The sequence below is a fragment of the Caretta caretta genome, chromosome 4 (genome assembly GCF_965140235.1).
Source record: "Caretta caretta isolate rCarCar2 chromosome 4, rCarCar1.hap1, whole genome shotgun sequence".
Taxonomy (NCBI): domain Eukaryota; kingdom Metazoa; phylum Chordata; order Testudines; family Cheloniidae; genus Caretta; species Caretta caretta.
This window is the reverse complement of record NC_134209.1, coordinates 117,424,832-117,544,778: the sequence shown is the minus strand read 5'-3', so window position 1 is coordinate 117,544,778 and position 119,947 is coordinate 117,424,832. Positions and strand designations below refer to the sequence as shown.

Below are 119,947 nucleotides of genomic sequence, written 5' to 3'. Positions count from 1 at the left end.
AAATTTGCAAATGAATTTTAGTTCTGCAGTTTCTCTTTGAAGTCTGTTTCTGAAGTTTTTTTTGTTCAAGTATAGCTACTTTTTAATCTGTTATAGAATGTCCAGCAAGATTGAAGTATTCTCCTACTGGCTTTTGTATATTACCATTCCTGATGTCCGACTTGTGTCCATTTATTCTTTTACATAGGGACTGTCCTATTTGGACAATGTACATGGCAGAGGGGCATTAGTAGACGTGAAAGTGAATGAGCCCCTGATGGTGTGGCTGATGTGGTTGGGTCCTCAGATGGTGTCGCTAGAGTAGATATGGGGACAGAGTAGGCAACAAGGTTTGCTGCACGGATTGGTTCCTGAGTTAGTGTTTCTGTGGTGTGGTGTGTAGTTGCTGATGAGTATTTGCTTCAGCTTGTGGGGCTGTCTGTAAGTGAGGACAGGCCTGCCTCCCAAGGTCTGTGAGAGTGAGGGATCGTTTTCCAGGATAGGTTGTAGATTGTTGATAATGTGCTGGAGAGGTTTTAGCTGGGGGCTGTACATGATGGCCAATGGTGTTCTGTTATTTTCCTTGCTGGGCCTGTCCTGTAGTAGGTGACTTCTGGGTACCCATCTCACTCAATCTAACCCCTGATACTTGACACAATGTAAACAAAATGTCTCACGGCACACCAGCGGATTACCCTGATGGGCAGCGTGCCAAAGGTTGCCGACCCCTGGCCTAGAACCTTCCCCAGCTCCCTCCTGCCTGGCTTCCTGCTACAGTTTAAAAAATATATGCATATCTTCACAGTCACCTTACATACATACTACAGTCACTTTTAAGATGAAAAAAAATCTATATTAGTAACATTTTTTTCCTCAGTATGGTATGGATGAAACCCCCACCATACGATGATGATCATTTATTAAACCAAGCAGAACTGGAAGAGAAGTGACACCCTCATCAGTGACATTTAACAGCTGCACATAAGGCCATGTTTTTAAAAAGCAATCACAAACAGCTGTGATTGCTATGAAAAGGAACCACAAGGAAAAGTTAGTTAAATGTTCGAATTAGACTTTAAGCTTGGGCCAGGGACTGTCTTTTCATTCTGTTTGCACAGCATCTAGCACGCTGAGATTCCAGTATGGTAATAAATAAAAATAAAGACAAAATTTGGCCTAATTTGGCTTCCTTGAGTTCAGAGGCTCTAGAAAGTTTGGGATGGAGAGGGACAGGTTGGGGGAGATTTACAAATGCACAAATGGTCTCTGGAACTCAACTCTTATTTCAGATAAGTGGGACTTAAGTGCCTAACTGTAATTTGTGCCTTTGAAAATCCCCTCCCATTAACTTTAACTGTGTTTTGAGAATTTCTTAGCCCATGTGGAATTAGCAAATCCTAGCTCCCTTTACCTTATTAGTAAATCATCTCCCTTTCATTTGAGTCCTCTCCCTTTTTCCTTTCCCACCCCATCTCTCTTCACTTCAGTAAAACCTATTAGGGGCATGCTGCTTTCCAAAGCTAACTGCACTTCTGAGTTTCTGGGTAATGCTTGTCTGTGTGGCGTATCTAGCTATGGTACCTGAAATAAAATGTTGTCATTCTCTTTTCTGTGTATTGCTCCTTTAAATGTAGAACGGTCTTCCTGTCTTCTTCAGGGGCAGCTGTGAGGGAGATGCCATTTTGTGTCATCTCAGATGTAGAATGTTAGCGGGTGAGTCATTGTGCTCTCTATCTTGATGAAGTACATGGCTGTTTTTACTTGTTTTACAGGAAGGTTGAGATCTGTAAATCACACATACTGCAGGTGCTAACTCCATTTTCAGGTTCACTGTTGGCAGTGCTGTACCAAACATCCTAGAGATGTGACAACATAGTCTGAGGCCTGCCCTCTGAAATGGTAATGAGGGGCAAAAATGAATGGAAGCATCTACGCGAACTGTCACAATTAATTGCTATTTAAACAGTCATTTTTCCAATAGTTATCACTCAGCAAGATCTCCCCATGCTGAGAATAGCACATAATCAAGTATCTCAGATTCCCTGATGTGGTGATTAACAGAGAATGCTGGGTTTTTAACAGGGGCCACTTGTACCTTTGGGCATCACCATCCTTTGTTATAGGTCATTTTATCCAACCATCTGTTATTCATAGTTTTAACCAAGATAGAATTTCCACAGTGGACCTACTGTGAAAGTCCACAACCGCACAAAATATATCGCTTATAAAGGTTTCTTTGACATTGGCACAGCATTAGGTTATTGTATGTAAATTATGGCATGTTCCCTCACAGGATTTAGATCATCCTTACTGGAAAAAGAGGCATGCACACCAGGTGAAGTCCCAGCAGATCTTTCCTCAAAAAGTTATTGTCATATGTGAAACTCTAAAAGCCCAAATCTCCTCTCAGTTCTGCTACTGCAGCTCCCATTAAAATCAGTGGGAGGTGGTGTACGTGCATATCAGAAGACTGAATTAAGTCATGAGTGGATAAACTGCCTGCAATTCAAATTCCTCTACTAGGAAGAATAAAAATCATCGCAATTAAATGGTTGTAAAAGATCCAGTGTGGCCTTTGTTCCATTGCCAATGAAAGGTGAATTGCATAATAATCACATTTTAGTGCCATCAACAAATAAAAGTGGTGAGTACTACTGTAAATGTGACCATGAACTAAAATAATCTTTCTGTTCAGTAGACAGACGGAACCCTCATAAAATCAAAGCTTTTAAGGCCACTTGCTGAGCTGCGATGTACTAATGGCAAAATTTCCCTCTGAGGGAATGTCAGCACAGCAGAATGTACCCTGGTCTCGGCTCCTGTGCAGGTAGATCAGTGCTTGCCAAGCATGCGTCTGAGCAGCCATGCTGCAGAGCCACAGATGACCATACTGATGTAGCTGCAGTCACACTAGTGCTGCAGTTACATGGGTTTGATTGTATGATCAAACCTTGTGACTGCAGCTACATCAGTATGGTCATCTGTGGCTCTGCAGCATGGCTGCTCAGACGCATGCTTGGCAAGCACTGATCTACCTGCACAGATCATCCTTACTGGAAAAAGAGGCATGCACACCAGGTGAAGTCCCAGCAGATCTTTCCTCAAAAAGTTATTGTCATATCCCGGGGCTCTTAGCACTTCACTAGCTTGAGCTGCTCTCGCCATTGGTTAGCGGTGTATTGTGGAGGATTTGTCTGTCCCTCCTGGGCCTCTCTGTGGAAGTCTTCTTAGTCCACCAGCACATCTAGCTGGGGCGCTTGTGGCTCTGTACACTCCTCGCTTCTCTCCATTCCAGCCAGTGCCATGCCGTGGACCCAGAACTGCTTGTGGCTGAACTTTTATTGGAGCAGGGTGCAGCTAGAGGTTCTGTGAGATGGTTGATGACATTACAGCAGCAGTTTTGCCCCTTGGAAGGTGGCGGCAGGTCTCAGAGGGGAGTTCATTCATGGCAGATTGGAGACACCCATTGCATATTGCAATCACTGTGAACTTCCCATATGTAGACCAGCACTTCTGATGCAGGGCCACTGACACAGCATGGTGGGATCAGATCATCATGTGAACTTGGGGTGACCAGCAGTGGCTCCAGAACTTCCACAAGAGGAAGCAGACCTTCATGGAGCTGTGTGAGAAGCTTGCCAAACCATCCAGCACCAGGACACACAATTGAGGCAGGCCCTTATACTGGACCAGAAGCAGGTTGCTATTGCCATCTGTATTCTGGCTCCCAGACTGCTACAGTTCCATATCCAACCAGTTTGGAGTTGGGTTGGCAAGTCAACTCTTGGGGTTGTGGTGACTGAGATTTGTGAGGCAATTAATACTGTGGTGGACATTGTTAATGTGTCTGGAAAAATATCTGGCTTTGAGAGAATGGGTTTCCCACCCTGTGCTGGAGCCTTCAATGGCACTCACATATCCATAGTTCAACTGTGACAAGGAGCACATGAATATGTCAGATTCAAAGGATGCTACTCGATCATTCTGCAGGCCTTCGTCAGCCACAGAGACAGGTTCATGACCACAAACATAGGATGTACTGGAAAGGGGCCTGAAACCAGGGTGCTGAGAAGATCTGACATTTACTCGTTTGGACAAGAAGGGACCTAATTCCCTCCAAAATATACCCTGACCTCAGGGAACATGACAAAAGAAAGGTCAGTTACATACCGAGCAATTGCAGGATGGTGCTGGGTGTCCATTTGGCAGGCCGAATGCAGGCTGGCACTGCATACAGAACTGTTTGGATGCCAATGCAGCTAGTGCCCTATGTATTATTGTGCTTTGCTCAGCATATGCATGAATAAGGGCAAACATTTTTGCCTGGTGTGGGCTCAGGACACTGTCATTTTGCAGGCCTGGTACAGGCAACCAGAAAGTGCACTTATCATCTCTGGGTCTCGGTCCAGGTCAGCAAGTGAATCTAGGGACACACTGAGCACCTGTACTTTTAATTTTGGGGTGACATTGGTGAGGAAATGTGATGCTGTGGTGGGGGGATGCAAAGCTATGTATTTTTGTCTTACGCATATCAATGTATTTGTTATTTTCCTGATTTGCTATTGTTTATTTGGTATTGGTTTTATGTGATTGACGGAGGGTTTGATCCTCTATTAAAAGCTTTGGCTACAACTTCCTTCTTTTCCAAGCACTCAGACACAACTGTATTGTACAGCCAAACCAATTTATAAACAAAAGTATTAAAATAACCCAAAGTATTCTGATGACCATTGCAGGCATCCCAGCTGCCTGTCCACAAATAATGATGTAAGCGGGTAAGAAAGTGCGACAGAGTGCAAAACTGTGCCATTAGCTATAGTGCAAACTGTGCACTCTCCCTGGCAGTGGGACTGGATGTCAAAAAAGGATGTTGTCTTCTTCTTCTTCCCCCTGCTGAATGGGTTGGACAGGGTGGAGGGAATAGGGTACCTCTGCCCATTCCAGTTCACGGAGTTGTTCATAGCCCACCCCAAGCCACAGGGCTCTCAAGTGGCTGTACTGGCTGCAAGGTGGATGTAGTAGCATGGAGGAGAGCCCATGGGCACTGCTTAAGGGGTTGGAGCTGCGGGCTGGGAAGTGGTGGCCAAGAGGGTGAGCAGCCGCTCAAACAGCTCCCTGTGCTGCACTCTGTCCTGCTCCCTTACTCATGCTTAGGCGGAACATGAGCAGCCATGCTCTCCCTCCTGCTTCCTGTTTTGCTCCTCCTTTCCTCGGGCACTCCAGGTGTTTGTCTGACCTGCGCCCAATGTCATCTGTGAGCCTCTTCCTTTTTCCACTTTGTTGGATGAACGTGCCTCAAGAGACCTGGTGTCTCATTCCCACTGAGCTGGAAGTTCCTGCAAAGGAAATGAAAGTGTGTGTTATGTTTTGTCCATTGGGCATGGTGGAAGAAAAGAATCTCGCCATCCTGGCAAAGCCATAGTTTCTATGTTTATCGGTTTGGTGTGCTTTTATTTAGTCCATCTTTACTGACCTGTTCAGAAGCTCCTTCTAGCCACATACCCAGCCTAAAGACACACTCTGGTCAGAATTTCTGATTTATTTCCATTTTTAAAAAATGGGGCTGGGGGTGATTTAGGGCAGGGGCCTGTCACCAGTAGTAGTTTTATCATTATTTCAGGCCAGGGAAGCCTTAGAGGATATTAATTGATTGGAAGTCCCAAAGTGGAGGAGGGAACAGCTTTTCCAGGCTAGTGGTTGTATTCCATCTATTTGTGCAAAGGAGATTTTTCATTGTTCACTTACTGAACAGCATAGCGAGGTCTGGAGAGGGCTAGTAAGTTATAGGGGTGGCTATGAGAAGTTTGCCCTGCCCAGGGATAACACTGACCGTCTTGAGTTTCTCCTGTATAAATAATTCTCAAGAATTACCTGCCGGAGGGGGTAAAATTTGGGCAAACATTAACAGTATGCTGAACTAGAAGGCAGACCAGGTTCCCCCTCCTTCCTCTCCTCAGCCTGGACATCAGGACCAGGAGAAGTACTGATTTCCCAAGGGATTTCACTTAATACGTCCATTTGTTCTTTTAATTCAGACTGTCTGGGACACTGCTGTAATGCTAGCATTGGTATAACTCTGTATGAGTCTACAGGGGTGGCAGAGTTACACAGAGAGCGGGATATGCACTCTTGCTTGCTAAGAATGTAATCCTGATTATCCTGAGTTTTTTAATAAGTGCAATTTTTTAATATTAAGTGCTAATTGCATATTTAAATCCCGCCTCTCCCACACTTGGAATCCACCTTGGATCACATGTGGCATGGGAAGTGAGTAGGTAGAAGGACCAGAACAAACAGCCCTGGGAATTGTGGGTCAGCACTGGAGGATTAACTGAACATGAGGTCAGCAACACATGCTTTAGCTACATCTTCACTGCAAAATGGACAGTTTGGAACATGCCTTAATATGAAACACAGGCTTTACTCCAGACCCGCAGCTGTACAAGAGTGCCCAAGTTTAAAACATATACAAGCATGAGTTTAAGGGTTTTATGTGTGGATGATAATGTGGTTAGGACTAAACCATGCGTAACAACATGGGTTAAGCCTGCAACTTAGACACATGGTTATTGGGACAGAAGATTTCAACTCTGATATCACACTCATATGCTGCTGTTTAAGAACAAATTCATTGGCTAATCAGAGCCCTCTACTCTGATGAGCTTCCCCTGTCCACACTATAAAAAGAAAGGGAAAACAGGCCTACAATTGTTGGCTGATTGGTTTTCTTTTATCCTGCTCAAAAGCTCTTCAATTCTGGTCTGAAATAAAGCCATTTTGAAGAAGGGGAAGCTGAATGTTTCTATTGTAACCTGCTGAGTTCATGCTCTGCCCTGGCTTGTTGCATCATTCTAGGGAAGAGCGGAAAGGTGTCTTTATAGAAAGAATGTGAAATGACACATACAGTAGGCAGCATGGCCTAGTGGTTAGAGCACAGGTGCGGGCATCAGGAACTCTGTGATCTGATACTGGTTTCTATCACTAACTTGCTGCAAGCTTGGCCAAGTCACTCAAGGTTGGTTTTTCTGAGAGGTGGACCATGCTAGCTCTGGCTGAGTTCAGTGGGAGTTGTGGGTGGCTAGTAACTCAACGAACCAGGTCCTTCACATCTCTGAGTCCCAGCTTCCCATCTACAAAAGGGAGATAGCACTTACCTACAGAGTGCTTTGAGGTTTGTTATAATACTGTGCACCATCCTCCGATGACAAGTTCTATCGTTGGGTAAAATATCATCCTTATATCACTCTCCACCTTCTCTGTGTTCAGTATTTTTGGGTCAGTTTAGTATCAATCTTCCCCTGTCACTCAGGCCCTGCCCCACCAATGAGCTTCAAGTAGAACTCATTTGTAGCTTTGACTCTTGTGAATTAACACAGCTAATCCAAATCCCTGCTGAGAAAGGACCTGATCCAAAGCCCACTGAAGCCAATTTCCAATGAAATAAGCTGTAGCTCACGAAAGCTTATGCTCTAATAATTCTGTTAGTCTCTAAGCCCTGGTCTACACTAGGACTTTAGATCGAATTTAGCAGCGTTAAATCGATTTAAACCTGCACCCGTCCACACAATGAAGCCCTTTATTTCGACTTAAAGGGCTCTTAAAATCGATTTCCTTACTCCACCCCTGACAAGTGGATTAGCGCTTAAATCGACCTTGCCGGCTCGAATTTGGGGTACTGTGGACACAATTCGATGGTATTGGCCTCCGGGAGCTATCCCAGAGTGCTCCATTCTGACCGCTCTGGACAGCGCTCTCAACTCAGATGCACTGGCCAGGTAGACAGGAAAAGAACCGCGAACTTTTGAATCTCATTTCCTGTTTGGCCAGCGTGGCAAGCTGCAGGTGACCATGCAGAGCTCATCAGCAGAGGTGACCATGATGGAGTCCCAGAATCGCAAAAGAGCTCCAGCATGGACTGAACGGGAGGTACGGGATCTGATCGCTGTTTGGGGAGAGGAATCCGTGCTATCAGAACTCCGTTCCAGTTTTCGAAATGCCAAAACCTTTCTGAAAATCTCCCAGGGCATGAAGGACAGAGGCCATAACAGGGACCCGAAGCAGTGCCGCGTGAAACTGAAGGAGCTGAGGCAAGCCTACCAGAAAACCAGAGAGGCGAACGGCCGCTCTGGGTCAGAGCCCCAAACATGCCGCTTCTATGATGAGCTGCATGCCATTTTAGGGGGTTCAGCCACCACTACCCCAGCCGTGTTGTTTGACTCCTTCAATGGAGATGGAGGCAATACAGAAGTAGGTTTTGGGGACGAAGAAGATGATGAGGAGGAGGTTGTAGATAGCTCACAGCAAGCAAGCGGAGAAACCGGTTTTCCCGACAGCCAGGAACTGTTTCTCACCCTAGACCTGGAGCCAGTACCCCCCGAACCCACCCAAGGCTGCCTCCTGGACTCAGCAGGCGGAGAAGGGACCTCTGGTGAGTGTACCTTTTAAAATGCTATACATGGTTTAAAAGCAAGCATGTGAAAGGATTACTTTGCCCTGGCATTTGCGGTTCTGCCTTTGCAAAAGGTTTCTGGGGAGGGCAGCCTTATTTCGTCCTTCATGGTAGGACACTTTACCACTCCAGGCCAGCAACACGTACTGGGGAATCACTGTAGAACAAAGCATTGCAGTGTATGTTTGCTGGCATTCAACCAAAATCCGTTCACGCGGTGGGAGGAGGCAAAATGCGACCTTGTAACGAAAGCACATGTGCTATGTATGTAATGTTAACTTTCAAGGTTTACCCTGAAAGAGTGTAGCCACTGTTTTATAAAATGTGTCTTTTTAAATACCGCTGTCCCTTTTTTTTTCTCCACCAGCTGCATGTGTTTCAATGATCACAGGATCTTCTCCTTCCCAGAGGCTAGTGAAGCTTAGAAAGAAAAAAAAACGCACTCGCGATGAAATGTTCTCCGAGCTCATGCTGTCCTCCCACACTGACAGAGCACAGACGAATGCGTGGAGGCAAATAATGTCAGAGTGCAGGAAAGCACAAAATGACCGGGAGGAGAGGTGGAGGGCTGAAGAGAGTAAGTGGCGGGCTGAAGAGAGTAAGTGGCGGGCTGAAGACAGGGCTGAAGCTCAAAGGTGGCGGCAGCGTGATGAGAGGAGGCAGGATTCAATGCTGAGGCTGCTGCAGGACCAAACCAGTATGCTCCAGTGTATGGTTGAGCTGCAGCAAAGGCAGCTGGAGCACAGACTGCCACTGCAGCCCCTCTGTAACCAACCGCCCTCCTCCCCAAGTTCCATAGCCTCCACACCCAGACGCCCAAGAACACGGTGGGGAGGCCTCCGGCCAACCAGCCACTCCCCCACAGAGGATTGCCCAAAAAAAAGAAGGCTGTCATTCAATAAATTTTAAAGTTGTAAACTTTTAAAGTGCTGTGCTTAAAGTGCTGTGTGGCATTTTCCTTCCCTCCTCCACCACCCCTCCTGGGATACCTTGGTAGTCATCCCCCTATTTGTGTGATGAATGAATAACGAATGCATGACTGTGAAGCAGCAATGACTTTATTGGCTCTGCAAGCAATGATTAAAGGGAGGAGGGGAGGGTGGTTAGCTTACAGGGAAGTAGAGTGAACCAAGGGGCGGGGGGGTTCATCAAGGAGAAACAAACAGAACTTTTACACCGTAGCCTGGCCAGTCATGAAACTGTTTTTCAAAGCTTCTCTGATGCGTACCGCGCCCTCCTGTGCTCTTCTAACCGCCCTGGTGTCTGGCTGCGCGTAACCAGCAGCCAGGCGATTTGCCTCAACCTCCCACCCCGCCATAAACGTCTCCCCCTTACTCTCACAGATATTGTGGAGCACACAGCAAGCAGTAATAACAGTGGGAATATTGGTTTCGCTGAGGTCTAAGCGAGTCAATAAACTGCGCCAGCGCGCCTTTAAACGTCCAAATGCACATTCTACCACCATTCTGCACTTGCTCAGCCTGTAGTTGAACAGCTCCTGACCACTGTCCAGGCTGCCTGTGTACGGCTTCATGAGCCATGGCATTAAGGGGTAGGCTGGGTCCCCAAGGATACATATAGGCATTTCAACATCCCCAACAGTTATTTTCTGGTCTGGGAATAAAGTCCCTTCCTGCAGCTTTTGAAACAGACCAGAGTTCCTGAAGATGCGAGCATCATGCACCTTTCCCGGCCATCCCACGTTGATGTTGGTGAAACGTCCCTTGTGATCCACCAGAGCTTGCAGCACTATTGAAAAGTACCCCTTGCGGTTTATGTACTCGGCGGCTTGGTGCTCCGGTGCCAAGATAGGGATATGGGTTCCATCTATAGCCCCACCACAGTTAGGGAATCCCATTGCAGCAAAGCCATCCACTATGACCTGCACATTTCCCAGGGTCACTACCCTTGATATCAGCAGATCTTTGATTGCGTGGGCTACTTGCATCACAGCAGCCCCCACAGTAGATTTGCCCACTCCAAATTGATTCCCAACTGACCGGTAGCTGTCTGGCGTTGCAAGCTTCCACAGGGCTATCGCCACTCGCTTCTCAACTGTGAGGGCTGCTCTCATCTTGGTATTCATGCGCTTCAGGACAGGGGAAAGCAAGTCACAAAGTTCCATGAAAGTGCCCTTACGCATGCGAAAGTTTCGTAGCCACTGGGAATCGTCCCAGACCTGCAACACTATGCGGTCCCACCAGTCTGTGCTTGTTTCCCGAGCCCAGAATCGGCGTTCCACAGCATGAACCTGCCCCATTAGCACCATGATGCATGCATTGGCAGGGCCCATGCTTTCAGAGAAATCTGTGTCCATGTCCTGATCACTCACGGGACCGCGCTGACGTCGCCTCCTCGCCCGGTATCGCGTTGCCAGGTTCTGGTGCTGCATATACTGCTGAATAATGCGTGTGGTGGTTAATGTGCTCCTAATTGCCAAAGTGAGCTGAGCGGGCTCCATGCTTGCCGTGGTATGGCGTCCGCACAGAAAAAAGGCGCGGAACGATTGTCTGCCGTTGCTCTGACGGAGGGAGGGGCGACTGACGACACGGCTTACAGGGTTGGCTTCAGGGAGCTAAAATCAACAAAGGGGGTGCCTGTACATCAAGGAGTATTTCAGGCAGGACTGCACGGAGGGTTCCAATAAGAAATGGTGCACCTAAGTTATCGTTGTTATTGGAACAAGGAGGTTAGCCTGGCCTCTGATTGATACATGGCTAGATTTACCTCGCTGCACCTTCTCTGTGAGTGACTGCAGTGTGACCTAGAGGAATGAGTCCCCTAGACAGGGGAGGAGGCAAATGAGTACAAAACAAATCTGGTCTATTTCTTGTTTTGACCCACTCCATCTATCTTTTACATCTTTGGCTGGCAGCAGACGGTGCAGAAGGACTGCATGCCATCCACATCTCATGGCTGCTTGGCAGAAGATGGTACAGTACGCCTGCTAGCCATCCCCATCTCTTGCCTGCCTGGCAGAAGATGGTGCAATACGACTGCTAGCAATCCTCATCTCTTGCCTGCCTGGCAGAAGATGGTACAGTACGACTGCTAGCAGTCCGTATCGCCTGCCTGCTCACCATAAGATGGTTCAATAGGACTGACTGCAGGACTAAAGAGAATGACCTGGTCAAGTCACTCCAAATTTAGTCCCTGCGCCCATGTCTGCCCAGGCGCTCCCAGCCGACGCGGCCAGGAGCACCTCGGACACGATGAGGACGACTACCAGTCGTATTGCACCGTCTGCTGCCAGAAGGCAAGGGGTTGCTGCTACTGTGCAGCAAAGCCGTACCGCGTCTGCCAGCACCCAGGAGACATAGGGTGACGGTTACCTGAGCGGGCTCCATGCTTGCTGTGGTATGGCGTCTGCACAGGTAACTCAGGAAAAAAGGCGCGAAATGATTGTCTGCCCTTGCTTTCACGGAGGGAGGGAGGGAACGGGGGCCTGACGACACGTACCCAGAACCACCCGCGACAATGTTTTAGCCCCATCAGAGCGCTCCATTGTGACTGCTCTGGACAGCACTCTCAGATGCCCGATTGTTTGCCATTGCTCTGACGCTGGGAGGGGCGCTTACAGGGTTGGCTTCAGGGAGCTAAAATCAACAAAGGGGGTGGCTTTACATCAAGGAGTATTTCAGGCAGGACTTCACAGAGGGTTCCAATAAGAAATGGTGCACCTAAGTTATTGTCCTTATTGGAGCAAGAAGGTTAGCCTGGCCTCTGATTGATACATGGCTAGATTTACCTCGCTGCACCTTGACTGCAGTGTGATCTAGAAGAATGAGTCCCCTAGACAGGGGAGGGGGGGGAAGCAAATGAGTACAAAACAAATCTGGTCTATTTCTTGTTTTGACCCACTCCATCTATCTTTTACATCTTTGGCTGGCAGCAGACGGACTGCATGCCATCCACATCTCATGACTGCTCGGCAGAAGATGGTACAGCACGACTGCTAGCAGTCCGTATCGCCTGCCCGCTCACCATAAGACGGTTCAATAGGACTGACTGCAGGACTAAAGAGAATGACCTGGTCAAGTCACTCCAAATTTAGTCCCTGTGCCCATGTCTGCCCAGGCGCTCCTGATCGACCTCACAGAGGCGACCAGGAGCACCTCAGACATGACGATGACGGCTACCAGTCGTACTGTACCGTCTGCTGCCACAAGGCAAGGGGTTGCTGCTACTGTGTAGCAATGCCGTACCGCGTCTGCCAGCACCCAGGAGACATAGGGTGACGGTTACCTGAGCGGGCTCCATGCTTGCCATGGTATGGCGTCTGCACAGGTAACTCAGGAAAAAAGGCGCGAAATGATTGTCTGCCCTTGCTTTCACGGGGGGAGGGAGGGAACGGGAGGCTGACGATATGTACCCAGAACCACCCGCGACAATGTTTTAGCCCCATCAGGCATTGGGATCTCAACCCAGAATTCCAATGGGCAGCGGAGACTGCGGGAACTGTGGGATAGCTACCCACAGTGCAACGCTCCGGAAGTCGACGCTTGCCTCGGTACTGTGGAAGCGCTCCGCCGAGTTAATGCACTTAATGCACTTAGAGCATTTACTGTGGGGACACACACACTCGAATTTATAAAACCGATTTCTAAAAAACCGACTTCTATAAATTCGACCTTATTCCGTAGTGTAGACATACCCTTAGGTGCCACAAGTACTCCTGTTCTTTTTACTGAAGTCAATGGCAGCCCAAAGCCTTTATTCACAGAACAAGGTCACATATTCTGTCTCTGTGGATGTATTAGCCACTTGTAGCCTTCCAGTTCAGCAAATTAATGCAGTTCTGGTTAACTATAGCACATTCTGGGCCATCTGCCAGCTCATTCATTGAAAGTTCTGCCATGGACTGAAGGTATATATGGATATAACTTCCCAAGTTTTCGTCAAGAGCTGCTCGAAATCAAACAGGTATGTCATAGCAAGATTGTATTTTCACAGTTCTGAAGATTGGGCCTTATATAGGGGAGAATTTTTTCCTCATACCAGCATGGTAGAGCTGCTTCCTTTCATGAAAATGAGGTTTCTGGTCATGTATAACGAATGCTATATCAGCTGAGATCTGCTATGAAGATCAGGAAGGAGAATTTCAGCCATGAATCAGTGTATGTATTTCATCCCTGCATTTCAAGAAGAGAATGAGCCCCTTTGCTTTAGATGAACCAGTCTTAAATTGAATACCACTGTGATGGGGGGAATACAAATGCCCAGGAGAGGGCTAACAAGCTGCTGAGGTCTTAATCAGCTCTGACTCACTACACTGGCAGTAGGCAGCGGGCTGGAGGGAGGAGTTAATAGGGGACAGCTTAGCTCATTTGGGATCTGGCTGAGAGGGAAAGCAAAAGAGAAGAAGCCTAGCTGGCAGCGATTAGGGTTGGGGTGGGGAGTGAGTCCCCCCAAGGTTTTTGCTCAAAGTTTCAGGCTGTGGAGTAGGGGGGAGGGGGCATTGCCCCAACGCTTTTAAGCAGTGGACCTGCATGACATCAGTACTAGGGTTGCCAGTTTTGGTTGGGAGTATTCCTGGAGGTTTCATCACATGACATAATGCTTAATTAAAGAGTATTCTTTAATTCCTGGAGAATCCCGGACAATCCTGGGGGGTTGGCAACCCTAATCAGTACAGCTGCTGCCAGAGCAGTATGAAGGGTCGCTTCCACTGTACGGTCACAACACTAGTTAAATTTGACCCAGCCACCCCTCCATACAGACTTTGCCTCCTCCCAGAACTATCTGAAGTGATGTCACTGCTGTCTGTGGCCAGGAACTAACTAGAGACTGCTGCCTGCCAGAGCCCCCCCTGAAAGAAGGTAGGCCTGATGCAGGACTCTGGGTGTGATGTGCTACCCGTGACTTGCCCGTTGCTGCTGCGTAAGACTGCTGCAGGTGGTGCCCTGCCTGAAGGGGGAGATGGCCCAATAAACCCCGTTTTGTGACTGAATGGGGCTACAGCTGTGGTTGCTGCAAATCCAGGAGTAACACTGCCACAATCACTAAAATAAAAACAGCCTGTATCATGACCTGGCCCCAACAATATTGATACAAAATCATATATTAATTTATAGAACAGATTTTTTCTCCCGTTGGCATCTTAAAAAGTTTTTAATCTCCCCAGGTCCTTCAATAATCCTGATAAAAAGTGGAATTACTGGTGGCCCTGACCTATTTGTTTCCTATCATATTAATCCTAAGCTACTTACACAACACAATGGACCAAATTCCACTCACTCTCACCAGGGCCAGCCCAGACTATTGACGTTAGCGGCAGGATCAAGATTTCACACTGCTTTTCCCTTGAACTCCTGTGGAGCTGATTCATCAGTTTATCCTAGAAATAATCTTATCCAACTAATGAACAATTAATGATGAGAAAATAACTCATGAGAATCATGTGGTGGCATGTGCTGAAAGATACACTGAAATGACTGTATTTTGCTCTGCAGGGGGAGAGTGTTTCTTCTCCAGAACAATCACAACACAGAAAGGGTAAAACAAAGCAGGTAAGTGTCACATATTCGTTCATTTCAAGTTGATTTTTTTGGGTCCTGTAGAAATGTCTGATGGGTGGCTCTGTAGGCTGCCCGGCCTTTCACCCTCACATTCTAAGGATTTTGATGGTCTGGATTGAAATCTTAGCAGCATCTGTCCCATTTATTATTATTACAGACAAAACCACAGCATATAAGGAAGGTGGGGCAGTGGGATTCCTTCAGTGTATATATTGCACCTTAGCCCAAGCCCATTGTCAATAAATGGAAAGACTCCCAGTGATTACAATGGGCTTTGGAGCTGGCAATCACTGAAATACCCTGACAGTTGTTCTAGGAGAATCCACAGGAGATTGCTGAGTGTCGCCTCTTTTGCAACCAGCTGCAGCACTGCATGCTGCAGGAATTAGCAAAAGGGTGTCCATGGACAGGGCCAGCTCCAGCTTTCTTGCTGCCCCAAGCGGTGAAGGGAAAAAAAACCACCAAAAACCCGATTGAGCTTCCGCCGAAGAGGAAGGGAGGGAATGAAGGCCCGGATGTGCCCCCCAATAACGGACGGAGTGCTGCCCCTTTCTATTGGCTGCCCCAGGCACCTCCTTCCTTCATTGGTGCCTGGAGCGGGCCCTGTCCATAGGGCTGTATGGGGCACATTTTCAGAAGTGTGCCTATATCTGAGTTTTGCACAATGGGTTTTTGGGATGCAAACAAGAAATCTTAAGCAAAACTTGGCCAGCTTGCACAATTAGTGGTGCTTTAACTGCAAAATATTCAGAATTGTGTACTTTCTCCTCTTGGCTCCGGCACCCCACCCCTTCTCTTTATTACCTTGAAATGAATTCTTCTTAGCATGTGCACAACATGCCTCGGGTGGTACGTGACTAGGATTCATCACCAAATTTGTTTCGCTGGTTGGATCATTAGCTTTCCTGGCTCGGGCCAGGTACTGATGGGGAGTGCGACGTGAATGCTGATCTCTGCCCCCTTTGAAACCAATTTAAGACACACATATAAACTTAAGACTCTCTTCTTGCCTTTCCCTCCCCTCTCCAGTCTGCCCCCAGCATTGCCAACTTAGCTATGAGTTCACATATGATTTTCTAAACAAAAGATTAATTTTTCTTACTCTTTCTTGAAGGTGCAGATTCTTACCCTGACCCTAGCTTCCTGTTGAAGGGCCTGATCCAAAGTCCGTTGAAATGAATAGAAAGATTCACATTAACTTCTATGGGATCTGGAACAAGCCCAAAATTCACAGGAATCTCACTTGTCCCAGTGCTTTTTCTAAGCTATCTGTATGTGTTGATTTTAAACTTCCTGAGATTGGATCACAGCAAAGAGAGAGAATGTTATCAGATAAACCTAGCACAAAAGAGCAAAGGCCTGTGGCTGAAGACATAATGGTTAGTTAAATAGAGAGATAAGCCTTTTCTTTTTACATATGACTATAGGTTCTGGTAGCTAGTCTGAATCTGTTTGACTGGAGCTGCAAGGAGCATTGTTTTTGTCCTTTTCTAAGATACGAATATTTTTCTTTTGAAGCAGATGTATTTGAGAAATTTGAGCCCCCCAACCTTATATATTGGGGGCTGCAGGAGACCTTTGCTCTGGCAAATGGTAAGATAAGAATTCCAGAAGAGAAGTGTATGTTTGACTTTTCCCTTGTTGGTTTTATTGCAGATTTTTCCCCTGGGGTATGTTTCATAAAACACTGTCTAGAAAGGAATATGACTAAATCCATAAAGTTTTATAAAGGGCCAGCTCTACTGTTTTTGCCACCCCAAGCAGTGAAAAAAACTGTCCCTGCCGAATTGCTGCTGTGGCTGGCAGGAGAGAGAGAAGCTGCCGCCGAATTGCCACCGCCAGAAAAACTCTGCCGCCCCTTTCTGACTGCCGCCCCAAGCACCTGCTTGGAGCGCTGGTGCCTGGAGCAGGCCCTGGTTTTATAGTCTGCCACTGAAAACCTTGTGAGCAAAGCAAATGGTCACTAGACCAAGATGCATCACCTACCCTTGTAAATCAGGGAAGTGTGTGAGAGAGGGAACTTAATGAGGAAATCCACAGCAAAACTGTCTAAAAATATTATGCTGATACTGGCACAGACTGATTCCTGAGCCCTGGTCTACATCATAAACTGACCCCGGTATAAATACATCGCTCAGCGGTGTAGAAATTCCACACCCGTGAGCAGCGCAGTTATACCAGCATAACCCCTGGTGTAGACAGTGCTATGTTAACGGGAGGGTTTCTCTCATTGACATAGCTACTGCCTCTTGGGGAGGTGGATTACCTACGCTGACAGGAGAAGCTCTTCCATCGGCGTAGGTACCGTCTTCACTAAGCACTACCATGGCACAGCCGCACCAGCGCAGTACTGTAAGTGTAGACAAGCCCTTAGTTACTTAAGTGCTGTGTGTGCTCATAAAAGGCAGCAAGTCCGAATACTAATGTTCCAGTCTCCTCAGCAACAAGATTCCCCTTCCAGTAATCCACCCCCCCCCCCGCCCCGGTATGGGCTGTGCTACCCTTGTCTTCTGCTATTTTATAGGTTACGATGAAAGAAGCACTCAAATCAACTACTGAGGTGATCTTCCTTAGCAATTTCTGTTGTCCCAGGGAGGGCTATCAGATGAGTCTGAGAGGCACGATAGAGCTGCTGCTGAGCCTGGTGGTTATGAAGGCCAGACATGAAGTCCTACATAATGAGGAGGTTCAGTGACAGTCATTGTCTTCCCCTGTAGCAGATTCAGTGTGTCTGGTTGTGATGTAGCTAACAGAAGCCAGTTTGAATTAGAATGACCGCTTACGAGGCTATGTTACACACGGATCTCCTTTTGGATCTGGTAAAATAAGATACTAAAGACAAGTAGATCTTGGATGTCAAATTTTACATTGCATACAGATATCACTATGAAACTGTTAGATACCAATTTTAACTGGACATGTCACAGGGTGCAGTCCCAGCGTGTAACCCCCACAGGGCAATGCAGCCACCCTGCCTCAATTTCCCCTCCTGGAGCTCTCACTAATTCTTCCAGTCGTCAGCTCAGTTCAGTTGCTGAGATGACTTAGCCCCTCCAGCTAAGTCACAAGAGTCCACTCCTTCTGAAGTATCAAAGTCTAATAAAACAGACAACCAACCAGTCTTTTGCCCTAGGCTTAAGCTGTGCACAGCCCATCCTGCTCCAAAGGTTTGTCTTCCGCTCACCTTTACCCCCTCTTCAGCCTGTCCTCTGGGCTCAAAATTCTTTCCCTCTTGGGATAGGGACTTCACAACTCTCCTTCTTGGGGCTGTATAGTGGGACCTACCCTTGTGCTCTTTGATGGGCCCAGCCTGGGAACCTTAACCAATGGGGCCGCCTGGCCACAATAGCCAGGGCCCAGTTGTAGGGGTGAGTGGGCAGGCAGGGCAGTCATCGTGGGCACCAGACTGATATGCTGCTCAAGATTTTTTTTTTAATCCACTCCAATTGGTCAGATTGATTTTTGATTATTTTTTTTTTATTGCTTAGCAGCTAGGGGTGGGTGGGCTGGAAACATTTTCCACCCTGGCCAGCAAAACAGCTAGGGCTGCTCTGCTTACGGCCACATGCTGCTCTGCTTCTTTCCCCAGGGCTTCTTCCTACACTTGCTGCCTGCCTGCTCTTCTCTTGCATACTAACTCCCAGGCTCCTCTCTCTTCCCTCCTGGTGTCACTTTCAAGTCTCTTTTTAGTGCTCTATGCTATGCTCAAACCTCTCCCTTGGGATAAGGCATCAGACAGCAGTCTCCTGCTACTTGGCTCTCCCATTTCCCTGGGTCACATGCTGCCTTTTTATCTGGCTCAACTCACCCGACTTTGTCACATGGTTTACTCATTTCCTCCATCTGGGAAAGTGGACTAAATCTGGGGCAGGCACAGCTGACCCCAACCCCCTTAATACAGTACAGGTGATGCTTTAGCCATCTAGCATAACCCCTAAGGATCCCTTACTGTATGTAAGGGAGCAGTATGACTGCTCAGAGCTCCGGTACGAAATTGTAGAAAAACCTGAGTGTCTCTGGATTAAGTTTAGAAGTGTGTGCAACAAGAGTGATGTAGTGGTGGGAGTCTGCTATAGACCACCGGACCTGGGGGATGAGGTAGATGAGGCTTTCTTCCGGCAGCTCACGGAAGCTACTAGATCGCATGCCCTGATTCTCATGGGTGACTTTAATTTTCCTGATATCTGCTGGGAGAGCAATACAGCGGTGCACAGACAATCCAGGAAGTTTTTGGAAAGCATAGGGGACAATTTCCTGGCGCAAGTGCTAGAGGAGCCAACTGGGGGGGCGCTTTTCTTGACCTGCTGCTCACACACCGGGTAGAATTAGTGGGGGAAGCAAAAGTGGATGGGAATCTGGGAGGCAGTGACCATGAGTTGGTTGAGTTCAGGATCCTGACGCAGGGAAGAAAGGTAAGCAGCAGGATACGGACCCTGGACTTCAGGAAAGCAGACTTCGACTCCCTCAGGGAACGGATGGCCAGGATCCCCTGGGGGACTAACTTGAAGGGGAAAGGAGTCCAGGAGAGCTGGCTGTATTTCAAGGAATCTCTGTTGAGGTTACAGGGACAAACCATCCCAATGAGTCGAAAGAATAGTAAATATGGCAGGCGACCAGCTTGGCTTAATGGTGAAATCCTAGCGGATCTTAAACATAAAAAAGAAGCTTACAAGAAGTGGAAGGTTGGACATATGACCAGGGAAGAGTATAAAAATATTGCTCGGGCATGTAGGAATGATATCAGGAGGGCCAAATCGCACCTGGAGCTGCAGCTAGCAAGAGATGTCAAGAGTAACAAGAAGGGTTTCTTCAGGTATGTTGGTAACAAGAAGAAAGCCAAGGAAAGTGTGGGCCCCTTCCTGAATGAGGGAGGCAACCTAGTGACAGAGGATGTGGAAAAAGCTAATGTACTCAATGCTTTTTTTGCCTCTGTCTTCGCTAACAAGGTCAGCTCCCAGACTGCTGCGCTGGGCATCACAAAATGGGGAAGAGATGGCCAGCCCTCTGTGGAGATAGAGGTGGTTAGGGACTATTTAGAAAAGCTGGACGTGCACAAGTCCATGGGGCCGGACGAGTTGCATCCAAGAGTTCTGAAGGAATTGGTGGCTGTGATTGCAGAGCCATTGGCCATTATCTTTGAAAACTCGTGGCGAACCGGGGAAGTCCCGGATGACTGGACAAAGGCTAATGTAGTGCCAATCTTTAAAAAAGGGAAGAAGGAGGATCCTGGGAACTACAGGCCAGTCAGCCTCACCTCAGTCCCTGGAAAAACCTGAGCTCTAGCGTCTACTACAGCCAGGCCAGCCAGCCTAGGTTTGAAACACTACCAGACTTGGGTGAGAGGATTTTGTGTGTGGATGGGAGGGGGGGTTAACACAATGCTTCCATTAACTCCGCAGTGAAGCCATACCCTATCCATTTGACACAGCTACTAAATGTATTTGGTTTGGATGTCCCAGGGCTGCAATTCTTAACTCTAGCACAATTTTTAGATGTATAAAATCCAGCATTGTAAGCCAAAGCATTGAAGGAATTCTGCTGTGATTTGCCAGTAAATGCAGTCAAAGGGCAGTTTGTGCAGATCTCTTCAGCTTTGTTATTTGGACCTAATTTTTCAATATAGTCTCACATTTTGCACATTCAAATAATTGTGGGATTAACTAATGTGGATATCTATGAGGGCAATTAGATGCCTAAATACCTGTTTTTAACCTACAAGTCATTTATGACCACACGTGGCTGCAAAAATTGCAGCTGCAAGAGGGAGGCTGTTTTTTAACGAAACAGACCCTTTAACATTAGTTACACATCATAATTGAATGATAATGATTAGTTTGGACGACCGAAATGGTTTAGTATTGCTCGTAAATCAAGCTGTATATCTCCCCTGCTAACTAGGTTTAAGCATAGGATGGATAATAAAGCATTTATTTTATTGGCCTCATAATTATGCACGCTTATTTTTATTACTGCATTCCGTTAAACAGTATGCTGTGCAAAGCATTTTCCATCTCTAGTATCTATGCATGTACGTCAAACATTGTCATAACTTGATCTTCTGACACGTATAGACATTTATTACAGTAATTTCTATGTGCTTGCTTCTTGCTGTTTTGTTTGAGTTTAAATTTGCTCCAAATACTGGTGCAATAAAGTTTTGACTCTTTCTAGTGCAAACAATATTTGATAAAGTTACAAGAAAGGCCACATAAAAATTATGGGCACAATAAAAGGACGGATTATGCAGCTTTTCTGTTTGCTGGGTCTCTTCCCTGCTCTCTCAAGCTGCCATTCAAGGGTGGCAATGGGCCCCCGTTCACCTCAGAGGAAATGGCGAGAAGCACTGGCAGCTCGGATGTTCCTTAGTGATGGATGAGCGATAAGGGTGGATGAGCGATAAAGGGCGATAACGGACACAGCTAGACATGAACAAATCAGAGAAGGGAACGGGAAGAGGAAAGTTGGGGACAAGAGCAGGGATAGAAGAGAGCCTGGAGAGTTGAGGCGTTTTGACTAAACAATGAAGATTAAGTGATAAAAGAGCCAAATTTATAAAGGTGCAGACAGACACCTAGTGGGCTTTACAAAGTGCTTTTACAGCATAAGAACCTAGGTCCCACTGAAAGGCCAGGAGAGTTAGGCACCTAACTCACCAATGTGCTTTTGAAAATCCTACTAGATTTATTTGGGGGACTTATTATGGTGTGTGTACAGCACCTGATTAGGCACCTTGCCATTAAGTGGAATTCACAACCTCGAGATAGGTGCCTTGGCTCCCCATCCAAGGAGAGTTAGGTGCCTAACAAAGCAATTCACAGACGCAAGCACACTAAATGGAGAGCCACTTAAGCTAGCAAATAGGAAATGCTGAGCAGAAGGGTACAGCCTAAGGCACACCCAACTCTCAAAGGGAGTTAGGCCACCAACTTTGGGCTGCAGGGAGATTCCTTCCTCCATTGGGGATTCACAGCCGTTATCCCTTTCCTGGCATTAGGTGCCTAAATCAGGTCACTCTTTTCTCAAGTGAAAGCAAAGAGGAGGTGGGGTGCCCAATTTTACCCAAGAGCCCAGTGGTTAGCACATTCACCCCAGGATGTGGGAGACCTGGGCAGGGGTGTCAGAATAGGGGGAGCCAAGAGGAGATGGCACATTCACTTTTCGCCACAGGCCCAGCCCCCTGCCCCTCCTGTGCCTCCTTCCCCCGAGGTCCCACCCCCTGGCCAGTCCCAAAGCCGGAGCCCGGCCTGGGTAAGACCAGTCCAGGGAGCCTGGGCAGTTGAGGGGAGCCGCAGACCCTCCACCTGTGGACTCTCCACCTGCCCAGGGTGGGGAGGTCCCAAGAGCAGCCCCTGAACTGTGTCCCCGCCCCCTGTGTCCACTGCCCAGGGCAGATGGATGGTCTGCAGCTTCCCACAACTGCCTGGGTGGCTCTTACCTATGGCCTGGCAGTGGGTCTTTGGCCCCCGAGACCCTGCTTCCAGGCTAGGCTGGAAGCCAAAGCCAGGTCGGGGTAAGAGCCACACGGGCAGCTGTGGGGAGCCCCAGACCTACCACCTTCCCTGGAGGGGGGTGCCCTGGGCGTGGGGACACAGGCTGGGGGCTGCTCTTGGGACACCCCTCCCCGACCAGCTCTGGCTTGACCAGGGGGACAGGGCCTCCACGAGAAGAGGAGGGGAGGGGGCAGGGCCTCATCCTCCCCCCACTTTTAGAAAGAATCCATCACCCCTGGGCTTGAGTTCCAGTCCCTGCTCCTTTGAATACTGGAGGCTAAAGCAGCTGCTGAAGATGTCTACCAGATCGGGCCCTCCAAGCAAGCCAGAGCGGGGGATACTTAGCCTGTGAATCTGCTGCGGCTTAAGTGTGAGTTAGGCACAGAGTTGCTCAGTGATCTCAGGATTGAGGGTGTGGGCATGTGCACCAGCAGAAATGGAGGTGCCCTGGGAACTTTACTGGCAGAAACATAGACTGGGTAATTTAGGCACCTACAGCATTAGGCAGAAGCTGCGCGGGAGTATTGAGGATCTAAATTTTGGATTCAGGTACCAAAAGTGGCATTTAGGTGCCTATGTTCCCCCTTGTGAATCTGGTTCAAGGTGCCACAATCTGCATCTTTAGGCCTCTAAATATCTTTGTAATTCTGCTCCAAAATGACCATGAATGTAATATGGGATTTTCATAAGTGCTCAACTGGCGAAGGAACACAATGCCCTTTGAAAATCAATAGGATTTACATGCTACTGAAAACCGTATGCCTAGCAATATCTACAATAAAATACTTGAACTGCATTATTTATATCCTTGTCATCAGTATTTATTTTGATATCCTATACATCATACTACTTCCTGCATGAAAGCCAAGTGTGGTGTAAATGTCTAACAAAAGCAGGCTTATGGGAGTGCAATCACTACTTGACATGAGTTCTGTGCAAGGCATATACTGTAAATGCACAGAGGCTGGAAGTACGGAAGATATGCTGTTTTATTCTGCATCAGGTTCAGACACGTTGCTCCCAATTCACATTTTCACTAAAATCCCTTAACACTGCAGCATACAAAGGGCCTTAAAGTTTATATGTGCCTAGAGTGGTATAAAAGGGCCGTAGAGCATCTAGATGGGTCAGGAATTAGGTTGCCTGGGGCTGCTTTAATGCACTCTAACTTGCAAGTGTAGCCAAGCCCTACGACTCAGGCCCTTGGTCTTCACTCCCAAGATTTTGCATAGTCCCAATCCTGTTTACATATCTGTCCTACTACACTCTTGCTTATGTACTACGTTCAGTCTACTCTTCCAGGACTGCATAGCCTTTAGGCACCTTCTCTCACTCAGGATTTGGGGCTATTTTCCATGCTGTTCTCTGTCTGGGCCATCTCCTCTGCCCAGCGCACTAAATAGTCTTGCTCTCATCCAAGATCCCCTTTAAAAACTCTTACTAATCTCTCACTCCAGGTCTCTTTCAACAGCTCAGTCATCCTATCTAGCTCACATTCTATCATATCTTTATGAAAACACTCAGCCAAACAAAAATTTCACCTTGGAAATCACAACGTATGTGCAACCTGTGATGCTATGCCCCACATTCTTCATAGAAATATTGGTATAATATGATTATAGCATATCTAAGATGTATTTTATGCAAGATAGGTCATGTGAGATATCATTGGAAAGATTATGATGTACTGACTATGATTATCCTATTTGTGTGCATGTATCATGTTTGTATTTAAGTTGGGAATATTGTCTATATACCTATTACATAGGTTTACACCTGGGGAACGCCTGCTAGACAGAATGCAATCAAGTCTAGATTGCTGGTTGAAAAGGGCCATTAGGAAGAACAACAGGTCTTTGAAGATGCTAACCTCCCACTTTCCTGAGAAGCTTCCTGAGGACTTATGGCTGCTTTGACATGTGATCATGTCACCTGGTACTGGACTCCATCTTGGAATGCCAATATTTTTCCACTGGGATGGGAGGGGAATCACACTGAGAGACAAAGGATTCGTACCATATGTAAATCCTATTTAAGGGGGGGAAGTGAGGTAATCATAGAACTGGAAGGGACCTCGAGAGGTCATCTAGTCCAGTCCCTGCACTCAAGGCAAGACTAAGTATTATCTAGACCATCCCTGACAGGTGTTTATCCAACCTGCCTTAAAAATCCCCAATGATGGAGATTCTACAACCTCCCTAGGCAATTTATTCCACTGCTTAAGCACTCTGACAGTTAGGAAGTTTTTCCTAATGTCCAACCTAAACCGCCCTTGCTGCAATTTAAGCCCATTGCTTCTTGTCCTATCCTCAGAAGTTAAGAAGAACAGTTTTCTCCCTCCTCCTTGTAACAACCGTTTATGTACTTGAAAACTGTTATCATATCCCCTCTCAGTCATCTCTTCTCCAGACTAAAAAAACCCAATTTTTTCAATCTTCCCTCGTAGGTCATGTTTTCTATACCTTTAATCATTTTTGTTGCTGCTCTCTGGACTTTCTCCAATTTGTCCACATCTTTCCTGAAATGTGGCACCCAGAACTGAACACAATACTCCAGCTGAGGCCTAATCAGCGCGGAGTAGAGTGGAAGAATTACTTCTCATGTCTTGCTTACAATACTCCTGCTAATACATCCTAGAATGATGTTTGCTTTTTCTGTAACAGTGTTACACTATTGACTCATATTTAGCTTGTGATCCACTATGTTCCCCAGATCCCTTTCCGCAGTACTCCTTCCTAGGCAGTCATTTCCCATTTTGTATGTGTGCAACTGATTGTTCCTTCCTAAGTGGAGTACTTTGCATTTGTCCTGATTGAATTTCATCCTATTTACTTCAGACCATTTTTCCAGTTTGTCCAGATCATTTTGAATTTTAATCCTATCCTCCAAAGCACTTGCAACCCCTCCCAGCTTGGTATTGTCCGCAAACTTTATAAGTGTACTCTCTATGCCATTATCTAAATCATTGATGAAGATATTGAACAGATATCTTCACTGAATCTCCGCCCAGGATGACGGCTGAAAACATCGAAGATAGAAGGACTGAGGGGGGTGGAGAGAAGAGCTGAGCTCAGGCTGGAAATGGTATCTGGCCTGTGAAAGAAATACCTAGAGTTTTAAGCTGCAAGCAAGAGCAGCTTGTCTTCAGAAACCTCTGCAATCTGCCATAAAACAACATTTAGGGTGAGAAATTACTACTTGTAACCAGTTTCTTAAGTGTATTAAGCTTAGTTTGCATGTTTCTTTTATTTGTTCAGTAATCTGCTTTGATCTGTTTGCTATCCCTTTTAATCATTTAAAATCTATCTTTTGTAATTAATAAACTTGTTTTTGTTTTCTCTAAACCTAGTTTGTGGAATTCATAATTGCGGGGGGAGGGAAGCTGTGCATATCTTCCTCCACATTGAGAGAGGAGGCGAATTTCAATAAGGTTATGCTGTATAGTTCTCTGTGCAGCGCAAGTCAGTACAATTTTGGGTTTGCACCCCAGAGGGGGTGTGCACTTGAGTGCTGGGCAATTTCCTAGCTGAGTCTTCCCAGGCAGAGCTGATTTCAGTGTCTGTCTCTTTCTGCAGCTGGGTCTGTCCCTACCTGTGTGTGTGCTGGAGGAGGCTTGAGGGCCTGGTTCAGCAGGACAGTGTAAGGGAGCCCAGGCTGGTGGAATAAGCGGGCTCAGTGGTAATCCAGTACATCAGGCGGCACTCCGGAGTGGGGGCATCAACCCGTCACACAACCCTTCTTTGTATCTTTGTACGGTACTTCGTCCAGTATAGAGGCAGATTTGCAGCTGGTGTAAATTGTCAGAGCTCCATTACTTTAGAACGTAAGCCCTAAGGGGAATGATCTGTGTCATCTTGCCTGCTTGTAAAATGGCATGGATCTCAATGGTGCCATACAAGTATTAAGAAATGTTTCATATGTATGAAATTTATTTAATTTCAAATATAAATATACAAAAGTGTTAGCATCGCTGGGCCTAATTTTCATGTATGCTTATGTGTAACTACACACTCCAAAACACACACAGAATTGTATGCTTAAAGTTCATCCCCACGCAAAGCATAGAGATAGCATAGTCCAGTGGCTAGGGCCACTGAGAACACCTGAATTCTGGGTCTACTCTGCCACTAACTCACCCTGTGACCCTAGGTAATTCACATGAGTGAATTTTCAGCATGTCCTTTAATTTTTGGGTGTCTGATTTGAGGCACCTGTGGCCTATTTTGCAGAAGTGGGGAGCACCTGCAATATACATTGATTATAACTGACTTTATTTGTGTAAATCTAGGTCTTAATTTCTCTGTATTTCAATTAAACCATCTGTAAATTGGATATAATTGTCCATGTTTCTGCTAATAATAGGAATTCCTATCTCTTATTTAGCACTTTTCATCCATAGAGCTCAAAGGTCTTTACAAAGAAGGTCAGTATCATTATCTCCATGTTTCAGCTGGGGAAACTAAGGCACACAGCAGTGACGTGACTTACCCAAGGTCATACAGCTGGCAAGCAGCCGAGCTGGGAATTGAAACCACGTCTCCTCAGTTCTAGCCCTGTGCCCTATTCATTAGGCAACACTCCCTTTTATCAAAGTTCTTTGACATTATTGTTATCATTAGCTATGGCTAACTGGCCATTTGCAGATACAGACACCCATTTGCCTACTCCTTTGTTGTAACTGTGCACAAATTAGATGCACAATTGTGCACCCATTTTGGAAAAATCAGGTCTCTAATACCTTGCCATGTTTTCATTTGTATTTTGCTGCAGGTGATGTTAAGTTGAAACCAATAGAAAGATAGGAAAGAAACCTCAGACCTGGTTATGCATGTTACTATTTGAGTGATAGAACATTGCTAGAAGCAGCTATGTTTGTGATGGATTATTGCTCTCTCTCTCACACACACACACTTTATTTTCTAGTATGAAATGAAGTTAGGTTAGTAACTTGTTTTTGGTGCTATATTTCTGAGCTCTTTCAGCACTCTTTATCCAACTTAAATCTTAAAAATGGGTTATACAAAATATAAACTTGAAGAATTCTATTCTCTGCTCTAATTTGGGAAAACCGCTTTTAAATATAACTCAATCGATAATTTTCCATTTCAGACTTAATATTTTCTGCAACTACTCAGTTTTCTCTCTTTAAAAAAATCCCCCAACTGCTGGTTGTCTAGGTTTTATAATAGTAATAACTTTCCAAAAATCAGTTATTATCACAAGTAAAGGACAATAACTTAATTAAATCGCTGTTATTTCAGCATTAATTAATTCCATCTTATTGTAAAGTAGTATTTATCTTCACATTACTTGATCATTAATTACTCTTCACATGGCTTCCGCTGTAATCATAGAATAGTAGGACTGGTAGGGTGAAAAACAGGTGCTGACTTTTATTTTTTGCAGTGGGTGCTCCATCCCTGCTCTACCCTGAGGCCCCATGCCTCCTCCGCCCGCCCTCCTGAGGCCCTGCCTTTGCTCCACCTCTTCCTTCCCCCACTCCACTCCCTCCCCTGAGGGCTGCTGCTCACTGCTTTCTGTCCTCCCACGAGCATCTGCCACCAGCAGCCCAACAGCCGATCGGTGGCCCCCGCCCAATAGCTGTGGCTGGTGGGTGCTGAGCACCCCTTATTTTTTCCCGTGCTTGAGCCCCTGAGCGCTCACAGAGTCAGTGCCTATTCCTTGAGAGGTCATCTAGTCCAGTCCCCTACACTCATGGCAGGACTAAGTATTATCTAGACCATCCCTGATAGGTGTTTGTCTAATCCGCTTTTAAAAATCTCCAGTGATGGAGATTCCACAATTCCCAGGACAATTTATTCCAGTGCTTAACCTCCCTGACAGGAAGTTTTTCCTAATGTCCAACCTAAACCACAATTTAAGCCCATTGCTTCTTGTCCTATCCTCAGAGGTTAAGAAGAACAATTTTCCTCCCTCCTCCCTGTAACAACCTTTTATGTACTTGAAAACTGTTATCATGTCCCCTCTCAGTCTTCTCTTTTCCAGACTAAACAAACTCAGTTTTTTCAATCTTCCCTCACAGGTCATGTTTTCTAGATCTTTAATCATTTATGTTGCTCTTCTCTGTATTCTCTCCAGTTTGTCCACATCTTTTCTGAAATGTGACACCCATATCTGACGCAATACTTCAGTTGAGGCCTAATCAGCAGAGTGGAGTGGAAGAATTCCTTCTCATGTCTTGCTTACAACACTCCTACTAATACATTCCAGAATGATGTTTGCATATTTTGTAACAGTGTTACGCTGTTGGCTCATCAAAACTCAAAGGTCTGAAAATGTTTTGCCTTTTGGCTTTTTGTTTTTTCAATGAAAAGTCAAGATTTTCCATAGGGGGAAAACCCCATTTACTGATGAGCTTTTCTGAAAAGGCTACAAATAGTGGAGCACTGCATGATGAGATTACCTGAACAGATTATATCCTCTAAAGCTAATTTGTGGCTACAACATTTGTGTAGAGCTATCCTATCTGTAACTCAAGACAAAAAGACAAATAAGCCAGTTACCATACAGTCAGCAATAGAAAAATAATTTTATTTACTCTTGTAAATAAAGCAGTGCAAAGAGAGTAGTTTTAACTGACAAAAATGCATAGATGGATACAATTACATACGATTTTTATGTGTACACACACCCGCTGAACACAGTCACTCCTTTCCTACATCCACTCACTTTGCATAGCTTTAAAATCAGACAGATGAGATCTATGCTCTGTATGATTACTTCCTGTACATTCTGTTATCCTGACTGTCCTAACTAGCATTTTTATTATTTCTCATCATTTGTATTACTGTAGCCTATTGGACCTCTAGACATGGAATCAAAGACCCCATTACACTAGGTGCTGTATAAACATATTAATTAATGAAAACGACACCTGATCAATAATTTAGTTCAAGGACAATTTAAGATCTACTGTAAGACTGGAGAGAAATCCCTTCCTATATTACCCATATAAGAATTTGAGAAGAAACTGTTCACTGATTTACTGTGATACTTCCATTTTTTTTTGTATTTTTTCGTAAAGGGAGCTGCTCCCTATAATCAGTCGCTCTTGTTCAGCTACCCAATACATTCAAAGCAAACAAAGACTGGTGCCAAACCTCCAGGAACAGGGCTACAGGAAATTTAACCTTGCGTCTAAGTGTGGGCAAAGACTGTTTAGTAAAATATCAGATACCGTGGGTGAAATCTTAGCCGTACTGAAGTCAATGGGAGTTTTGCCACTGACTTCAAAGTGTGGTCAGGATTTCACCCCTGTTTTTCTATTCCCATCAAAAACAAGACCATACAATGCATTCAGATGTATAATCTAATGAGATAATCAACATGTATTCTTGGTTTGGGTTTTTAAAATTTCCTTCTCCTTTATATAATAGATAGATTAGATCACTGGGTTTGCCCAGCTGTAACTAAGAGCAGGATTTAGCCCATGAAGTATATAGTTAATACCATTCTATACAGTTGTGAACTCTTAGTATTGTAACTGCTCAAGACCATGCCTTCCTAATGTTTGCTTTGGAATTCCAATCTTTCAGAGAATTACACCTCAGCTGATCAAATGGGGATGCTGAGCTAAATTGTTCGTAAGAGTAGATTCCTCTTGCTCTGATCTAGTGTCACTGGTGTTTTCAGTGGAAGAATGTACATCTGGAGATTGTTCTGGCCTTGGTGTCTGAGAATCATTGGCTGTAGAAAAAACACAAATACAGAATAAATATTGAAATGTAGTACTATATATAAAGTATACACGTACATGGGGGGGAGGGATAGCTCAGTGGTTTGAGCATTGGCCTGCTAAACCCAGGGTTGTGAGCTCAATCCTTGAGGGGGCCGTTTAGGGATCTGGAGCAAAAATTGGGGATTGGTCCTGCTTCAAGCAGGGGGTTGGACTAGATGACCTCCTGAGGTCCCTTCCAACCCTAACCTTCTATGAATCTATGAATCTATATCTGGCTTCCATACAATCATATAAATAAAACTACTTGGAAGAAAAATCAAGCATTCAAAAATTAAGAAATGTCAAAATAAGTAGCCCAATGTAACTTTAACTGTGTCCCTTTGTGTGTATGCATTACGATGGCCCCTAAATTATATCAATTGCAGCTGGTAATAAAGGACAGGGCTTTCAAAATCAAGTTTATAATGCATCTGTGAACAATTCATATATGTTGTAAGTCTTATTTCTTAATAATTCAGTATACTTTATATTAATAAAGGAATATTTGTGATTATAAGGGATTATTTTCCAAAACTTAACGACGGGGTGTGTGAACTGCAGAACACACCCAAGTATTGAGCGCTAACTGCCTCGTGTGGTCACTGCTAGTGCAAAGTAAAAGGTAGCTTTAGAGAGAAGACTACACTAATGTGAACTAGTATCTTTTAGTTTGCACTAGCAGTGTCCACACAGGGCAGTTCGTGTGCAACATTTTGCTGTAACGCTGCAATTCACAACCCCATCGTCCACACAGTGGCACAGTGTAGACATAGCCCTGATTTTACTTTATTTTGTTACAGTAATAAGCCTGTCACCATATACCCATTCTATGAAGATTAGACGATAACATTTTTAAGTTTGCAAGAAAATACAATATAATGGAAACCCTCTTTCCATAATTTGTCCATATTTCTTCCACAGTTTGCTGATCAAAAACTGTCTTGTCCTTAGATACGTGCCTGCCTTTGCTCTCTTCTTTAATTTGTGGCTGATCATGCTCTTCAGCTTTGTTGACCAGTGATTTACTATCTATTGCACATCATGAGCACTTTTCCCCCTAGACAATGTTTTTTTGTCTGTAATATTCCTTTGAACTGAAAAAAAATTTCTAGGAGACTGAGGGCTGATATGTGGCCCCAACATTGATTCTCTACTTCCTCCCTATCAGAAAAGAAAGCAATGGACAGGATTTTCCAGTCTGTTAGATCCATTTTGACCCACTCTTGCTCTTCTGTGACTGATTCTTTACGGGTGTAAAGTATGAGCTTCCATCCACTGGTATAAGTCAGAGTTGCTCTCCAGTAACTATTACACTGGGACCTAGTGGCATGGGATGAGGGAAGCCCAACTGGCTCCACGGCCCACGCATTAGGTGGAGCTCAGTCAGGGTGCAGAATACAGCCCACTGAATCTAATAGCAACAATCACCTGAAGTCATAAACTCATTAGTCTGACTATTCACAAGGTGATAGGTATAAGGACTATAAAAGGAAATGATCTATTCCTTCCAGTTATTATTTCTTAAAGTTAATGCTATACTAGGAATCTTCATAACCACGGCCTTAACAACAGGTTTAAATTAGTCATCAGTGCTAGGTTTCATTCAGACTTCAGTAACTAATGTGATGGTCAAAGCATCAGAAAGGCTTAACACAAATGGTAACAAACAACAACAACAAAAAGTGGTAATAAGCATAACCTCTCCTGTGATACTAATTACGTCTCTGAACCTTTATTTCAAGGATAGGTTAAAAATCCTCTTACTGCTGCTTAACCCAACTCTAGTTATAGAAACATATTTTACTAGAATAGGACACATGAAATTGACATTACTGAACTGTCTGTTCGTTATTTTTTGTTTGTTTTATTCCCATTATTCTAGTTAACTGTACTTCAAGAAGAGATGAGGAAAAGAGATGTGCATGGGGCTGGAAGGAGTGATTTGTAATGTAGATTCAGAGAGCGAAGTATGTATTACTTGGAGAAGTGATGACTACGAAGGGCCATGATAACAAATATCTGATGGGTGTGAACATCTGAAAGGGAGAGGAATTACACAATTAGGACGGTACACTGGGTATGACTAAGAGTATGAAAATTCAGAATGCATTAGGCAGATAAAATTCCTAAAACGAAAGTTTAGGCTGGATATCAGGGAAAACAGCTTAATAGTGAGGTGTATTGTGGAATACTCTCCCAAGGGAAGTGATAGAAGACAGATCAATTGGAGCATGTGAAATCTTGCTGGGAAAAAAACACACTAGAAAAAGTATAGTAGGGGGTAGTCCTGCACTGGCAGAGAGATGGGCGCTCTAATTACTAGATCTTTTCCCATTTCTGTGACTATCATTTCAAATAGAAGGAAGCTGCAGTTTTCAAGCTACAATAATTATGTTAAAAACAGCCAAGGCCTTAGTAACAAAAGCCCTTAATTCACTTATACATCCATTAATAGCTTTTTGGAGGATGAAAAAGTAAAAACAGTATCTTACTTAGGATGCTGAAATAAAACAGAGCGCTACAATGCTATACAACATAATAAGAATGATTTTCAGATCCTCTAATCAAATTGCGTTTGGTTAAAATTGGTGAAAGAATGGTGAAATTGTTCCGGGGGGTGGGGGGAGGATGGCAAATATCAATACACAGTTCCAAATTACTGATCTGGTGCAAAATTATTGTTCTGCGCTTAAGGCCTGAGTCTGCACACCCTTACTCATGCTGATGCTCTGAAGGCAGTAGGACTACTTGTGTGAGTCAGATCTACTCCTGCAATTAAGAGACTGAATTTGTAGGACATTACTTGCTTTAAATTATATATGAACTGCATGCTGGCACCAAATCTTGAAGTCTGTTCTATCTTTAAAGTTCCCTGTTTTATGTATAGAATTATTTTTTTTCTAGATTATTTCAGCCTGACCATGGCAAATACTTACCAGACAGAGACTGAAAATATTGCATTGCAAATGCAACCAGTATTGACACAAGAAAGGTTCCCATGAAGTAGATCTGCAATAAGTTTAGAAATGTGTGTTAGATCAATACAAAGGTAGGGCGCTGGCTGTAACTGTACTGATGAATGTGACAATGGAATAATACATACCAGAGTAGAATGCAAAATGTTATTCCAGAAAACTCTTAAGTAAAAATAAAGCAAAGCTAATGAGCATGGATTAATTAATTCTTGATTGCTATGAATCCAGCACCTATAAACAAAAATAAAAAATGGTGTTGAATCTTTAATATTACTGTTTGGTACTTCTATAGCAGTGGGACTACAAGAAGTAAGAATGGTAGCATTGGGCCCTAAGTGACTTATCCAAAGTTGCACAGCTACTCGATAGCAAAACTGGGAATAGAGCTCTCATCACTGACTCACAGCTCTATGCATTCACCACTAGGTCATCCTTCCTCATTTATCTATAAGGTGATTCTACAATGTTACAAATTACTGAGTGAACTTTCAGTACATACTGTACTTCACTTACAGGGTAGAATGGGAATTGCTTTATGTGGTATCAAGGAAACCAGCTCTCTGTAAGTAAATGGAACAGATATAATGGTTACGTATCCGTAACTGGAGTTCTTAGAGATGGAATCTGCGTAGTCCTACTCACGCGACGCACCAGCGGATGCAGCTGAGGCGGTGAAACCTTCTTGTAGCAGTGCCCCTAAGTGTCCCCTCCTTACCTTTCTCTTCTGCGTTCCTGCAAGTTCTGAAGGTGAGGCTATAAAAGAGGGTGAGGCTGCCTCCCTGCTGCCTCAGTTCTTTCCAACCTTGCCTTCTCAAGTCAAAATTCTATTAGGATTCCCAGGAATGTGGGTGAATATGCAGAGTCCATCCCCGCAAAACCTCCAGTTACACGTAAGTAACCTCCATTTCTTCTTCACGTGTTTGCTCCGCAGTCCCACTCACAGGATAGTTTGGCGAGCAGTACCCCATAATGGAAGGTGGGACTCAGAGTCCCAATCGAATAGGGATTATAGTACTGCTCCACCAAACTACTCCATCAAACAGTAGACCCAATCCAGATGCTAGGTCTAGGGAGAAGTTTTGTAAAAAGTATGTGTGGAGCTCCAAGTAGCAGCCCTACAGAGCTCTGCAACTGGGACGTGTCTAAGGCAAGCGATGGAAGTAGCAATTGCTCTGATAGTATGACCTAACCCCAAGAAGGGGTGGAATGAATACTAGTTATAGATTTCCCCTATGCTCGATCTAACCCCACTAGATAAAGTCTGAAGAGAGTGTGTGTCTTTTATGGTTGTCTGCATATGAAATAAAGAGACTGGAGGATTTCTGAAATTCCTTCATTCTATTAATACAGTAAGCCAGAGCTCTTTTAGCATCTAACATATGCAGCTTTGACTCCTCTATGAGAGTGTGAACCCTCGGGGGAAAAAATCTGATTGACATGAAAGTCAGGTACCACCTTGGGAAGGAATCTAGGATTAGGGCACAGGCCACCTTATCCTTGTGGAAGATACCTGATGAGCCATGTGGTGGTAGTTCACTCATTCACCTAGCTGAGGCTGTGGCTACTATGAAAGCAGTTTTTATAGATAGATGGTACAGACAGCAGTCTTCCATAAGCTCAAAGGGAAGTGTCATTAGCTGTTTCAGGAGTAAATTGAGATCTCATGATGGTATTGGATCTTTTATTTGTGGATATATATTGGCAAGGGTGACCCAGGGACCTCTGGGTTCCCACTGGCAGAGGGCACAGTGGAGCATAGGGCTACATGGACCCCCTGGATCTGGTCTCTACATGATCGTTCATCAAAGGGTCTCATATAAGGTCTCTACTGAAAGCCTGTGTCACACGGATCATCATATCCATTGCGAAATGTATGGATGCATAATATGTAATGAGTTATGTATATATACACTGAAGATAATGCTCTTAAGGTTTGTGAATTGGGGTTGGTCACCAAGAGGTGATAAAACAAGTTTTTTCAGGTGGGAGATGCTCTAGATGTCTGTCTGTACGTAAATTGAGTATTGGATACTTCACAATGGATGTCTATTTACAGACTGAGTAAAATGCTAATCAAGAGACTGCAAAGTCTACAGAGGAGTTTTTCTGCAGGAAAAACAACCAGCAGGGGATATACTGTCTGCAGTGAAGAAAATGGATGGTTCGAATTATTTTGAGGTTGCACAGGTACACCTTAACCTAGGGGACAAGCTGCCAGTGTGTTTGTTTTATGAATGGAGGATCACAGCCAATCTGGCTGTTTAAGCCTGGGGGTGAGTCTTGGAGTGGGCTAACATTTATGAGGCAGGAGATTGTCTTGTTAGTTAAATTTAGGCTACAGAAAGAATGTTACTACTTTATTTTATATGTAAATATTTATTTCCATTAAGTCTACTTGCTTCTTCTTGAAGTTCTATTATTTGTTAAATAAACTTTTACCTGATTTCAGTATAACCATATCTAAGTGCTATAAATTGAGGTGAGCAGTGATCCTGAGATGTAACTGGTAAACTGAGGGGTACTGTTCCTTTGGGAATAGCAGATCTGTGAATTCTGTGAGTGTCCAGGGACAGGACAATCCAGGGGTCTGACCCTTGACAGGCACAGACAAGGCTTCCTCACACTAAAGGCAGGTGGTGGTGAGGTGCCTCACAACCCTGGGACCCCCCAGGAAGCATCACAGCAAGTCCCTTCATAATTTTTCTAACTGTATTATGTGCAAAGACAGGTTTGCAACCCTGCAAGGTGTGGATCTCATCTATAGATTTCTTTAACGACAATTCATGAAGTTCTGTTACATCTCTGTTCAGCAGATCTACCAGGCTGTTGTCCTTGCCTGCTAGGTGTAGAGCTATGGGATAAATGTTGTGCTGGATATGTCAATCCCATAATGCAACTGCTTCTTTGCACAATTGGGAAGCGTGAGACCCTCCCTGTTTGTTGATATAATCTAGTCATTGTGTTGTCTGTGACAATTGCATTACCTGTTCTGGCTGTGAGGGAGACATAATTTGAGAGCCCAATGGATTGCTCTCATTTCCAGGTTATTTATATGCAGTGTCTTTTTCTGAGAACTCCAATGACCTTGACCTGTCAATTTGCTGAAATGTACTTCCCATCCCTGTTGGAGGCATCTGAGGTGACTATTTCAGATGGAGCTGGAGAGTTGAAAGCTACCCCTCTCAGAACATTGTAACGTTGAGTCCACCATGTCAAGGATAGCAGTATCTTACTTGGAATAGTCAACTATATGCACGTGCCATCTGTGCTTAGTCCGTAACTTAACATCAGTGAAAACTGAAGACTTTTCATCCTGAACTGAGCATAATTTGTGACATAAGTGGCTAAACCCATGAAGCCTAGAAAGAACATGACTCTAAGTGGGATCTTGATGAAGCACTCTGTAGTGGATTGATGCTTCAGGTATCTTTCTTCTAATAGAAAGGCTCTGCCCTCCAGGGAACTGAGACCTGCTCCTATAAAAGGAATCCTTTGTGTAGGTAGCAAAAGAGATTTTTTTTTCTTGCTTATCACAAGTCCTAACCTCTTGAAGAGGGAGCTTGTGTAAAGTTTGCAACCATGGAAAGGTACTTTGTAAATAGCCATGAGACAGTAGATGGGTAAGATTTAGTACTGGGACTGGTCTTGTCTAACCAGGAAATGAAGATATTTTTGATGCCTGGATCTGATGTAGATATGGAAGTACACATCTTTCAGACTGAGAGCTGTAAACCAGTCTAAGGTGGTCAGGAAGGCTATGATGGATGCTTGTGTCAACATGGGGAAATGGATTTTTTTATAAAGGAGACAGGCCTTCCATAGATCTAACATTGCACAAAGCCCTCAGTCTGTCTTTTGGTATCAGAAAATATCTGGAGTAGGAACCTTGTCCTTTGAATTCCCTTGGCACCTCCTCTGTGGCTGTTGATTCCGACAAGGAATGGAACTCTGATCTTCACACACTCTCTTTTGAGAGGGTCCCTGAATAGGGATAGAAGTGGCACACCAGCCAGGTGGAGGAAAGGAATCGAGTCGATGGCATAATCACTCAGTAATAGCTCCAGAATTCATTTTGGATGTGATGTCATTGCGAGCACTGACATAATAGAAAAGTCTGGAAAGATGGCAGGGATTGGAAAGAGGTTACAGGTTGGTCTGAAGCTTCTGATCATCATGTCAAACTTGAGGTCTGATGTTTGAATTTGATGTTGCAACTGATGGTTGTTTTCCCTTCATTTGGGGCTTAAAAGGCTTTCTCTTTTATGGCTGTGTAGAAGAAGGCTTCTGACGCTGAAAATGACATATTTCTGAATAATAAGATGATGAGGAAGGGGGATAGAATTTTCCATGATACCTGAAGACAGGTCTCAAACTCCTTCTCCTCTGAGCTAGGTAGACACCTAAAGGTCTTGCAGTAGACCTCATGACCTTCATCTTCTCCAGTATCTCCTTGGCCTTATTACTAAATAACCACAAGACCTCTGAAGAGAAGATCTTCTACCTTTGATTTGGTTTCAGGTTGGAGAAAGAAGATCTGAGCCAAGCATGTCTGTATAGTGTGATAGCTGAAGCAATCACTCTCACTGCTAAAACTACAGCATGAAAAGAAGCTCTAACCATATTTAGCCATTGCCTGCCCCTGTGTTTTCAAGGTGTTGGCCAGATTCCTTAGCTCTTTGGGAAGTGCTTTGGCAAACATGAACATCTTTTTCCCGTAACTGATATTGATAATTCAACATCACTGCCTGGTAACTTGCTACTCTAATTCTGAGCTATGCAGATAAAAATAACTGTCTACCAGCTGCATCCATCTTCTTATACACCCTGTCAGAAGGTGTGGAATGTGATTGCCCTCTTCTGGATCTTTGTTCCACCCCCGCCACCACTAGAGACTTAGGGGTATGGTGTGCCTGAAAGAATGGAAACTTCTATACCAATAGATAGAATTTGTGAGCTTTTTTCAATATAGCCTAATAAAGTGACGGAGTAGACCAACTGTCTTCCCAGGCTGCAATAGTTTATCTAATATTGGAAAGATAATCTTATTTTAAAACAGGATGGAGGTTTCTTCCAGTGTGACTGATGGAACTGCAGTGCCATTGCCATTCTGTCCACAAGTTTGTGGAACTGTAAAGCATCATCAGAAGGAGAGGAAACTGAAGCAACTCCAATATTTTCATCCAGGAAAGATTCATCATCAAGTTCTGGCTCCAATTCTTGACAGTCCACCTGAGCTGTAGGCTCCTCTTTTTCTTCTGAAAGAGTATCAGAAATTATGGTAGGAGAATGAACCTTGAAAGCAGGAGAAGTCAACTGATCTGGGAATCTCGGAGATGAGGAGTGAGCCATTTTCTGACCCCTCGTGGGTGAGGGGTTCTGACAAGAATTCAGAATATTCCTATACTGTCTATGTGAAGGCCAGTGGGGTCACCTAGCCCACAGTGGTATCTGCCAATCATGCCACTAACTAAACTCAGGCTTCAGGTCATATCTAGGAGGACTTGTTGTTTTCTAGACACCAAACCTAGAAGTCAGAGTAACAGTCGTGTTAGTCTGTATTCGCAAAAAGAAAAGGAGTACTTGTGGCACCTTAGCGACTAACCAAACCTAGAAGTGTGTTCTTTCTCATAAGCATGGAAACTGGGTGGTATGTTGGTATGCCTAATGTGAGACAATCCCTACTCAGACTGTGGATACAACCTCAGATCCAATTGGATCAGACACAGATTATTGGAGAAACTACAGGACCTGGCATGTGTAAAACTGAGAAGGGGAAACAAATTTATTGGTAAAGCCACAGGGTGTGTTGGGGAAGAAAGGGAAGTGTCTTATTGTCTGTGAAAACTTATCCAATGTCTTCCTTTTCTCTTTCTGGGAGATCTGAGGAGGATAACTAGTGGGAGCTTTCCTATTATCTCCCTTAGGGGAAGAAATCATTTTTGTCCTTTGTAGATCTGCCAACAGATCTGACATTGCATTTTATGGTGCTCTTGTGATATCACTGTAGAGACTGGGGCAGTTTGGATGGGTGATGTAGAAACAACTGTGGGCTCTGGAATGATCTTCAGGTCCGATGTGAACTTCAGGAGTGGTGGATGGCTCTTAAGCAGGGATTTATCCTGAGCTAGAATCTATCTTAGACTTTGATTTAGGATCCAATGTTCTCTGGTCTGGATCTGATGGATACAAGAAATGTCCTGATTGTGGTTTGGCCCTACTAATGGGAGCCTTCTTGTCTCACACAGTTTCCGAGACCAGCACCGATGAAGTCTGAGCGTGTTGAGGTCAGATCCAATCATCTGCGAACTTACTGCACTGAGGTCTTGGATCCTGATTCTGGGCAGATACTGGAAACTTTTGAATAGTGCTCTTCATCTTCTTAGTCCCCAATGGGTCAGGAGCTGACACTGGCCTTTTCAACTTAGATACGGACTCTTTAGATGAGCTGGATTTGGGAGGTTTTGCAGCCAGAGCATCTTGCAGCAATAAGGCTTGCAGCCTGTTCTAGCGCTCCTTGTAAGTTCTTGGGTAAATGTTCTGCAGATGGAGCACCTTGAAAGAGAGTGCCTTCTCTGAGGCATGCTGTGTATCTGGTATGTGCATCAGACACCGGGAAGACAGCTGGACAAGACATGCATCTTTTGAAGCTAGGTCTCTTAGCTTTTGGATCCGCCATAGCACTGATAGTCAGAACTGAAGGCTTAACTAACTATCCTAAGAATAAAAATCTAACCACTAACACTGACACTACACTAAGCTAAGGCACTGAGTTCTTTTAGAGAGACAGATCCGGGAGAAGTTCACATCTGTCTGCTGCTGCAGCTGAAAAGAACTGAGGGAGCACCATGCCCCCTTTTAATAGCCCTGCCCTCAGAATGTTCAGGAACGCAGAGGGGAGGAGCAGGAGGGGCGTGTGTGCACTCTAACTGGCACTGCTACGAGAAGATTCCACTGTCTGAGCTGCACACACTAGTGCAGGGGTGGGCAAACTATGGCCCGTGGGCCAGATCCGGCTCTCAGGGCTTTGGATATGGCCTGCGGATTTGCCACCCCTGTGCCGGCGTGGGCCCCGTGCCGCTCCGGGAAGCGGCCGGAACCATGTCCCTGCAGCCCTTGGGGGAGGGGGGAACAGAGGGCTTGGCGCGCTGCTGTTGCCTGTGGGTACCTCCCCCGAAGCTCCCATTGGCCAGGAACGGTGAACCGCAGCCAATGGGAGCTTCGGGGGAGGTACCCACAGGCGCGCGGAGTCCTCTGTGCCCCCTCCCGCAGAGGCCACAGGGACATGGTGCTGGCTGCTTCCCAGAGTGGCGCAGAGCTGGGGCTGGGCCCAGGGCAGGCAGGCAGGCAGGGAGTCTGCCTGCCCCTGGTGCATGCCATTGCCACCCCAGAGCCGCTCCAGGTAAGTGGCGCCAGGCCGGAGCCTGCACCCCAAACCTCTCCTGCACCCTTCACCCAATCCCCTGCCCTGAGCCCCCTGCTGCACCTTGCACCCCACCTGCACCCTAACCCCCTGCCCTGAGCCCCCTCCTGCACTCCACACCCCTCCTGGCACCACTACCCTGAGCCCCCTCCTGCACTGTGCACCCCCTCCTGCACCCCTGCCCCAGCCCTACATTCATGGCCCAGCAAGCAATTTCCCCACCCTGATGTGGCCCTCGGGCCAAAAAGTTTGCCCACCCCTGCACTAGCACATCGTGTGAGTGGGAACATGCAAAGGTCACTTGAAGAAAAACCAGAATTTCCAAAGTGAAAGCAGATAAATGTCAGCATGTCGTAGCAAAGCAAGCAGATAAATAGATAGAAGCTGTTCCTAATTCAGTACTCTATATTATTTCTCATATTTGTATTTAAAAGGCTATGTTAGGCATTTTACAAATGGAACAGGTACAAATTGCTAGAACCTAGTTTGGCAGTAAAATTTAAGGCTACATTGTGGGATCAGAGTACTCAACTAGTCCCAGTGACTTTTGCAACAAGTAATAATGTGAGTAAAGATAAGAATTCTAGCTCTTGGTATTGAAAGATGAATATATAAACTCACCTTTGATAAAGTTCCTCAAGGATGGAAATATTACTAGAATGGAGAGTCCTGTTGATCTCTAAGTGATCTAAAATGTAGGGAGGAATGGAATTACCCTCTTCCATGAGAAGGGCCAAATTAAAGAATCCCTAAAAATACATAAAATATACAATTATATAGAAGAAGATACATGAAACTAAGGCCTGATCCTGCACCACTGAGCTCAATGAAAGTTTTATCACTGACTTCAGTGGGAGATGGATTGGGCTACTGATCAGCATGTCAATAATTACAATTACTTTTTTTTTACCTTTTTCACTTTAATATCATATGGTTCTGTGATCTTCACTGAATAAATGTGAGCACCTTATTTCTCCAAGATATGCTCATGTGAACGATACGTTTACAAGAACATCATAAACAAGAAAACATTCCCCAGGCTAATTCTAATTCATCTTAGTGTAATGATGAGCTCCATTTTCTCAAACTAGCTCACTAAGGATCTAAGCTTTTCATCCCTAGATCCTGTCTAACTACAGCAACAATTGAAGAGCGCATCATGCCGACATATTTTATACAAAGCCTGAAAGCAGAAATGGACCATGTTCTATTCCCAATTAGTCCCCTCCCATGTAACCCTACTGACTTCAATGGATGTTGCAATCGTGTATCTGCAAGGAGAATTTAGCTGGAAATGGCTTGGGCTCTGATCCTGCAACAGCATCTGCTTGGACAGACCTCTGACTTCAGTGGGACACTTCAGAGGTACAAGGGTCTGTCTGTGTGAATACAGTTGCAGGATGGAGCTTTGATGTGTCTTTCCCATTTAAAACTGAAGACACTTGTTTCTCTTTGCTTTCCATTTTAGCTGCTGTTGCAGACACTGGCAGCTTTTTGTTTCAAGATCCTTGGGGTGGGTCCCAACTCTGGTAACTGCTCAAATCACGTGCAAGAATTTTTCTGGTGTCAATGAGAGTTCCATATGCCTAGGAGAGCAGAATACGGAAGAATATCTGCTATGAAGATCTGAGAACAAAATGCTGCCCAGTGTTAAATTACTCATGTTTTTGGTACAATGTCTTGGAATAACTTGGCATTATGAGAGCATATATGCTGAAGTTTTTTGTTCATGGGAACATACTGGGCCAAGTTCATCCCAGGAGTAGCTCTTGGCTTTAAGGGAAGTGCATCATTATTATTAATTTGTATTACAGTAGCACCGAAAAGAGTAACGATGAACTAGGCTCTTCACCTTTAGCCCTAAAAACATCCCACAGGCTAATTCTAGTTCATCTTAGTGTGAAAGAGCAAACTCGTGACACAGATCATACTTCAAAATAAATGATACATTTATACCAGTAGGTGTGTTTGCTGCATGTGTGTATCATGGTTTGTTCCTAGAAATGTTATTTCAAGAAGATATTTTTATAACAGTGAAGATACCTGTGAATCTCCCTCTAATGCAGCTTGTGAATACATCTGCGCTGACAGCTCAAGGTCTTTAGAGTGGTTCTGGTAACCATAGTAATAGAAGTCTCCCATCTTCAAGTAAGCTGTGGAAGGTAACAGTAACAGGGCACTACAAAATATTTGTATAGAAAGAATTGAACTATTAATATATTTGAAGAATTTACTGAATTTTCCATTCAGAGCATTGTATTATGGATAATCATAGTCTCTCTCTGCTTAAGATTGTGACCTTCTTTCTATGCCAAGCCAATAGGGTCTCTAACCTCTGAAAAAAACACATTTGGAATGAAATTTCTCATGGTTCTTCTTCTGTCAGGGAATAGTCTTAGGAGGACATTTCAGGTTAATCAGGCACGGCGTTTTGAAGAGACAAGTTTAATTAATAAATGGTTTTCCTGCTCTTGAAAAAATTTCTAAGAAGACTGTGCAGCGTAATCTCTACCACAAAACTAACAATAACCTCCAAAAACCCCAGACCTAGAAACCCTAGACCTTCAAATTGTTTTATTCATTCGGCTTCCTAAAGAGACCAGCTGTGAAATCCTGACTCCATTTAAGTCAAGGGATGTTTTGCAATTAATTTCAGAAATCTGATGAACTTTAGATGCTTCTCTGGCATAAGACTGTGCTCATGAAGTCTGTAAGTTCTGGGAGCCAAATCACAAGATGTTACAAGCTCCATTAGAAAACCCTGTGGTGTTTGTAAGTTCCAATGGGTGAATCACTCTGGACTGAGTTGGGTACAGGCACCACCAGTGTGGTACTGGATTCAAATACGTTATTGTTTTTCTGTTTCATTGAATAGCTTGCATTATTTTTATACTACACTTATAATAACAACAACAAAACATTGTTACAGAATGAAATCTACAATTGTATCAGTGTTTTTAAATACAGGGTAAAATTTTCTAAAGTATCTAATTGACCTAGGAGACTAAGCGTCACTGAAAGTCACAGATAGATTGATTGTAAGGCCAGAAGCAACCAATAGCTCATCTATTCTGAACTCCTGCATAACACAGGCCATAGAATTTCTCCCAGCTACCCTGTATTAGGCCCAATAACTTGTGTTTGACTAAAGCATAATTTCCAGAAAGGCATCCAGTCTTGATTTAAAGACCTCAAGAGATGAAGAATCCACCACCCTCCTAGGTAGTTTGTTCCAATGGTCAGTCACCCTCACTATTACAAATGTGTTCCTTATTTCTAATTTGAATTTGTCTGACTTTTAACTTCCAGCCATTGGTTCTTGTTATGCCTTTCTGGGCTAGATTAAAAAGCCCTTTAGTACCCACATATTCTCCCTGTGAAAATACTTACACACCATAATTAAGTCTTGATCTTCTTTTTGATAAGCTAAACAGACTAAGCTCTTTAAGTGTCTCACTGTAAAGCACTTTCATTTAAGGGCATTTTTTCCAGCACGCAAATCAGTGACTTAGTCACTTCTGAAAATAAGACTTAAGTCACTCAGGTGCTTTTGAAAATGTTATTCACTATCTTAAAAAAAGTAGGAAATTCTCTGACAAACTGCATTAAGATATAGGTAAGCCTGCCAAGAGATATACATTTCTACTACTGAAATTCCTGTTGAAACACTGCAGTTATAAAAGAAAAAGGTGTGAATGGCAGGAGTTTCTAATTTAAAGTTTCCTTTCTGAAAAGGCTTCTCTGCATATTTCTGGGGGACCAATCCTGGGTCCGGTGGTCCAAAAACCAAGGAAGGGCAAAGGTAGCTTACAGCCATTTTGCAGTCCCCACTCCTCCACACTCAGTTTGTGTCATGTGCAAAAAGCGAGACCCCTCCCCCATAATCCATCCCCTTTCTTTCCTTAATTTGCTCATTAGCATAAAAACTTCACACTGTATACACACTTTTACATTTTCATTGTAACCAACAATGAAAACTGAAATCCTATTAAGATCTGAATTAATAAAAAGTATAGGAGTACTTGTGGCACCTTAGAGACTAACCAATTTATTTGAGCATAAGCTTTCGTGAGCTACAGTTCACTTCATCGAAAGCTTATGCTCAAATAAATTGGTTAGTCTCTAAGGTGCCACAAGTACTCCTTTTCTTTTTGCGAATACAGACTAACACGGCTGTTACTCTGAAACCAATAAAAAGTATGCTATACATACCAAATGAGGGAGCATTGATTTGAGATATGGAGAAATTATAGTATCGCCAAACACAATTAGTAGCTAAGTATCTTCTTGCTAGTTCCTGGAAAGAAAAAGAGTGGATCCATTTATATCACAGGAAAGTTATTAGTATTACAGTATCACTAATGATTTTAAAGGACCATGTATTATGAATAAATGTACTTACTGGTTTCTCTTCACAGATATGTGCTAAGTTTGTCTGTGACACTTCAGTCCCAGCCTCTGCTGCTAAAACATAATACAGCAGAGCTTCATGCCTAAAACAGAGGACAGAAATAAAAAAAAAAAACTGAAATCACCAGGATTTAGCTATAGTTAGAACTACCAAATAAATTCTGAAACATCCATTGGGCAAGCAGAATTTGTGAGCACGGTTTAGAAAGACATGAATGGCTATTCCATGCAAGGGCTACATCTACTGGCCACATTTGGTATAACAGAAAAGAATTTGGTTTTGGGTGGTTTCAGCATCTTCTCTTCTGCTTTGAGGCAGAATCAGCTCCATGTAAGGTTCTACTCTTTTAAAGTGCACCTGAAAGAATGTTTGGTGTGTAAGGCTGGATTATGACACTTAAGTGAGATGGAGTGGCCTGTTTCAAGATATAACCCTGAAACAAACAAACAAAAACACGTTTCAGAGTAACAGCCGTGTTAGTCTGTATTCGCAAAAAGAAAAGGAGTACTTGTGGCACCTTAGAGACTAACCAATTTATTTGAGCATAAGCTTTCGTGAGCTACAGTTCACTTCATCGGATGCATCGGATGCATCCGATGAAGTGAGCTGTAGCTCACGAAAGCTTATGCTCAAATAAATTGGTTAGTCTCTAAGGTACCACAAACAAAAACACACCACACACATATACATCACCATCATCACAACATGGACCTAACATTACATTTCCCAAATTTCACTTCTGCTTGTATGCTCCATCTCTTTTTCCTACACTTTGTCTATCTAGCTTGTAAACTCTTTGGAACAGTGGTGTTTGTGTGTGCATGTACACATAGAATCATAGAATATAAGGGTTGGAAGGGACCCCAGAAGGTCATCTAGTCCAACCCCCTGCTCGAAGCAGGACCAATTCCCAGTTAAATCATCCCAGCCAGGGCTTTGTCAAGCCTGACCTTAAAAACCTCTAAGGAAGGAGATTCTACCACCTCCCTAGGTAACGCATTCCAGTGTTTCACCACCCTCTTAGTGAAAAAGTTTTTCCTAATATCCAATCTAAACCTCCCCCACTGCAGCTTGAGACCATTACTCCTCGTTCTGTCATCTGCTACCATTGAGAACAGTCTAGAGCCATCCTCTTTGGAACCCCCTTTCAGGTAGTTGAAAGCAGCTATCAAATCCCCCCTCATTCTTCTCTTCTGCAGGCTAAACAATCCCAGCTCCCTCAGCCTCTCCTCATAACTCATGTGTTCCAGACCCCTAATCATTTTTGTTGCCCTTCGCTGGACTCTCTCCAATTTATCCACATCCTTCTTGAAGTGTGGGGACCAAAACTGGACACAGTACTCCAGATGAGGCCTCACCAATGTCGAATAGAGGGGAACGATCACTTCCCTCGATCTGCTCGCTATGCCCCTACTTATACATCCCAAAATGCCATTGGCCTTCTTGGCAACAAGGGCACACTGCTGACTCATATCCAGCTTCTCGTCCACTGTCACCCCTAGGTCCTTTTCCGCAGAAAATGTGACATGAACAGCATCTATCACAATGGCACCTCAGTCCTGGCTGTGGCTTCCAGGCACTATTGCAATACAACTAATAAAAGTCAACATCACATTTTCAGTAACTGGCAGTCTACTGGGGACTCTGATCCTGATGGCAGCTCCTGTTTCCTCTTCTCCTTCACTCATGAAGGCCAAGCCCCACCCAAAAAATCACGACTGGCTTTTAAAAATGAGGGTGATTTTTGTTTGCTTTCTGGTTTTAGAGCCTCTAGGAGTCACATTTTCAAGCTGTTCTCTGCAAACATTAAGGCTAGAAACAGGTTTGTGGTCTTTTAAAAGAAAACAAAGTTTCTCATATAATTGCATGACTTCAGAGGCTTAAGCAAAGAGATCCAAAATAATAAAATAATAATAATTAATGTTTTTCATCAGCAGGTCTCAAAAGTGCTTTACAAAGGAGGTCAGTATCATTATTCCCATTTTACAGATGGCGAAACTGAGGCACAGAGGAAAAAGTGAGAGTTGGCAGCACTGTATACCAGCTGCCCCATGCAAATAAGCAGGCTTTGCTCCTGTTTTCCTGCTTATTTGCATGGGGCAGATTCCTAAAGTATCCTTTTTCAGTGAAGAGTCTAAAGCCCTGTAGAAACAGCTGGGACAAGAAGAGTCAGCACCAAATGACTAGTCAGCTCTCCGTGCATGACCCGCAAGTATTTTGAGGATTACCAGTGGCCACCGGATCAGTTAGGGACCTCTAGTATATGCAAAACATTTTGGTCAGCAAAACAGTACTTTAAGATTGGGACCCAATGTGTCTAGCAGCAAACTGTAGCAAACTCCCTGACCTCTGCAGCAATGTCAACACTAAATTCTCCAACAAATTGAAATTTCCACCTCTGTGTGAGATATATGGAGACAAATTCAAAACCAGAGGTTTTTCATATGAGCTAAAGATCAGAACGATTAACACATCGAACAACGCAAAACTTCCATAACTAACACCAGTCTTTGCAAATGACTGTCTAAATATTCTGTGCTGTCTCAAATCTAAATGTATAGTGGTAGGAAATCAAGAGCCAGGTGGCCCACCTGCAGAAACCAGCTTACAACTCCTAGCTTTTGAGGGACTGCAATTATAGTTTCCCATCCTCAGTTATCTGCACAGAACTCCAATTGATTTCAGTGGGAATGGCCTAGGGTAATTGAGGACAGAATTGGGTCAACAGGGCCTATTTCACACAGGCATCTTTTCTAGCACCCTGTAAAATAATGGGACTAAAATAGGGCATTATTTAAAATAAACGATTAGAGATGATTAAAGGTTTGCACATGATAAAGTGCCACATAAAACTAAACGGAAGAGTGCTTCCAATTTGCAGAACACAGAGGTCAAGTTGTCTGATTTGCATGAACATGCATTAGGAATATAAACCCTCATATTTTAGGATATAAACCTTCTTCTAGGACTAACCACTGCTAGGGGCAGGATACTAGATAGCCACTGGCCTCATCCAGTATGACACGCCTTATGCTCTGGTGCCTGCATGCAGAAACTAAGATGCTTATGTCTGCAAATGAGCACGCATGCAAAAGTGGACCACAAAAGTGGGCTGCATGGAGACTCCGTTGGCTGGCTTGTTGGACATTGTAACCTATTTAATTTGGGGGGGAACATAACCAAAGCTCTTCATAATGAAGAACACAGCTAAGGTAATAGCATGTGTTTCTATGTTTTGGAAGAAGCTTTGCTGTTAGTGGCAGCTTGTGCTACCAATGCCTGGGACAGAATAATGTGTAAAACAATGTGCCTAGGATTAGAGATACCAAGGTCTACAGTGCCGTGCATGACAAGGACCATCTCAGCTCAGCAGTATGTGTTTGTCTTCCCTGCAGCCCACTGTAAGTTCTGGCTGCCTCCAGCCTTAGGTCTCTAGAGGAAATTTTAGACAAACTAAAAAAAATAAATAAATAAAGTGCTAACTGAAAAAACACACGATGAAGAGAGAATAAAATATGACAGTTTTGGCTGTTTGTTTTTTCCTAAGATTACTCTCACAAAGCCCTAGAAAGGCGTCAGGGCAAAAGCAACCATTTTGCTGTCATTGTGCCGATGCAGCATAAACGTTGTTTCTCAGTTATTTACTTTCATAAACCTCAGAATGACCTCCCAAAATACAAGCTCATTACAGCTACATGAATATTTTGGAAAGAATGTGCCAGACAAATACACAGGGACTGATTAAAAAAGTATCTAATATGAAATCACAAAATTATACAACAGAAAGAAAGCAAAATTAAAAGAAAGCAAAATATTGTTTGGGGAGAAGGAGAGAATGTTAAGGTTAAATGCCACTGGAAGTGCCATAAAATCCACCTGGAAACCATTAGGGAAACACGTGGGCTGTTGACATAAGTTAAATATCATAGAGATTCTAGGAGACTTAGATTCCTGAGTGGCTAAGTCACTTCTGATATTTTCAAAAGCAGCTAAGTATGTCTTGACTTTTTGATTCTGGGCTTTTTGTGACAGGCATTGCATTTTCCTGTGTCTTTACACTGCCTTGCACAATGGCCCATGGGATCCCAATTCTGATTGCTTTACCCCCTTTAATATAATACTAATTTTTAATAATGTTTAGTGGGAACAGTTTTGACATCAATCTGTCTGTCTGCACGAGTATCTCCATTTATAGATCCATTTCACCTGATTCCAGCAGTGCTGTTGAATGCCTAGCCCAGTGTCTGATGGAGACTGGGTCATGGATGAGAACTAAGTGCCTGAAGCTCAATCCAGAAAAGATTGAGGTGATGCTGGGTTGTTTGGGGAAAGCAGACAGATGATATGGCAAGGCTAATATCTGCCCCTTTGAAAGAGGGTGTTCACCCACCATTTGTGATGGTGTTTGCACAATTTGGGGGTTGTGTTGGATTGCCACCTGCTGTTGGATGATCACATAGCAGCAGTGATGAGGCTGGTGGTTTGCAATGTATGTCAAGGGTGCTTTGAATAAGTGCTCCTTGACTTAGAGTTTGTGTAAGACTGAAATACAAAATCAATTACATCAATTGCACCTACAATTTTTTTGCACACAAAAAAATTCTAAAATGAAGGAGGCCAGGTTTGAAAAAAAGCTACCCATAATTGTGCTTTGTCTACAGTTCAGTGAAAGACAACCTTTCTGTATGGTCCTGGTTTTGATGTGTTTCATTTCAGTTGTATTTATTCTCATGTCAAAGACTTCCTGGGTGAAATTCCAGCTTCATTAAAGTAAACAGAAGTTTTGCTATTGACTTCAAGGGGTCATAATTTCACCCTGGGTGTGTGTTGGGGAGATGTTGCATCGTTTTACCACAAAAGTTTATAAAAATAAATCACATACATAACAACCAATTAGTTTTCAGACACAGTGCAGATCAAACTTACCAGGACAATTCCAAATAGGCATTGAGAGCTTTTCTGATTACATGTCCCAAGTACCCATTTTTTTCTGCAATATGTTTTGCCCAGCTGTAAAAGAAGAAACATGACAATAAATGAACACACACATTTCACACATCATAGTCCAGTGCTATTCTCACTGGGCCCAATAGGACTTTTGTCACTGATTTAAGCAGGTGCAGGATCAGCCTCTTTGTCATTAAAGGCATACATTTCTATGATATATTTAGCCCCTGATGTGGTATTAACGTTGAAATGTCCGAAGGTAATATTTTATTTCTGTAACATTTTACATGTAAATTTTGGTACAGCATCAAAACAAAACTCCAGGTCAAATTCAACATATCAAAAGGTGGCAATTTATACGCTGGTTATGAATGGGTCTCTGTGTAGGTATAAGTGGCAAAGTAGCCTAACTTATACTAATTCATAGATTTTTAAGGTCAAAAGGGGCCATTAGATTACAGTGGTTCTCAACCTTTCCAGACTACTGTACCCCTTTGATGAGTCTGATTTGTCTTGCATACCCTCACTTAAAGACTACTTGCTTACAAAATCAGACAAAAATACAAATGTTGCAGCATACTATTGCTGAAAAATAGTTTACTTTCTCATTTTTACCATATCATTATAAAATAAATCGATTGGAATAAAAATATTGTACTTACATTTCAGTGTATAGTATACACAGCAATATAAACAAGTCATTGTCTGTATGTAATTTTAGTTTGTATTGACTTTGCTAGTGTGTTGTAAAACTAGGCAAATATCTAGATGGGTTGATGTACCCCCTGGAAGACCTCTGCATACCCCCAGGGATATACATACCCGAGGTTGAGAACCACTGCATTAGAACATCTAGTCTGACCTCCTGTATATCACAGGCTATAGAATTTCACGCAGTAATTCCTGCCTCAAGACCACAGCTTCTGGTAGAACTAGTGCAGCGGTTCTCAAACTGTGGGTCGGGACCCCAAAGTGGGTCACAACCTCATTTTAATAGGGCCGCCAGGGCTGGCATTAGATTTGCTGGGGCCCAGGGCCAAAGCCCAAGCCCCGCTTCCCAGGGTCAAAACCCAAGCCAAAGCCCCTAAGCCTGAGGACTTCAACCCTTGGTGGTGGGGCTCAGGGTTACAGGCCCCCAGCCTGGGGCTAAAGCTCTTGGGCTATGGTTTTGGCCCCCACACCTGGAGTGGTGGGGCTTGGGCTTTGGCCCCCACACCCACGGAGGGCTCAGGCTTCAATCCCCTCTCCTAGAGTCATGTTGTAATTTTTGTTGTCAGAAAGGGGTTGCGGTGCAATGAAGTTTGAGAACCCCTGAACTAGTGCATATCTTTGCATGGAATTCCCATTAGTATCCTTGGAAGTTCCCTGCATAGATTAAGGACAGCATATGGTCCTATAGTTTTGCTGATAACATTACTTTTTCTTTTTGGAGAAAACGATACATTTGTTCCAGGTGCTAAGAAACCACAAGGCCACTGTGGTATTGGAAAATGCAGGTCCCACCTCTTCTTACAAAGCTGTGAATTAGATATCCTTTGACAAACCAGTAGACGTGAATTTCGTGTGAATAGTTTCATCAACCAAAAGACCTTTTGGGATAATGGGCAGCAGTAACTTGATTTTCAGATATGCTAAGCACCTGCAGTTCTAGGAGGTAGCTGAAGGTGCTCAGCACCTCTGAAAACGAAGGCTTAACTATTTCCTAAACATTAAGATATGCAAACATTCAAGAGGAGCAAGTATTATTGCCATGGAACAGTTTCTCAAGAAGAAAGATGCACATTTTTAGATTGAGGAATCGAGAACCTGCTGTAATTGAAATGATTTTTTCATGATTTGAATCATCACTGGTTTAAAAATGAGATTTTCCTTATTAAAAAAAAAAAGGGTTTAATTCCTTACATGACAGCTTTTTCTGGATCTCTAGCAAAGTTTTCCATATTTCCTGTGATGTAATACAGAGAACATCGTATGGTCCCTTCTACGTGTCCACCTTGGGCAGCTTTATAGAAGTACTCAGCAGCTAGGGTCTGCAAAGAAACAAGATAAAAATGGCAACCTCCTGGGGAATTACTATTTCCCTATAATTGCTTCATTTAAAAAATAAATAAATAATGGCAGCCTGGCTAATGAAACCAGTCAGTTTAATCACTTTCTGTGCAGATGGGTGAAATCAGTTTCTTTCTTCTACCACCTTACCAGGTTAGGTTGGAAGTTCTTTAAAGCTGAAATTGTGGTAGCATTTTTATCAGGTAGGTGAATATATAAAATATACAACTGGCCTCTGGTGCCATACAGTGTGGCTTTGTTGACACTGACAAAAATGGGACCAGTAAGTCACTGTCAGTAATAGCAGCAGTGGAAGCTGGAGTGTAGAGAGAGGATACAGGCATTTTAACCTCCAGGCTATCTAACCCTACATTCACGGCTAGTGATAAAAACACTGCAGTCCTGACTACACTACAGCTTCCAGTGTTGCTACAACTGGTGGTGAATTAGGGGAGCTGTTTTTGCCAGTGTCACAGCCTGCTGGAGCAAAGCTTGCTCTCTAGCATCTGAGAAATCATTTGCATGAATGACAAGAACAGAGGGTCCAATCCTGGAGACCTTTACTGTGTGAGTAGTCCCAGTGCTTTCATGAACTACACACATGAGTATGGACTCCAGGATCAGGTTCATAATTTCTCAAGCATATGAAGATAGTTTGTGTAAGGCAATACAGGCTCAGCAGGACAGGACAGAATTGCAGAAGGAAGGGGAACTGAGAGAGTATCCAGTTCTCATAATCAACAAGTTTTCTACAGTAATCATAGTAAAGCAACAGCAATCACAACTAAACAATTTCTTTAATCCAGGAATGTCTAACTAGCAACCTCTGCTGTAAAATGGAGACCTGGTATTTTTGTCAATGGTCCTGAACTCTGTAACTAGCTCCCTCATTTGATCCAACAAGCCTGGTTTTATTAACTTTCAGAGCACACAGCAGCATATCTCTTTTCTCAGGCTTTTGGTGATGAAGGAATACAGGTCCATAGAGTGCTTTTGTAGGGGCTGTTATTAACTTGGAATTGTATTATTATGGGCAGGCCATTATTATGTAATTTTTGTCCCCAGGTAGGAGAAATATGCTTGCCACCATTTGCTGGGCAGCTCTTGCTGCTGTTTGCAGCATATATGCTCTCTGACTGAGGCACTAGACATGCTCTCGAATGCCTAGACCACATTTTCCAGCCTCCTTTGGCCTGAAGCATGAGGTTTGATAACTTTTATTTTTGCATTCTGAACTATAAATGTGATTGGTCATAAAATTATCAATCAAAATGATATCCTCTGTTGGAAAAAGAACATTATTTTTTCTTGATATATATATAAAATTAAGGTCCTGTCTTAGGAAGACAAAAATAAAATATGTAGGTCTATGAGGGCTGCATTTAAATTGCAAATCAGACTTTGAAAGGGAAATTTAATTTAAAATCTGTCTTGAACTGTTTTTTTTCCCCACAACAATAGCAGCTTCGATATGAGTGCAGTGCAACAGCTCAAAAGTTCTACTGCAGATTCTGCAGCCCTTAATCACACTGGATAGTGCTCTGCTCCATGTAAAGTACCGTGGAATTCAATGGGGCTACTACTGAAGTAGAGAGCTATTCTACAGGAGTAATGATGGCAGAATCTGGCCCTCAAGAAGGTATAAAACAACTCCAAACTTGATTTTGTATGACATTTTTAATGGGACTTGTGTTTTACTCTTAAAGGGACAGTGGTACTCTTGAGGTAGAACTACACAGGTCAGAGGAATGCAAACACATCTTTAGCAGGCATGAAGCAGATTGTGATGCCATTATGCTAAGTAGTGCCTCGCTCCAGAAGCAGTGCCCCTGACTTCAATGGGACTTCATACAGGAAAAGACTCGATTCACTGTGATGAAGGGTAGCAGAATATGCCCCTCCTAAGTAAACACAGAATCTTAAAGAATAAAGCCAATATTTGTAAACCAGACCCTTTAATAAGAAATCACACACTGACTATTTACTTACTCGATTTCTGCCAGGCACTCCTGGGTAAATCCCATCTAAATGCAGGGCACCCAAGTTATAGGATGCATCTGAATTGCCCATTTCTTCAGCTTTCAACCAGTATTTTGCTGCTTTTACGTAGTCTCTTTTAAAATTATGGTAATACCATCCCAAACCATTCATTGCCTGATGTAATCCCTGTGGGTAAAGAAAAAAAAATGTCCTCAACCACTCAGGTTCAGCTGTGCTTTGCGACATCTTCTGATGCCAATTTATTGTCTAGTGTCAGGAGTTCTAGAAAGTTAATCTTTGTAGCTCTTTGGAGCATGTTATCTAGACAGTGTTCTACCAAGCTGTAACCAAGAGGTTTGTGACTGCTGGAATCGTTAGGGTCCCCTTATTTTTCTCTGCTTTTTTTCTCTAAGGCCCTGTGTTCAATGAACCTCCAACGATGGGGATTCAACAACCTCCTGTGGAAATCTGTTTAACTTTGGAAGCTTAACTACTTTCCTAGTTAAAAAGTTTTTCCTAACCTAAGGGCATGGCTACACTTGCAGATGTAGAGCGCTTTGAGTTAAACCAGCCTTCGTAGAGCGCAGTAGGGAAAGCGCTGCAATCTGTCCACACTGACAGCTACAAGTGCACTGGCGTAGCCACATGAGCAGCTCTTGCAACAGCCACAGAGAGCAGTGCATTGTGGTAGCTATCCCAGCATACAAGTGGCTGCAACATGCTTTTCAAATGGGGGGGGCGGGGGGGCGTGGAGTGTGACAGGGAATGTGTTGGGTGTATGTGGGGGGAGACAGAGTAGGTTTTAGGGGGGGCTGAGAGCATGTCAGCATGCTGTCTTGTAAGTTCAGACAGCAGCACGCCCCCCCCGCCCCCCACAGCATTCCACAGTAATGGTTGCTTTGTCTCGGAAAAGATAAGCAGCTGGCTGTCAGAAACAGAGCTTTCAAAGGGCATATCTGCATTCCTACAGCAAGTACAAAACAATGAGAAGAGTGGCCACTTGACTTAAGGGGGTTATGGGACATTTCCAGAGGCTGATCAGAGCGCAGTAATGCAACACCTCATTCACACTGATGCTCAGGCATTTCAGCCAAGGCGCAGCAAGCGTTAATCATCTCTCTGAGGTAGAGCACCAGGAGCGCTGTAGCTGTGGAGTCAGAGCGCTCTACGTGCCTTGCCAGCGTGGACAGATAGTGAGCTAGGGTGTCCGGGGCTGCTTTAATGCACTCTAACTCGCAAGTGTAGCCATCCCTTAATCTCCTTTGCTGCAGATTAAGCCCATTACTTCTTGTCCTATCTTCAGTGGACATGGAGAAGAATTGATCACCATCCTCTTCATAATAGCCCTCAACATAGTTGAAGACTGCTATCAGTCTTCATCCTTCTTTTCTCAAGACTAAACATACCCAGTTTTTTTCACCTTTCCTCATAGGTCAGGTTTTCTAAACCTTTATCATTTTTATTGATCTCCTCTGAACCTTCTCCAGTGTGACCCCATCTTTCCTAAAGTGTGGTGCCCACAATTGGACACAGTACTCCAGCTGAGTACAATGACCTCCCGTGTCTTACATATGACACTCTTGTTAGTACACCCAGAACGATATTAGCCTTTTTTGCAGCTGCACCACATTGTTGACTCATATTAAATTTGTGATCCACTATAACCCTCAGATCCTTTCCAGTAGTACTACTATCTAGACAGTTATTTCCCATTTTATAGTTGTCCATTTTATTTTTCCTTCCTAAGTGAAGGAATTTGCATTTCCCAACTTTGCATTTGCCTTTATTGAATTTCATCTTATTGATTTCAGACCAACTCTCTAATTTGTCCAGGTCATTTTGAGTTCTAATCCTGTCCTCCGAAGTGCGTGCAACCCCTCTCAGCTTGGTGTCATCTGCAAATTTTATAAGCGTACTCTCCACTTCATTTTCCAAGGAATTAATGAAAATACTGAATAGTACCAGACCCGCGACAGACCACTATGGAGCCCCGCTAGATATGTCCCCCCATTAGATAGCAAACCATTGACAACTGCTCTTTGAGTATGGTCTTTCAAACAGTTGTGCACCCATTTTACAGTGATTTCATCTAGACATTTCCCTAGTTTGTGAATGTCGTGTGGGACTGTGCCAAAAGCCTTACTAAAATCAAGATATATCACATCTAATGCTTCCTCACTATCCACTAAGTCAGTAACCTTGTCAAAGAAGGAAATTAGGTTGATTTGGCATGATTTGTTCTTGACAAATCCGTTCTGGCTATTCCTTAAAACCTTATTATCCTCCAGGCCCTTTCAAATTAGTTGTTTAATAATTTGTTCCACTATCTTTCGGGTATCAAGATTAGGCTGACTGGTCTATAATTCCCTGGGTCCTCTTTGTTCCCCTTTTTAAAGATAGGTACTATGTTTGCCCTTCTCCAGTCTCCTGGGACCTCACCCATTCACCAGCAGTGATAATCAAGATAATTGATAGTGATTCTCGGATTGCTTCAGCTAGTTCCTTAAGTACGCTAGGATGAATTTAATCAGGCCCTGCAGACTTGAATATGTCTATATATTCTTTAACCTGTTCTTTTGATATTCTGGCTTGCATTCCTTACATTTGCTCTGAAAATAAATGGGAGGCCATTAACATGGAACTTCAATATGCTGTTTTTACAGAGTAGAGACAGTCGGCCAGTGCCATACAGGTCAGTTTTAGGAAACACCGTGTATGCCTCCCACAGTGGAGTGGTTTGAGTGGTTTGAATAGTTATGGTTTTCAAGATATAAATTTACCAGAGGCCTGAGCTTTATAGATAAGGACATAAATATATATGAAGATGTGGAAATCACTAAGGGCCAGATCATGGCATGATTATGGCCAGATCGTGGCTGCACATGACTATTATGCCCCCATGTGAGTTCCCTGGTCCAGTCACAGAGGAGTATGTAACCTCTGCACACCCACTACTTCCCCCTGAGATGAGATGCAGAAGGGCAGGGAGAGGGTGGAGTCTGGTCTCAGCTGCTCAGCACTCCAGCTAGTGGAGTTGAGTTGGTGCAGGAGGTAATGATCTGCAGATGGCAAGAGACAGTAACAGCTTACTACCCACCAGATGTAATGGGTATGAGGAAATGAATCCTGACATTGAGTTACCATTTAGTCCTGGTGCAGCTACCCACCACCAATTACACAGAGCACATTGCAAAAGCACAGTCTGGCTCTCAACCCTTCTTTATTCTTCTCTTTTATACTGTATTACTATGAAGTTTGTTGGCCTGATTTTTCAAAGGTGATGATCACCCCTATCTCCCATCGCCCTCAGTGAGATTAGTGGGCACATAACATCTCCAAACATCAGACCAGGTGGGGATTTCTGTTTGACAATTTAACATGAAACTCGGTCTAGAAATACAAGCACAGGAACTGGATGTAAGAACACCTGAGTTCTAATCCTACAGCAGCCACTAACTCCTTGTGTGACCTTGTATAAGTCACTAGGAGGAAAAATCAGCTTTTGTGTATGCAGGCACAATTCCGTTTACGTCCGTGAAGTTGCACCTGCTTACTCCAGAGCTCAATTAGATTTTGTGGGATTCAGTTTCTCCATTCAGGATAATAATGCTTTCCTAATTTATGATCGGGATGTTGGAAGGACTGATTAATGTTCATACAGCATTAGGGTGATGTAAAGTGCCACATAATCATTATAAATTATAATCATATCAGTAATAATACATCTTACTTAGATAGCACAGCAATAAATATTTACTATTATGAATATTTTACCTTGGATGCTGCTTTTTTCATCAGTTCTAAAGCAAGTCTTGTGTTCTTTTTCACACCATGACCCTAAGTAACAAACATAATAAAATAAGTATATATAAGCAACCACTATTTTGAAACACATAATACATGCTAATGAACATTCCTAGCTAATAATTTTAAAAGCAAATTTAAAATTTTTGGATATTATAGTTATTTTTTAATCTTAATATGTTAAAATGGGGGCTGGGTGGCAAAGCTGTGTGGCTCTGTAGGGCTCATTCACATTTAATATCCTAGTTTAACCTAATCTTAATTGAGCCTCGGAAAATTCCATTTTTCCAATTAACCTGGGTGAGTAACTTTTCTGATGGGCAAGTGAAATACCTTTTCCCCCCCATTACTGTCAGTTACTTTGGAAAAAAGAATAGTGAATAGCTTTTGTGCTTGGGCTGGTGAATTTTCATCACAATTTTGCCTGGGAGTCTTAATCTAATAGATCTGAACACATACTGAAATAATTTTAGTAATTGGAAAAATACTGTAAGCGGAATCTCCTTGAAACCTACTTCTTCTAACGGGGCTCTCACTGCTAATTCTCTGTTGCTATAAACCACATTCCCTCACAAACTTTCTTAAAATGTAACCAACATGAAATTCAAACTGCAACCAGCTTCTGTCTTGTGCTCACTATGGATATCCATGCACTGAAGGCTGCTTCTTCCTCTTTTCCTCTGCAGTCTACTGTACCTGAACCCTTTCATATTTGTTGCCATATTGTTTTGTTTGTTCCGTAATTTTAGGCTCTGTGATGGGGTACACAAACATGACACTGGCCAGGAAAGGGTTAACAAGCTGCTTGTAGACTCAGCCAGCTTTGCCTTGCTACACAGGCAATCAGGCTGGGAGGAAGGGGTTAAAAGGAGAAAGCTCAGCTCAATTGGTTGTTGACTGGGAAGGAGAGTAGGCTTCCAGCTCTCAGTCTGTAAACGAGGCCTGGCTGGGACAAGGAAGTTAGGGTTGTCAGGTGTCTGGTTTTCGACCGGAAAGTCCAGTCGAAAAGGGAACCTGGCAGTGTCCGGTTAGCAGGCTCTCCCTTCCCTGCCTCACTCATCCCCCCGGCTCTCCCTTCCCTGCCCCAATCATGCCCCCATCCCCGGAGCGCAGCTCTCCCTTCCCTGCCCCACTCATCCCCACCACCCCTGGAGCACATTTGCATCCGATGAAGTGAGCTGTAGCTCACGAAAGCTTATGCTCAGATAAATTTGTTAGTCTCTAAGGTCCCACAGGTACTCCTTTTCTTTTTGCGAATACAGACTAACACAGCTGCTACTCTGAAACCTGTTAACTCTTGGTAAGTAACTCCCATCCAGATCTTGCTGACACACAAACTGTCATTGGAATAACTAAGATGGTTTTCGCAAAAAGAAAAGGATTACTTGTGGCACCTTAGAGACTGACAAATTTATTTGAGCATAAGCTTTCGTGAGCTACAGCTCACTTCATCGGATGTATTCAGTGGAAAATACAGTGGGGAGATTTATATACACAGAGAACATGAAACAATGGGTGTTATCATACACACTGTAAGGAGAATGATCACTTAAGATGAGCTAATACCAGCAGGAGAGTGTGGGGGGGGGGGAGGGAAGAAAACCTTTTGTAGTGATAATGAAGATGGGCCATTTCCAGCAGTTGACAAGAACGTCTGAGGAAGGGGGGGGGAATAAACATGAGGAAACAGTTTTACTTTGTGTAATGACCCATCCACTCCCAGTCTCTAAGAGTGGATGGGTCATTACACAAAGTAAAACTATTTCCCCATGTTTATTCCCGCCCCCCCCCCCCCCCGGTGTTCCTCAGACATTCTTGTCAACTGCTGGAAATGGCCCACCTTGATTATCACTACAAAAGCCCCCAACCCATACCCCCCCCCCCGCTCTCCTGCTGGTGTTAGCTCATCTTAAGTGATCACTCTCCTTACAGTGTGTATGATAACACCCATTGTTTCATGTTCTCTGTGTATATAAATCTCCCCACTGTATTTTCCACTGAATGCATCCGATGAAGTGAGCTGCAGCTCACGAAAGCTTATGCTCAAATAAATTGGTTAGTCTCTAAGGTGCCACAAGTACTCCTTTTCTTTTTGTGAATACAGACTAACATGGCTGTTACTCTGAAACCTCAGATGGTTTTAATTCACCCCTTTTGTTATTTCAGTGCAAGTCTGGGTGTGGGCTTCATAGTGTCCTTTTTCAATTTAGCTCAAGTTGGTAAAAAGTGGAGTTATTTAGGTGGCGTAAAATGGTGTATCTAAGGCTATGTCTACACAACAGACCTTACAGTGGCACAGCTGCAGTGGTACAGCTGTGCCACTGTAAGGTCTCCCATGTAGCCACTCTACACCGGCGGGAGAGAGCTCTCCCACTGGCATAATTAAACCACCCCCAACAAGCAATGGTAGCTATTTCAGAGGAGAGCATCTCTTGCCAGCATAGCATTGTCCATACCGGTGCTTTTGTTGGTGAAACTTATGTTGGGTAGGGGTGTGTGGTTTTTTTCACACCCCGGGCTGAGAAATGTGATAGGTAGACATAGTCTCACAGTACATCTACACAGCAAATCCCCCCTCCACCAAGGCAGCAAGTCTCAGAGCCCAGGTCAACTGACTTGGGCTCACACTACAGGGCTAAAAATATCAATGTTGCCATTCAGGCGTGGAGTGGAGCCTGGGCTCTGAAACCTGGCAATGGGGGAGTATCTCGGTCCCCAGGTTCCAGCACCTGCCTGAACTTGTACATTGCTATTTTTAGCCCTGCAGCATGAGCCTGAGTCAGTTGACCTGGACTCTGAGATTTGCTGTCATGGGTCTGTTTTGCTGTGTAGACATACCCTAAGAGCATTACGATGATCACATAATATGTCACTGTAGAAAATGCACAAAGTTCTCTCCATTATCTAAATTCTGAAGCATCTACACCCAAAAGGAAACTACTCTACAAGTCTGAAATGAACTGAGAATTGGAAGCATGTCTTACCTTGAATAAAACAATGGCATAATCATATATTAATATTGGATCTTCAGTTTCCAGTGCACCCTTTGAGTACCACTCTATTGCTGCTTCCGGATTTTTTGCCACCCCTTGCTGGCCCCAGAACAGCATCTGTGCCAATCGTTGCTAAAAACAAAACACAACTATCATAATAATAAATCTTAAATTTAAACTGTAATTGGAGTTACAGGGATGGATTATTTTCACAGATTTACACTGGTGATAAATGTGTCAAGAAGGCAGTTAAGTGTGCTAAGCATTCTGAAAACAGGTTGCCTTATGTAATTTTCAGAGAGGGCTTCCTATCAGTAACGTTTACAGATAACGGACCGAGTTCAGATCTGGCATATGTAGATGCAACTACCATGAGAGTCTCTGGATTGAATTCAGTGGTGAATAAATAGTGATATAAGTGCATGGGAAAATGTGTGCAGATGGCTCAGTAGAGGAACTTGCATAGAGCTGGCATTCTGCAGTTGTACAAAACAAGTGTCAAATACACACCAAGGGAATTGAAAGGACAGTTATAGCAAGTAAAGCAATGAGCACGTAAGATGAAGTCCCCTTATGTGCCCTTCTCTTTGCCTTACATCATCTTTTTAGTGGTTTTCAGGTTGAAGCACTGGAAAAGTTTAAAGATCAGACAAGAAATAAGTTTGAGGGAGCAACATGACAGCACTACCAGCGATTTTATGGTTTAGTCCGAACTGTATGAACAAGCAAAATAATGAAACGATATGCTATGATATAGACTATACCTGTGCAGCTGCATTTCCTCTTGTTGCTTCATATTTTAACCACATAAAGACATCACCATTTTCTTTAGTTTGGGCTTTTAATAGTTCATCATCCCTCAGCCTTATAGTTTCTACAAATGCCTGAAAAGAGGGTGAACAGAGAAAACATTAAACAGCATATTAATCAACCTGCCCACCTAAATGAAAACGTTAGATGTTTCCTGATATCTTGAACAATTCCTTCTCTATTCTGGGCTTTCAAAGTTCTGTTATTTTCTTCACTGGTCAATTTATTAATCCTGAAACCGTTAGCTCATTGTCATTTCCTTTCATTCACTCAGGCCCTCCTATTCTCTGACAGGTCTGTCTGACAGAATGGAACAAACAGAGACCCTGTCTACCCTAGATTTATTTTTCTAAAGCTCCCCACCATTGGTACTATTCAGTGCAGCTCCATTAGTGGTAACAAATGTAACAAGTGGTAACAAAGCGGCAGCTGGCACCTTAACCACCATGTTGTCTACACCAGCGGTTCTCAACCAGGATGGGACCCCCTGGGGGGGGGCCGCGAGCAGGTTTCAGGAGGTTTCTGCCAAAATAAACCAGAGAGCAGGGCCAGTGTTAGACTCACTGGGGCTCAGGGCAGAAAGTTGAAGCCAGAGCTCTGCTTCCTGGGACTTAAGCCGAAGTCTGAGCAACCTAACTTCGCAGGGCCCCCGGTGGTGTGGGGCCCGGAGCCATTGCCCTGTTTGCTACCCCTTGATGCTGGACCTGGCTTTTAATCTACTGCATATGGAGAAGTTGTTGTGGCGCAGGTGGGCCATGGAATTTTTATAGTATGTTAGGGGGGTGGGGCACAGAAAGAAAAGGGTTGAGAACCCCTGGTTTAGATCTCCAGTGAGCAGACTGAGATGACAAGGTGGTAAAAGCACTGGCAGCTAGTCTCTGTTAAAGCTCCCACCTTTGGTAGTACTGGGGGTTGTAAAGATGGGATAGTTTGGAAGTAAAAGATAGTTTAGACAGCTGCAGACTCACCAGGCATCAACTATTATTCACTGCCACACCAATATGGGACCATGGGGTGGGGAAGGGTGTGGATAAGAGGAGGAGAATGATCAAAGCAGAAGAGAAAGGAAAAGGAATATTTGAGGGAGAAAACAAGAACATGACTGGAGAAATTGCTTGGCACATTTTTTAAGAGAAAGCGGATCTATAAAAATGGGTCTTATTTAAGATCTGGAACTTGCAACTTCCACACTCCATCACGTAATGGAACAGCTGGGAGAAACCTATGCCAAGCAGAGATTTCTTATAGCCTGGAAATGGTGAAAATCCAGAGACCCCGTGAAGTCCAACAAAGTGAGAGATTGCTATTGCCAATATAATTAATGTAGGAGGCACTCAGATATGACAGCAATAGGTGACAGCACAAAAGCATAAAGCCTAGTCTACACTAAAAGGTTTACTGGTGTAGCTATATGGACAAAACTCTTCTAGGATAGACCCAGTTTATACTGGCAAGTAAGTGCTTTTACTGATATAGCTTATACCAGTTCCCTGAACAAAATAAGCTATACCGCCAAAAGCATTCCTTTGCCAATATAACTGTACCTACCCTATGGTTTTGCTAGTATAGTTATGTTGCAAAAAAAAAAAATTAAATAAAAAAAAATCACATCTTAACTGACATTGGTATGCTTGCATAAGTTTCTAATGTGGACTTGGCCTATGATAAGTAATTAAAAATCAATTTGCAGTCTGTATGTTTTGATTTTGCAATGTTCAAAATCCCTCAGTTATCCTTCCTTTTGTGATAAGTCTCAGTCCTAAGCAGACAATGTTGTCCAAGTGTTTTTTCAGGCCAAGATCCTAGCACTCATTTAAGGTTGTTAAATATTTTTTCATCTAAAACTATATTGTTTCCTATTCACAAGCCATTTCTGAAATAAGTTTACTTGGGTTTTCATACAGATATTAAACACAACTAAACATTTTACATTTGATTATGGAACAGACATAGATACGGAGAGTACAGGTGGCCTTTTTCCTGAATTTAATAAAGTCTGGGTATTAAAGAACAAAAAGAAGAACAGATACTTAACAGTCCTTAATATAGATTGATATGATCTAGTGAACTAAGCATGAGGCTATGAACGAGGTACACCAGACTTCTTTCCCAGCTCTGACACTGACTTTGTATGGTCGCAGTCAAAACAGTTAAACTTTCTGTGACTTAGTTTTCCCCACCTGTGAAATGGGGTAATAATACTTACTGTTTCATGAGGTGTTGTGATTATTAGGTAAGGTAATGTTTGTAAAGTACTTTGAAGATACAAAGCTCTGTATATATAAGTATTAATGTATTATAAACTGCTATCATGGCAAATAAATTCAAATACACCTATAACTCTTTTACCTGATCTCCTTTAGTAGCATGTTGATCAAGAGATGTCTTTAGTGCAATATTGTTGTAATAAGCATATGATAACTCCAAGTCTAGTGGATAATTGTTAATGCCTTGGTAATGTTTATACCCAAGATTCATCACAGCAAGTCTCTCACTCCTCTGAGCACCAACCAAACTGTATAACAGCCCCTGGGAAAAATCAACAAACATAAACAATTAATTGGACCGCTAATAAGTTTGCCTACTATAAACCATTTTGGTGCTGTCTCACAGACTTCACAGAATGAGCAACGTGCATCTGCAGTATTGGCTGATACACCAACTATATCAGGTGAAACACCTGAACAATAAAGTGGTTAGGATTTCTTTTATAAAGAAAGGTATAAAAGAAACCCTATGACACTTCTACTGAACACACACAATGAGCATTACTGCCTATCATCTTGCTACCACTAGATAACCTTGCTGTTTAGTGCAGATGCTACTCCTGGGACAACCAAAAGGCATCAGCTCATAATTGGGGTGCTAAGGGTGGGATTTTTGCAGGCTCTCAAAACTCTGCTCATCTCACCGTGAGGGTCTGCCTGCACTAATGACTTATGGCTGACAAAGGTTATCAGCAGTCGATTCCCCAGGCTGCACTTCAGCTGGGACTGACAACAGCACTGCTAGTGCAGATTGGACACAACCATTCTTAGTACTCCGCCGGTCTCAAGGGTGCCTCTGTAACGGTGCTGAAATCAGTTTTGTCCCACCTGCACTACCTATTTAAACTAGTTTCAACAATATTTAAAGGGGACCCAGGAACTTATTGTTAGCACTGGGCATATCTGTAGTTTAGACAAGACCTAAGTCTCAGTTTCTCTTCCCTGAACAGGATGTGGTAAACTTTGCCTCAGATTAATGTCTTGGGAGCACCATTTAACTCCACCTCCTAATATACTGACACGTTCTACAGTGACATTAGGCAGCCCCACCATTCTTGAGTATTTTATATTATTATGTACCATTTCGTAATTAAATGGCTATCGGCAAGTTCATTATAAAACAGCCTCCAGTTTCACACATATATCTTTCTCCTTCTCAGATCCTCCTCCTCTTTTATTTGACACTGTGAAATTACAAGGATATTTCTGACCTTATGATTAATTTGAAAAATTTTGGAGTTCAGATGCTTTTCTAAAACTTTTGTGGCGTTTTCCCTCTCAGCCCAGTCTCAGTATCACGTCTTGTGCACAACAGACCACAGGATTTCTTTCCCTTCTAGTCCTATACAACCTTGTTCCTCCAGGAGACCCCCCGCTATGCCCCACCTAGTGCCAAGATTTTTTGAATGGGGAATCCCTGTGACTTGCTGTCCCCATCAGCTCAAGGATATTTTCTTCATCACAGGTTTCGGGGGCCGACTAACAGATCCACTTCCTCCAGTCTACATTTCTGGGGGCAGCAAGCTGGCCCGCACTCCCATCTGGAGTTAAATGTGGATGACAAGTAGGCCCGCATCATATCTCTTCAGTGGCCTGCAGGACTGTCCCTCTATCCCAGCTCACTTTCTCACCCTCTTTTAGGAGTGACCAATCAATGCATTTCTCCATTCTGTAGCAGTGGGACAGAGAAGTTCCTCCATTAGGCTCCACTGCTTTTAGCCCCATAGTGTATCAGGGAATTCAGAAATATCTGTGGCCAGCTGCCCAGTAAAGGGGTAAGGTAGAGGGAGCCTATAGGCCATGCCATGAAAAGGAGACCAGATTTGAGATGGGGAAAGCTACCAAAATTTCTTTCCTGTATTTTTTCTTCAAATGGCCAAGTTTCACTCTGGCAACCTACTGTGTAAATTGCTTTTGAAGGTAACTAATTTCATCTGAGATGATCAGACACATTGAATACATTACCTGCACAGGGTCTACGGGCACAGCTAGTCCCGTTTCAAAAATAACTGCAAGGAAAAAGGAAGCTTTGTGGTATCCACAGCAGCTGGAATCCATCAGAAAAGGGATGGAGGAGCTCATGTAGTATAGACCATCAGCCCTGGAAAGATTTTTTGCAACCTTCTCAAATATCCTCCGGCCAACTTCTAAAACTGTATTGTTTTGGTCTTCTGACACTAAAAATACATCACAAAGTAGATGCACAATTGTTATATGTGAAAACAGTTTAAATCAAAATGTTGACGGTGCAACTCTGTGATTTATTTTTACTGGGACAAATTCTATTATCCTTACTCATGCTCAAAAATACTTTACTTCTCAGGAGTACCACTGAAATAAAAGAAATTCCTAGAAGAGTAAGGTACTACCCAACATGAATAAGGTTAAATCACAACCTGGCCCAGTAGGAATAAGTCAGACAATTTCACAATGTAAATCAATAGGACTTGTTGAAGAGTAAGGTACTAGTCAACATTAATAATGGCGGCTGAAGCTGGCCCATAGTCATTACCACTCCATAACTGAGCATTTAAACAAATTGCCCACATTTTGGCCAAGGACACTAAAACCCTGCGTGCTTCTGTATTTCCATCTTTTACATTGTGTCCATTCCTCATTTGCAATGTGATACAGACAAATTACAGGTTAACCTTGACACTCCATCCTTAAGTGATGTGAAAAAAACTTCTGCAACATGAGGTAAAGTCAAAGTGTGCCAGCTTCTAAGGGACACTGTATAGTAATTTCAGAAAGACAAGATAAAGGCATGATTACCATCAGATGGACTGAAGTCCATCTCTCGCAGCAGGTTGAACAAGCTGTGGTATTTCTCCCTTAGCTCTTTGCCCCAGATGAAGGCATCACACTTGATCTTGGCCCCATACTTGTAGTTCAGCTCTGAATAATAGTTTTCACGGATACCTGAACAAAGTGAGAAATCAAGGAAATGATCTGACCTGAGAAATGAGCTGGTCTTTGGAGGAAGCTTATCTTTAAAAGATGTCCCTATGGTGGATGAGAACGTGGTATATAGGATGGGAAGAGGAAAGAGGCAGGAAACAGAGTGAAAAACTGATTATGTCAGTACAGCTCATTTAAAACAAATATAAATGATTTATTATAACCTCTTCAATATCTTGCAGGACATATAATAATGTTGTTCATACTTGATGTCCAATATGTGTTCTTGAGTGCTATAATAATTAATGTTGTGTTACTCCACCAGTATGGAACAGAATAGATGCTTTGATATGAATTTTGTCTCTCAGCTGCTTCACATTGAGTAACTATGGAACAGATCTTCCAGCATAACACAAAAGTTGTTGGGAATTTTAAAAATATGTATGTAGTTGCAGCTATTTGCTTTCTTGTACTGTAAAACATCATAAATTTGATGTAATACTGAGAACAAATTTGTATAACCAGCCAAAAGAAACTTACATAGATATAGAACAGAAGAGAGGGATTTGAGTGGCATATCATATTAGCCTGGAATCATTTTATTGTTCTTTTTATTTGTCTTTCTTCTTAAGGGAAAAAAAATCAAAAACTATATTGGAAGGAAGGCTTTCCAGCACTGAGCAATACAGTTTTACCTTCCAGCAAGCATGCTGCAGAAGACAAATTAATTTTCTTCTTATTAAGCACATGGTGGAATTTATATTTCTTTTTTTTATTAAAATCATCATCTAGTCACACTCTGTTTGTGATAAAAAGCAAAGCAGGAGACCTCAAGAACATGGCACACTAATAATCAGATCCTGAAGTTCAGTACTTACAATCTTTTTGCACTGCTTGGCCTTGCTTTACAAGGTGTCCATACCCAGATACTATTTCATGGATGTCTGCACATCTCTCATAGTAGAGTTCAATCTGTTCCATAATTTCTTTGTCATAAAGAGGATTAGAAATCTAGACAAAGGCAAATGACATGCTGGTAACTACAATAGTTGTGACTTTCTGCATTCTTCTAAAAAGAAAAGGAATACTTGTGGCACCTTAGAGACTAACAAATTTATTAGAGCATAAGCTTTTGTGAGCTACAGCTTACTTCATCAGATGCATACAGTGGAAAATATAGTGGGGAGATTTTATATACACAGAGAACATGAAACAATGGGTGTTACCATACACAGTGTAACAAGAGTGATCAGGAAAGGTGAGCTTTACCAGCAGGAGAGTGGGGTGGGGTAGGGAGGCAAACCTTTTGTAGTGATAATCAAGGTGGGCCATTTCCAGCAGTTGACAAGAACAGTGGGGCGGGGGGAGGGGGAGGGGAATAAACAAGGGGAAATAGTTTTACTTTGTGTAATGACACATCCACTCCCAGTCTTTATTCAAGCCTAAGTTAATAGTATCCAGCTTGCAAAGTAATTCCAATTCAGCAGTCTCTCGTTGCAGTCTGTTTTTGAAGTTTTTTTCTTGAAGAATTGCAACTTTTAGGTCTGTAATCGAGTGACCAAAGAGATTGAAGTGTTCTCTGACTGGTTTTTGAATGTTATAATTCTTGACGTCTGATTTGTGTCCATTTATTCTTTTACGTAGAGACTGTCCAGTTTGGCCAATGTACATGGCAGAGGGGCATTAGTGGCACATGATTGCTTATATCACATTGATAGATGTGCAGGTGAATGAGCCTCTGATAGCGTGGCTGATGTGATTAGGCCCTATGATGGTGTCCCCTGAATAGATATGTGGACACAGTTGGCAACAGGCTTTGTTGCAAGGATAGGTTCCTGGGTTAGTGGTTCTGGTGTGTGGTGTGTGGTTGCTGGAGAGTATTTGCTTCAGGTTGGGGGGCTGTCTGTAAGCAAGGACTGGCCTGTCTCCCAAGATCTGTGAGAATGATGGGTCGTCCTTCAGGATAGGTTGCAGATCCTTGATGATGCGTTGGAGAGGTTTTAGTTGGGGGCTGAAGGTGATGGCTAGTGGCGTTCTGTTATTTTCTTTGTTGGGCCTGTCCTGTAGTAGGTAACTTCTGGTACTCTTCTGGCTCTGTCAATCTGTTTCTTCACTTCAGCAGGTGGGTATTGTAGTTGTAAGAACGCTTGATAGAGATCTTGTAGGTGTTTGCCTCTGTCTGAGGAGTTGGAGCAAATGTGGTTGTATCATAGAGCTTGGCTGTAGACAATGGATCATGTGGTGCGGTCTGGATGAAAGCTGGAGGCATGTCAGTAAGTATACCGGTCAGTAGGTTTGCGGTATAGGGTGGTGTTTATGTGACCATCGCTTATTAGCACCGTAGTGTCCAGGAAGTGGATCTCTTGTGTGGACTGGTCCAGGCTGAGGTTGATGGTGGGATGGAAATCGTTGAAATCATGGTGGAATTCCTCAAGGGCTTCTTTTCCATGGGTCCAGATGATGAAAATGTCATCAATGTAGCGCAAGTAGAGTAGGGGCATTAGGGGGACGAGAGCTGAGGAAGCATTGTTCTAAGTCAGCCATAAAAATGTTGGCATACTGTGGGGCCATGCGGGTACCCATAGCAGTGCCGCTGATTTGAAGGTATACATTGTCCCCAAATGTGAAATAGTTATGGGTGAGTACAAAGTCACAAAGTTCAGCCACCAGGTTTGCCATGACATCGGGGATACTGTTCCTGACGGCTTGTAGTCCATCTTTGTGTGGAATGTTGGTGTAGAGGGCTTCTACATCCATAGTAGCTAGGAAGGTGTTTTCAGGAAGATCACCGATGGATTGTAGTTTCCTCAGGAAGTCAGTGGTGTCTCTAAGATAGCTGGGAGTGCTGGTAGCGCAGGGCCTGAGGAGGGAGTCTACATAGCCAGACAATCCTGCTGTCAAGGTGCCAATGCCTGAGATGATGGGGCGTCCAGGATTTCCAGGTTTATGGATCTTGGGTAGCTAATAGAATACCCCAGGTCGAGGTTCTAGGGGTGTGTCTGTGCGGATTTGTTCTTGTGCTTTTTCAGGGAGTTTCTTGAGCAGATGGCATAGTTTCTTTTGGTAACCCTCAGTGGGATCAGAGGGTAATGGCTTGTAGAAAGTGGTGTTGGAGAGCTGCCTAGCAGCCTCTGGTTCATATTCCGACCTATTCATGATGATGACAGACAAATTTATTAGAGCATACGCTTTCGTGAGCTACAGCTCACTTCATTGGCTGTATAGAGTGGAAAATATAGCGGGGAGATTTTATATACACAAAGAACATGAAACAATGGGTGCTGCCATACAGACTGTAACAAGAGGGATCAGGAAAGGTGAGCTAGAGGTGGGGGGACGGACGGGGGACACGGACCTTTTGTAGTGATAATCAAGGTGGGCCATTTCCAGCAGTTGACAAGAACAGTGTGGGGGGGGGAGGGAGGGGGAATAAACAAGGGGAAATACTAACATGGCTGCTTCTAAAAAGAGATATCATTGAGTCTGAGTTTAAGGTCAGAAAGGACCACCAGATCCATCGAATCTGACATCCTGTATATCACAGGCCAGAACCAGCCCACTAACCCCAGAAACCAAAATTAGACCAAAGTAGTACAGCCCACAGATTTTACAGACTTGATGACAAAATAAATCCAGGTTACTAACCTTCCTATAACTGTTATTCTTCAAGATGTATTGCACATGTCCATTCCAATGTAGGTGTGTGCTTGCTCCAGGCACAACCGTTGGAAAGTTTTCCCTCAGTGGTATCCATCGGGTCGGCTCTGGTGCCCCCTGGAGTCGCACCTCATAGCACTGGTATAAAGGGTCCTGCTGATCCACAGCCCCCTCAGTTCCTTCTTGCTGGCCGACTCTGACAGAGAGGTAGGAAGGAAGGTCTTGGAATGGACATGTGCAACGCATCTCAAAGAACAACAGTGACAGAAGGTTTAGTAACCATTTTTTCTTCGAGTGCTTGCACATGTCCATTCCAATGTAGGTGACTCCCAAGTAGTTGTGCAGGTGGGGGGTTCAGAGTTTATTGACATGCTGATTACTACACCACTCGGCTAAATCCAGCTTCATCTCTGGCCTGTTGGTTGATGGCGTAGTGAGACCCAAAAGGGTGAACTGATGATGATGTTGCCACTCTACAAGTGTTCTGAATAGGAACTTGTGCTATGAATGCTGCCGAAGAGGCTTGGGCCCTTGTGGAATATGCTGTCAGGGCAGGTGGGGGCAGGGACCTTTGCCAGGTCGTAGCATGTGTGGATGCAGGAAGTGATCCATGGTGAAATTCTCTGAGCTGAGACAGGAAGAACTTTCCTCCTCTCTGCAATGGCTATGAACAGTTGAGTAGTTTTCTGAAATGGCTTAGTCCTTTCTATGTGGCAGGCCAGTGTGTGTCTGACATCTAGTGAGTGGAGCCTCTGCTCTTCCCTGTTGGAAGGTGGTTTTGGATAAAAGACCGGTAGAAAGATATCCCATGGATACTATGGAACTGTGAGACCACCTTTGGAAGGAAAGCTGGATGAGGACACAATTGGACCTTGTCCTTGAAGAATACAGTGTTTGGTGGTTCTCAAGTGAGGGCCTGGATCTCTGACACTCTTCTGGCAGAAGTAATGGCCACTAGGAAGGTCACCTTCCAGGACATGTAGAGCAGAAAGCACGTTGCCAGTGGCTCAAATGGGGGTCCTGTCAATTTCAACAATACCAGGTTGAGGTCCCAGGGAGGGATTGGTTGACATATCGAGGGGTGCAATATAACAAGGTTTTTAAGAAACCAATTACAGATGCTGTTTGAAAACATGGAATGGCCATTGGTGAAAAGCTAAGATTGTGGCCAGATGGACCCTAATAGATGATATTGTTAGATCTTGTTGCTTCAGGTGTAGTAAGTAGTCCACAATGAATGGTATTGCTGATTGCGTAGGCAAGACCTGGTCGAGAACCTCTTCCACTTTGCCAGGTAAGTAGCTCTGATGGACAGCTTCCTGCTCCCTAGTAGACCTCGTGCACCTGCCCTGACCATGCTAGCTCTGTGGGGTTCAGCCATGGAGCATCCAGGCTATCAGATGAAGGGACTCGAGGTTCGGGTGATGCAGGAGGCTGTGGTCCTGGGAGATCAGGTCTGGATACAGAGGTAGAAGGATTGGTATCTCCATTGAGAGTTCTAGGACTGTGGAAAACCAGTGCTGGCAGGGCCAGGCAGGGGCTATCAGGGTGACTCATGCTCTGTCCATTCTGATTCTCAGCAAGACCTTGTGAATGAGAGGAATGGGAGGAAATGCATAGAAGAGATGCCCCATCCAAGGAAGGAGGAAGGCATCTGCGAGAGATCTGGGGCTGTGACCCAAGAGGGAGCAGAATTAGAGACACTTCCTGTTGTGCCTTGTCGCAAACAGATCTATCTGGGGAGTTTGGAAAATGGTGTTCATAATATCTAAATGAATGGACCACTCGTGGTGGTTTGGAGAAGGATCTGCTGAGGTGATCTGTTAGCTCATTCTGCAATCCCAGCAGATAGGAGGCCTTGTGATAGATCAAGTGGGCTATGTAAAACTCCCACAAGTGAAGTGCTTCCTGGCACAGGTGAGAGAAGCACCCTCCTCCCTGCCTGTTGATACAAAACATCGCCGTTGTGTTGTCTGTGAGAGCTGACATGTTCTTGCCTGCCACATGGGGCTGGAATGCCTGGCAAATGCCCTGAGCAATCTGATATTGATGTGCAGCAAGAGCTCTTCCGGAGACCAGAGGCCCTGAGTTCTGAGGGAACTCAAGCAAACACCCCACCATTGCTGAAGCATCTGTAATGAGAGACACTGATGATTGGGGTCTTGAGAATGGGACTCTTGCATGCACCGCCAATGGATCTAGCACCAATTGAGGGAGGCGATCACTGACAAGGGAACTGTAATAACTGTGGCTAAATGGTGTTGGTTTGGCAAGTATACGGATGCCAGTCACACCTGGAGAGGTCTGAGTTGAAGTCTTGCATGCTGCACTACATAGGTGCATGAGGCCATGTGGCCCAGGAGCTTCAAGCAGTTCCTTGCTGTCATGATGGGTGATCTCTGAGGCTCTCTATAAGCATCACTATTGCTTGGAACCATGCTTCTGGGAGAAAGGCTCTGGCTTGGACAGAGTCGAGGATCACTCCAATAAACTCTGTCCTTTGAGCGGGAAGAGGGTAGAGTTCTGCGTGTTTATAAGTAGACCTAAGCCCTGGAATACTGACTGGTTTAACTTTATATTGGACGCCACCTGGCTCTTGGTGTGACCTCTGACTAGCCAGTTGTCGAGGTAAGAGTAGACCTGAATCCCTTGCCTCCTCAGAAAGGCTGTGACTGCCATGCACTTTGTGAACACCTGAAGGGCCGCTGTCAGGTCAAACGGAAGAGCCGCAAATTGGTAGTGCATGTGGCTCTCGATGAACCTGAGGAACCTTCTGTGTTCCTGAAAAATCAAGATATGGAAGTAAGTGTCCTTCAGATTGGACATACCAGTGCCCTGGATCCAGGAAGGGAATGATGGAAGCCAAGGAGACCATGTGGAACTTTAGCTTCTTCATGTATCTGTTGAGCTTTTGCAGGTCCAGAATTGGTCTGAAACTGTCATTGGCTTTTGGGATTAGGAAATATTGGGTGTGGAACCCTTGGCCCCTTAACTCTGGTGGAACCTCTTCCATGGTTCACACACTTAGGAGCGACTACACCTCTTGGGCTAGAAGATGCTCCTGAGACGAGTCCCTGAAGAGGAGCAGGGTGGTGGGGGAGAAGAAGTGAACTAAAGGGCATATCCTAATGCTATCATGCTTCGCACCTAGTGGTTTGTTGTATTATGGGCCCATGCCTCATTGAAATGGAATACACAGTCCACAAAAATACTGGGGAGGTTGGATCCAAGTTCTGGCCTGGTACGTCGTCCCCGAGTGACCCATCAAAAGGGCTGCTTGGACCCACCAGTGTGTCTGGATGGGAGCAGGCATGGATGTGGATGAGGACTGTGGAGGATGTCTTCTCCTAAAGCCCCTGCTCCTCTTCCTGTGAGAGTCCTGCAGGGCAGGTGGCGGGAAGAATTGAGAGGCTGGTTGAGGCTTATTTATGTTTCCTTGTGGGTGCTGGTGTATAAAGACCTAGGGACTTCAGGGTGTCCCTGCCGTCCTTTAGGCTATGCAGCTTGGAGTCCATCTGCTTGGAAAAAAGCAACATGCCCTCAAAAGGAAGGTATTGCAGAGTCTGTTGAATCTCATGTGGTAGGCCTGAGGACTGAAGCCATGAGCTTCCACACATTGCCACTGCTGAGGCCATAGATCTGGCTGCAGAGTCAGCTGCATCCAAGGCTGCTTGAAGGGACGCCTCTGCCACTGATTTGTCTTCTTCCATGAGAGCTGAAAACTCTTATCGGGATTCCTAGGGTAACAACTCCTTCAACCTCAGCACAGAGTCTCCAGGAATTAAAATCATATTTGCTCAGCAGTGGTTACTGGTTCACGATTCTGACCTGAAGGTCACCTGTTGAATAGACTTTCTGCCAAAAAAGTCTAATTTTTTGTCATCTTTGGCCTTGGGTGATGGCCCTTGTACCTTGTTGCTCCCACTCATTGGCTGCTGACACAACCAAATAGCCCGGTTGTGGATGTATATATAAGAATTCATAACCCTTAGCTGGGAAGAAGTACTTCTTTTCAGTCTTCTTTGCTGTCGCTGAATGGACGCTGGGGTCTGCCACAATGCTTTGATGGGGTCCATAATGGCCTCATTAAGAGGCAGTATCACTCTTGATGAGCCCGTTGACATTAGAATACCCGGCAAAGCATGGGAGGATTCCCTGACCTTCTCTACCTGGATCCCCAGGTTTTGGGCCTCTCTCTTAAAGAGCTCCTAATGAGCCCTACAGTCAACCTGAGAGGGCACTATATCTGCTTCCACCACTGCCTCATCAGAAGAGGAGGAAGAAATGGTAGGAGGTACTGTTCTTCACCTTCGGCACTGGATAGGTCTCCAGGTGCTGGCTCTTGGTACTGGATCCTGCTCTGAGTGGCACAGTGGTAGTGCTCTGGACTCAGATGCCACAGAGTATGACCTTCTGGACCGGGGCCCCTGCATTGGTGGAAAAGCCCACGGGTTCCAGAATGACCATTGTGCTGGCATCTGCCACCACTCCTGTGGCCACGCCATGGGTGGGATGCCTTGGCCCGGGTCCATAGGAGGATAGTGCCAACTGGAGTGATGGTGTCGGCTTTGGCAAGAGACTGCCTCCAAGTCCAACTCCGAAGACTTCTTTGCTGGAGACCAGGGATGTATGGTGCTGATCGGTGTCAGTGACCAGTGCTAAGAGGGAGGAGATTGGGGTTGGGCCATAATGGTTTCCCTTTGAAAGGCACCTGAGACCTAGGTGCCACAGAGGTCCCTTCATTTGGTGCTGTTGCTGTCAGCTCCTGAATAGCCGGAGACGCCGGTACAAGCAGTGAGAGTAAGTCTCTTGCTGCAGCGAATGCCTCTGGTATTGACTGTACTGCCAAGGCACCAGAACTCTGGTGGCGCTCCTGCATTGTTGAGTCCATAATGGTACCCGCTCTGGGGCTGGAGTCAATGGCACCACATGGCTGACGTGGGTCACACTCTACTCTCCCTGCCCCGCCGACCTCGGGGTTGGGGATAGACCTCTGTCAGTCTTCTGATAGAGGTCTGATAGAGGAATGGCAAACGGTGCCGAGGTTCTTTTGCAGGAGCACTTTTCTTTTGCACTGGACATGGCTCTTGAGATGTGGAAGGAGCTTCTCTCCTTGGTACCGTTGATGAAGAACAGCGCCAAGGGTCCCGAACAGCAGCCGGGGAGCTCCTTACTGAGGCTGAAGTGCTCGGTGCCAAGTCCGAGTGACCCAGCTCCAAGGGATGTCTTAGCGCTGCTTCCATGAGGGTAAATTTCAGTCTGGTGTCTCTACCCTCTCTGGTGCGGGTTCTGAAGTCTTTACAGATCTTACAAAGTTCCTGCATGTGATCCTCCACCAGGCACTCAAGGCAGCTGGAATGGGGATCACTTACAGGCATAGGCTTGTGGCACAGGGCTTAAAGCTCAGAGACCAAGTTCCAATAACCTAACTATCTAATAACAGAAACAAATTGCAAGGACGAGGTAGTTTCAGCAACCGTCATAGGTGGAAAGAAGGAACTGAGGGGGCTGTGGGTTGGCAGGACCCTTTATACCAGTACTATGAATGCAAAACCCTAGGGGGCACCAGAGCCGACCTGACGGACACCACTGAGGGAAGATTTTCCAGCGGCTGTTCTCGGAGTGAGCACACCCCTACATTGGAATGGACATGTGCAAAAATAAAGGATTATTGTCAACAAAACTGTATCATGTTTTGATGCATTTGTTTTGAGTCAGATGACATGATGCAGACCATGCCAAGCAGTCAGTGTAGACCAGGACACAACGGGATGAGTTCTTGACCCCACTGAAGTCAATGGGACATTTTCCATTAAGTTTAAGGGAGCCAGAATTTCATCCATTGTGTTCAATATCATGTCAGCTATACCTAAATAGCACTCGGCATTTTTCAATATCGAGACACTTATTTGGGCCCTTATATATGGGATAAGGAGCCTATCTTTAGGTACCCCTTCATGAAAATCTATTAGCTGGTGTACACGTTTTGTGGGCATCTAAAGTAACTAGATCTTAACAGAACCCATGATCACATACTGATGAAACCCTCAAATTCAATAATGGTTGATGACGGGCTTATCATTTGCTGTGGCTTTAGTAAATACCAAGGATCTGATCTTGTCATCAGTCTGCACTCAGAACTCTCAGTGACATCCATAGGTGGAACTTCCATAGATAAAATGATGGGAGAACTGGGCCTCAGTAGTTTGACACAGTATGTTACTCTGCATACATTTACCTGTTTTGTTTCCAGAATATTAAGACGGTAGTATTTCACAGGTCCAAAGAACCCTTCAATGCCAGGTGCGTACCCACAGCCTCCAAGAACAAAGTATCCAGCCGTGTCGTCATAATAGAAATCTTCCCTAAAACTAGAAAACAAGACGCATAAATACTCTGAGTATTTGGAGGTATTATGAAGCAAACAAGAACCCTGTGTCTCATACTTTGGTAGAGACTACCTTTAATTCATCCCAAACATCTATTTCTGTTCCCTATCCTTTTACTCTCTCTTTGGAAGTCAAGACAGTTAAACTGAATTAAAACCACTTTAGTTCTGAATGAGCTTGTCTACACAGGGGTTTAATATGGTTTAACTAATCCACTTTTAAATCACACTTGTAGGTAATTCAGAATAATTTTCATGAGTGTCCCTGTGTAGACAAATCCATAAAAAAGATTTAACAAACATTTTGTTTCACAAACATTTTAGAACCGCTGATTTTTTATCTGTTGACATGATTTGCACATTTGAGGTGTCTTTCTTCCTGATCTTTTGTGTAAATAAAACCCAGACAAAGATCTTTATTTTTATTTTTTATATTTATTATGAATCCATTGTTACAATGAATATCTGCAAATGCACCTTACACAGTTCACATTTTGTAAACAAGAATGGAGAGGAAAAAGAGTAAACAGCAAAGCTTACAATATAATGTATTAGTACATAATCTCCTTTATTAAAGGAATCCTAAAATTCTTTGCACAAGAGAGTCAGTTGTATGCTAGAGGGAAAATGAATAATTTAACATGAGATTTTAAGAAGAAAAATGGTCCAATAGCTTGGAGCCAGGGATGGAGAAAGAGCAATAAGTCAGTGGGACAGTACAAATACACGAGCCACCCCCAACTGTGGACATGAGAGGCATGATCCTCATGCCACTGAAGTTGATGGAAATTTTGTCATCTACTTAAGGGGAGCAAATCTAGACCCTCGGGTTAAATCCTGGCTCCTTGAAGTCAATGTCAGTTTTGCCATTGATTTCAGTGAGGCCAAGATTTCACCTTAAGAGCCTGATTCAAAGCCCACTGAAGTAAATTTTAGTCTATTAGTTTCAGTGGTCTTTGATCAGACCCTATGAATTAGACGGCAATACCTTTACTTATGTTGAGTAGTAACTTACTTCTCAAATAGTCCCATTGACATCAGAATGACCACTCATGATGTATTCAACATGTGTACAGGTAACGTAATCTAGCCCATGACTGCTGTAGTGACATGAGTGGGTGAAGAATAGTGTCAGAGAGGCAGGGTAGAAAGTTTTGGAAAATCAGTTTTGGAATTTCAGTTACACCCCTCTTCCCTGCCCTCCCCTCCCCACCCATCCCCCACAACCAAACACAGACAACATTAGTATGCAAAGGGGAATGCTTCTCTTACTTAAAAGACTGATGCTGGTGCCTTTTCAGATTCTTCCCAACGCTGGTTATTTCTATCTAAAAGGATGGAAAATATTAAATGTCAGTTGTGATAGACTGCAAATTGCAAGCTAACTGCCATAATATTATTTGATATACAGTAACTCTTAGTTTTGAAAATTGTCGTTTGCGTCCTGCTGCATCTTTTGGTATGTTAAGAGGGACACTGTCAAATAGCTTAATGGGATTTTCGAAAACACCTAGTTGCTTTGGAAAATCCCGCTAAGTGGCTATCTACATCTTTAAATGCCTAAATACCTTTAAAAAACTGGCCTCTAATCTCTTGATGCCTCGTTTCCCCATCTATAAAATGGGGATAATAATCCCTGCCTAATTGGTTAATGTTTCTGTGATACTCAGATACTACAGTGATGTGAGCCCTAGAAAAACTAAGAAATAAATAGCTACTCAATAGGGATTGCGGAAGGAGTGAGAGAAGGAGAGCAGTGTATAGAGTTTCTATTACTCTAAGATGATTTTTACACATACAAAAAAGCCATATTGTACTTCCTTGTGGTAAAACCTTGGGAAATGCCACAAAAGTTTACTGTGTGGTGTTTCCTCCTGATATTACCTCTGTAGGAAGATATGTGGAGCTTGGCCTGTACACTCTATAGCGAAAGGGGGCTCCAGCCAACACAGAAACTGAGAGCTGTCCATCCATGCTTCTCTCCAATCTCCATTTCCCTAATGGCCCTAAGGCTCCCTTAGGAATCTGGCCTGACTTCACAGGTATTGGGCAGGGCACCACAAGGAACCCTGTCTTGGAGGGAAGGGGAGGAGTGTGCCTTGTAAAGCAGCTGTAGTGGTTTTGTGGAGAGACTTCTGCAGGGCTAGACCATGTCACACTGCTTCCATCCATCTTAGGTACTTATTGGCCCCCACAACAGTGTAATATCTGAATGCCTCACATAATATGTATTTACCCTCCCAACACCCCTGTGAGACAGGTGCTATTATTACAGATGAGCAATTGAAGCACAGCAAGACTAAGCAACTTGACTCTGGCTGAGCTGGGAATAGAGCCTGAATCTTCTGTGTCCCAGGTTACCACTCTAAGCATTTGACTGTCTTCCCGTCTGGCTTTGTTCCTCCTGCCTCAGGAGGAGCTCTGATGAACCTTTTTATGCTCCCTTCATATCAACCGATAGAGAAAAGCATGAGATTTTACTTCAAGTCTATGTGAACTCACTCTGCCCTAAGATTGCAGAATAATGTCTTGATTTAGCTATCTAAGTGACCAATAGGCAACCCTCTTCAAAAGGAAATGACTTATTCACCTTATGCTAATATTGATAATAACATTCACATCTGCACCTGAACTGGACTTCAGGCCAGGTCCATGCCTGCTTCCAGAAGTGGAGGCCTGAACTACACAGTGCAGTTTAAACATTTTTAAAAAGTCACCTAAAATGATTCAGAAACAAATGTTTTTTTTTTAATTTCCTATTAAAAAAAGTAGGTTGGAGACAGAACACATGTTAAAATGAGGTAGCCATTTAAAAATAAATATACATTTCTATCTGATTTTTTTTGGCAAGAAAATCAGGCTACTTTGTGGAACCCTGACCTTTTCCTCCATTTATATATTTATATTATAGATGTCTGGCGTTAAGGTTGTACAAATGTTTTCATTTTAAAGTGTCATTTTCTGCCTTGTCAGTTTTTTACCGTTGGATCTAAACTGGTCAGTGTGGCTCTTTTAATCCATGAATTAGTGGGCTTTTTAAAACTTCAAGCAAAATCAATTCAGTCCTTTTCAAGAATGAAGAGGAAGAAAAAGATTTACACATTTAAACAAAAGATGCAAACATTTTTAAAGTGCTCTAGTGCCTTAGTGGTTCATGGTAGAGACTAGAAATGGGGCAGGGAGAATGACCCAGATGTGCCTTTTAGTGGTCTGTTGAAAACTGGTTGTGATTTGTTAAAATTATAAGGGTTTAAAATATGTGTTTTGTCCGTTGGCAGTGGATTTTGTAATGTGATCTCTTAACAGCGTTCTACTGGTTCTCTGTATGGAAGCAGAGCTTAGAAAATTGCATAGGAGGTGGAATATTTTTTCTTTAGGCGTGAAAGAGGCTGGGAGACATGCTTCTGGGAAGGGTAGTTTTTAGATTACTGAGAGATGCAGGAGCTAGAGGAGGAGGGGGAAGTATACTTAATAGATGGGGAAACTGAGCCACAGAAAATCAGTCCTTCCTTGCACTGGAAAATGTTCTCTTTTCTAGCAGCAGCACAGCTACACTAGAGCTAGCAGTGACTAATGTGTGTGGATTTGTGATAGACATTGGCCTCTAAATCAAAAGACCTAGTTTCAAATCTCCGGTCTCTCATTCTTTTGCTGTGTGAAAACGTGCAAAGCATATAATCTCTCTTTGCCCAGTCTGTAAAAAGGGATAGTGGTGGCATAACCAAATATAAATAGCCCTCTGCAAACTCCAAACACTGTTACCCTTGTCTTAAACTACAAGATGGCAGCTGTGACACCACACATACCTGTCCTCCATTAAAGGAGAGATCTAGTCGAAACCACTGTTTCAGAGGAAGGCTGAAGCTAGTTTTCACTGCAAGGTCTTCTCCTTTGACAAGACGCATCTGTATATGAACATAACCTGACAAACACAGCAACAAATGAAAACAAAGAAATAGTTAAAAACCACAAAATTATGAAAGCTAAGAACTGGCTTCCTAAATGTTGTTCACAATAACCCTGTCCTGTGAAGCAATACAATGGTAATTTGACGGTACTACTTAGAATCACAGAAGTTAGATTCACAGAGTCAGAGATTTTAAGATCAGAATGGAGTATTATGATCATCTGGTCTGATGCCACCCGAGAGAGGCTGACACCCTGCGTAACACAGGCCATAGAATTTCACCAAGTAATCCTTGCATGAAGCCTGCTCCAGTTGAGCTATCGCATATTTTTAAACAAAACCATCTAGTCTTGACTTCAAAAAAAGTCAAAAGAATCCACCAGATCCTTAAGTAAATTGTCCTAATGGTTAATTACCCTCACTGTTAAAAAATTTGCATTTTATGTCCAGGCTGAACTTGTCTAGCTTCAGCTCTGAGCCACTGGATCTTGTGATGCCTTTTTTCCAATTAAAGAGTCCTCAACTTTCAGAAATCTTCTTCCATCATATGTACTTGTAGACGATGATCAAGTCACCCCACAACCTTCTTTCGGATAAGATAAATAGACTGAGCTTCTTCCATCTCTCACTGTAAAACAGAACTTGAATCATTCTAGTACCACTTTTCTGAGCCCTTTCCAATTTTTCAATATTCTGTTTGACGTGTGGACACCAGAACGGGACACAGTATTTTAGTTCCAGTCTCATTAATTTCACATACAGAAGTAATACCATTTCCTTCCTTCCTCATTCTCTTGTTTACCCATGCAAAGACTATGGGCTTGACTACACTTACATTTTATAGCGCTCTAACTTGCTGGCTCAGGGGTATGAAAAATCACACCCCCCACCCCCGAGCGCAGCAAGTCAGAGTGCTTTAAAGCACCAGTGTAAATAGGCTCCCAGCTGTGCTCCCAGCGCTCGGAGCTAATCCCCTCATGGAAGTGGATTACCAGGAGCGCTGGGAGAGCTCTCTCCCAGTGCTTGCACGCGACCACACTCACACTTCAAAGCGCTTCCCCGGGAGCACTCCTGCGACAGCACTTGGAAGTTTCCAGTGTAGCCATGCCCTTAGTTTGCTCTCATAGTCACAGCATGATGCCAGCAGCTGTGGAAAAGACCTATAATATTTCGTTCATCCTCCTGAGAGTGTGGGATTGTTCTTGAAAATAAAATCAGAAAAGAAAACTGACACTTTCTGAGATAGCCCAGGCTGGATGCAAAGATTTCTATGGAAATACCGTGGCCAAATTTAATTCTTCTTAATCTTACTCTAATAATATACTGGATATTTTTTGTTTCCAAACACACAGGGCCAAAATGGAGCATTCTGCCAGGCATGAGTTTAGTACAATAGGCCTGACAAAAATGTTTGTAAATGTTGTTCTTTGTTACGGGTCAGGGATGATAACACTATTTCTCCTCTGAAGGCTTCATGGTATTATTACCTTCTTCATTTAGAAATACAGCAGGGGTACTATACATTTCTCCTGGGTCAATAAAGTAGAATATTCCACACAGATTCTTTTCGCAGTGATGGAGTAAATAAAGCCAAACTGAAATAGTGAACCTGCATGAGTAAAAAGAAACAAACAACCCACTCTGAGGATATAGATCATATCAATTTTTAAAATCTACATATTTTTAAAGGCACGTTTTCCACTTTAGTTTACCAAAGCTCATTTACTCTTGTGATCTTCAAAACAGAACACAGAGCAGTTACAACTGCTTGGGACAAAACAAGCCATTTCAGAGTCTTGCTGCTGAGATCTCCTCTTGGATACTCAGGTTTGCATTGATGTAGCACTGAGAAGTCAGGTACAGTGCTTGATTTTTCCAAGTTATACAGTTATTAGAGAGGAGGAAAAAGTCTTTAGGGCAAGATTGTGACCAGCCCTTCTGCTGGTGCACAAGGGAAGGACACACTAGCCTGTCTTCTACTCTTGTGCTCCTGTGCAGGGGCCAATTATTGTGTGGCTAAGGAGCATAGTCCCGTCTCTCTCCTAGACCTCCCCTGGGTACCAGCTGTCTGAAAGGAGGGGTGGGCTGAGACAGATGTCAACGGAGAGCAAATCTTCACAACCGGGGGCCAAAAGGAAAGATGTATTCACCTGCCAACCTAACGTTTGATAGTTGGGGGGATCTCTACAAGTGGGGAGAGGAGAGCACACATTCCTTCTGATGGCTGTCACAAGGCACACAGTGTAGGACAATGCTGACTGAGTCAGCACCCCCATCACTGTAAATCTCACTGTAAAATATAATTCTCTGGCAGGGAAAAATTCTGTGGCCAGTAGATGCTCCAGGATTCCTGCTTCCCCTTGGTGCCCAGTGCCTAGAGGCAGCTGCCCCATGCAATAGCTGAATTTCTCCAGCCCTCTCTCACTATATTATGCTCATCTGCTTTTCTGCTCATCCTTACAGAGATTTCTGCACTCAAAGAAATCCCTGATTAAGACTGAAAGCTTCAGACTGTTGAATTTGGCCTGTTTGCTCCCCTCGAAGGTGTGGAGAGGAGCAAAAATTCACATGTAAATTGGGCTGTGGAGAAAAAGCTGTGAGGTAGCATGCTTCCTCTCCCACTCAGTGTGTAGCTATCAGCAGCTGGTTTGCCACCACAAAATACACGAGTGGTGTTCCATGTAAAAGAGGGGATGAGGCCTGGTGGCAGGGCAGTTAATAGTGCATATTCCCATCCACAGATTCTTAGAGGGGAAGTTGAATTCAGCTGCAGTGGATAGCCACTGATAGCATGGCACATGAGCCAGCCATGCTACCAATTCTAAAGGGGCAAGGAGCTAGAAAGTGCATCAAAATAGAACTTCTACACATGGATGATTTAAGAGGCCTGTGTCTAGGGCCTCTAATTCCCGCAGATCCTCAGGATCAGCAAGTTTGGCAGTCACACCTCCTGTCCTTTAGTACATAAGGGTAATATATAAATCTAGTGATCATTTTCCATTTCCATGACCATGTTGCACTGAGGGGAGGTCAGGGAGCAACAGGAGCCCAGGGAAGGGTAGGGATCCTCCTCGTTTCCCCTCAGATCCCTATGTGGAACCAAAGAGCAATGGGAGCCTAGGAAAGCTGCAGGAGGGGAGTTCTTCATGAAATACGACTTCTCTGCATATCTTGGAAAGGAGTTTAGAAGCTGGGAGCCTTACTTCCTGTGCTGCTGGAATGTTTAGAGGGAGCGGAGGATGGAAGAGGAGTGAGCCCAAGTTTATTTGGTGTTGCAAATCTCAGTCCCGTCGTCTCTCCTCTGCTGAAGAAAACCCTTATAAACACCAGCAGGGAAGCTGCCCTATCACTTGCTTGAATTAGTGGAGACTGTGCCTTTAACTTGTGATTTTCTGTACAAGGGTGGCTCTGAGGACAGATTTTAGCAATTAGGAATTAAATATACTCATCTTCCATGATTTGCATTTGCTTACTTTGGGTAATCGATCTGATGCTGCCTGATTGTCTCAAGTTCTCTGTTGTGAAATCTCTTGAACTTCTTCACAATTCCTGTTTTCTCTCCGCTTGATGCATATGGAAAACTGAGGATCTCGACAGCATCTGCCAAATGTAATCATTCTTAGTCTGCCAAGAAATGTCAATTCACATTGACACCCCGCAATCATACACTGTTAAATGTTTAAATGAAATATCTTGTAACATAGAACAAATGCTATGATCTAGTCAGCCCACAAATACACAACAAATCCCTAATGTTAGGTCAACTCTCCTTTATACAATACACTGCAGCCCAGGAACAGCTTACTCATAGGAGGGAAAGAAGCATGGGGTCCATTTCTCATGGCTATTCTGAGGCTAGGATTAGTGGTAATGAGGTCACAAAATGTGGCAAAAATTCCAGTTGTTAGACACAGATCTGCCCAATAGGATCCTGAGGCACTTCTGACAGATTGTAGGTTTCCCTAGACATACTGAGACAGGTGGGTCAACTAGATTTCTACAGAGATATCCTGCATCCTGCAAGCTGTGTTTGTGGAACAATCATGGCTAAACCAAATCATGAGATGTCATCATGTTGCATCCCAGTGTGATGGCATACTTATCCAATGCCACACTGGATCACAACATACGTTGGCTGTACCAAGGAACACACTGAAAAAGAAGCAACTCTCGGGTCCCACACCCTTTGAATACATTATAGCAAATGCCCAGTTATAGTGGAGACAAACTTTTTGGTCACTATAATGGCCTCAAAACAGTTATAGACTATAATGTAAGTAAGAGCATACTAAACTACATAGGGACAAATTCTACCTTTAGGTACATGAGTGCATTCCCATTGATTTCACTGGCAGAAGTACCCATGTAATTGAGGGCAGAACTGGGCCATAAAGGCCTAAGATGGCAAAAACTGTTCAGTTTCTGCGATAATAGACTTTTTTCTGAGATAGTGGGTCACCTTCTGTATTTACTTCTGTACTCACACACAGTCTTCAATAGGGGCGGATGGGTGTAAATGAAAGCATAATCTGACTCAACATACGTTTTAACTCATTTCTGTTCCTTTCTAGGAAATTTAGAGGGATGCTTCAGATTTTATTTATAAATAAAGTGTAGCACAGCAAAACTACAGTTGCAGCTGAGATGGACATTGCATTCTAAACCCTATTTTCAGTTGTTTCTGTATCATAAAATGTTTCCTTCTGGGTTGAAATTTCACATACTCACTCTTAATCCAAAGGCTAGTCTTCTGTGTGGGGGGAGGAAGGGAGATCCATTTTAGGGCCTGATCCTATCATTCTTGTATCCATTGAAGCAGAGTGCATTGATTTAAATCAAGGCTATTTAAATCGCTGATTTTAATCATTTTGCTACCAAAAACAAATCCCTCTGGCAAAATATTTTTGCTAATAACTATAAATATACACTTTTATAGCAACTTATACAATGTGCCATTTTGGTCCCATCTTCGTTCTCTGAAAAAAGGAAACATGTAATTGTACCTACCAGTCTCATGTGGGCACTGAAGTATCCTGTTTGCCTGGAGCCTCCACATGTGCTCAGAGCTCCACTTAAAACATACTTTGTGATCTTTGTATGGACGCTCACAAGGTGGAACTGTTTCCAGCAAAGTATAATTCCTGGCAACTGCCTGTAGGTAGCTTTCATCCTGCTTGGCATCATAGCCCTCAACAGCTTTGTGACTGATCCATGCATATAGTATCACAGTAGGCACTATTATAGAGCGTCTGATGAAATAATCATCTCTGTAAACCATGATGTTTGGAAATTTCAAATGCACTGTTTGAGTTCTACTTATACGAAGATGCTTCTCATTCTTCCATCTCTTCTTATACACTAACACACCAGTTCTGAACTCCGATGAGGCTACTGCTTCCAAAGTGACCGTGCAAGGCTTAGAACATAAATACTGAACTGAGACCTCAGAATCGTTAAGAACTCTTCTTTCTAAAATGTTTAAATGAATAAAATCTTCATAAGCTATGCTGTGGTCAGACTGTGGGATAACTGACGTTGTCAGGAGTGTCTCCCTTCCAAATGATGGCACAAAATTCTGGAAAAAATTTTTTTTAAACGTTATATCCACCTGCCTGAGTTAAACTTTATGATTAATATATTTACAATAATGATTCATTGCATGTGTTTCTTCTCGTTTTAAAATGTAAAATACAGTATTAGACACCCAAAATGTGAAGGCCCTTTCATACAGGAACTAGCTATGAATTATTAGAATTTTTAGGCTAATATTTGACCAGTTTAAATTCTTATAACTACATACACCAACAAACATACATATAGATATATCCTGCAAATCTTACTCAGGTAAGATCCTATCCACCAAAGAAATGACTTACTCTATGAGCCACTAAGCACATTTTAGGATCAGACCATCAAAACTTCTATTGTGATTTATAGGATTTGGACCCTTGTTTTGTTTTTGTTTAGTTGTGTTTTTGTCAGCTTCTTATAATACAATTGTAAAAATAAATTTTCCTACCACAGAAACATTTAAATTAGTCATCTGTAAAGTGGGGATAATACCTAATCCACTTCCCAATCACAGTTTTGTTAGGATTAATTAACATTTGTAAAGTATTCAAAAGTGCATTGCAAGAATGAAATACAGAATGGCAGTGCACTTACTAGTTGGAAATCTAGTTGGAAAGCACAGTAGTCATTATTTGCAGCAGTGTAGACTTAGGTGCTAATGCGTCAGTTCCCCTGCTCTGGTCAGACGGAACTGTTGCACAGAGTTTGCTCAGTCTGGAGGGGGGGTCAGTCGGCCTTTCCTGTCTGAGTCTCTATAATAGTCCTGTTCTGGGCTATGAAAGTCTTTGTTTCTGTACCTCTGGGGTGTACAAGTTTCCCCTTATAGTTGGCCAGGCTAGCTGGTCTGGAGACCCCTTTTGGTGCTTAAGTCTCCATTGAGGGATCAGTAGGCGAACCTATGCCAACGTACTCCACTGGGTTCCAGCTCAGGGTTCTTAAACCAGGCAGGCACAATCAATTCTCTCCAATTTCTCCTGTTGTACCCTTCCTACTTTACTTGGCTTTGTGGGCTTCTTCAGCCCATAGTTAGTCATCCCTTGTCTGGGGTTTTGTGCCTGGGCAGCTTGTCACCAATTTTCTGGCAGGACTTCCCTTCTCTAGCCTGCTAGCTCCTCTGGCAGTCTCCCCGCTCCTTTGCTTCACAGCTTCTTTATTCTTCCAGCTGCTGTGAGGCTGCCAGTCAGCACTGGCTATGGAATCTGCCAATATCCCTTGGTGAGATCTAAGGTCATTATATAATATGTGCTTGTCCTAGATGTTCGATGAGGTTATCCACTCAAGACACTGGGTAAGCATGGAACAGCAATAGTAAAACAGAACAGTGTCCTGCTAATTTCACATGCTAACACTACACAGACTCAGGAAGACAACACTGCATTAGTTTACAGCTGATTCACATAGTTATTTTAACATCCACAAGGGCTACAAACTTTTTATTAATTGGAAGGGAGTTAGATTCCACTGAATTTGATGGCATTGGTTCTATTGCCATGCCAGATTTCAGGGGAAGCTTCCTATTCACCAGTGATGAGCAAAGAAGTTGATTTTCAACCTATGAAACATCATTGATACTAGGCAACAAAAAAGAAAAAAGGCTGAATAGGCATTATTATAAATCATTCCATTAGTATCAGGGATGATGAGCGTGTCATTGGGGACCAAATTCAGCTCTGGAGAAACTCCACTGACCTCAATAAAATTGCATCTGTTTACACAAGATCTGAATATGGCCCATAGTCCTCTACTGTGCCATGCTGAATTTTAAGATATGTGCAAAAGCCCCAATATGAGAAATTCAGCACAAAGGGCCCAGTCCTGCTCCCATTCAGTATCAATAGCAAAACAATCCCCACTGACTTAAATTGGAGGCCAAAAGAGCAAAAGCAGAGTCCTGAAATTATGCCGCTTTAAGTTAATTTGTATAGTGGGTGCCATTAAAAACTCATTATTTACCACCACCTGGGTACCTACAGTAAAGATAGTATAGTCTTACATGTAAAAGAAGAGATACCACAGTACCACAATCCCTCTGGAATGGAAAACGTTGAGTTTTTAATGGCATCTACTGTACAAAGTTTTCTAATGCATTAACGGTATGACTCATCACTTCTTAGATCAATAATGTACACTGAGAAATAGTGAGTAACCCCTAGTTTCTATAAGAGGAAATAAATATGTCTGGCCAAAATGAAGAGGATCCTCTTTAAAGGGTTACATTTTAAAGATCAGTATTGCCACAGAGTTAATCAATGTGACATTTCCCGCTTCACAATTTGTAACTCTTTTGTTGTCAGAGACAAAGATGGTAATCTAAAGCCTGACCTAAGACTATGCTGCAGAGGTAAACACAGCTCTTGCTGTATGGGTGGTGCAGGCAGAAAATATGTAATAATCTGAATATAATATAAGAGAAGAAACCAGGAGAAGTTTCTTTCCTTTTTTATGTGTAAAAAAATAATTACATACAATCATTTTAAAATGACGTCAATAAGAGTTATGTATGTTGCTTACATAAGGACACAAGAATTTAGAAATCTGAGGCTAAATTTTTTTAAAAGGTATGGTCCAGATGTTCAGGTGCTTGAACCCACAATTGGGGCCAGATTTGGAAAGCTCCTATTTAGGCACCTACATAAAGGCAGATTTTCAAAAGCACTCAGGATACAGCAGCTTCCAGAGTGATGCTGATGTTTTTCCAACACTGATCTCTTTTGAAAATGTGGCTTTGACTGTAGGTGCGGAAAATCTTGTGAAAATCTTGCCCATGTAGTCTTCGTTAAGTATATATTACCAGATTAATGGCCCAGTTATCAACTCTCCAACTTTTACTCTCACACACTATCCTTAATCAAAATAGGAGAACTGGTTAAAGAAGATTCAGATAAGTTAGATGTATTCGAAGTTGGCAGGGCCTGATGAAATCCATCCTAGGGTACTTAAGGAACTAGCTGAAGCAGTCTCAGAACCCTTAGTAATTATCTTCAAGAACTCCTAGAGAATTGGGTGAAGTCCCAGAGGACTGGAGAGTGGCAAACAAAGTAACTATCTTTAAAAAGGGGAACAAAGAGGACCTGGGAATTATAGACTAGTCAACCTAACTTTGATACTTGGAAAGATACTGCAACAAATTATTAAACAGTCACTTTATAAGCACCTAGAGAAATGGTTCTCAAACTGTGGATCGGGACCCCAAAGTGGGTCGCGACCCCCTTTGAATGGGGTCATCAGGTTGGCTTAGACTTGTTGGGGCCTGGGACTGAAGCCTGAGCCCCACTCCTCAGGGCCGAAGCCAAAGTGCTAGGGCTTCAGCCCTGGGCAGCAGGGCTCAGGTTGCAGGCCCCCTGACTAGGGACTGAAGCCCTTGAGCTTCAGCTTTGGTCCCCCTGCCTGGAGCAATAGGGTTCAGGCTTCCTCTCTCCCTCCGCCCCCTCCCAGGGAAGTGGGGCTTGGGCAGGCTCAGGCTTCAGTTCCCCCCCTCCTGGGGTCGTGAAGTAATTTTTGTTGTTAGAAGGGGGTCGTGGTGGAAGGAAGTCTGAGAACCCCTGTCCCAGAGGATAAACAGGGTTTTAAGCAATGGTCAACAGGGATTTGTCAAGAACAAATCATGTCAACTGAAAAATGGGGAATAACTGTCTAGATAGTAGCAGAGCTGAAAAGGATCTGAGGGTTATAGTGAATCACAAACTGAAAATGAGTTAACAATATGAGGCAGTTGCAAAAAAGACTAATATCATTCTGGGGTGTATTAACAGGAGTGTTGTATGCAAGACTACTCTACTAGGCACAGCTGAACTACTGTGTCCAATTCTGGACAACACACTTTAAGAAAGATGTGGACAAACAGCAGAGAGTCCAGAGAAGAGCAACAAAAATGATAAAAGGTTTAGAAAACCTGACTTATAAGGAAAGATTAAAACAACTGTGCATATTTAGCCTTGAGAAACACTCAGAGGAGGGACTGGTAACAGTCTTCAAATATGTTGAGGGATGTTATAAAGAAGATTGTGATCAATTGTTCTTCATGTCCACTGAAGTAGGACAAGAAGTAATGGGTTTAATCTGCAGCAAGGAAGATTTAGATTAGATATTAGGAAAAACTTTCTAACTATAAGGATAGTCAATCTCTGAAATGGTCTTCTAAGGGAGGTTGTAGAATCCTCATTTTTGGAGGCTTTTATGAACAGGTTGCACAAACACCTGTCACAGATGGTCTAGGTTTACTTGGTCCTGCCTCTACGCTGGGGACTGGACTTGATGACTTCTTGAGGTCCCTTCCAGCCTTATATTTCTTATATTTCTGATTCAGGTTAATATAGTCCTATGGAAAATAGTGGGATTCTTCTTGTTTGGTGTTGTCCTGGAAGTGTGTTGGAGTGGATGGATGGATGGATGTACGGGGATGGGGGGTTACACGGGAAGTGTGCTGGGGTGGACAGAGGGGGTACTAGGGTGCAGGAGTGCATTAGGAATGGGTTGGAGTGGGTAGAGGGATGGAGGTATTGGAACTGCGTTGAGGTGGACTGAGGCATGTATTGGATCAGAGGACTGTACTAGGAGCATATTAAGGTGGACAGAGGTGTGTACTGGGTGTGTGCTGGGGTGGATGGAGAAGTGTGGAAGGGTGTATTAGCAACATATTGGGGTGGGTGGAGAGGTGTATGGGAATGGACAAGTATATAGGGAGTGTTGTGGTGGATGGAGGGTGTATTGGGATTGAGAGATGTATTGGGAGTGTGCTGGGATGGATGGAGGCATAGAGGGCGTGTGCTGGGGGAAGCATTGGGAGTGCGCTGGGGGGTGCACCGAGGGGTGTGCTGGGAGGAACGGGGCATACTGCAGAGCACAGCGGGGTCCTGCATAGCTTCCGGGGCTGGCAGCGGAGGATGTGCCTGCTGCAGGGCAAAGGAGCTGGCAGCCCCTCCCAGGGTGCTCCCGGCGGCAGGTCCCGGCCAGCGCCGCAGCGGGGTGGCGGCCGGTGTCCGGGGAGTGGGGGGAGACGGGCTCACCAGCAGCCAGAGCAGGAGGAGGCCCCCGTGGGGCACGGCCCGGGGCTCCGCTGGGTACCACATGGTTCCGATGGGGCTCAGGCGCCAGCTGCTCCCATGGGCGTCGCGGATGCCGCCGGTGACGGCGCGCGGCGGCTCGGTGCCGAGAGCGGAACTTGCTGCGGCGGGTCGGTGCCCAGGGCAGGGCAGGGCAGCCCGAGCGCGCGGCCGCCTGGGGAATCCGGCCACGGGGACTAGGTAGATCCTGCTTCCTGGAGGAGCTCAGCCTCCGCGGGGGGAGGAGGAGCCGCCCGGGCGGGGCTGGAGCCTTCAGGTTTTCTGGATTTTATTCTTCTGTAGACTTCCCATGTCAAGTCTGGCACATCACTTAACTTTGCTGTGCCCCAGGAACCCATCAGTCAAACTGGAATAAGTTGTAAAGCTTCATTAATTAATTCTAGTAAAGTGTTTTGAGAACATTTGTCACATCTCTATAGAAGTGCACATTATCATGTTATTAGTTATTAACCATAATCACAGAATCATAGAAATTACAATAAAAAAGACATTGCATGGGCTGAAGTCCTTGGTACATTTTATTACTATTAATTATTACATATCTGCACTATGCTCAAGCGTATAGTATGTTAGGCATACACACATAGGAAGACATAGTAGCTGCCTTGAACAGCTCACATAAAGCATATTATTGTTTTTACTTATGCTTTCAAACCTGAACTTGAATAAAACATATGGCAGGACAGTACCAATTTAATTGCCATTGCCATTTTTAATAATGGAGTTAAAATGATTGTTTAATATATGTTTCTATCGCATTGTAATTAAGAGTTGTATTAGATAATGGCGTTCAATGTTATGTGTCATGTATGTAGACCAATAGAAATGCATGACACTTTACAGTGGGCTTCCTGCCCTACTGCCAGACTACAGTCTAAGGCCTTGGTCCCCAATTAGTAGACTTTGGCAGACCTCTTGCACATATGTGGAGCCCTTGATGCAAGACTGAAGGGACCTTAAGTAGTATGTAGGGCCATGTGTGGTTCCTCTACATTTTGTTGAATTTTAGCCTTGCAGAATATGGCTCCTATCCTGCTCTCATCCAAGCAAATTCCCACTGGCTTCAATATTAGCAGGATTTGGCAAATACTGCTTCCCAACGTCCGAAGTATTGTACTACATACCAGTTCTGTCCTTGAAAACATTTGTATCTGGTTGAGAAGGACACAATGTTTAGGATGACAACTATGTCTTCTTCACATACCACAAATGCTTGTCCTTTTAAATATCCAAAATTGAAAATTCAGCTTATTCCATTATTTTGCTTTGTAATGATGCAAAACAAAAGTCTGAATGGGTTGGTTTGTTTTTTTCCTCAAAAAAGGGCATTGGGAGAGGAGGGCTGCTTGTTACATAGAGCAGGGGTTCTCAAACTTCATTGCACCGCGACCCCCTTCTGACAACAAAAATTACTTCAGGACCCCAGGAGGGAGGACTGAAGCCTGAGCCAACCCCTGATCCCCGCTACCCTGAGCAGGAAGGCCAAAGACGAAGCCCAAGGGCTTCAACCCCAGCAGGGAGCCTGTAACCCAGGGGTCGGCAACCTTTCAGAAGTTGTGTGCCGAGTCTTCATTTATTCACTCTACCTTAAGGTTTCGTGCACCGGTAATACCTTTTAACATTTTTAGAAGGTCTCTCTCTGTAAGTCTATATTATAGAACTAAACTATTGTTGTATGTAAGGTAAACAAGGTTTTAAAAATGTTTAAGAAGCTTCATTTAAAATTAAATTAAAATGCAGATCTTATCACTTTAGTGCAGTGGTTCTTAACCTAGGGTGCACGCACCCCTGGGGGTGCGAGACATGTGAGATTTTTTTAGAAGGTAAATCATCGAAAACACAAATTAAGCACAGGCACATAAGTACAACCACTTTGTTTCATCAAACCTATGTATTTATTAACATTATACATTTTTTAACGATTACTGTAATATACGTTTTTAAGTTTTCAAGTTTTTAAGCTAATTGTAGTGTAATTTTTGATAAGGGCTGCAGAGCGCTCGGCTGGCTGCTGGTACCCCAAGCAGGCAGGAGGGCTGAGCAAGGCCAGAGGCTCGGACCCCGGCTGGCAGGGTGCCGGGCGGCTGGAACCCCAGACCAGCAGTGAGGTGAGCGGGGCTGGTGACTGGTATCCCAGGCCAGCAGCAGGCTGAGCGGGGCAGATGGCCGGGACCCCAGCTGGCAAGGGGCTGGCGGCCAGAACCCCAGACTGCCAGCGGACTGAGCTGGGTGGCGGACAGGACCCCAGACCAGCAGCGGCTCACCCGCTGCCAGTCTGGGGTTCTGTTGACTCCTGCCAGCCAGGGTCCCGGCTGCCGGCCCCGCTCAGTCCGCTGCTGGCCAGGGGTTCTGTTCACTCAGGCCGGCAGCGCACTGAGCGGGGCCAGCGGCTGGGACCCCGGCTGGCAAGGGGCTGGCGGCCAGAACTCTAGACCGTCAGCGGGCTGAGTGAGGCCGGTGGACAGAAACCCAGACCGGCGGCAGGCTGAGCGGCTCAGCCTGCCGCCCGTCTGGGGTTCCATCCACCTGCTCCTGCCAGCCGGGGTCCTGGCCGCCGGCCCCGCTCAGCCTGCTGCCTGCCAGCAGCGTGCCAGTAAAAATCGACTTGTGTGCCACCTTGGCACGCATGCCGCAGGTTGCTGACCCCTGCTGTAACCTGAGCCCCGCTGCCCAGGGCTGAGGTGGTGCTATACGGTGGTGCTCAGGCTTCAGCTTCAGCCCTGGGCAGCGGGGAATGGGCTTTGGCTCTGGCCCGGGCCCCAGCAAGTCTAAGCCAGCCCTAGCAACCCCATTAAAATGGGGTCCCGACCCACAGTTTGAGAACCGCTGCATTGGAGATTCTGATTGTGTCCAATGTGATTATCCTGAAAGACTCTCTGGACAACAGGAGAAATTGTAGATATATGATAGAGTTATCATGCAAATGAAAGCTGATTAACTGAGAGAGGCAGTGACTCTGATTCAGGCTTTTTAAAACTTTGGTTTTGTTAATACATTCAACTCTAACACCTAACAATATACTTGGGGCAGAAAAAAGTATCCGTTAAATATTCAAAGACTGAGAAATCTCTTGGTCCACAATCTGGTATGCCCAAGAAGCCCTCAGCAAAACTAGAAAAGATTGACCATGACATCCTTAACTGATATTTGTAATGTAAAAAAACAAGCAGAACATGACCCTTTTTGAAACAAATCTTCCAGGCAGAAGAAGAAGATTGATTATGCTCTTACAAGCAATTTCTTTCTCTTTGCAGGTTACATTCAAAGCACCTAAGGAACTGGATTCTGCTAGAATCAATATCAGGCTGGTTATCTACGGAAAATGAAAGTTTGGCATCTTTGCTTAATGTAATAAAAAACGCACATACTTGTTTATTCTGCTGTGTTTGAAGTCACAGGCATTCATCTTTCTGCATGATGATGTTATAGCTACATAAAGACTGACTGGTGTTAGAATGTACTAGTAGCTTCAATTGAATATATTATTATTCACTTCATGGGTTGCCAAGTGGTGTTAAACAGCTTTTCTATTCCGCTCAGGAGGTGACTACATATCTGTGATGGGTGACCCGATTCATGTCCACGTTTGTAATTCACTTTAGGATCAATCATGATAAAAGGCACAATGTAGATGTATTGTTATTAAACTATATACACCATTACATACTCCTGGGGGAATTCTGTGCCAAAAAATTAAAAATTCTATGCACAATATTTTAAAATTCTGCATATTTTAATTGTCAAAATAATGCAATATAATCATGCTGGTTTCAATTATTTAGGTAATTTATTTAAACTACAATATAATGGGTGGAGAATGGGAGTGGAGAACATTGGAGGAAATCCCCCAACCCCCTTGCCTAATAGTAATGTAGTTAGGTTTGATTCTTTATTTCTAGTTATTAGTCAACAAATATATGCAGCCATATGCTCAGTATTACATCATAGGTAAGGCTACGTTTTAGTCATGGGTATTTTTAGTAAAAGTCATGGACAGGTCATGGGCAGTAAACAAAAATTCATGGCCCATGACCTGTTCATGACTTGTACTATATACCTCTGACTAAATCTTGGGGGTACTCGGGGCAGCAGCACAGGGGCGCTGTGGCCGCTGGCACGGGGGTGGCCTGGAGTTGCGTAGCCCAGGACCACCGCTGGGGAGGTGGCACAGCTGGCAGGCTCCCTACCTGGCTCCGTGCCTCCCTGGAAGCAGCAACAGCCCCCTCCTTCAGCTCCTCAGTGAAGGCATGGCCAGGCAGCTCTGCACGCTGTCTCCGCCCCGAGCACTGCCTCCACAGCTCTTATTGGTCGGGAGGAGGATGTTTCTGCTTCAGGGTAAGTGCTACCCAGATCCCTCACCCTGTCTCATGACCCAACCCCCTACTCTCTCCTACACCCAAACTCCTGCTGCTGGGGAGCACGGTGACCCGAGACTACCCCAGCAGCAGCCTGTGCAACTTGCCCAGGGGCTGCCCCAGGGCCAAGCTCACCAGCTGCTGCAGAAGTCACAGAAAGTCCCAGAATCTGTGACCTCCATGACAAACTCACAGCCTTAATCATAGGAAACTGAGCAATAAGGGAGCTGGGGAATCAACTCATAATTTATATTGGCTACTGACCATCTCCAGAATGGTTAGTAGCAAACAGTTCATGGAGCATATTTTGATAGGAAACTTTTTCAGTCCAAAAATGTAGACCAGTTCAAATCATTAAAGCACCATAAGCATTTATAAGGTCATACTGTCCTTTACACCACTCTGGTAATGTAAAGGAGCCTTAAAACTTTGACACCTGTTTTATACTCCTGGGGGAATTCACAAAGACAATGGGAACAACTGACTAAGAAGACAGGCTGCTACGTTCTGCTCTGCCTGAGGGGACCCCATGCCTAACTCCTCAGAAACACCCTGAAACTCTGTCCCTCCATGCCAAATGGGCCACAATAGCGAGCGAGAGGGAGAGAATGTCTCTCTGACACGCATGACTGCTCAGCTGCTCTTCCCCCCACTTCAGGAGCCCAAACCGACCTGCGTATGCTGCCAGGGAGGAGTGCATGACTGCTCTTGCAGCTTCCCTGTGCTTCTCCATCAGAAGTCATTTTTCTGTGGGGAAGCATAGAAATCTGCAGAGAACATGAATTCTGCGCACGCGCAGTGACACAAATTTCCCCCAGGAGTACATTGCACTGTGGCTGCATGGAGTGTAACAGAGGCTTTTAAATGACAATGAGATGCTCAGTGGAGGACTGAGGAGAGACTAAAAAGGTGGCAAATGAAGGGTACTGAGATTATGGCTGATATAAATGGACTATACATTGTATTTTCCAGACGTAGGAAGTTATACAAAGGTAACACCCCGCCCCCCGCCGCCTACAACCCAAACCCCTCAGGAATCATGGGTGTACCCCTCTTTCCCCTGAGTCTGTCTGTCTGTCCGCACAGAGAGGCGTTTGTACCAGGCCCGCCATTCGACCACGTGCTTGTCCAAAGCCCGGCATACTCCGAGCTCGCGGACGCTCGTGACCAACGGCGGCGGGATTTCCAAGGTCGCGGCCGTGACCCCGCCAGGGAGGCCCGCCCAAGCCGGCGCCTCCCGGGGCTCGGAGCACTGAGGTGAGGCGACAGGCTCCGCCCTCCGGAGCGCGCTCGAGGACGCAGAACGGGTCGCTCTGCGCAGGCCGCGCTGTGACAGGGGGGAAGCGGGCGCCTGTGAGAGGGGGCGTGGCTTAGCTCTCGCCCAGGCCGGAGCACCCACGTGATCCAGGCTGCTTCCCAGCAGCCCCTGCACTTGCCCCGGAAGCGGAAGTGTGCAAAGGGGGGGGGAGGTAGGGAGCGCAGGTGTTGATCGCGCGCAGGTTTGCGCCCTGCCCTCTGCAGGCCATGGCGCGGATCTCCCGCACGCTGCTCATCTTCGGCGGGTTCGTGGCCGTGGTGGGGGCGGCGTTTTATCCCATCTACTTCCGGCCGCTGCTGCAGATGGAGCAATACAGTGAGTGCGGGACCCCCCCCACCCCAACGAGCCTCACGTGATCCCCCCTGGGGTGGGCAGTGCCTCGGGTGATGTGGTCCCCGCCCCCCTCTGCCGATCCTCCCCTGTACGCCGCCGCTTCCTGTGCATCACTCTGGCGGTCCCTTCCTCCAGCCTGTGCCCCTCGCCTTGCGCGGCTGAGCCCGCGGACGTTTCTCCTGTAGGGTGCCCGGTGCCCACCTGCGTGTCCCCTGTCCTCCCGGGCATGCCCCGGGCATGCCCCGGGCCCCAGTGAGCAACCTCCCCTTCGGGCATGCCCCGCCCCGGTCCCCTCCCTGTGTAACCCCTAGGACTCATCCTCTCGCCCCTCACGATATCCTCTCTGTGCCGTACAGCAAGCGCTTCATTTACCCTTTGGGTTGTCCCTCCCTGAGCCTCCTGATCACATGCATCCCATGAAGTGAGCTGTAGCTCAGGAAAGCTTATGCTCAAATAAATTGGTTAGTCTCTAAGGTGCCACAAGTCCTCCTTTTCTTTTTGCTGATCACATGAGTTATTTTCCCCCATGGTCCCCTCCTGTGTTCCCCTCATCCTCTTGGCTGTCTCAGGGATTCAGATTTTCCTTGGTTTTTTTTAGCCAGCCTATATATATATCCTGACAGAGCACTATTACTGCCTCCCACAATAAACGTCCGTAACCAGACAAGTGACACCTCCCTGCTGTCATCTGTTCTATATTTTCAGTAACTACTTAGCAAGAAACCTCCAGGAGAGGAGTTCTCTTCTTTCAAATGAAGTGCTTTGAAGAAAAGGCTTCGTGGTGATAGGTTCCATGGGTGGTGGTTGTGGCTGTATTCAGTTAGCTTGACAGTTCGGGCAGGATGGGTCACCAGCAGCTCTACTGGAGCCAGGGCTGCCGCTCGTGCTGCCTGTGCTCGAACCGCCACGGCCTGATCCGCAAGTGCAGGCTGAACATGTGCAGGCAGTGTTTCTGCCAGTGTGCCAAGGACATCGGCTTCATCAAGTTGGACTAAACACTTCTTAAGTAGATGAGCTGTCACAAGAAGACTTCTGGACATAATTCTCTGCCTAATTTGGATAACTGGGAATGCTAAATTTACCAAGTCTTTGACATGCTATTTTGTGTATAAAATAAAATGGCTTAACAGTCTTTCTCTCCTTCCCCCTCACCTCCCCCACAAAAAAGAATCATGATGGAGATAGGATTAATGGTGCTAAGACATTCTAGCATCATCACCCCCAAAGAACTCTGTCCATGCTGCATACTGAATGGTTTCTTGGAAAAACTGTTCTTTAAGACATCTGACTTTAGCAGTTGAATGGTGGGGTTTTTTCACCTTACTTTTATGTTGTAAACTGTAGAGTGAGCATGGGTTTTGTATCCATAACATTTGCTAGTTTGCTTTCAAGAGCGTCCCTTGGTGTCTGGAATACATTTTTTGCAACAAACTCACTTAACACAAGCTAATATTTTCACTATTCTTCCCTATTTCTCCCCTCTATTTCAGATAAAGATAAGTTGTTGCAGATTAGGGAATAAATGCTCCTAATGTATACTACTTGTTGTTTCACATCATATAAAACGACCAATCTTTGCTATAGAAATATTTTTGAATAATCCCTCCTTTATTATTTGCTTGTAATATCCCATTGTTATAGAAAAGGGAGTTGAGGCAGACCTTTTACAGTGGAAAATAAAATCATATTAAACAACTGGAAACTCACCAAAATAGGCTTTTCAATGATCCATTACATAATATATGTGTGTATATGTACAATATAGGAGGCAGTATGGACTGATGGCCTGAGCACAGCTGGAATCCAGAAACTCTAGATTTTGAATTCTGGCTGTATCACTGTGTTCCATTTTCTATTGTGAACATTAATAAGGCACGGGAGGACACAGGAACACTTGTAGTACCTCCAGGGTCTAAAATGCCTTTATTTTAAAAGATGCCTAAACTTCAAGTTAATGTCCCATTACTTAAATCTCTCACATCCATGGAGTTGTAATTACTTTTTCAAGCTCCCAAAATGTGCTGTTCCCTCACAGAAACAATTACGGATGTGGACCTATCCCAAAAGAGTCTGAGTTTGATGTGACAATGTATGGGGGAATCAAGAGAAGGGGAAAGAAAAGGACAATGATGACAATAAGAGCATACAGTTATGTGAACCAGTGAGGCATGAACACATTTTTAAACTTGTATTTTAAAACAAATATTTTCTACCTTCCCCTCAGTTCTGATAAATATTGCAGAAGAAGTGAGTTTTAGAGAGTAATTTGAATTGAAGCAGAAGAGAACATTCCAGCTTAAGGGGTGCATAAAGCTTCCCATAAGTATACCACATATATAACCTGTATATAGTGTGAATTTAAGAGCTACCTTAGTCGCTAGTCATGATAACTTGAGTGACTAGAACGTCGTGAACATTGCCTTGAATGCTAGTCTAAACTATATTCTCTTTTTTCTTTGTTTTTCACGGTTAACTGTCTAGAATATGGTACTTTTCTAATCTACTGTTTCTTTGGCTCTTAAATTTTTAAACTTGCTGTTGTATTCTGTAAACAAATTTTTAAAAATCAAATGCTTTTTATGCAAGACCTAGATGAGTCAGTGTTTAGTGTTTTGCTGATGCAGAGCCAGCAGGGGGAGCATAAATTAACTTTCAGTTGATTCCAGAGTTTATTGTTGCTCCATTGTGCACAAAGAGCCATAAAACAATTCAGATGGAAACAGAAAAGAAAAAAAAATTGAAAAATACAGGAGATCAAATTTCTGCACAGAAATTTTATATCAAGCTTTTAAGGGGGACAACTAATAATGGAGAACAAAGGAGCTAATCTCTTACAATTTGTATCTCCATTTTAACACAAACTTTATTGTGATTCATCTATTGAAAGAGTTTGAAAATATTTTTGAATTGTAAAAGAGAAAGTGAAACAAATTTTATGGCCACCTCAGAGGGACTTTCATTTTATTTCAGTTTAAATGCCATGCTAATTGGTAAGCACCTACAGTCTGTTAGGGAAGCTCCACTTACTCAGACTGGAGCTTCCCACCAAGATACACTTTCTGTTCCATTTCCCATCAAAAACTGATCACTCTTCTCTGTATCCTGTTCCTCCTCATAATGCAGTTTAAATATAAATTACATACAAAACACTATGATAAAAGAACATCATTAAGGTTACAAAGTCAAGCACCCAAAAGTCTGGAAATTCCAGTATTAAGGTTGCCTGTGCAATCTTAATTCACTCCCCCTTGTCGATAGACTGTATCAAAATGTGTATCTCCCAACTCGTCATCTGATACTAGTGACATTTCCCTCCCCTCTCCGCCCCACAGCTCCCAGTCCCAGCCTGCTCCTTCCAAAGGTCTGTCTCATTAGCTCCAATTTCCAGTCTCTTTGGCCAACAAGTGCCAGTCTCCTCCTCCAATTCTGTCACAGTTACTCTCTCTCTCTCCCTCCTCCCCGGGGGAGAGCAGGGGAAAGCTTGAGGCAGACTCCTGGCAGGGAAATTTTCAACCCAAATGGTTAAAGTTAAAAGCTATTGCAAACAGGTTCTTCTATTGGGAAGTGTCAGGGAAACTTGAAGATGTTTAGTGCGACCAGTCCCGTCTATAAGAAGTTACATTATTATGATATCATATTATAAGAGCACCCAAAATGTTCTAACCACCCTTCTTCCATTTTGTAAAAATGGCCATACCAGGTCAGACCAATGTTCCATCTAGGCTAGTATCTTGTCTTCCAACAGTGACCAGTGCCAGATGCTTCAGAGAGAGTGAACAAAACAGGGCAATTATTGAGTTATCCATCCCATTGTCTAGTCCCAGCTTCTGGCATTTGGACGTTTAGAGACATTCGGAGTATGGGGTTGTGTCCAGGTCATCTTGGCTAACCGCCATTGATGGACCCATCCTTCATGAGAATATTGGATTCTTTTTTTAACGCAGTTATACTTCACAAGATCCCATGGCAATGAGTTCCACAGGTTGACTGTGTGTTGTGTGAACAAGTACTTCCTTCTTGTTTTAAACCTCTCTGCCTATTAATTTCATTGGGTGACCCCTGGTTCTTGTGTTATTGAAGGGGTAAATAACACTTCCATATTCATTTTCTCCACACCATTCATGATTTTATAGACCTCTATCATATTCTCACTTTAGTAGTCTCTTTTCTAAGGTGAACAGTTTCAGTCTTTTTTAGTCTCACCTCGTATGGAAGTTGTTCCATACACCTAATCATTTTTGTTGCCCTTTTCTGTACCATTTACAATTCTAACATCTTTTGTGAGATGGGACGACCAGATCTGCAGGCAGTATTCAAAGTTTGGGTGTACCATGGATTTACATAGTGGCATTATGATATTTTCTGTTTTATAATCTATCCCTTTTCTGGTGGCGTCTAACATTCTATTAGCTTTTTTGACTGCTGCTGCACATTGAACGGATGTTTTCAGAAAACTATCCACAATTACTCCAAGATCACTCCTTGAGCTAATTTAGATCACATCATTTTGTATGTATAGTTTTTCCAATGTGCATTATTTTTCACTCATCAGTGTTGCATTTTATCTGTCACTAAGGTGTTGTGTTCCCTAATACCACCTTTTGGCAATAGCTGACACTATATTATAGAAACACTATATCAAAGAAACTAATCCTTTCACATTATCTCTTTTTGGTTTGGTTATATATCCAAAAATTATCTTGCTGTTTATTGGTCTGAGATGCAAGCTTTCATCCTGTGTGATTTATTATATTTTTGCTGAGCAGACTGCTGTTCACCAGCGTGTCAGACTATCACATGCAGATTTTTTGTGCTGCCTTTCTGATTCATAACATTTTGTTCGCTACTGTAAGAATATATGGTGTTTCTGTCTGTGTGATTTTACTGTTTGTTGTGTTTACCAGGGAAGGAACAGGCAACAAATCGATCTGGTATTGTTCAAGAGGATGTTCAGCCTCCAGGTAATAAAACACTCATTGAATACTATAATTTCAGCATTTAAATAGACTTTAAAAGCAAGTATGTTAAATTAAATAGTCTGTCCATTTAATTATTCAGTGTTCTTTTAGAAAAACTAACAAACAACTTGTAATACGTGACTTAGTGCTAAACAGTTTTCTCAGGCATCATCTGTGACGGGATTCCAGAGGTGCAGCTGGGACTGTGGGACCGCTGTGCCCCCTTAACTTTCCACCCTGGGGTTGTCTCTCACAATGCCTTGCTAGTTACAAGCAGCAAACCCCTCCAGGCGCTGTTACCACTCAGCACAACTGCACGTGGAGCTCCACACCCAGCTAGATTGCATGAATGCTCCCAGAGCCGCTCATGAATCACACAGAGAAAGGCACCAGCCGAATCTCCGCAGCTCCCAGCCTTGTACCTCAGGAATATACTATCTTGCACTGCTCAAGACAAGCAGTTCACTAATTGGTTCACCACTTAATCAATGGAAGGTGGATATACACCAGCCTTTGTGAACCTGAGCAGATTTACCAAACGCTTCAGGCAAATTCACTGATAAAGATAAACAGTAAAACAAGTTTATTGATTACAAAAAGTCAGAGTGGCTACCAAAAGAAAAGAAAATATAAGCATGCAGTCTAAACTCTCAACCCCATTAGACTTGGCAACATCTAGATTAAACAGTTTTTCTCACCTCACTGGATATTGCAGATCATAGTACGCAGGTTTCACCTTTGAAACCTGGGCCAGTCTCCTCTGTTGGAGTCTTCAGTCTTCGGAGTGTTCTTGTTGCTTGCAGCATAGGTGTAGGGAGGAGCAAAGGCAAAGCATGGGGCCCCTGTGCTCTATTTTATACTCTAAGCCCTGGTCTACACTGTGTGGGGAGATTAATCTAAGTTACGCGACTTCAGCTATGTGAATAATGTAGCTGAAGTCGACGTACTTAGACCGACTCACTGTGGTGTCTTCGCTACGGTGAGTCGACTGCTGCCACTCTCCTGTCGACTCTGCCTGCGCCTCTTGTGGCGCTGGAGTACAGGAGTCGACGGGAGAGCTCTCGGGGGTCGATTTAGCGTGCCTAGACTAGACGCGATAAATCGATCCCCGCTGGATTGATCACTGCCCGCCAATGTGGCGGGTAGCGAAGACATACCCTTAGTCCATCCATGTGTTTGGAGAACATAATTCAAGGCATGTCTGGTGGGCATTGCTGAGTCTCCACCAGGCAAGGTTGAGCAATTCCCCTAGTGTGGCCTTGTGCAAGTGGGTCACTGAATTGTAACTCCCTTGCAGGATAATGGCTGTTGATGATTGTTTGACACCCGCCTAGGCTGTGGTTAGCTCCCTTGTCCTTCTCTGCGGGGATCTAATATCTGGGCAATTCCCCAATTCACAGCGTATTTTAGTGACAACCATACAACACAACTGCATAACTTTATATGCACTAATGATATACATATTTAGATAGGGTCATGATCTGCTGAAAGCCATTGTTCTTTCCCCTGATACCTCACATGTCATGCTTTATATGCAATATCACAGTTATAAACAAATGATGAATATTGGGGCTACAGGGCACTCCCCTGGGATGTAGAGTGTCACATCGTCGTTGCACAGAAATTTCACCAATTTAACTAACTTGGTTTAGAAATGGATTTAGTTAAATTGGTGCAACCCCTCTGTGTGGAGATATGTCACTTTTAAACCAGTTTCAGAGCATTCATGCAGAGGGCTTGTACAGATTAAACAACAGATTTCTACACCAATTAAAAGCTTCTATGTGTAGGCTGGGCTTTACTGTAAAAATGTACATTTGCACTCTGCATTGCTGAATAGAAGCTCTAACCAAGAAACTATGTAGAACTGAGCTGCCTGAGCATGTATTGTTTCCATTGTCAGAAATATTTTGTTGATAACTACTGTTATAATTTCCAGCTAGCTTCTTTGGCTTGCTGTGCCAGTGAAAGAGATTCTTGTTGATAGGCAAAGTAAATGTAAGGGCTCTGGGAGGATTAAAGTACTAGCTATTAGCCATTCAAGGTTGGCTATTTGTTGCTGCAGACAAGAGGCTATTTGTGTTTCTGTAATAGGTATTACAGGATTATTTGTTTCAATTTTTTTATAAAAGTCCAAATCAACTTCAGGGGAATATCCAGTAGAGAGGTGGTATTACTTCTGTATATAACATCAGTGAAACCATTACTTCAATATTGTATCCAGTGTATCCACACTTCAAATAGGATGTTAAAAAATTGGATAAGGTTCAGAAAAGAACTACAGGAATGAGTTGAGGTCTGGAAGACGTGCCTTATGGATTTAGACTAAAGAAGCTCAGTCTGTTTATCCAAAAGAAGGTTAAGCAGTGACTTGATCACTGTCTACAAGTGCCTACATGAGAGAGAGAGGGATGTCTGATAATAGACAGCTCTATAATCTAGTCGAAAAAGACATAGCAGATGGAAGCTAGATAAATTCAGACTAAAAATAAGATGCAGTTTTTTAACACTGAGAGTAATTAACCATTGGAACAACTTACCTAGAGTCTCCATGACTTGAATTCTTTAAATCAAGACTAGATGTCTTTCTAAATGATATGCATAGGTCAAACAAGTTACGGGCTTGATTCAGAAATTACAGTGTGCAGTTCTTTGACCTATTATGCAGGAGGTCAGACGATAATTATAATTGTCCTTTTGGCCTATAAAAATCTATAAACTCTTGATAGTGTTTTTTTTTCTTGATTTATAGGGTTAAAAGTATGGTCTGATCCATTTGGAAGGAAATAACATCATCTTTGTACATCACAAGGTGTGACTGAAGATGGATATGTTCAAAGCAACTATTTTGACTCATACACTGAGTGTATTGTTCGGGTGTTGCTGGGGAAGGATTCTTAATATGGTGGTTTAGGTAGTCACTTCAGTGAATGCTGCTGATTCTGAAGATTAATACTAATTTTTTCTTTAGAGTTCCGTAGCTTCTGGAACAAAATGGACTGACTGAAATGGCTGAATTATTTTTGAGTTTAGAGCTGAAACACTTTTTCATACGTTTGAGGGAAGAAAAGAGAACTTGCTATTTGGTTCAATCTTTAGCCATTTATAGAATAAATATGATTAGAATAAATTATGCAGATCATTGTAGTTTACTCCACTGTTTGATTATTCCTTTTTGAGTTTATAAATACAGATGAAAGACATAGTATATGCAAGATGGGTGAACAATGCAGAAAGACTGTAGTGTGATACAACTGTAAATCTGTAAACAATATTAAAATCGTGTATTTATTTAAACTGGCAGACATTTTCTCCATTTCATTATGTTTATTTTGTAAATAGGAAACAGCACTGGCAATGTCAGTGGGAGTAGAATGTATCTTGTAGGGTCTTTCTGTAAAGTCATGTTTTTTACAGTGAACATAATTAACCACTGGAACAATTTAACAAAAAATGTGGCAGATTCCCCATCATTGGAATCCATCAAAATTGGATGCTCTTCTAAAATGTGGTGTAGTTCAGCCACCTGTCCCTGGTCTTGATACAGTAATTACTGAGTGAAATTCTGTGGCACTTTATGCAGGAGTGATAACAAAGGTTCCTTCTGGCTTTACAATCTATTAATCTATAAATGGCCATCATATTTAATGTTACTGTAGCAACTTCCTTCTTGGAGGGGAACAGCATGAGGTCCAACAATGCTCTTAGGCCATAGAACAATATCAACAAGTGTGTTTCCCGCTGTTTATTTAGATTCTGTGTATATATGAAGCAAGATTTGTGCCATATTTTCCAATTAAAAAGTAGAGAATCAATCTGCTTGTCCCTATTTTCTTAAAAAGAAGCAACCTCTATAACAAAGCTAAGATGGATTAGTTAACATACGCAGCAATTCAGGTTCAGACCACTCACAACTCCCAGTTAAATATCACAGATGAGATTCTGTGCTGTGTCTCTAAGCTCACAGCTCAGTGGTCGGAGGGGGCATCTTTAGAATCACAGAACTGGACGGGACCTCGAGAGGTCATCTAGTCCAGTCTCCTGCACTCAAGGCAAGACTAAGTATTATCTAAACCATCCCTGACAGGTGTTTGTCCAACCTGCTCTTAAAAATCCCCAATGATGGAAATTGCCTCCCTAGGCAATTTATTCCAGTGCTTAACCACTCTGACAGTTAAGAAGTTTATCCTAATGTCCAACCTAAACTGCCCTTGCTGCAATTTAAGCCCATTGCTTCTTGTCCTAGCCTCAGAGGTTAAGAAGAACAATTTTACTCCCTCCTCCTTGTAACAACTGTTTATGTATTTGAAAACTGTTACCATGTCCCCTCTGTCTTCTCTTTTCCAGACTAAACAAACCCAGTTTTTTTCAATCTTCCCGCATAGGTCATGTTTTCTAGACCTTGAATCATTTTTGTTGCTCTTAATTGGACTTTCTCCAATTTATCCACATCTTTGCTGAAATGTGGCGCCCAGAACTGGACACAATACTCCCGTGTGGAGTAGAGTGGAAGGATTCTCGTGTCTTGCTTACAGTACTCCTGCTAATACATCCCAGAAGGATGTTCACTTCTTTTGCAACAGTGTTACACTGCTGACTCATATTTAGCTTGTGATCCACTATGTTCCCCAGATCCCTTTCCGCAGTACTCCTTCCTAGGCAGTCATTTCCCATTTTGTATCTGTGCAACTGATTGTTCCTTCCTAAGTGGAATACTTTGCATTTGTCCTTATTGAATTTCCTCCTCACTAAAGTCAAGAGATACCATGTCTACCGCTTCCCCCCCCATCCACCAGGCTTGTTACCCTGTCAAAGAAAGCTATCAGGTTGGTTTGACACTGTTTGTTCTTGACAAATCCATGCTGACTTATTTATCACCTCATTATCTTCTAGGTGTTTGCAAATTGATTGCTTAATTATTTGCTGCATTATCTTTCCGGGTACAGAAGCTAAACTGACTGGTCTGTAATTCCCCGGGTTGTCCTTATTTCCCTTTTTATAGCTGGGCACTATATTTGCCCTTTTTCAGTCTTCTGGAATGTCTCCCGTCTTCCATGACTTTTGAAAGATAATCGCTAATGGCTCAGATATCTCCTCAGTCAACTCCTTGAGTATTCTAGGATGCATTTCATCAGGCCTTGGTGATTTGAAGACATCTAACTTGTCTAAGTAATTTTTGACCTCGTTCTTTCCCTATTTTAGACTCTGATTCTACCTCAGTTTCATTGGCATTCACTATGTTAGACGTCCAATCGTTACCAACCACCTTGGTGAAAACCGAAACAAAGAAGTCATTAAGCACCTCTGCTATTTCCACGTTTTCTGTTCTTGTTTCCCCCTCCCTTTATTGAGTAACAGGACTACCATGTCCTTGGTCTTCCTCTTGCATCTAATATATTTGTAAAAGGTTTTCTTGTTACCCTTTTTGTCTCTAGCTAGTTTAATCTCATTTTGTGCCTTGGCCTTTCAAATTTTGTCCCTACATACTTGTGTTATTTGTTTATATTCATCTTTTGTAATTTGACTAGTTTCCGCTCTTTGTAGGACTCTTTTTTTGAGTTTCAGATCATTGAAGATCGCCTGGGTAAGCCAGAGTGGTCTCTTGCCATACTGCCCATCTTTCCTACTCTTGGGATAGTTCACTCTTGTGCCCTTAATAATGTCTCTTTGAAAAACTGCCAACTCTTGAACTGTTTTTCCCTTTAGACTTGCTTCCCATGGGATCTTACCTACCAGCTCCCTGAGTTTGCTAAAGTCTGCCTTCTTGAAATCCGTTATCCTTATTTTGCTGTTTTCCCTCCTACCATTCCTTAGAATCATGAACTCTACTATTTCATGATCACTGTCACCCAAGTTGCCTTCCACTTTCAAATTCTCAACCAGCACACTCCTAAGTCTGGATTTATTCTGAAGCCCCTGGCATAACCTAGTCCTTGGAGGCCTGTCACTGATTGCATCACTGCCAAGGTTACATGCTAAAAGTTTACTTGCTGTGAGTTGAGGCCTGACATGCCCTATCTCTTGTACCAGGACTTGTGAGGTGGTCCTCAGAAAGCAGCCTTACGGTTGTCTTCCCCAGTTCCTGTTCTGGGGGAATCCTCTGGTCAAATCGGGCTTTTAGAGCTCCTGAATGCTGCTCTGGCGGTCTTATTCATGTACAGGAGCTAGGCTTTCACCTCACATCTGAATCAGTGTTGCTGACAGCACCTTTGCTGTATTACATGGTACTGTCACTATGCTCCTATTTGAGCCTTGGGTAGAAAACCAAGAATCTAGTTTAATAAACTTGAGGTTGGAAAATTTCACACCAATTCAGGCATGTTTCTCAACAAAGTAAGATTGAGATGTTTGTGTTTGGGGCGGGGTGGCTGGGTTGGTTCTACCTCATACAAAAGTCATATTGATCTATTTAAAGAAACAGTTCCAATCACTTTGCTTCTGTTTAAAAACTGAACTGAAATACTTCTTAGCTATACCTATGGTTCATAGCTTTAATCACTCACCGAGTAAATGTGTAGATTTAAACATGGATGCATGCACTGTAGAACAAAATATTTGGAAACCATTTCTGAAGGACAGCATTTGTTCTGCAAGTGCTGACATTAAAAACAGGGTAAAGAATGCAGTATTTCCACCTGTTACGTGGTTATTAAATCACTAACCCTTATAGGATAAATGGTGTGTGGGGAAGAGAGTTATGTAAAACTGTGAAAGACCTGATTGAATTACATGATCTGTAGTTGAGAGACACAGGTTCTAGCTCTGGCTCTGGCAGCGATCTAGTTTGTGGTGATGGGCTGCTCCCTTATGTCCTGATCAGATCTGGAAGTCCATGAGTTCAGATTCCAACACTTGTGGGGCTAAGGTGTCTATGCTAGCGTACGCTGATGCAAAATCTGAGTCTTTTACTTCCGTTTTCCTGTGAAAATTGGTTAAGGAACATTTTGAACATGTACAAGGTTTTATAAATGCTGTTTATAAATTTAAGATTCCATATCCATTGTTTTTGACTTCGAAGATCTGAAACAGTTATTGATAGCCTTTAAAACAAACAAACAACAACTTCAGCTCATGTGTAAGTTAACAAGCAGAATATACAAATAGGAAACGGTGAGATTTTGTATTTACTTTGTATGTTAAGTTTGCCCTGATGTATAGTCTTCATTTTCTACTGGGATTAATTTCAACTTATGCATGTAGATTTGTATGATCAACGTACAGCATTGGACACGTCATGGAAGATGTTGGTGATCTAATATACTTCATATGCATACTTTTGTTAAGAAAGAACTAACGTTTCTTCTTCCAGGGTTTGCCGATACTTTTGAGTGGCCTCCAAAGGAGGGTTACAGCAGGTAAGTCTGCCTGTTAGAATCAGTTGTAAGGAACATGTTACACTACTTCTCCAGGAGGTGCTACTGTACCTTCTTATTGCTGTTATGTGCAATTTAGTGTTGACTTTTTATCAGTGTAGTGCTATGTGTTGCTTGGTTTCTTCCTTTAAGAGTGCCTCCCGAATAGCTGAGATCAGCAGGGTGCTTAGCAAGCAATGCCTATCTCATAGGAAGCTCCTCAAGCCTGGTTTTAGCTTTCCTTACTTGGTTTCCCTGGCCATTGGGGCACCATGCAAAGCCCATCTCTCCCCTAATCGTTTGCCTGAGGGTGGAGTTAGATGAATGGGAGAATGTGAGGCTCCAACCCTTTTTGCTGCTCAGAAGCAAAATTGCATATTTTCATTAGGTCTGGTACATGCACCTCAAGACATTAGAAGATGCATTAAGAAAATATTAAAAATCTCAAATTAACAAAACAATTCAATCGGTATTATATTGAGGTAACCCTGACTGTAGCTTGCATTTAGAGGAAGAAGGATGGCCTTGATTGTTTAGGCCACGTTTTTCTTGTCTTCTGAATCATTCCCGTAGGGCAGTGGTCCCCTATTGCTTGCTATTCCCAGAAGACTGTGGCGGGCGCCCGACACCCCGCTGCCGAAATGCCTTCTCGGCGGCATTTCCGTGGCGGGGTATCCTGTGAGCACACAAAAATGCCCCGGCAGGCGCCATGGTGCCCGTGGGGACCGCGTTGGGGACCCCTGCCATAAGGGAACTGGAGAGAACCTTTCACTAGAAATTCCTTTTTAAATCAGTTTTTTAAAATAATAGATAACATTTACCTTGGTTACTTTAGACAGTCAATATTTTTTCTATAGCTGATGTAAAAACAGTTACAGAGTAAATTTAACTTCAGACCTAGGCTCATGGGACTAACCTTAATTTTGGATAGTGTCTTAACTGAAACAATTGGCAGTGTTAAGTTGGTTCACGAACATAAGTAAGCAGCTTTTATTGAATGTTGGCTGTCTTTTTATGAGCTTATTTGAAATAGACAAGGTGGGTGAGGTAATATGCTTTATTGGACCAACAAAACTTGATCCAGTAAAATATATTGTCTCACCCACCTTGTCTTCTAATATCCTGAGACCAACAGTGCTACAACGACCCTGCATACTACTTTGAAACAGGCAGTTTGGATTGAATCCAGCAGATTTATGAAGAGTCATAGATTTTTACAACATGCTGAAACAATCAAACCTGAACTTCTGAACAGGAATGAACCTGGCGACTGCTACCAGTCAATTGATCAGACTATACAAATAGACAAGAAGGCTTTGACCCATTGTGACATCATGCAGATAATTTCACTGATGTCAATGGAGCTATTCAAGTTGGTAAGGTTAATGTGACTTTTTTAGGAGTACTCTTTACTTGTCAATTTTTATTTTAAAAGCCAAAAAAGAGCAATCCTTATGACTTGGCTGTTTTTCTACACCAACATAAATCAGGTGAGCTTTATCTTGTTGCATTCTAGTAATGATTGACTACTAGTTTTCCCAGAACTGTTTACAGTTTTACTGACCTCAATTATGCTACTACGCAGGCACAAATGTAAACAAAGATCATTCGTAGACGTCTGCACTGCAACGTGTTTGCTAAATGGAGGTCACGTTTGATGGGGGGGGGAAATTGTTTTGAAGCTTCTGAAAAAGTACTGTAAACATTCTGTGTATATGTGTGTAAAACATAACTGGTGGGTAAAAACAAACTTACAGCCAAAAGCCTAAATCATTCCAGTTTTCACAATTGGAATCTTAAATTCATAGGCTGAGATTGCATGGTCCTGGCCCTGAAGCTTGAATTCTCTTTCTACCTTTGACAGCAGCTTGCTGTGTGACTTTGGATAAGTCACTTAACTTTGCTGTTTTTCAGTTTACCCATCTATAAATGGAAATAGCAGCTACTATACTTCATAAGTGTGGAATGAACTCAAGTCCATAATCCGACTGATATGAATGGGAAGTTTGCACAAAGATCCAGGGTAGATCATAACTTTATTGTTACTCAAGACCTTTTGTTGCATTTAATGGGAAAATACGTTCACCTTAGAAACACTGATATTTCTGACCTTTGTTTCTTTCCACGTCCTCCATTTTCTGTTTTTCTCTTTCTTTGTAAATCTGTTCTTTCCCTTCTGTACTTGCTTTTCTTCAGCAACCCCCAATTCCTGCCTGTTCCCAGTGGCTTCCCTCCCACACCTTTCTTTATTCTACCTGCAACTAAGGTCAGCAATGAAACAGGTAATGTTGCCATTGGTGTGATGACTTTTTATAGAGCACTTGTTACAAGCGTTCTGGAGATTCTAGAAGACAGCACTGTTAATTGCACTCAGTACATGTCTCGAAAGCATTCTTCACAACCAGGAGGGTTGGAAACAGCTATATGGGAACTGGATTTTATCTTTGGTTTCGGGGGAGTCTTGTGATTTTAAAACTTTCCACAAACTGAAGTTCCCCAAACATTGTTTGATTGATCAAAACATTTATCTTACACTAACTGTGGTTCTTTGACCTGTGTTGTCCTTCTATAATATATTCCATGACCTGCCCTCCTTCCTTGCTACTACAGTCTCATAAGACCTGGATTCTGTATCAGTGAAGGAACTGAGGGATGGTTGGGGTCACACTGCCCTTTATGCCCTCCAGTAGGAGACATGTGGACACTCTGGGTGCATGTAGAGCCCCCTCCACCAAGGGACACTGCTGGTCAAAGTAATTTGAACTTGAGTACAAGAACAGGGCAAGCACACCAGCAGCGGAATGTATGTGGACAACACATCTGGAAGAATCACTGTAATCATTGTAAAGTAAGTAACCCTTTCTTTTTATTCCATAAAATGTCATGATGCCTGGCAACCTCACCAAAGCTTACTGAGCAAGGCTTCATATTTTTTTTCCAGATGTGCCTCTTAGGTTCTTTAAGATATATTATAGCATGAAGTCATTTTAACCCATTTTAGTGTAAAAGTAAAATATATATATTTAACTTCTCAATTTCCCATGAAAAACAATTTAATATTACTTTAGTATCCCATGATTTCCTTTTTAAATGAAACTTACACTTTTTGCCATAAATAAGCCATGACTGTTCCCCACGCCTGTAATGATGAACAATCTACCTCAGGTTCCAATTTGGTAAAGCATGTAAGCACATATTGAAGTCCCATCGAAGTCAATGAGATTTAAGCACACGCTCATAGTCAGAAATGTGCTTCAGTGCTTTGCTGAATCTGGGGCTTTAATGATTTATTTCGTTTTTAGCACTGCTGAGGTAAATTCTCTCTTTGACCACTAGATAGTGCAAGTGAGCCTCTGTATGCTCATGTTCCTTTCTTGAGCAAGCTACATTTTCTCAAAGGTTTTGGGGGGGGTTGCTTTTGTACTGCAGCCTGGGATTTTTTTTTTTTTTTTTTTTTTTGACATAACTGGAGATAATGTCTAGAAGTTTACGGACTAACATAGCTCATGTTTGGAAAGAACTTATGTGGTTAAAATGGAGATTATCTCGCAAAGTACCAACAAGACCAAAGTTACATCATTGTAAACCTAGTGCAGCTTCTCTGCAGACAGTGAAGTTACCCTGGCTGTACAGTGGTGTAAATTAGTAGGATCTGGTCCAATGTTTCCAAAGGCACAAGTTCATCCCTCTGGGGGAGCAGTTTATACTCGCCTGACCTTCATGTCACTCAAGAGTTGCTTTGACCCAGGTCATTACTCAGACCCAGGCTATCACCAAGTCTTGTTGCTTCTCCCTCTCTATGCACTTTAAAACAACCACCCTTTATTTCCATCCACTGTCAAAACCTTGGTTTGTGCCATTATTCTCTCACCTAGATTCCTGTAACCTCTTTCTGTCCAGATTCCCTGACTTTCCCCCTCAATCTTGTCACCATCCAACACTTAAATACTTTTGTTCCTGCCATAAGACCATACTGCCCACTCCCCATATATCTCATGTCTCTTTACTAGCTCCCTATATTCAGCATGAAGTTCAAACACTTCGGTGCTGCCCAGCTCTGCCAGCATTTTCATTTCATTCATTGTCTATTTATTCACTAGCTCAACCCACCGACTTCACTGGTCTCACCTTCTTGATCCTCCCCCCTTTTTTTTCCTTCCCACTCCTGCCTTTTCCCACACTATTCCCTATTCCTACATAGCAGTGTGGACACTGAGGCTGGGGTGGAAGCTTGGGCTCTGAAGTCAACCCAACCCTCTGGGTCTGCGCTTGGTGGCTAGCCTGAGTCTCCACTGGAGCCACAATGTCCACACTGCTATTTATAATGCACTAGCTCGAATGCCATTCGCCTGAGTCTGTCTGCCTGGGCTGGGAACCTCACTCCCAGTTGCACTGTAGACATACCCTCTGTACCTCAGTTCCCCACCTGTAAAATGCCTATAAATATCATTTCCCTTCATCACAGGGATGTTGTTAGGATAAATACTTCGAAGAGTGGGATTATGACATTCTGGGGTGTAATCCAGACCACTGAGGGGCTGTGTCATCACCTGCCGTGCAACCTTGGGTGCCTCATAATGCTTTGATGTTGTTACTCCCAGCCTGGACCCCTCACAAACAGCTAAACAGCAAGCAGATCATACCCAAGTGTCTGTGTATAACTGCAGCTTGCCAACACTCTCCAATCCAATCTGGCTTCCACCACTCTTAGTTACCACTGGCAGGGTGGCCCCAACACACTCCCAGTCATGGATTTCACCCTAAAATGTGTGTTCTGCATTGTCCAGCCCTCTCCTGGACAGTCCAGATATTAGAGGTCCATTGCCCCATGACAGGTCAATATTCAACAGTTTGCTACTTTAATTGGAGTTACTAAACAATTCAATTTAAATGCAACACTGGATTAGTTTTGATTAAAGAATGAAACAAGTTTATTTAACTTCAAAGGGATAGATTTTAAGTGAGTATAAGTATTAAAGTCAGAAATGGTTACAAGAGAAATAAAGATAAAATGCTTCCTGGTAACTAAATTTAAACAGGTTTCAGAGTAACAGCCGTGTTAGTCTGTATTCGCAAAACTAGATTTGGTTCAAGGTAAATGTTCCCAGCAACCGGGCTGACCAAATTCTCAGGTCAGAGCCCTCCCAAAATCTAAAGGTACTTCCTTTGTCTTCTTGGGTGAAAGGGCGATTGAGAGAGAGATAAAGAGAATGTTCCTGGGGTGTTTCTGCCACTCACTTTTATAGTCCAGTCACCCTTTGAATGTTTTTTTCCTGAAGGTTACCTCTACATAAAGTTTCTTCCAGCTGTGAGGATGGAGGCATGGAGTTATGTGGTGAGAAAGGTTACATGTTGTTTACTAAAATGCAAATCAATACGTTCCTGCCCTGCCCTTCTTCATCATCAGAATCATAGGACTGGAAAGGACCTTGAGAGGTCATCTAATCCAGTCCTCTGCACTCATGGCAGGACTAAGTCTAGCCTGCTCTTAAAAATATCCTAGGGTGGAGATTCCACAACCTCTCTAGGCAATTTATTCCAATGCTTAACCACCTTGACAGTTAGGAAGTTTTTCCTAATGTCCAACCTAAACTGCCCTTCCTGAAATTTAGGTCCATTGCTTCTTGTCCTATCTTCAGAGGTTAAAGAGAACATTGTTTTCCCCTCCTCCTTGTAACAGTTTTCAAGTACATAAAAGGTAATGTCCCCTTTCAGTCTTTTCTTCTCCAGATTAAACAACCCCAACTTTTTCAATCTTCCCTCAAAGGGCATGTTTTCAAGACCTTGAATCATTTTTGTTTCTCTTCTCTGGATTTTCTCCAATTTGGCCACATCTTTCCTAAAATGTGGCGCTCAGAACTGGACAAAATACTCTAGTTGAGGCTTAATCAGAGCTAAGTAGAGCAGAAGTATTACTTCCTGTGTCTTGCTAACACTTCTGCTAATACATCCCAGAATGATGAGGGGGCGTTTTTGTTTTTTGGTTTTTTGCCACAGCGTTACACTGTTGACTCATATTTGGCTTATGATCCACTATGATCCCTTTCTGCAGTACTCCTTCCTAGACAGTAATTTCCTATTTTGTATGTGTGCAACTGATTGTTCCTTCCTAAGTGGAGTACTTTGCATTTGTCCTTATTGAATTTCCTCCTATTTACTTCAGACCATTTTTCCAGTTTGTCCAGATCGTTTTGAATTTTAATCCTAAGCACTTGCAAACCCCCCTCCCCCCCCAGCTTGGTATCGTCCTCAAACTTTATAAGTGTACTCTCTGTGCCATTATCTAAATCATTGATGAAGATATTGAACAGAACCAGATCCAGAACTGATCCCTGTGGGACCCCACTCGATATGCCCTTCCAGCTTGACTGTGAACCACTGATTACTTTCTGGGAACGATTTTCCGATCAGTTATGCACCTACCTTATAGTAACGCCATCTAGGTTGTATTTCCCTAGTTTGTTTATGAGAAGGTCATGCGAGACCGTATCAAAATCCTTACAAAAGACAAGATATACCCCATCTACTGCTTCCCCCCCATCCACAAGGCTTTTTACCCTGTCAAAGAAAGCTATCAGGTTGGTTTGACACAATTTGTTCTTGACAAATCCATGCTGACTTATTTATCACCTCATTATCTTCTAGGTGTTTGCAAATTGATTGCTTAATTATTTGCTGCATTATCTTTCCGGGTACAGAAGTTAAACTGACTGGTCTGTAATTCCCCGGGTTGTCTTTATTTCCCTTTTTATAGCTGGGCACTATATTTGCCCTTTTCCAGTCTTCTGGAATGTCTCCCGTCTTCCATGACTTTTGAAAGATAATCGCTAATGGCTCAGATATCTCCTCAGTCAGCTCCTTGAGTGTTCTAGGATGTATTTCATCAGGCCCTGGTGACTTGTAGACTTCTAGGCATCTAACTTGTCTAAGTAATTTTTAACTTGTTCTTTCCCTATTTTAGTTTCTGATCCTACCTCATTTTCACTGGCATTCAGTGTTAGATGTCCAATTGCTATTAACCTTTGTGGTGAAAACTAAAACAAAGTCATTTAGCACTTCTGCCATTTCCACATTTTCTGTTCTTGTTTCCCCCTCCCTTTATTGAGTAACAGGCCTACCATGTCCTTGGTCTTCCTCTTGCATCTAATGTATTTGTAGACGGTTTTCTCGTTACCCTTTATGTCTCTGGTTAGTTTAATCTAATTTTGTGCCTTGGCCTTTCAAATTTTGTCCCTACATACTTGTGTTATTTGTTTATATTCATCTTTTGTAATTTGACTAGTTTCCGCTCTTTGTAGGACTCTTTTTTTGAATTTCAGATAATTGAAGATCGCCTGGGTAAGCCAGAGTGGTCTCTTGCCATACTGCCCACCTTTCCTACGCAGTGGGATAGTTTACTCTTGTGCCCTTAATAATGTCTCTTTGAAAAACTGCCAACTCTTGAACTGTTTTTCCCTTTAGACTTGCTTCCCATGGGATCTTACCTACCAGCTCCCTGAGTTTGCTGAAGTCTGCCTTCTTGAAATCCGTTATCCTTATTTTGCTGTTGTCCCTCCTACCATTCCTTAGAATCATGAACTCTACTATTTCATGATCACTTTCACCCAAGTTGCCTTCCACTTTCAAATTCTCAACCAGTTCCTCCCCATTTGTCATAATCAAATCTAGAACAGCCTCTCCCCTAATAGCTTTCTCCACCTTCGAAAATAAAAAATTGTCTCCAATACATTCCAAGAACTTGTTGGATAATGTGTGCCCTGCTGTGTCATTTTTCCAAGAGATGTCTGGGTAGTTGAAGTCCCCTATTATCACCAAGGCCTGTGCTTTGGATAATTTTGTTAGTTGTTTAAAAAAAGCCTCGTCCACCACTTCTGCCTGGTTAAGTGGTCTGTAGTAGACCTCTACCACGACATCACCCTTGTTTTCTACCCCTTTTATCCTTACCCAGAGACTTTCAACAATTCAGTCTCCTATTTCCATCTCAACCTCAGTCCAAGTGTACACATTTTTAATAAATAAGGCAACACCACCTCCCTTTTTCCTTGCCTGTCCTTCCTGAGCAAGCTGTACCCTTCTGTACCAATATTCCAGTCATGCATATTATCCCACCAGGTCTATGTGATGCCAATTATGTTGTAGCTGTGTTTATTAACTGACATTTCAAGTTCTTCTTGCTTATTCCCCATATTTCTAACATTAATATACAGACATCTAAGATACTGATTTGATTTTCTCCCTCTGTTCTTTCTTGTTTCTCCCTTATCCCTGCTATAATGGCTTATGCTCCTCCCCAGATTCCAACCCTTCTCCCAGGTCTTCCTGTTTTTGACTTACCTGTGGGTTTTTGTCACCTGCTCCCTTTGACGTTACACCCTATATTCTTCATAGAAATATGGTTATGTTATGAATATGGCCTAAGATATATTTTATGCAAGATGGGTCTTGTAAGGTATCATTGGAAAGGTTATGATTTACTGAATGTGATTATCCAATTTGTATGCATATATCATTTCTGTATCTAAAGTTAAGAATATTGCTGTAACAATTACATCAGAATGGCCTGACTGGTAAGACCAAAGGTCCATCTAGCCCAGTATCCTGTCTTCCAGTAGTGGCCAATGCCAGGTGCCCCAGAGGGAATGAACAGAACAGGTAATCCTCAAGTGATCCATCTCCTGTCACCCGTTCCCAGCTTCTGACAAACAGAGGCTAGGGACACCATCCATGTCCATCCTGGCTAATAGCCATTGATGAACCTATCCTCCATGAACTTATCTGGTTCTTTTTTGAACCCTGTTATGGTCTTGGCCTTCACAACAACTTGGAGAGGAGTTCCACAGGTTGACTGTGCATTGTGTGGAAAAAATACTTCCTTTTGTTTGTTTTAAACCTGCTGCCTATTAATTTCATTTGGTGATCCTTAATTCTTGTGTTATGAGAAGGAATAAATAACATTTCCTTATTTACTTTCTCCACACCAGTCATGATTCTATAGACTTCTGTCATATCTCCCCACTTAGACGTCTCTTTTCCAAGATGAAAAATCCCGGTCTTATTAATCTCTCCTCATATGGCAGCTGTTCCATACCCCTAATAATTTTTGTTGCCCTTTTCTGAACCTTTTCCAATTCCAATAATTACAACTGTGTGTGTATTTGGGAGATACGCACCAGACAACTGGCCATCACAGCCTTGATGGGCCATTAGGAAGAAACAATAAGACACTGAAGATACTAATCTCTCTCCTTCCTGAGAGGTGTCCTGGGACATAGCTGTGACACTACTAGGCCAGGTGATCCTGTCACCTGATACAAAATACCACCTTGGACACTGCTGGTACTTTTCTGGGGGATGGGGCTCAAACAAAGATTTCCCGCCTTAGGTAAATCCTTTTTAAGGCTGGGGAGGGGATTAAACTGGACTCTCCTCCATTGCCTACCCAAGAAGAAAGCCTGCTGAAAATACCTGAAGAGACAAAGGAACTAACCTGAAGGGAAAGGCAGGGGTGAGTCCAGACTGAGACAGGCATCCAGCCTGTAAGACAGAATAACTGGAATCTAAGTGACCGAAACTCTGCAACTTGCCGAAAATAACATTTAGGATGACAAATTACTTCTTGAAACAAGGCTTTTTAAGATCTTAAGCTTAGTATGCGTGTTTTGTTTTATTTGCTTAGTAATCTGCTTTATTTTGTTTGCTATCCCTTATAATCACTTAAAATCTGCCTTTTATAGTTAATAAATTTGTCTTGTTTATTATTAAACAGGGCTGTCAATTAACTGCCATTAACGTGTGTGATTAACGCACAGCACAATTAACATGTTAATTTTTTTAATGTGCGTTAATCGCCTCAGGGCAGCATCAACTGCTCCAGAGAACTTACCTCAGGCCAGGTGCAGCAACGCAAGCTGCCACCAGAGGGCAGGCAGAAAGAGAAGAGACTTTACAGAAAGAAGTGGTACTCAGACTGGCTCCAGCGGAGAAGTATTTTTTAAATGTAAAAACAGGACGGCCAGGGGCTCGCCTGAGCTCTCTCCCTCCTCCCCTTGCAGGGCACTCCAACCACCCTCCCCATGCCTCCCAGGGCTGCGGCTGACCCCGCTCAACATTGTAAATGACAGAGGGCTAAGAGATATTATTCAAATTACATCTTCCAATCGATCAGACACCTTTCCTTCCCGAGGAAGCATTGCATCACAAATAAATTACTTATATGACAACGAGAAGACTACGAAGTTGGAGGGTCTGAAAAATGCACTGGCTGTTGCTTTGACTGGTGATCACTGGACATCCTTGAACAATCATAGCGATCTT

The 119,947-nt window shown here is 43.5% G+C and overlaps 4 protein-coding genes and 2 long non-coding RNA genes across 7 annotated transcripts in view; 5 read left to right on the top strand and 1 right to left on the bottom strand.

Moving 5' to 3' along the window:
- The first annotated feature begins 7,537 nt into the window (after positions 1-7,537).
- On the top strand, positions 7,538-9,354 carry LOC142071784 (uncharacterized). 2 transcript variants are annotated; one of them, XM_075127344.1, is made up of 3 exons: positions 7,538-7,905; positions 8,002-8,407; positions 8,796-9,354. In XM_075127344.1, exons 1-3 carry the CDS (start codon positions 7,828-7,830, stop codon positions 9,335-9,337), a joined length of 1,026 nt encoding a protein of 341 aa, XP_074983445.1. In that variant the 5' UTR covers positions 7,538-7,827; the 3' UTR covers positions 9,338-9,354. The 2 variants fall into 2 exon arrangements, with proteins under 2 accessions (XP_074983445.1, XP_074983444.1); XM_075127343.1 differs by having other exon boundaries at positions 7,538-8,407.
- Positions 9,355-28,967: 19,613 nt separating this feature from the next.
- Positions 28,968-91,343, bottom strand: SEL1L3 (SEL1L family member 3). Its single transcript, XM_048848685.2, has 24 exons — positions 91,261-91,343; positions 85,691-86,258; positions 84,157-84,283; positions 82,171-82,292; positions 80,583-80,698; positions 78,049-78,104; positions 76,627-76,759; positions 67,610-67,742; positions 66,606-66,752; positions 65,796-66,007; positions 63,913-64,092; positions 61,518-61,637; positions 60,745-60,885; positions 57,731-57,793; positions 53,966-54,142; positions 51,830-51,957; positions 49,907-49,990; positions 44,972-45,062; positions 44,782-44,866; positions 42,613-42,722; positions 41,191-41,318; positions 33,278-33,380; positions 33,111-33,183; positions 28,968-30,143 (listed from the first exon to the last, which is right to left on the bottom strand). Exons 1-24 carry the CDS (start codon positions 91,321-91,323, stop codon positions 30,004-30,006), a joined length of 3,300 nt encoding a protein of 1,099 aa, XP_048704642.1. The 5' UTR covers positions 91,324-91,343; the 3' UTR covers positions 28,968-30,003.
- Positions 91,344-91,426: 83 nt separating this feature from the next.
- Positions 91,427-94,979, top strand: LOC142071940 (uncharacterized). The gene is made up of 3 exons (XR_012668198.1): positions 91,427-91,497; positions 93,305-93,425; positions 94,572-94,979. It is a non-coding gene; the product is annotated as an uncharacterized LOC142071940 (long non-coding RNA).
- A 2,133-nt stretch (positions 94,980-97,112) lies between these two features.
- Positions 97,113-105,584, top strand: SMIM20 (small integral membrane protein 20). The gene is made up of 3 exons (XM_048848682.2): positions 97,113-97,305; positions 102,228-102,284; positions 105,034-105,584. Exons 1-3 carry the CDS (start codon positions 97,197-97,199, stop codon positions 105,069-105,071), a joined length of 204 nt encoding a protein of 67 aa, XP_048704639.2. The 5' UTR covers positions 97,113-97,196; the 3' UTR covers positions 105,072-105,584.
- On the top strand, positions 97,559-99,025 carry LOC125636099 (small ribosomal subunit protein uS14). The gene has a single exon (XM_075127991.1). The coding sequence runs from the start codon at positions 98,166-98,168 to the stop codon at positions 98,316-98,318; it is 153 nt and encodes a 50-aa protein (XP_074984092.1). The 5' UTR covers positions 97,559-98,165; the 3' UTR covers positions 98,319-99,025.
- A 4,001-nt stretch (positions 105,585-109,585) lies between the features above and the next one.
- The window catches only part of LOC142071938 (uncharacterized), an 11,742-nt gene continuing 1,380 nt past the window's right edge, over positions 109,586-119,947 (top strand). Inside the window, exons 1-3 of the long non-coding RNA XR_012668196.1 lie at positions 109,586-109,636; positions 112,321-112,481; positions 119,488-119,947. The exon at positions 119,488-119,947 is cut by the window's right edge and continues 1,380 nt beyond it. This is a non-coding gene — a long non-coding RNA (uncharacterized LOC142071938). The remainder of the gene's footprint in view (positions 109,637-112,320; positions 112,482-119,487) is intronic.

Coding starts and splice junctions, on each gene's coding strand:
- LOC142071784 (XM_075127343.1), top strand. CDS start 7,828: ATGCAGAGCTCATCAGCAGAGGTGACCATGATGGAGTCCCAGAATCGC. Junction 8,408..8,795: donor AGGCGGAGAAGGGACCTCTG/GTGAGTGTACCT, acceptor TTTCTCCACCAG/CTGCATGTGTTTCAATGATC.
- SEL1L3 (XM_048848685.2), bottom strand. CDS start 91,323: ATGTGGTACCCAGCGGAGCCCCGGGCCGTGCCCCACGGGGGCCTCCTC. Junction 64,093..65,795: donor TGCCCGTAGACCCTGTGCAG/GTAATGTATTCA, acceptor GATTTTTCCCAG/GGGCTGTTATACAGTTTGGT. Junction 61,638..63,912: donor ATGCTACTAAAGGAGATCAG/GTAAAAGAGTTA, acceptor CCCTCTTTTCAG/GCATTTGTAGAAACTATAAG.
- SMIM20 (XM_048848682.2), top strand. CDS start 97,197: ATGGCGCGGATCTCCCGCACGCTGCTCATCTTCGGCGGGTTCGTGGCC. Junction 97,306..102,227: donor GCTGCAGATGGAGCAATACA/GTGAGTGCGGGA, acceptor TGTGTTTACCAG/GGAAGGAACAGGCAACAAAT. Junction 102,285..105,033: donor AGAGGATGTTCAGCCTCCAG/GTAATAAAACAC, acceptor CTTGATTTATAG/GGTTAAAAGTATGGTCTGAT.
- LOC125636099 (XM_075127991.1), top strand. CDS start 98,166: ATGGGTCACCAGCAGCTCTACTGGAGCCAGGGCTGCCGCTCGTGCTGC.